This window comes from Crassostrea angulata, chromosome 3 (genome assembly GCF_025612915.1).
Source record: "Crassostrea angulata isolate pt1a10 chromosome 3, ASM2561291v2, whole genome shotgun sequence".
Classification (NCBI taxonomy): Eukaryota; Metazoa; Mollusca; class Bivalvia; order Ostreida; family Ostreidae; genus Magallana; species Magallana angulata.
In genome coordinates this window covers 52670600-52814778 of record NC_069113.1, presented here as the reverse complement: position 1 = coordinate 52814778, position 144179 = coordinate 52670600, and the positions used below count along the sequence as shown (strand labels likewise).

At 34.9% G+C, this 144179-nt stretch overlaps 7 protein-coding genes across 9 annotated transcripts; 3 read left to right on the top strand and 4 right to left on the bottom strand.

The window, feature by feature from the left end:
* Nucleotides 1-2993: 2993 nt before the first annotated feature.
* LOC128176967 (uncharacterized) lies at nt 2994-24488 on the bottom strand. The gene is made up of 21 exons (XM_052843474.1): nt 24360-24488; nt 19865-20094; nt 18111-18319; nt 17629-17859; nt 17321-17523; nt 16722-17057; nt 16436-16570; nt 16161-16246; nt 15705-15825; nt 15410-15482; nt 14775-14942; nt 13589-13736; nt 13258-13469; nt 12955-13185; nt 12578-12780; nt 9011-9376; nt 8803-8937; nt 8621-8706; nt 6363-6483; nt 5632-5704; nt 2994-3393 (listed from the first exon to the last, which is right to left on the bottom strand). The coding sequence occupies exons 2-21, from the start codon at nt 19998-20000 to the stop codon at nt 3178-3180; spliced, it is 3489 nt and encodes a 1162-aa protein (XP_052699434.1). The 5' UTR covers nt 20001-20094; nt 24360-24488; the 3' UTR covers nt 2994-3177.
* On the bottom strand, nt 23150-27658 carry LOC128175275 (endonuclease 8-like 1). The gene is made up of 6 exons (XM_052840775.1): nt 27056-27658; nt 26570-26689; nt 25950-26095; nt 25088-25243; nt 24749-24804; nt 23150-24531 (listed from the first exon to the last, which is right to left on the bottom strand). Exons 1-6 carry the CDS (start codon nt 27490-27492, stop codon nt 24247-24249), a joined length of 1200 nt encoding a protein of 399 aa, XP_052696735.1. The 5' UTR covers nt 27493-27658; the 3' UTR covers nt 23150-24246.
* A 132-nt stretch (nt 27659-27790) lies between these two features.
* LOC128175273 (uncharacterized) lies at nt 27791-42618 on the top strand. The gene is made up of 3 exons (XM_052840772.1): nt 27791-28013; nt 36535-36730; nt 38077-42618. Exons 1-3 carry the CDS (start codon nt 27819-27821, stop codon nt 40428-40430), a joined length of 2745 nt encoding a protein of 914 aa, XP_052696732.1. The 5' UTR covers nt 27791-27818; the 3' UTR covers nt 40431-42618.
* Nucleotides 42619-44661: 2043 nt separating this feature from the next.
* Nucleotides 44662-48225, bottom strand: LOC128175274 (uncharacterized). The gene is made up of 2 exons (XM_052840774.1): nt 48067-48225; nt 44662-47446 (listed from the first exon to the last, which is right to left on the bottom strand). The coding sequence occupies exons 1-2, from the start codon at nt 48129-48131 to the stop codon at nt 44875-44877; spliced, it is 2637 nt and encodes an 878-aa protein (XP_052696734.1). The 5' UTR covers nt 48132-48225; the 3' UTR covers nt 44662-44874.
* Nucleotides 48226-54323: 6098 nt separating this feature from the next.
* On the top strand, nt 54324-75891 carry LOC128176491 (uncharacterized WD repeat-containing protein alr3466-like). 2 transcript variants are annotated; one of them, XM_052842880.1, is made up of 22 exons: nt 54324-54593; nt 56352-56442; nt 58319-58406; nt 58745-58841; nt 59008-59116; nt 59207-59275; nt 59499-59567; nt 59721-59904; nt 60088-60181; nt 60287-60385; nt 61507-61597; nt 61722-61929; nt 62366-62462; nt 62651-62790; nt 63795-63845; nt 65036-65161; nt 68346-68398; nt 68613-68714; nt 68998-69184; nt 71975-72090; nt 73759-73852; nt 74061-75891. In XM_052842880.1, the coding sequence occupies exons 1-22, from the start codon at nt 54491-54493 to the stop codon at nt 74295-74297; spliced, it is 2505 nt and encodes an 834-aa protein (XP_052698840.1). In that variant the 5' UTR covers nt 54324-54490; the 3' UTR covers nt 74298-75891. The 2 variants fall into 2 exon arrangements, with proteins under 2 accessions (XP_052698840.1, XP_052698841.1); XM_052842881.1 differs by lacking the exon at nt 63795-63845.
* Nucleotides 75892-78358: 2467 nt separating this feature from the next.
* LOC128175047 (solute carrier family 12 member 3-like) lies at nt 78359-100103 on the top strand. 2 transcript variants are annotated; one of them, XM_052840434.1, is made up of 23 exons: nt 78359-78898; nt 80599-80721; nt 84806-84977; nt 85112-85251; nt 88154-88264; nt 88661-88772; nt 88963-89090; nt 89566-89877; nt 90092-90199; nt 90442-90565; nt 90773-90874; nt 91221-91376; nt 91644-91855; nt 92383-92526; nt 92680-92792; nt 93058-93185; nt 93483-93521; nt 95133-95360; nt 95534-95648; nt 95764-95850; nt 96151-96268; nt 96600-96667; nt 96784-100103. In XM_052840434.1, the coding sequence occupies exons 1-23, from the start codon at nt 78374-78376 to the stop codon at nt 96917-96919; spliced, it is 3501 nt and encodes a 1166-aa protein (XP_052696394.1). In that variant the 5' UTR covers nt 78359-78373; the 3' UTR covers nt 96920-100103. The 2 variants fall into 2 exon arrangements, with proteins under 2 accessions (XP_052696394.1, XP_052696395.1); XM_052840435.1 differs by lacking the exon at nt 93483-93521 and having other exon boundaries at nt 78374-78898.
* Nucleotides 100104-100826: 723 nt separating this feature from the next.
* LOC128175048 (polycystin family receptor for egg jelly-like) lies at nt 100827-143848 on the bottom strand. Its single transcript, XM_052840437.1, has 41 exons — nt 143558-143848; nt 143237-143335; nt 142850-143039; nt 140325-140457; nt 139376-139576; nt 138994-139057; nt 137793-137947; nt 137357-137560; nt 137107-137225; nt 136694-136834; nt 136172-136383; nt 135582-135773; nt 134556-134710; nt 131204-131318; nt 130895-130989; nt 130678-130800; nt 130453-130544; nt 130215-130314; nt 128044-128301; nt 127542-127695; nt 126925-127379; nt 126220-126450; nt 124402-124688; nt 123523-124128; nt 122937-123187; nt 119671-119984; nt 119297-119414; nt 118397-118625; nt 115109-115247; nt 112960-113069; nt 112502-112694; nt 111794-112136; nt 111240-111421; nt 110597-110819; nt 105090-105229; nt 103737-103781; nt 103437-103546; nt 103002-103194; nt 102574-102916; nt 101687-101868; nt 100827-101384 (listed from the first exon to the last, which is right to left on the bottom strand). The coding sequence occupies exons 2-41, from the start codon at nt 143301-143303 to the stop codon at nt 101106-101108; spliced, it is 7743 nt and encodes a 2580-aa protein (XP_052696397.1). The 5' UTR covers nt 143304-143335; nt 143558-143848; the 3' UTR covers nt 100827-101105.
* Between the last annotated feature and the right edge of the window lie 331 nt (nt 143849-144179).

Sequence of the window (144179 nt, the reverse complement as noted above, 5' to 3'; positions counted from 1 at the left end):
GATTATTGATGAACACATTAAATTAGGTTTTCTTCATTACCACGAGTAATTTTGTCAAAAAAATAATAATTCAATACTGTATATTATTTGTAAACAAATAAGACTCGGGCTATTTTCATAAAAATGAATTCTTACCTCTGTATCTCTCTTTTATCATGACTTTTAGCATTCCAACTTTGGTCGATAATTCAAAATGCATAAGTAAACCATTTTGTACATAAAATATAAATTCTTAAATCGTGTCCATTTCCCTTTAAAACACAGATATATGAATAATGTAATTCGTGCATACTGAACTTTAAAAAAAATCGCCGACTTTCAGAGTTGTTAACTTTTAAAACTGCATTTTATTATGGCTTATAGTAACCTTTAAACCTCGTAAACGGAGACATGGACTATATGAATAACATAATATCATTATATTTTGTATAATAGTCATCAAAAAAAATCTTTGTACTTGATAAATGTTTGATTTGCCTTTAGATTAAGCAAACGTAAGAATAATTATTTCATCTATTCATATTTTTTATCAGTCACGATGATAAAAAATATTTTCATCACATAAACAAAATCGGTGTATTGTTATAGTTTAAAAGTAAGTACTCGAGCACAAAGTAAGCGATTCCTGCAAGGGACCCCAAATAATGTGTATATTTTTAAGTTTTAATTTTTAAAAACTTTATATAAATATAAAAGAGTGTGTGGTATCTTTTAAGAACTTAAAATTTGGTTTCTTTCTTTTACATTTCCATTACATAAATTTTTTAAGTACAACATTATTTTTTTCATTATATTTTGTTCAATGAACATAAATTCTATGATACTTAATCTTCAGGAAAACAAATTTTTTTTTCAAATTAACTTCCAAAAATTTACCATTTTATCAATAAACTTGAGCATTATTTTAAAACAAAGACATAACACAGACCCTATTTACACGACAATTAATTCTAATGTCTGTTCTTTTCTGGAAAGGAATGAAATGACATTCCAATTTTAGTTGAATATTAATAATGGCTTAGTATCCTCCAATCGTGACTTTGTCTCTTAGCTCTTTTGATTTTTTTTAATTTATCATGCCCCCTTCAAAAAAGGGAGGGCATATTGCTTTGCTGCTGTCTGTCTGTCGGTCGGTCCACCAACAGTTTTTGTTCATTTTTTTCGCAAAGGATGAACATACTGTAATGAAATTTGGTACACAAGTTTATAATGATCAAATCTATGTCACGTTCGATATTGGGTACGATCGAGCAATTTTCGACAGAGTTATGGCCCTTGGACGTAGAAAAATTCGTTATTTGCAGTTTCCGCTCATTTTCTTCGCAAAGGATGAACATATTGGAATAAAATTAAGTATACAGGTTTATCATAATAATATATAAGTTAAGTTCGATATTGGGTACGATCGAGCAATTTTCGACAGAGTTATGGCCTTTCGACTTAAAAAAAATCCAGTTATTTGCAGTTTCCTCTCATTTTCTTCGCAGAGGATGAACATATTGGAATGAAATTTGGTATACAGGTTTATCTGATTCATGTAAAATCACGAGAAGCACCCTTCGCGGATTTTTAATCTCGCCATTGTTTTCTGAGTTGAAATCTATAAGAAATAAGGATAAAAGGTCTGCGTTCGCGATTTTATATTCTCGCGACAGTTCGTGTGACAATTATTTTGGACTATTGTTGTTGGTAAGCAACCCGTTACCTCGTATCCATTATATATCAACTTACTTCTTGTTCGTTTACAGAAGCATGATCACAATTTTGGTTACCGTAATCAGTTGAGTTATAAGCGAGACACAGAGCTCAAAATCCTTTGTTGTCAGATAGAATCAAAGTACTGAATTAGAACTGAAAGCCGAGCTCTTTTGGTGTGCCATTATGCAGCATAGTGTGTAGTAAAAACTGGCAATCTCTCTCTCTCTCTCTCTCTCTCTCTCTCTCTCTCATGCTTTTTATGTCGGAAATGCGCCAGGGAGCGACTGAATTGTTTTGTAAGCGGCTATAAATAAAGATATGTCTGTCTAGTAGAAAAAAATCAACAGTTGCATTGAAATTTGAAACAAGCGTTATAAATTCAACTTCCTTCCCTCATTACTTCTATGTGCAGCTAAACACCAATGCTTTAAAAAGTAGTTGATGGAAATTCATGTGCATTGTATATGTGCCCAAAACGCATAATCTTGTTTTAAAAACATGTAATTAATAAGAAAAGGAAAAATTTCAACGCTAAATTTATTCGCAAACAAATAAAAATCAATAGATTTGACAGAACGTGGCTCTCTATGTAACTATTTGGTATAACAGAAGCCTTTACTTTGACGTTGCTCGGTTTTTTGTTTACTTTTGAAGTTGTGCTATTTATAGTATCATTGGCGATTTGCCTGCCTACTGCCAGGACTCTGCTTTCAGCAAAGCCCGGCTAAAAATGAGCTTGAAAAATAACTCTTTCGATTTAATGAACCAATATAAACAAAAACATGGCAAAAGTATTGTTTACATAACAAAGAATTATGAGCTTTGTATCTTGCGTATAACACTAGGAATGACACTCCAATTTTATCATTAGAAACGCAAGACAAAAGCACTGTAAACCAAAAAAAAAATGAAATATAAAATTTGAACAACATCGTGAACATACTCCTTTAAAGAACCCGTTCTCATAATTTTTGTGTAAATTACCATTGTAAGAGGGTCTGACTCTTCGTATGAACAAACCTGAAAGCCAATTACGCAGTAAGTATGCATTGTGTTAAGTAGGTTTGAAGATAATCAAGAGGCTAAGAGGCCACTTCTCTCAATTGAGCGACACCAGCCATAATTAACTTGTTATTTTTCAAGACAAATCCTCAACAATTTGTTTACTCTTTTTTCTCTAAAATCATTGCTCTCTCTAGGCAAATTTTAAATCTGTTATTTAATTAGGCAAACGGCATTTTTATCGAAACCTTATAATAAAAACCGCTCTAAGAAAAAACCCTCTGAGAGCATAATGATGTAAATGTACATGAACTCCTTCATAGCAATTGTGATGGCAAACAATAACAAGGAATTATACTACGAAAAATTTATAGACATGAAAATATATTGACATAATTTTAAATGACTGAAAAGCTTTAAATTAAAAAAATTAACAACAAAATACCAGCGACAATGGAAGTCACATTTACCCACACACTAGGTCTGGTCAGACATAATTTTTGTGATCACTTTATTCCGTTTATTTCTCTGGTTTCTGTCTGTCCCAGAGTTCTCCTTGTACCACGAGTTGAGTGCGGCCAGGTTTGTCGGTAGCTCCACTCCTCGGGTTTCCGGTAGATATAACACAATGCCAGCCACAACGAGACACAGCACGGAGAAAATTGTCCCCGGGGCCCACGGCACGTACGCCGCCTGTATTGTAAATAGAAATGGGCATCGAGAACCAAAATCTTACATTTGAAATGGTATGACATGAAGTGTGTTTACTGGAGTCATTTAATTTCGTGGGGCCAATTCTCGTGGATTGTAGATTATTTGATTATTCGTGGGGATGTCATTTCGTGGGACGTCGATTGTTAGTTTCAGTATAAAAACTGATTTTTCATAGTTTTGTCGAGAATGTCAATTCGTGGGTGGGAGCAGGGATAGGGTCATTTACTTTCAAAAGTAATCGGTTAAATTACAATTACATTGGGTTTTAAGAGTAATCGATTACAAGCTGATTACATCCAGTTTTAGAAGTAATCGATTACATTAGATTACTTTTCCTTCTTGTAATCCTAATTATTTTACCAGTATTTGGTGGGAGATTTTTCTCTGTTTTTATTTTTATCTCAGTTTAGATGTTTAATGCTTTGGAAAGAAAAATACATTTTTCACAGGAGTAATAATTCTTATATTAAGTTTAAATTCATCAATTTTTTATGCTTTTTCAGTACACTTTATCATCATTAATGGGTTTTTTTTGAGATGCGTAAATATGTCTGTGTTCTAAAAAGAAAGGACATTAATTCATTCATCAAATAAGACAGAGTTTTGATTATTATATATAATATATAGATTAAACAGAAAACCGTTTACACATAATTGACTGTATTGATTTGTGTTGAACTTAGACTACAAATTGGTATAGACTTTTACTACAATGAACACAATGGTTGACTAGGAACACTTTGTTATCATTGCTGTTATAACGATACTATCTTAGGGTATATTCCCGTTTTCCATACATTTGACAATTAGTTACACAAGAGGCCCAGATGACACATCGCTCACCTGAGCAATAGTTGCCTTAACTCTGATCAAATTAGAATTACAGTACAGTATCAAAATATCTTGACAAATCAGTATAGTAGATCTTGCTCAAAAAATTGAAAAATCTAAAGAGTTTTATCCACATATTTTAATGGTAAATATCAAGCCTCTTTTGTTGTTGTACCTGTAAGAAGATTTTTCTCTATACCCATGTGACCCCCCCCCCCCCACACACACACACTTTATGGCCCCACTTTTCTCATGGTTTGATCAAATTTTAATCTATACAACTCATGCTTTCACACAAGTTACTTCCCCTGGGGACCATGATTTAAACAATCTTTACTATCTGAGGATGCTTCCACTCAAATTTGAGCTTTTCTGGTCTTATAGTTTTTTAGAAGAAGATTTTCTCTATATACTCCTATGTAAAGCTTGACCCACCCACCCCCACTGTGACCCAACCCTACCCCCGGGGACCATGATTTGAACAAACTTGAATCTACGCTGTCTGAGGATGCTTTCACACAAATTTAACCTTTTCTGGCCAAATGGTTTTTGAGAAGATTTTCTCTATACTTTTCCATGTAAAACTTGATCCCCCCCCTATTTGTGGCCCCACCCTACCCCCAGGGACCATGATTTGAACAAACTTGAATCTACACTTCCTGAGGATGCCTGCACACAAGTTTAAGCTTTTTTGGCCAAATAGTTTTTGAGAAGAAGATTTTCAAAGATTTTCTCTAAACATTCTTATTTAAAAATTCATCCCCCATTTTGGCCCCACCCTACCTTCAGAGACCATGAAGAACAAACTTTAATAAACACTACTTGACGATGCTTCCATACAAGTTACGGCTTTTCTGACCATATGTTTTTTTTTAAAAAAGATTTTTGAATACCAATAAATTTCTAAATTACAGTGTATTTCCCCTTTAAAAGGGGTGTGGCCCTTCGTTTGCACAAACTTGAAATCTCTACACCCAGTGATGCCTTGTGCAAAGTTTGGTTGAAATCTGCCCAGTGGTTCTGGAGACGAAGATGAAAATGTGAAAAGTTTACACACAACGGACAAATTTTGATCGGCTTTCATCTCAGGTGAGCTAAAACAATAAATGTGAATTGTGTTTTGATAACACTTATAGTTTGCTGTTTACCTGTAATTTTAAGATGCATTTTTATATGATCAATAGAATATGTCAATAGATTGAATTGATACATATACCAGGAAACCTTTTGTTGCTATTACTTAGAGGTTGGACAATTTTTTAGGCCAGATTGACTGGTTTAATTACACTACATTCATGTCCGTAAATTTTTTTTTATTTGGTCTCTTAAGAGGCGGCTAAATAATGGTGTAAACTAACGTTAAGAAATATTTTTGTTAATGCTTACAAACAACCCAGCAAATGGAGCCAGCATTCCACCAATTCGCGCAATGGCTGAAGCAAAGCCTATACCGACACTTCTACAAACAGAAATGTGGGTTAAGGTGAGATGTGAGATACATGTATATGTAGCGCTGTTTATGGTACTGGTCAATGTAAAATGTTAAATAAATCATAGAATGGATATGTATTATTACCTTATGCAGGTATTTTCACCGTTGTAAATTGATAGATCAAAAGTACTACTGTGGTTTCATTAATATTCAAGGGTATCAATTTTCGTGGATAAAGTGAAAATCACAGTTTCAAGAAAACGTTAATTCGTGGCCAATGACCCTATCAATACAAGCTGTTAATAGAAATTGCACTTCAATGAACATTTAATTTCGTGGATCAATTTAATAACGAAATCCACGAAAATTGGTATTCAACGAATATTGATGAAACCACAGTAGTATTTGAACTACTAGTAATTGTGATTTATCCAATATTGATAAACTTAATCATCTCATGCAGATTACTTCATATTTTAAGTCAATAATTCCTATTCTTTTCCGGATAAATTGTGTGGCTCGGTGCTATAAATTCCTGATTTCAATATTGTATGCGCATGTGACCAAGAATACTAATATTCTATAACATTTCGTCAAAACATTGACGTAGACACATATTAAATGAGATGTTTTTGTCATCGTTCTTAATTATCAAAGAAAAATACATGGATTGTCCAGAGCTCACCTAAGGTTTGTGGGGTACAGCTCCGGGGTATACAAAAACACAGCGCTGAATGCTGCCGTTATCGCCATTTTCCCCGTGAAAGAAAAAGCTACTGACGCAGTCATCATGTCACTGTTACCATCTGAAATAAAAAGATTGCTTTAAATGTTTATACAAGTATTAGTGAAGAGTATGGAAGAAGCTATACTGTTCAATTCTATGTACATATTACCATCCTTCCTCAATACGATTATAAGTGACTTAAAATCATACCACCAAAGAGGTTGTTTTTATCGTTATATGATATTATGTAAATGCTTAATTACATTTGTTGAAGAAATCAACAAGGTATTACAATGTGAATCTTTAACAAACAATAAGAGGTCCAGGGGCCACATCGCTCATCTGAGCAACAATTACCTTAATTCTGATCAAATTAGTATTACAGTATCAAAATATCTTGACAACTAAGTACAGTAGATCTTGCTAAAAAAAAAATTGAAAATCTGCAAATTTTTACCCACCTCTTTTTGGGGGTAAATACTTAGCCCCTTTTGTTGTTGTACCTGTAAGAAGATTTTTCTCTATCCTATATACCCCTACCCCCCATTTCGTGGCCCCAATTTTCTCTAGGGAATCATGGTTTCATCAAACTTAAATCTGCATAACCTGTGCTTTCACACTAAGTACTGAGTTTTGGACTGAAAACTTTCCAAGAATATTTTTTAATTTTTTCTCTTTTTATTCCTATGTAAAAATTCAAACTGCCATCACGGCCCCGCCCTACCACTAGGGACTGTGATTTTGCAAACTTGAATTTACACTACCCAAGGATCCCTCTACACAAGTTTAAGCTTTTCTGGCAAAAATAGTCTTTCAAATGAAGGTCTTTAAAGATTTTCTCTATATATTCCTATGTAAAAATTCATCCCCCATTGTGGCCTCACTCTACCCCTGGACTATTATTTAAACAAGTTTGAATGTATATGATCTGGGGATGCTTCCACTCAAAGTTGGGCTTTGCTGGCAATATAGTTTTGAGAAGAAGATTTTTAAAGATTTTCTCTATATATAAAAAATTTATCCCCCATTGTGGCCCCGCCCTACCCCCAGGGACCATGATTTGAACAAACTTGAATCTACATTATCTGAGGATGGTTACACACCAATTTGAGCTTTCTTGGCCAAATAGTTTTTAAAAGAAATTTTTTAAAGATTTTGTCTATATATTCCTGTATAAAATTTATCCCCCAATTGTGGCCCCACCCTACCCCCGGGGACCATGATTTGACCAAACTTGAATCTACACTATCTGAGGATGCTTCCACTTAAATTTGAGCTTTCCTGGCCTAATAGTATTTTAGAAGAAGATTTTTAAAGATTTTCTCTATATATTCCTATGTAAAACTTGGTCCCCCCTTGTGGCCCCACCCTACCCCCAGGGACTATGGTTTGAACAAACTTGAATCTACACTACCTGAAGATGCTTCCAATTAAATTTGAGCTTTCCTGGCCTAATACTTCTTGAGAAGAAGATTTTTAAAGATTTTCTCTATATATTCCTATGTAAAACTTGATCCCTCAATTGTGGCCCCACCCTACCCCTGGGGACCATGATTTGAACAAACTTGAATCTACACTATCTGAGGATGCTCCAATTTTAATTTGAGCTTTTCTTGCCTAATACTTTTTGAGAAGAAGATTTTTAAAGATTTTCTCTATATATTCTAATGTAAAACTTGATCCCCCAATTATGGCCCCTCCCTACCCCCGGGGACCATGATTTGAACAAACTTGAATCTACACTACCTGAGGATGCCTCCACACAAGTTTAAACTTTTCAGGCTGAACAGTTTTTGAGAAGAAGATTTTTGAAAAATACCAATAAATTTTCAATAATTGTCAATTATCTCCCCTTTAAAGAGGGCGTGGCCCTTCATTTGAATAAACTTGAATTCCCTTTACCTAGTGGTGCTTTGTGCCAAATTTGGTTGAAATCTGCCCAGTGGTTCTTGATAAGAAGATGAAAATGTGAAAAGTTTACAACGACGACGACAACAACGACGACGACTACGACGACAACGACAACGACAGACAACGGACAAATTGTGAACAGAAAAGCTCACTTGAGCCTTTAGCTCAGGTGAGCTAAAAACCGGATGAAAATTTACTCGTTATACATGTAAATGCCTAATTATTCGTTGTTGAAGAAAATAACAAGGTACTTCGATATGAGTTTTAAACAAATAAAGACCGGATGAAAAAGCATTGTTTCCAACCTGCAAAGTGGTTGAGCAGAGTAGCGGCCGCCAAGGCCACCCCGGTAACCAGGTGAAGTATGGCAACCGCCGGACGCCGACCCATGCTGTAAATAAGTCGTCAATACATTAATATTACATCCCTACAATTCCACCTCAAACCTGCTTATCATGTGTACGTTACCTGTAGGCGTCATATTTACCGTTGTAACAGGAACATCTCAACAAAACACGCTACGTACTCCATCGTCCCGTTCAGGAAAAAGTTCATGTACATGTTCCCAGCCAAGGATGTCGAGGTCAAGGTTAAAGCATAATAGGTCAAGTTGATCGTGATCCTGAAAACAATTAAAATGTCTTAGCAAATATCCTATCTGAAACCATCCGGATAAATATCGAGATAAATCTTACCATGAGAACCAAATGATCATTGAGTTCACACACAGACGTCTGGTCCTCAGTACTGTGATTATATTGTAGCGTTCTACGCTGTAATCTTTGCTTTCTTTTTCTTGGACAGTTTGGGTCTCGGGGGTCACAGAAATGCCATTCAATTCCATGACCTCGCCCGTCTCCCTTTGATCCCTCCCCCAGGTGTCCGCCATTTTGTCGGCGCCATTATACAGCAATGTCTTTGTTTCCGCGGCTTTTAGCGATGCTTTGGCTATGACCTCCTCATAGCTGACATTGTTCCACCGCGCGGCCTTCCTCACTATCCTCTCGGCCTCCTTGACCCGGCCATTCATGAGGAGCCACCGAACAGATTCTTCTTGCACCCTTAGTAGAGACAAAATTAATCCAGAATTAACCAAAATTAAGTAGTCTTTGCAAATTTCGTATCAATAGATTTTAACGACGATAAAATAGTTCAACTAATAAGGTTATCAAATGTTTTCTTGTCAGTTTGATCAATCAAACTAAATTAATACAAAAATAAACTTAGCCATAAAAGTCTAAATGATAATGTCAACAATCGGCCATGCATCTCTGCTGTCTACGTTTTAGCCACTTAGTTAAAACATAAATTTGAAATTAAAACATAGGTAATCATAGATTACTAAGCTCACCGAGACGGAGCATCACCCTTATAAGACCACCTTTATCATTTTATATGAAAATCATACTTTATGATCTTGGATATTCATGGATTCTGTTTTGACAAAATATCGTTTATCATCTGATAATTTTTTTTTATGATAATCATATGTTCATATGTTAATCAATACAATGATATAAAATTAAATATTGCATCATGTCATATTTATAATATATATCATATAATACAATAAAATACCGTTATAAACAATAATGAGATATGATATTGTAACGTATGATATGACATTGTATTGTGTTATACCTTATTGTATTTGATCACATAATACAATATCATAAAATATAATACAATATAGTATCAATATTACAATATCATATTACATAATACATCATAACATTGAAACATGATATTATATTGTATAATATAGTATGATATTGTATTGAATGACACTGAAACATATTTGATACATTATATGATATTATATCATATAATACAATATAATTTGATTCCAACATTGTATCTTATCAAATGATACAATATAATGTGATAAAGTAAAATATTATAAAATACATTATTATATTATACATATTGTATCATATGACACAATAATATATATTACAATATCATAAAATACAATTTCATGTGATATGATAATATATCATATAAACCAATATCATATCATACAATATCGTATGATACAATATAATATAATATTACAATATCATATAACACAATTTCATGTGATATAATTCTATATTACTGAAACCAATATCATATTATACAATATTGTATGATACAATATTATAGAATATACAAAATTGTATCATAGGATACAATATAATATTTTGCAATATCTTATGTAATTGTATCATGTGATAAAATGATAAATTAAAAATACAATATAATATTATATAATATTGTATCATAATATACAATACTATACATAACAATATCATGATACAATATCATATCATAAAATATCGAAAAAATTGATACAATATCATATTGTATCGTATAACTTTTTATAATATAACATATGATATCATATTGTATCATATCAAACAATATTGTTTCATATCATACAAAACTATATCATAGGAATCATGTTATATCATTTATCAACAAACACTTCTATCTATCGAGCTGGTTTGAGTGAGGTAGGAGATTTCTTTAGCATCCTTGATAATGGAGATCAGGCTCTGCATCTGAAGCAACCTCTGCATTTAATTTATAATAAAGTTAAATCAACTATGCAAGCTATCATCTATAAAACATGTGACTTGTTCCAAAAAACTAAACCTCATCCAGCATCCGAAACCTATGGCTCAGATTCAGCATTCAAGCCCATCAGGTGCATTGGTATCATAAGACGCATCATCCATGCAAGTTTGGTGAAGTTTGGACAAGTAATAACTACATGTAAGATATCATCATCAGAGGGCACTAGCAATTGAAACCTTAACTTCCTTCAGCATCCGCAACCTATGGCTCAGATTCAGCATCCATGCCTGTCAGGTGCATCTGTATCATAAGACCACCATCCATTCAAGTTTGGTGAAGTTAGGACCTGTAATAACTAAGATTTATTTTTTAGCATCCTTGATAATGGAGATCAAGCTCTGCATCTGAAGCTACCTCTGCGATTCATTCATATTACAGTTAAATCAACTGTGCAAGTTTGAAATAGTACTATCATCTATTAAACATGTGACCTGTTCCTAAAAACTTAACTTTATCCAGCATCCGAAACCAGAATCAGCATTCAAGCCTGTCAGGTGCATCAGTATCATAAGACACACCATCCATGGAAGTCTGGTGAAGTAAGGACAAGTAATAACTAAGATATCATCATCAGAGGGCACCTGTTTCAAAAACTTTATTTAACCAGCTCTTAAAACCTTAACCTCCTCCAGCATCCGAAACCTATTGCTCAGATTCAGCATTCAAGCTTGTCAGGTGCATCAGTATCATAAGACGCACCATCCATACAAGTTTGGTGAAGTTAGGACCAGTAGTAACTAAGATATAATCATCAGAGAGCACCTGCAACAAAAACTTTAACCATCTCTAAAAACCTTAACCTCTTCCAGCATCCAAAACCTATTGCTCAGATTCAGCATTCAAGCTTGTCGGGTGCATCAGTATCATAAGACGCATCATACATACAAGTTTGGTGAAGTTAGGACCAGTAGTAACTTAGATATTGCTATCAATGGGCACCCGCAACAAAAACTTTAACCTGCTCCAAAAACCTTAACCTCTTCCAGCATCCGAAACCTATAGCTCAGATTCGGCACTCAAGCCTGTCTGGTTCATCAGTATCATAAGACACACCATCCATACAAGTTTGGTGAAGTACGGACCAGCAGTAACTAAGATATTGCTATCAAAGGGCACCTGCAACAAAAACTTTAACCTGGTCCAACAACCTTAACCTCCTCCAGCATCTGAAATTTAGGACCCAGATTCAGCATCCAAGTCTTTAAAGTCCATAAGTAGGTCCAGATGCATCATCCATGCAAGTTTGGTGAAGATAGGACAAGTAATAGCTTGGATACAGGACCTGCAACAAAAACTTTAACCAGGTCCGGACGCCGACGCCGACGCCACCGCCGACGCCGAGGGTATAGCATAAGCTCTCCTTGACTTCGTCTTGGTGAGCTAAAAAAAATTCAAGCGCTTTCAAAAGCCTACAAACAATTCAACCCCGTATATCATAATATTTTTGCATCATGTTTTCGTTTCTTTAGTTCAAAGTCGTCTACATGTAACTTTCTTTGAAAATTTTGGTGGATCATTGAATTTGAGACGTGAAATTGCATCTGACAAAGAGGTAAACCATTGCCAGCCAGTCATGATGATAAAAAATCCCTCATTACCCCAAACGTGATGATACAAAATCTCTCGTTACCCCGTCCACTTACCAGTACTGAATGAGAGAGAATGAGGAATAAAGAGTAAAGGCCAGCTGTAAGTATCTCCAGGAGTAGCTCTGCATCAGGTAACCAAACAAAGCGATAGCACACACACCGGTGGACCAGAACAGCAGGGAGGAGATCTCCACCAGGTACCGGCTGTTGGTCGGGACCCATTCCAACGCTATAACTGCACCGGACATGGCGACTCCCTGACAAAGAAAATGCGCATGCACAAGCAGATTAGTTGTCTTTTTAAAAAGTTCTTGTTAAAAGAGATAGGTGTTATTGTTGTTGGGTTTTTTGGGGTTTTTTTATTCCTTTATAGGAACTTATTGAGTTAAAAGAATCATTAAATACTTAGTATTTATTGGTGTTTTTTTAACCTGTTGGATAGCTCCTGTGATAAACCTTAAAATGATCAGCACGGTGTAATTTGGAGCAAAGGCCACACCAAAGCCAACCAGATAGAGGGCGATGTGGGAGCTCAGGTGGATGGTCTTCCGACCGAATCTGTCCGCCATGGAAGACGCAAGCATGGCGCCCAAACCTTGTCCCACCATCGTCATTGTCTGCGTGAGCTCTGCCAGCGCTGCATTGTCACAGACAAGGTCAAGCTACAACAGAAACGGACCAATCAGATCATTCTGGAACAGCGTTAAGAAATATTCACCGATAAATTGGTCTACCTCAGTAACGAAAGTCGCGTCTTTCGGAGTGGAGTAGGAGTATCCATTCGGACAGTCTCGCTCCTCTAGCAGCACGGATCCGTTCGTGTTGTTCCTGTAAATGTTTACACTACACTTGTCGTAGGTCACAAAAATGTCGGCGTCACCAGGAAACTGTGCCGACAGAAGAGTGAGGTTCTCTATTGGTGCACATTGAAAGGTCGGTCTGTATCCTGAGAACAAAAATATTGAAAGGTTTCATGGTTGTTTTTTATCCATAACTGATTTGATTTAATTGTTTTTTTTATTAAAAAGTAGAATGTTAAGGTATTTTTGTTGAAAAATGTCTTACCAATAAAAACCACGTTCAGTAGCTGGAAGCACAAGGATAAGATCGCTATCCACGAAACGAGCAGTTGAGTGATCTGGAACTTTCCAAACTTTCCCAGAGCAATCCAGATCTCGTCGACATTAGTGTACGGGTCCATAGTTGTACCTCTCTATTCGCCCAAACAACTACTGTAGTAACTACGTTTTACGAAGATTCACAGTTTGTGCGTGTACTTGCATACGATGATCTTCAGATTAGCCATAGATGATCACTTAAACTAAATTTTAAGATAAAAGTACCCCCTATAAGTCACGATATGTATTGTTATTCGGGGAAAATGTCCTACCGGGGAATGCGTCACGCTTTATAATTTTCTATATGCTTTGAGATATCTGTATTTAGAGTATTTGAAAGATTTATTTGATTACCGTTTTCAGATTCATATATCTGGTACACAATGTACTAATTATATTTTAAGAAATTAAAATATCTTTAAAGTATTTCGTATTAAAGCGAAGGAATGCTGCGTGATTTTCATTCTTTGTAATTAGAGGGACAGCCTCTTAAACTTTAGTAAATTTGTAGACCTCTGACAAATTGAGAATTTGACAATTTGAGTCCGTAACTGACCATTTCAGGAAACACATCAGAGAGAAGAATTAATTCAGTTTCATTACCTATTCTGTATTAACAAAGCCATGCTTTATTTGATTTTCTATGAAATCAATGGTAGCGAGTTTTTAAATTTGTCCCATCAGTTAAGCACTTGAAAATCATAAGCGCTGAACTCCGAGATAAAGAATCCAGGAATAATCTAGTTTATATTAAGTATTTATATAGATACTGTATACAGGGAAATGTTCGCCCCCGTTTTATTTTCGCCTCTTTCGCCATCGTTGCCAGCAGGCTTATTTCAGAGGGGGCGAATTCCAATGTTCCAAGTTATCTCTTTAGTACACATGCGTGTTTGTGTGAATTCAAAACTGGGCGAAACTGTTTGCAAGTGTAAAAGGGCGAAAATAACACGGGGCGAAAATAACCCTGTATACAGTATTTGTTTGCATGTAACATGAACTTTTTTCAGAGAAAAGCAATAATAAGTATAGTTTACGATTTCTATGTATCATCTTCAATAAGCTGTGAACAATGAGCGAAGAAAGTACAGGGTTTCCAAGTTTCATGATTTCACTGGAAGAAATATCTATTAGGCGTTTGTCTTCTTTTTTGTTGTCTGCTTTTTGTGCCACTCTTCAAGTTCGCCAATGGTCGACGGGAGTTCGACCCCACGTGTCTCTGGTAGATTGGTCACTGCCACTGTGACGAGGAAGCACATACAGGTAAAAATAGCAGCAGGAGCCCACGACGCCTGCTTGGCCTGTCAAAATACGCAAATAAAAATTTACAAACTATGCATGTCAACAAATCGATTTAAAGCGTAGACCAGTAGAAAAAAAAACATATACTAAAATGTACGTATCTATAAAACAATTTAATATATGGACAGGTTTATTTTACAAACTGGATTCATTGCAAAAGATTCTCAGATTTTATCAAAGATAGCTTGTGTTAAATACTATCAATCTTAGTCTATCTTATAATTCAGTTCAAGGTAAAAATATGTAACAAACTGAACCTTGGAGATATTTCCATACAGTAAAAATATAGTCTTACTGTTACGTTAAAATGTGAATATCATTGAGGGTGACTTTTAAGAAATCGTATGGTACGTGCTTATTAATGTCTTTTACATATATGTTTGTTGAAACAAATAATCGATCTGAAGAAATATATCAAATGTATCTGCATGCTATATCTTTTTCGACAGGTTGCTTAAGGTCGCACCAAGGTTCCAGCAAAAGGGGACAACATGCCACCAAGACGAGCGAAAGCAGACGACATCCCAATTCCAACATTCCTGGAACAATCAACAGTAAACGCAAATTGATAAAACTGAACGCGAAATTTATCTAAAATAACATATTAATGATAGATAACAACATTTGTTTATCTAAGGATCTTCAATTCTAGGTAAAATTATTTACAGATTTAAAAAAAAAAAGGTTGCCTTAACTTGTATATAACTAGAGGGAAAATGAAACCACCTCCATAAGTAAATGGGTGGATTGTATCTACTTGCCTTAGATTGGTAGGATAAAGTTCTGGTGTAAAGAGAAATATCGTGCTAAAAGAGCCGGTGATGGCCATTTTACCAATCAAGGTGAAAACTAATGATGTCGTTGTCATTGAGGATTCCACCCCTGTAACAAAGAAAACTGATCTTTTATCACAGGAATTTATTAAAAATTGGAGTGAGCCTTTACATAGAGAAAGAGAGATTGGTTCTCTCCGGGTACTCCGGCTTCTTCCCACACCAATGACCCCCTCGCGCTGACACCCGTGCCAACAAAAGATATTAATATAAGTTGTAGAACTTGTTTATTATTCGTTGTAAAATAAATAAAGGTCAGGTTTCAGAGAGAGAGAGAGAGAGAGAGAGAGGTGAATTTAGTATTGTCAGACGTCAGACAGTGGATTCCATCACCAAGATAGGATTAAGTCATACCAGTAGTTAAAAACTGGACATAATTTTTACCTCCAAAAGAATGGACCAGGGTTGCAATCAGCAGGGCTATAGCAGAGGTGGCGTGGAAAATAATGGTGATAGACCTCCGACCAATTCTATGTTACAGGTTTTCAGTACACATATTTGGCAAAAAACAGGTTAAAACAAAACTTCCATGTTACAATTTTAGGAAATTGAATCGTATACTGTTTTTTTATTTACTGGTAGTAAAGAATAGTAATAAAAAGAAATGATGTAAGAAAGTTCGGTTTAAACAATTTAAAAGTCCTGATTTAGCTTGTTACCTTTTCATCATGTTATACTCTAGAAAACATGCAACATACTCCACAGCTCCCGATAAAAAATAGTTCAAGAATCGATTCCCGGCCAAAGTTGTCGCTGTCAGTGTCAGACCAAAATAGGTCAAACTGTCAGTCAGCCTAAAATAGTGACCAATGAAAACTAGTCAAAATAGGATACAGAAGGTGAGTTTGAGCATGCATACTATCTAGTCTATATACTATTTAGTCCATATAATGTACACTTTAAAAAAACATAGGACATTCAAAATTTAGGATGGTGTATGCGTACCATGTAAACCACATGATCACAGAATTCTTAAGGATATATTTATTTCTGAATATTGTGATCACGGAGTACCGTTCTACAGTAAAACCGTTGTCATCTCTGTGAGACTTAACACTCCCAGAATTCTCTACATGACCCACTTCCTGTATGTGCTCTTTTGACATTTCTGTTCCTTCTAATTCACGAGAAATCGTATCAAGACTGTTGGCATGTACTGCATCAGTTGATATGACGTCATCAAAGTTGACTTTGTTCCACTTAGCTGCCCTTCGCAGTATTTGTTCTGCTTCCTTTGTTTTCCCGTTCATCAGTAACCATCTGACCGATTCATCCTGAATCCTAGCAATGGGACACAAAATTACTGAAATATTATAGACCCTTCTCTACAGAAAAAATCTCAGAGACCTTAAAACAAAATACAACCCCCTCTATAAACAGTCAAAATATGCGTATGTTACTAGCTTTGTTTACGTAAAGACCAATTTTGCAAGCAACGTAGAATTGTAAAAAAAAAAAAAATTAGCTAAACACGCATGCATTGATAAGGATGTTACATGAAAAAAGTCTAGCAAAGATAAAATGATGGCGATTTAGTTGCGTACCAATACTGGATCAGGCTGTAGGAGGAACAGAGGGTCAGAGCGATCTGTAACTCCCGCCACGTGTTGTCTCGCATCAGGTAAGCTATCGGGGTCACAAGGACCACTCCTGTTGTCCAGAAAAGGAGACCGAGCACCTCACATATAAAGCGACTCTCCTCGGGGACCCACTCCATTGCTATAACGGCCCCCACCACAGCTAGAGCCTGGGTGATAGTATTGCATAAATTATTGATAAAAAATTTGAACTTCGTGCATTTTATTAAAAAAAGTCATCGTTATTCATGGTTTCCATAAGTTTTGCACCTCACCTGCTGCAGTGCTCCAGAAATGAACCTTAGAATAATCAGAACCGTGTAGTTGGGAGCAAACGCAACACCGAGTCCGGCTAGGAAAATGCCGATATGGGCTCCCACCTGTACCACCTTCCTACCGTACCTGTCTGATATGACAGAGGAGAGCACCGCCCCGAGGCCCATACCGGCCATGGTCAGCATCTGTGAGACCTCGGCCAGACTCCCGTCATCACACACCAGGTCAAACTAAAGGGGGAGTCACAAAAGGGAGTTGATATCATAATAAACTGTGTATCATTAATATTATAAACTGTATCAAGATAAAACCTCGTGTATATCCAACTGTAAAAATTAAATTACACGCGTTATTATATATTAAATAAAAGTTTTAACTAAAACTGTTTAAATTTTACAAAATATATATGGTGTGAAAAAAAGAAAAAAGAACGTTTAATTGCAACAAAGAGATGGCCATGATCGATTGCAACAGTGAGCACCTCTGTGACCAGACTCCGGTCACGTGGTATGTCATACTGGTAGCCCGCGGGGCACGGAATCTCCTGTCGTAGGGTGGTGCCATTGGTCACGTTTCTGTACATTACAACACCGCATTCTTTGTATTCCACCCTCATGTTCCTCGTGACGTCACTGGTGTTTAGGTAAGTGGAGTTCTCTATTGGTGCGCACTGAACTACGGGCTTGTGCCCTAAAATGTGTAGGAAGAACATATCAAATACAGGGCAATACATTCTACCTCAGTCATTCTCCTTTAAAAGGGTCCAATTTGAATTATTATAATTTCATGTTAAATACTGAATTTCAAGAAATTATAATATAACACCCGTTACCGGCTTTAATACACACAGATACAATCAAGTAAGTTTTTCCGGCAAAGTTTTTAAAAAAAAATTATTGTTAATAAGGAAAAGATACATTTCAATATTAATTTCGTGTACAATATTAAGCAGTTAACTTTATTGAACATGAAAAGTTTATAGAATAAAAGTTTTGATCACGGTGCATGTGCGGAACAAGGGCGAGGTCCGAATCCCACCTTAAAAATTAAAATGTATTATATTTTCAAAACAATTACCAAAATAGGCCTCGACCCCCCCCCCCCCCCCCCCCCCCCCCCGTTGCATATCATGAAGACTAATCCAAATAATTATAATACTTGAGATTGAAAACGACATCTCTATAATATGAGTATTTTTAACGCGGTAAAATAAAGAATTACTTCAGTTGTTGTTCTCGATGGTACTTAATACAGCGGAAATACAACCGCTAATATAGAAAAATCAAGAGCAGGTCAAAGATGCATGTATATGTAAAAAGAAAGAAAACGGAAATTCATGCACTTATTGCACTAAATACATTTATTGTACTATAAATGATTATTCATTGCTAGAATAAGGTACTGCTTTGATAAGATTTAACAAAACTGATTTCGTCCTCCCCCATGCAAAGAATCTGACCTAGATTTGAAAATGCAAGAAAAGCATCTTATATGATGTTCTTCTGGAAAAGCAAATTATTAAAACAATCTGGCAAATTTATCTTAACAACGTGACCAGAGTAATGGAGTGGCAATTCTAAGAATGACTGGTCTTCTTATTGCATTAATTTGCATTCTCTATTTAGAGATTCGCGTATTCAAGCTAACTTCATTGATGTGAATGACCTGGTGTACACATTGTTTGTTAATTTTGCGGTAGATACGTTTACTGAATAAATGTATGTATTTGGTGCAAGAAGTCTGACGAGTTTGTGAAGTGAAATTATTTAGATGTGTTTATGTGTAGCAAGCAATTCATATACACAACAGTGTACTGGTCGGAAACTAAACTAGGTGTGTGTGTGTATATATATTTATAACAAAGATAATAGCTATAATAGCTGGTGCAAGTTTTTTAAAAGCAGGGAATAGTACTTTAATATATTTGTGTTTTTGTGTTATATATTATTGAAAATGGTCATTCGTAATTAAGCAGACCAAGGATTCTGACGGTGTGGGTGAGGAATATATTCATTCTTTAAGGGGGGGGGGGGGGGGGCACATGCTCTTGTTTCATACAAGAGGTCAATTAACTATACACATGATTGTGTATAGTTAAAAGATCTCCTGTATGAAACGCATGTGCGTGTGTGTGGGGGGGGGGGGGGATGACCCGGGGCAGGATATCTCGACACGTTACTGTTAGTTCTCTCAAAATAGATAAGGTCAGACTGTAGGTAGAATAAGGAGACTTACCTGTAAACACGGAACTCATCAGGCTAAAGGCCGCCGACCAGATCGTTACCAAGGTGATCAGTAGCTGGACGACCTGATAGCGACCAAACCTGCCTAGTCTCCGCCATATGCGGTCCACATTAGCGCAGGGGTCCATTGAAGCCGTTACTTTATTTAGTCTTATCGCAGGAACTCTGGGGCATCAAATTCGGTCGGTTCGTAATAGGTTAACAGCCTAAAAAGTAGTTCGTCTGTGAAGCAAAAATAAAATTCCATTTTCAAATCCCAACTGATGGATATATTTATATTGTTGATGAGACGAATCGCACGTCTGCAAGCCACCCTGAGCAAATACATTTGGAATTTCTACACATGTTACATGCACGAAAGTGTTCGATTTCACACAGTGAGTTGACCAATTACAATACTGGTACACACTGAGGTGACCAATTACATTACTGGTACACATTGAGGTGACCAATTGAAATACTGGTACACATTTAAGTGACCAATTGAAATACTGGTACACATTTAGATGACCAATTACATTACTGGTTCTTATTGATGTGACCAATTGAAATGCTGGCACACATTAAGGTGACCAATTACAATACTGGTACACATGGAGGTGACCAATTGAAATACTGGTACACATTTAGGTGACCAATTACATTACTGGTACACATTAAGGTGACCAATTACATTACTAGCATACATTGAGGTGACCAATTGAAGTACTGGTACACCTTGAGGTGACCAATTACAATACTGGTACACATGGAGGTGACCAATTGAAATACTGGTACACATTTAGGTGACCAATTACATTACTGATACACATTGAGGTGACCAATTACATTACTAGTACACATTGAGGTGACCAATTAAAATACTGGCACACACTGAGGTGACCAATTACATTACTGATACACATTGAGGTGATCAATCACAATACTGATACACATTGAGTTGATCAATTGAAATACTGGCACACACTGAGGTGACCAATCGTATTACTGATACACATTGAGGTGACCAATTACAAAACTGATACACATTGAGGTGACCAATTGAAATACTGGCACACATTGAGGTGACCAATTACAATACTGATACACATTGAGGTGACATATTGAAATACTGGCACACACTGAGGTGACCAATTACTATACTGATACACATTGAGGCGACCAATTGAAATACTGGCACACACTGAGGTGACCAATTACAATAATGATACACATTGAGTTGACCAATTACAATACTGGTACACATTGAGGTGACCAATTACAATACTGGTACACATTGAGGTGACCAATTATATTACTGATACACATTGAGGTGACCAATTATAATACTGGTACACATTGAGGTGCCCAATTACATTACTGATACACATTGAGGTGGCCAATTACAATACTGGTACACATTGAGGTTACCATTTACATTACTGGTACACATTGAGGTGACCAATTACAATACTGGTACACATTGAGGTGACCAATTATATTACTGATACACATTGAGGTTACCAATTATAATACTGGTACACATTGAGGTGACCAATTACATTACTGATACACATTGAGGTGGCCAATTACAATACTGATACACATTGAGGTGACCATTTACATTACTGGTACACATTGAGGTGACCAATTGAAATACTAGTACACATTGAGGTCACCAATTACAATACTGATATACATTGAGGTGACCAATTGAAATACTAGTACACATTGAGGTGACCAATTACAATACTGGTACACACTGAAGTGTTCAATTACAATACTGGTACACATTGAGGTTACCAATTACAATACTGATACACATTGAGGTGACCAATTACAATACTGGTACACATTAGGGTGACCAATTACAATACTGATACACATTGAGGTGACATATTGAAATACGAGTACACATTGAGGTGACCAATTACATTACTGGTACACATTGAGGTGATCAATTACAATACTGGTACACATTGTGGTGATCAATTACAATACTGGTACACATTGAGGTGACCAATTGAAATACTAGTACACATTGAGGTCACCAATTACAATACTGATATACATTGAGGTGACCAATTGAAATACTAGTACACATGGAGGTGACCAATTACAATACTGGTACACATTGAGGTGACAAATTACAATACTGGTACACATTGAGGTGACCAATTACAATACTGGTACACATTGAGGTGATCAATTACAATACTGGTACACATTGTGGTGATCAATTACAATACTGGTACACACTGAGGTGACCAATTGAAATACTAGTACACATTGAGGTCACCAATTACAATACTGATACACATTGAGTTGACCAATTGAAATACTAGTACACATTGAGGTGACCAATTACAATACTGGTACACATTGAGGTGACAAATTACAATACTGGTACACATTGAGGTGACCAATTACAATACTGGTACACATTGAGTTGATCAATTACAAAACTGATACACATTGAGGTGACCAATTACAATACTGGTACACATTGAGGTGACTTGTTCTATGCTGAGTTGTGATGGTCCGCCTTGAGGAGTCACAGACACCGACAATACTTCATGTAAGAAGATACTGGTATTTGGTTCAAGATGTTGATACATCTATCAAAATTTCCTGTTATCAGTACAAGATGGCGATGCATTGATCAACATTTTTGCAGATTTGAACTTTTTAAACAATATTTTAATAACACTTTTAACTTATCATGGCATCTAAGTATTTAACAAACTTTATTGAATATCAAGATAGCATATTAATTTTTTTTATTTCAATTCATTTTTAAGGTATGAAAAACAGATAACATTATCACTCATGATTTATAATAACACTAGGAGGCTGAGGATTGTAGAACCTTTGATATTACTACTCTAAGAATGACCATGTCCATCTTGCTCTTCAAAATATTGAATTAAAAACTTTGCTGTAGATGGGTGAGTTTTATACAAGCTTGTTCTGCATTAGAATTACCAACATAAATTCTAAGGTATTCAGAACTAAAAACTGCAATTCCAATATAAGTATTTATTATGCTTACCAAGTTTTGTAAATTAGTACACAAACACAAAAAGTTAATACGTCAAAAAAAACACACAAATAAAACAAATCAAAGATTGAAAATAAACATATTCTTTAAGTCCAAACAAAATGCATATGTAATGTCATATCAAGTACTTATACAAAACAATGAAGCAATTTAAACACAAAAACGTTACCGATAATTACTTTTTAAAACATTTTGCATGACTTAGAGCACTTCAATTCAAAAAGCATAACAAAATAATGAAGCTATCCTTCAGATTTAATAACTAAAAAAAACAAAAAAACAAACCCAATTACAAGTGTATAGTTCACCATCAACACATGGGGAACGTTGGGGCTAAAAACCATGGTTAGCAAAATGGCACAAGAGAATGTTCAACTCATAACAAATCCATACTTAAATCAAATACATGTAATAAAAATCAGAGCAAAGGATTTAGGTGACTTTTTTCCCATTGTCAATACTGGGATCTTGATCACATGAAAATTATTTAACTAGTTCATGATTGTATAAATATGGGTTTTATAGAACAGCTAACTGGTGATGGGTCAACCTAAACATTATTTCCTTAAAACAATCTCAAGCAAGATTCCTGGGACAGAAACTTTTATTGGTGCAGGTGTTATAGAACTTCCTGCTATGACAAATGTCACCGGGATTTGAAAGTTAGAAATTTACATACTGCTAAAGTACCATTACAATACAGTGGTTTAAATTTCAAGATGCTGCCATCAACAAAGTTAAGTATCATACTGTTTATCCAATTTTATTTTTTTTGAGTGTGTAACAAAATTTGGGAAAGTGGGGGGAAATGAGTAGAATTTTTAATTTGCATCAGTCATATTTTTTTGCGATTTTTTAAGCTTCTAATAGAAAAAATACAGAATAAAATCTCTGCAAAATAATATTAAGTGATTTCAAAGAGATTGCGGAAAAAAGCGAAAATTAGATCATTGCAAAAATTATCGCATTTACGGTATGTTATAATGTAAAACATAATATAAACATAATGATGTAAAAATATTCAAGAATACAAAAACAAAATATATTTTTAATTGTGAAATGTACAAAAGAATAAGAAAATTCTAAATATCTGAAATTTTCCAATGATTACAGTATACATGCAAATAAATCTGGCTACACATGTAATCCAAACAAATCAATTTAATCAATGTATTAATTCAGAAAAAAGATTTTATAAAGTAACATATTGGATATTTTCTCTCTTAATCTCTCTGTTTTAAAACCCAAATGGTAAGTTCAATAGTTGCCACTGAAATAAATGAACATGCTATAAAAACAACAAATGTGCGTGAATGTATGCCATTGCAGTATGTCTACTTCTTTCTAGCAGACCTGGCTGAGCCCCTATCTGGTCGCTGTCCTTTCTTTGCTGGTGACTTTGCTGACTTTGACGACAAAGCTGGAGACAATTTTCCTGATGACCTACCTTGTTTTGGTTTTTTAGATGGCCTTGTTGATTTTGATTTTGTAGACGATCTTGCTAATTTTGGTTTTGCCTTTGAGCCTTCATCTTCCTTCTTCCCTTTGGTCAGAACCTCCTCCTCCTCTTCTTCTTCCTCCGATGACTCTGACGAAGACTCCAAGTCTTTCTTCATTTTCTGATGTCACAAAATAACACAATATACAAATTGCTGGTGAACGTCATCTTTCCCTTATTCACTTCCAGATAAAATGTAACTTATTCATCCCTAGATTCTATCTTTTATAAATAAATTTACAGTCTTTATGTTGTTTATTGTTTCACCAAATAATTTGATCCTGCCAAAAAATTACCTTATCTTATAGAAGAGGTAACTAAGCAAGCTTGGTACAAACCTTTGATGAAACATTGGCCTGTTTCGGAAACCTTTTTACTCCTCTTACTTGAATATCTATAATGTAGAAAGTCTTGTATTTAAGTGTAATACAATGACAAAATTGAATTTACTGATTTAAACCAACCAACCAGATGTACAAAGCAAATCACTAAGAGCAGCCAGATTGTCTGATTCCACAACGCTGACTGCACTGAAGACGACCGATATAACACAATTCATTAGACCTACCATTAGAAAAAGAGTCTCTCTGTTTCCTTCAACTATAAAATTCAATGTAAACTAAGCTTTCGAATAATGTACCTATCTTGAATCTCAATGAGTTGCCTTGAAGGCTTACCTTTTGGCACCATTGGCCCTGGGTCACCACAGTAAAATACTGTCCTCTTGTTGTGGTCTCCCATGTTTTTCATCTCTGGTTTATTATAGCACTGGAGCCATCCAATGAAAATGGCAAAGTTCTTATCTCTGCCCCACGGGTCATATCCACCGCCTTCTGTAAAATACAGAGGAAAGTACATGTAAACTTGTTTTTACATTGGTGTATACTGTCTAGCAATAATTATTCTGTACATGTGCCAATTCCTATCAGACTCTGCTTTTATCTTATGAAAATCATTCATGCTTATTGTTTCCATCATAATTTAGTAGTAGTTTACATGTAACATTAAATCAAAGTACTGAAGTACTGACAGGAGTTGATTTATTAATCATTATTTATTTTAAAATCAAAAATATGTAATTCCGCATGGTAAGTAAATGTTTTTTCTCAGCTTTATTTGAATAATAAAGCACACTTTTTTTATGAATTATCTGGCTTTACTGACAAGAATTCTGAGCTATAGATGGAAAACCCCATACGAATCATGTTGTCTAATATCTAAAGATAGAAGTAACACCTCCAAACTCTAAAGCAATAATTAACTCTGGCGTGAGAATACATAGTGATACGACCACAAAAATGGTTTCCTTGAAAAACAATGCTTCTGAATACATTAAGGGAATTTGTTGATTATTTTTAAATATTTAAAAGTACGAAGTCTTGTTAGCAATGATGATTTGTGCTTAGGTCCAAACGCTGTTTCACTTCCGTTTGCCAGAGTAACTCATGACTGAATAGGAGAGTTGATTAAAATCAACTCCCCAGAGGCGGTATATTTACAATGCATCAATATTACACATGAAGGACTGTGGGAACATACTCAGGTTGACCACTTCCTGTGGTACTGTGTGACACAGCTCCAAGACATCGGGGGATTCCTTTTTCACTTTGACCCCACTCTTTGTCACTCCATTCGTCAGGGGCTCCAATACAGACCTTGCTGACACAAAAGGGGGTATCCCAGCCCTGAAATAAACTGATCACTTCATATTTGGTGGATTTATTATGTTAAAAGAATAAAAGTTGAAAATCTTTTGTAAGAGAAAGGACTTTGCCAATTCTCATTTTAGTCTTTTTTTGGAACGTCTCAATCCAAGCACACTTCAGTGCACAAGCACCCTGCTGATTCGGATTAACCTTGATCGTCTATTTTACTTCCTGGTTAACCAATTGATACGCACCAGTAAAAATCTAAAAGATAGCATTATTCTAAAGATTTACGTAGAACAGGTTGAAAAGCAGCAAAGTGGGTCACCTCCAATTTAATTACCACTTGGCAGCTTACACATCATGCTAGCTAAAATCAACAGTTCATCACACACTATAATCCTACAGACCATACATTCTGGTAATATTAATAGGTAGCATATGTAAAAATACCAATTTATAGATATAAAATTTTGACAAACTTATCATGAATTTACCCATCTCCAACCTTACCTGAACAAAATTTCTGATCTCAGGTAGTTTCCGACACCATTAAAGTACTTTTGGTTTAGAAGACATTCACATATTGGTTTGTTGAAGGCTGGATTCTTCACATTTTCCAAGACATTCCTCCTAATATATAGATTTTGGGATTTAAGTAGTACATACAGCCAAAAAGTCTTTATTAAATACTTGCAATATTAAAGCTTAGCAACAACATAAGAAATTCCTGAATGGTCATTGTGTACCAGAGCTGAAGGTATCTTAGTAATCTGTTTGAAAAAATTAATAAATAATAAATTCAAAATTTTAATTTTCATCTGCCCCATTTATATTTGTATACATTGCCTTAACCTCTTCAAACTATAGTTTTCTCATTAGATCTTGATACTATTGTTTGGAACCCCTTTACTCCCCAGGCAGTTATTCTACATGAACATGTAGGTATTCAAAATCACATGTACACACTGTACATCAGGTAGATTGAGGTAACATTACCTGAATTCGTCATATTCAAATAAGACACACGGCCCCCTCTTTGTTGACCAGTCCCCTCCCACCTGCCACTTTCCAAACCTTCTTGGGTCAACATAACTCAGCACCATCCGCGGCTCATCTTTAGTAAAGAAATTCAGGTGGGCATGCTTTCTCATCTCCGCCACCTTGTCGAAATCAAACCTTCCTGACATTCCGAATTGAAAAACAATATCCAGGGGTTTGCGTTTGTTGGCAGATTTCTTTCCATTACCATAAGGGACTAATGTAAGTTTGATTTCTTTTCCCCTGGAGGCGGCAGAAATTGTGTATTCACCGTTGAAGTCAACTTCTGCAAGTTTGCTTACCTCCGATTTTATAACAGGACCTTTGAATATTCTACCTTTACACACGATATTCACAAACTGGCTGGCAAGATGCAGTTCAGGACATTCAGGCATGCTTCTTCAAGGTGGTGCAATTTTTCTCTGACACAACACTCTGAGCAATCACCACGTTGTTTCACAAAATCTTGTTTACCTCAAGGCACTATGGGTAATTGCTTTCGTTTCTAGATCCTTGATCCTTCCCTGATATTTTTTTCTAACTAAGTCTTATTCTTGTTTGTAAAATTTTAAAAGTCTGACTGTTTATTCTAAAATAAAAAATGTATCTTATGATAATTTTAAATGTACAGTAAGGAAGTTTGTTTTTTCGAGTCTGTTCACTCAACCGGAAATGAGATTTCGCGGGAAATTCGGTAAACAGATGAGAGAGGACCACCACCATGCCGCGGTCAAGAAAACGGGGGGTCAAAAAATCCGCGCAAACAATCACAGATGAAGAAAATCTGTACAAAACTTATGAAGAAACTTTTCAGGAAACCAAAGGTGTAGCAGAAAATTTTGTTTTAGACAATCCCCCTTCTCTGCTAGGGATGCTGTATGGAGATTTACCGCCATCTGTAGTATGGAAGTTTTTGGTGAGTGCATGGTGCAGGTTAACATTTCTTAATTAAAGAGTTAATTGTTATAACCTTAATCGATCTGTATAACTCAATGAAAAGCAATATTTGAAGTATAATTGAAATTTTTGTCAAAAATATAACACTTCAGTAAATATTTTTATTTCAGATTATATACAACTTTTGATATTTTTAATACTTTTCTTCCATTTAATGACCCACCAGTGTATGCCGCATTATTGCAGCTGCCATCATGTTCATTTTTACAAACTGCCATATCCGACTTTTTAGCTCACCTGAGCCAGCTATGAAGGTATAGATAGCATTGCAGATAACCTGCATTAGCGAGTTATGCAAGAAATATTTTGCAGTGCTATCTAACGTTACCTAAATAACTCATATGAAGCACCAAATCAATTTTCCAAAAGGAGTGAAAAGGTAACAAATTATCAATTTATAATTATAGTCTGTCCAAAGATATTTATGCAGCACATTTGGACGATTTAAAAAAAAATACACATACCTGTGAAAGAAGTGCACTTGTAATAGCTGAAAGGGATGATTTCCAAGATAATTTCATTGACACATTATCAACTGTCATTCAGAAAAATTCACAGGAACGAAAACAGATTCCGTACAGAGATTTAAAATGGGGAATGTTTACATCTTTACTCCATTCGGAATAAACTCGGAATACATCGCGCAATTTTTCAACGTTATCATCCGGGCTTGCTGCAATACAAAATCTCCGTAGACATCACATTTTTTAGCATTGTATTGAAACCCGATACGCTAACAGGGGCGTTTCGACTGGGAAATCTTGGAAATTTTTTATACTTTTGAATGAACATCGTTTGAACCCTAAGGTATTTATAAATATCAAGTAATTAAGCAAAATGTGAATCCAAGATATCTTGGGACAGACTATATTATCGATTGGAATGTTACACACCAATTTTTAGCTCACCTGACGTGAAAGCTCAAGTTAGCTATTATGATCAGTTGATCACTTTTTGTCCGGCATCCTTCTGTCTGTAAACTTTTACAATTTTATCTATAGACATTAAAAAAATAATCCTCAATTTTTTTAAACTATATGCTAATTTTGGTAAGTTTAAGCATTCATATAACTCAGAAATATCCATCATTGGGCCAAAAAAAAATTATTCCTGTTTCCTGTCGCCCGACCGACCCTCATACTTGCCAACTGACACGATTTTGTCGGCCCTTCACCCGATTATTTTTTATGACCCGGCGGGTCATGCTTTTCACCCGATTTTTGTCGAACAACCCGAAAATCCCCTGATTTCCGGATTTGGTTCGTAAATTACGTTGCGCGCTTGACTTCCAGTTATGAACCCAAGCTGAGCTTTGATAACAGACACAGTAAGTGTTAATTATTATTGTGAGTTGCTTTGACAAACCTAAAGTTTAAATCATTAAGTGTGATGGCTTCCAAACGATATTTTTGTATTAATCAACATATCTGGGAAAATGAATCCAATGGGTAAAACAAAGTAATCGAGTACAAAACGAAGCTTCTTGTGTTCTATGTAACGCACATTTGAATATTGGTTTTTGTGCCCAAAATGATCTGACTAAACATTCAAAAAAGCTAAGTCATGTAAAAAATGCTTTCTAATACACAAAAGTCTTCCAAGTCACTTACAACTTTCATGCCATCGTTTACAGAGTTCAAAAGAAAGGTTGATGTAGCAGAAACTCTTTTTGCATTTTTTTTTTTAGCTGAACACAACCTACCATTTTCTATGTCAGATCACTTTACAATATTCAAAATCAGCAACTGTTAGTTAAAATGCTTCTTTGCAATAAAGTATTACACATAAGTTTTAACACATATTTCTATTGTATAAACCTATGAAATGCATGGTAAATATGTCGTGAATGTCGTTAAACGCTATGACCAGATTTTTTACTTTCCTAATCTGGTCATAACCAGATTTTCACATGTTGGAGGTTGGCAAGTATGCCGACCGTATCTTTTACCCTCCGACCCTAAAAGTTTTTTGTGATCATGGTATTGATTGGTAACTTCGCCAGAATTTCCTCAGAAAGAGAAGTGAAGGTGCCCAGTCTTCTGAGTTCACAATCGTGTAAATTAACCTCACTGGCAAAAGAATGATAGAAAACTAATCTACAGACATTTTCCTGCATGAATTAACCTTGTGGTTAATAACTTGCAACTATCTTATCTTCAGGGATTATAAATACAAGTGATGCAACAACATACTGTGCATTGGAAATTACCAAAACATGTTTTTACTTTAAATCCTGATATTACAGTTAGTTAATGACCTGTTATTAGTTTATAGATGCAATAAATGTTAGAATTATCATAAAACTGCCCTCTATATTAGGCTTAACAAAAAAATTTGTTTGTTTACGGTTACCCAACCGACCCTATATTTAATCACCGACCCTAATTGTTTTTATCCATCGTTAGAAATCCGGAAGTCACACGTAGGTATGTTTAACTTTTATATTCATTTTAATCGGTCAAGCGTATGAAATCGAAAGTGAAAAAAAACATGGTGTCAATATCTACGTCCACATGTTTGAAGAATGCGCACACATAAAGCAAATGCAGTTGATATCGGCATTGCTGAATAACATGACATTTATCCAGGTGTTCGATCGATAACATGGGGGAAATGAAAAGGTTCCCGATTTTGAAGTACGAGGCAAACAACATGGAGGCAGGATAGTTTTGACCACAGGAGTCGGCGATTTTATCAATTTCTTGAAAATAAATGAGAAATAGGCAAAATCCTACCAGTGAGCTTCGTGAGCGTAGCGAGCGAAGCGACAGGATGGCAACGAGTTTTCTAGATTTTCATTATTTCGCTATCCAACCGATATTAAACACCAGACATCCTTGGTGTTATCTTATCAATTTCTTGCATTTATTTCCCTAAAATTTTAAATCCATTTTTGCACATCTCGATCATGGCCATGTTAGATGCTTGTGATGTGCAATAATTATATCATGTTTTTTAAAAAAAATAATGGTTGTCTGTTTTGTATAAAAACTTAGCATATCGGGCCATTTTCAAGGAACATTCTGAATAAAAATATATAGTCTGTTGCACTATTGATACTATTACTAGGTCAGGCGCAAATCGAAAATTAATCCTCAGGGGAGATCTCTACTAAGCATGTTAATTGTTGCAACAGCAGACAAACTATTTTTTTGTATTGTCTTATTTATTTCTAGAACACATTTTATCCACCAATTAATGAAGATAAAGTTTAAAATCAATAAAGCTCTAGATTTTATATTTGATTACAAGTACCTAGATTCTATAATATAGACTATAAATACGAGGCATGATTTTTACTGCAAAACTGAAAGGGTCAAATAAAACCACGTGGTCTAAAATTTAAATGACAATAACATTCACAGGGGTGCATGTGGCAAGCAAAAGTAAGCATGACACAATGGTAAAACAGTTTTGTATTATCAGTTTACGAGGGTTGTTCGGAAATTATTGAGACATTTTCTCTTATTCTTTTAGGAAAAGAGATAAACTCTTGAAATTTCACCAAAATGTAAATAAGAATAGAGTTTATCAATGTAAAAAGTTTCTTTTCCATGGCATGAATAGATCATTATTGGTAAGTGGATCAACGTGCCTGCGTCCAGTGACCCAGCGTAACCGCAAACTTTTCGCGTCATTTTAACACTTCTCATTGCTCCTGTGTTTAAACAATGTACAAACGACTGGAAATAAGAATTATTTCTCATTTTTAGCTCACCGAGACGAAGTCAGGGGGAGCTTATGCTATACCCTCGGCGTCGGCGTCCGGACCTGGTTAAAGTTTTTGTTGCAGGTCCTGTTTCTAAGCTATTACTTGTCCTATCTTCACCAAACTTGCATGGATGATGCATCTGGACCTACTTATGGACTTGAAAGACTTGGATGCTGAATCTTAGTCCTAAATTTCAGATGCTGGAGGAGGTTAAGGTTGTTGGACCAGGTTAAAGTTTTTGTTGCAGGTGCCCTTTGATAGCAATATCTAAGTTACTGCAGGTCCGTATTTCACCAAACTTGCATGGATGGTGTGTCTTATGATACTGATGCACCAGACAGGCTTAAGTGCTGAATCTGAGCTATAGGTTTCGGATGCTGGAGGAGGTTAAGGTTGTTGGAGCAGGTTAAGGTTTTTGTTGCAGGTGCCCTTTGATAGCAATATCTAAGTTACTGATGGTCCGTACTTCACCAAACTTGCATGGATGGGGTGTCTTATGATACTGATGCACCAGGCAGGCTTGGGTGCTGAATCTGAGCTATAGGTTACGGATGCTGGAGGAGGTTAAGGTTTTTAGAGCTGGTTAAAGTATTTGAAACAGGTGCCCTCTGATGATGATATCTTTGTTATTACTTGTCCTAACTTCACCAAACTTCCATGGATGGTGCGACTTATGATACTGATGCACCTGACAGGCTTGAATGCTGAGTCTGAGCCATAGGTTTCAGATACTGGATATGGTTAAGTTTTTTGGAACAGGTCACATGTTTAATAGATTATAGTACTATTTCAAACTTGCATAGTTGATTAAACTGTAATATGAATGAATTATAGAGGAAGCTTCAGATGCAGAGTTTGATCTCGATAATCAAGGATGCTAAAAAATATATCTTAGTTATAATAGGTCCTAACTTCACCAAACTTGAATGGATGGTGTGTCTTATGATACAGATGAACCTGACAGGCATGGATGTTGAATCTGAGCCATAGGTTGCGGATGCTGGAGCAGGTTAAGGTTTTAATTGCTAGTGCCCTCTGATGATTATATCTTAGTTATTACTGGTCTGAACTTCACCAAACTTGCATGGAGATGCGTCTTATGTATACTGATGCACCTGACAGGCTTGAATGCTGAATCTGAGCCATAGGTTTCGGATGCTGGATGAGGTTTAGTTTTTTTGGAAGAGGTCACATGTTTTATAGATGATAGCTTGCATAGTTGATTTAACTATATTATAAATGAAACGCAGAGGTTGCTTCAGATGCAGAGCCTGATCTCCATTATCAAGGATGCTAATGAAATTTCCTACCTCACTCAAACCAGCTCAAAAGATAGATGTGTTTGTTGATAAATGATATAACATGATTCCTATGATATAGTATTGTATGGTATGAAACATTATTGTTTAATATGATACAATATAATATCATATGTAATATAATAAAAAGTTATATGATACGATATGATATTGTATCAATTTTTTTGATATTTAATGTTATGATATTGTATCATGATATCGTTATGTATAGTATTGTATATTATGATACAATATCACATGAAATTGTATAGTATGATACTGTAATATTATGTTATATCGTATCATACGATATTGTATAATATGATATTGGTTTATAATATGATATATTATCACATCATATGAAATTGTATTGTATGATATTGTAAAATATATAATTGTATCATATGATACAATATGTATAATATAATATTGTATTATATAACATTTTTCTTTTAATTATCACATAATATTGTATCATTTGATATGATACAATGTTGTATCAAATTATATTGTATCATATCATACAATATCATATTATGTATCAAAAATGATACAGTATCATACAATATCATACTATATTATACAATCTAATATCATATGTTTCAATGTTATGATGTATTATGTAATATGATATTGTAATATAATACTATATTGTTTTATATATTATGATATTGTATTATTTGATCAAATACAATAACTTATAACACAATACAATGTCATATCATACCTTACAATATCATATCTCATCATTGTTTATTATGGTATTTTATTGTATTATATGATATATGTATCATAAATGTTGTAAATATGATAGGATGCAATATTAAATTTTATATTATTGTATTGATTAACATATGATTATCATACAATTTTTTAACAGATGATATATGATATTGTAACAAAACAGAATCCATGAATATCGAAGATCATAAAGTATGATTTTCATTTAATATGATAAAGGTGGTCTCATAAGGTGAAGTCTCATAAGGGTGATGTCTCGTCTCGGTGAGCTTTGTAATCTGTGATTACCTATGTTTTGTTTTGATTTCAAGATGTCATCATTTACATTTTCTCTCATTCTTGATTTTTATTTTGAGTTCTGTTTACCCTAAAATCAAATTACTGTGAATGTCTCCTGCAGTCATTTTGTTTTTATTTTAGAACTGTTGACAACAGTTAGTTTGTAAACAGAACTTGATATTTAGTCTATTTGTCTTAATTCTAGTTAAACAATCAGTGAAAAAACTATGATGACTGAAGCTCTGTAACCCTGGTTATTGTATAATTTTGGTTTAAGGAATTGCGTGGCCTTAAAGGTCTTCTTCTGAGATTTCCATAAGTTTGGTGTATATTTGCTGTGCAGTCTTGAGGTCAAAATTCAATGTAATGTTGTTGTCATATTTCTATTGCTTGGTAAATATGTTTGTACCATATCCGTATTTCACCTCGAAAATTAGTGAAACGTAATCAAAAGTTAGTCGCAAAATATAGCAAAATGAACATATTTAATTTGATTTCTTTTATCATTAACTGTAATTCTACAGACACTTTGAAATGGGATGTTCAAGTTTTTTAATCTCCGAGATTATGCCTGCGCCAGGTACCCCGACCACTAACTTGTTTATCCACCGTCGTAAACAAAATATTTAATTAACTTTCAATATTACTTTGTTTAATTATTTGTTTGGGATTATTCAATGTTTACGCCAAATTTCGTAAAAATTTGTCACTTAGAAAGGGATATATTCGAATTGTCTCAATAATTTCATATATGTGACGTTTCTGAAGTTGTGTAAAAAAAAAAAAAAAAATTAAATTTAAAAAAAATCCAACCTACCGACCCTATTTTTTTTCAGCATGTAACAGTAAACAAACATATTTTTTTGTTTGGCCTTATCTTGAGAATTAAACATATCCTCTATATAAATATGATAGTAAGTGGGTCAAAGGGTTGGACTAATAGCCCAAATACACGGAAGTACAGAGACTGATTTAATTGATATTGAAATTAATATATTTTTTTTCTTTGCCAGTTGTTTTCTATACATTACAATAATACAAAGACCTTTGGAAATTTTGAATCATCAACATACTGTACACTGTGAATATACTTCTTTCTCATTATTACATACATGCTCCAAGTTTTTAAAAATATTTCTTTAAAATAAAAAAATTTTCATACCTACCTACCCTAATTGTTTTGGTCAGGTGACAGGAAACAGGAATATTTTTTTATTTTGGACTTGCTTAAATATTACAAGAAAAAAGCAATTTGTTGATATTTTCTGCATAAAAAGGGTACTGAAAAAGGGTCCATTCTCTGTAGCTTAAGTACACTTGTCCTTTAGATACAATTAAATTGACATTATATACCTTAAAGTCCCCTAGACAGTTATGAAATGAAGGAACTTGGCAATCATCACACCATTTTCTCAAGGGATAATCACAGTTGAAACAACTCTTAAGTGTTTCTCAAACACAGATTATTCTGTATTTTGCCAAATGAAATATGGATGTCTAATATATGCACATTCCTAATAATTGAATGAAGTGCATGTTTAAATCACAATAATTTTTCTGTGACGCTGATTTTTTTCCAACTTGTAAACTGTATGCTTTGAAGTGATAAAAGGGGTTTATACCAGGATATACACTAGGGCTGGGACGATACTGTACTTAGCCGATTCGGTACATATCACGATACATGAGATGCAATATGATACATATCACAATACATGGCAACTAAATGAAAACATGAAGAAGGGTTTAAAATTTAATCAATCTGTCGATGTATTACTGCATGTCCAAAGTTATTTTATTATATTTAAAATGAGCATTGCACAATTTACAAAGTACTTAGTCTCGTATATACTACTTTTTCATAAACAAGTAATCCAAACGTTTTCCACACTCCAGATTTAGCTTCATAACAGTTTTGACAACTTTATGAGGTTTTCCGCCATCATTGTACTTTCATCTGAGGCGCGCAGACTAAAAATAGCCGATATATGAAGCTCGCATATTTTTGGAAAATAAAAAAAAGTTCGCTTAGGTAACGTTGTATTAATGATAAATGTATCGATCCAAATATCGTCAAGATAAATACCGTGATGCATCGGTGGATCGTCCCATCCCTAATACACCCTGTTAGGGGTGTTTTGATAACCTCCTTGCCCCAAGGGGATGTCTGAGATAATAAGTTACAAGCGCGCAAGTTCACATCAATGGCTTTGACCATGTTGACATAGCCGTAGAGGTGTTCAAAATAAAAGGGAAACGATTCCTTATGTTAAATGAGATTTTTTATTTTATTATATTTATTCTATTTATCTTATTAAAATTACAGTTGAAAGTTTTTAACTTATTTTAAGAGAACTTTGATTATACATGAAAAAACAAAGTGTATGGAGTTTGGGAAATTTAGCATGTCATCTTTTTTCTAGTTTACAAAGAGTATGTATACTTTTCAGTATCTTGTCAACCGCCAAGTGACTCTGGAGGAGCGATGCACCCTTCTGTGTATGCTGACGGACTATCTGGCTGGGGAATGTATAGCCCTCGGACTTCTGGACTCGAGCAACAAGTACAACACACAATCCTTTGTCCTTCTGGAAGAACTAGCAAGTGCCTGGAATTACATTCTCCAACTGACTCGAGTTGTTGAAGGTATGGAAGGAAGGAAAGAGATTATACATGCACTTCTGTCCAAAAGAAACTACTAAGTACATATTTATAATATGAAAATCAATATGGGATTCTTATTCTATTTATAGGAACTAACCTAGACTCAAATTTCATAGAGACTTCCATTCTTACCGTGGAAAATTAATGAGAACTTTCAGATTTTAGAGTTTTTGTTGCCAAAACCATTACAAATTGTTTGTGTTCTAAAATAAGTGGAGATGTGATGGGGTAATAAGCATGTGTCAGAGGCGTGCTGTAAAACAAGTTTTCAGTTTTATAAAATAATGAGATTTAATAATGAATATAAATCCAGGTGTTTAGATTTTTAGGAACATTTGAAATATTATAGAGATGAAAATTTTCTGGCAACTTGAACATCTCTTTGATGATACTTTGCATCAAAGGTTAAAACATTGAGACATTTGTTTTGCCAGAGGCACCCCCAAGCCCTAGATTGGCCTTGACTTATAAACTGACCATGAAGATGATAATAAATAAATGTATTTTCCCTGATTCAGCAATTATTTCTGCACAGTTTTGTAGTTCATAGTAACCTCACTTTGAAATTGAATGGCCTTTTACGATGAAATTGTAGTAGTAGTTGTATGCTACCACCTAGGGCTGGGACGATACTTTTTTTAGCCGTTTCCGTACATATCACGATACATGAGGTGCGATACGGTACATATCAGGATACATTGCAACTAAATTAAAACATGAAGAAGGGCTTAAAATTTATTGAATCTGTCAATGTAATGCCACATATCTAAAGTTATTTTATTATATTTAAAATGAGCGTTGCACAATTTACAAATTACTTTAGTCTCGTATACACTTCTTTTTCATTAACAAGTAATCGAAAAGTTTTCCACGCTCCAGATTTAGCTTCCTAACAGTTTCCTAACTTTACGAGGTTTTCCGCCATCTTTGTACTTTCGTATTAGGCGTGCAAACTTAAAATAGCCAATTTATGAGGCTCAGATATTTTTGGAAAATAAAAAAAAGTTCGCTTAGGTATCGTTGCATTAATGGTAAATGTATCGATCCAAATATCGACAAAATAAATATCGTGATGCATCGGTGGATCGTCCCATCCCGACTACCACCAATAATATAATGATAAAAGTCAACAGATTGATTTCCATTGGGAGTATAGCATCTCATAACTAGATAGTAGACTGGTGATTTAAGTGAGCTCACTTGGAAAGTGATTCATCCTTAAAGTGAGGTTATTTTGACGGCATATTACATTTTGTTTAAAACCCAATGGTCTCTTTTACTGGATCTCTGAATAATGATAAATTTCATTAGGGGAACTTTCTTTTCAGATAAGAATCTTCTTGGTTCATTGCTCTCCAACCTGAGACACAGTATTGCTGCTTTTTCAACTTACGGCCTTGATCGACACTTTTCTACAACACTTGACATAGTCAGCAAGATTGAATCAGGACAACCAGTGGATCCATTTTACTCGTATCCAATGATTCCAAAGAATTACTCCATTCCAGATGCTAAGATAAAAAGAATTTTGTCTGTCAGAGAGGAACCCAGAAGGGACCCTTATAGTTTCACAGAGAGCTCAGTATACAAGCCAAGGATTCAACCGCAGAAGAAAGCAAGGTGGGCAGATCCTGATGATGAATGGGTACCTTCAGATGAGAACCTAGATTCATCATTTTCTGGTTTAGATATCGAGAGGAGAAGTTGCGTTCCAGAGTCTGATGAGTCATCAACAGAAGATGATGCAAACTTAAATCCATTAGTCCAGGAACCATTGAAGAACATTACCAATTTCAGTGCCGCAGGAGGAAATAGTCTTTCAAAATCACACAGGGAAAAATCTGCTTCAAAACTGGAGGAGTTTGATAATAAAAAACTCAGGTTAGATGGTAGTAATAGAGCGATAGATTCTGATTCTTGGCAGGAAAACATCGCTTCAAAACAGAAAGAAATGTCCACCACCCAACCACTGTATCTTTGGTCAGATGAATCAGACTATTCACTCTCAGCACGAGAAAGATTCCAGGAAAGTCCTCCAAGAATCCATGAAAAATGTGTCTTGGAAAATGGTCCAAAATTGACAAATTCATCACAGGGATGGGAAGAAAATAAGCAAAAAATCAAGAACAAAAGAAACAAAATAACCTCCATTATGGATCACATTTCCCCAAGATCAAGACAGGATTATCATGGTGGGGAAAAATGCTCAATAAAGAAAGCTGAAAGTTTGAGCAAATCCATGGATGAAAAAGTGGAAGAGAAAAAGAAAAAAATCAAGAAAAGAAAATTTAAAAGCCATTTTGCTGAATATCAATTTGATCTTCCTCCAAGATCTAGAGATGAATACCTGGAAAGGAATTATGGTGATAAACTGAAAGCTTCATCTGCATATGATTCTTATTCCTCAGATGATTCTCTTCCATTTAAAGAAAGGAAAGGAAACAGAATCCAATCCATGGATGATTTCTCACCCAGAGTAAAAGAGGAGAAAATGTTCAAGAAAATTGGGGGGAAAATGAAAGGTATTTGTACTGATGATCAACATCCATACCCCAAATGTAAGAGGGAAATAGATGATGATAACAACTTTGCTGAACAAAAGGAAAGAATTCCTTTTGTGTTGAAGAAACTATCTGGGAAAAGACACAAAGAAAGCATTGCCATTAACAAACTGCAATCAAAGAAGCAGATGTCCCAAAAATTCATGGTTGATTCTGACTCGTCTTTGCCAGACCCAGATGAATACCTTGCTCCAAATACGAAACATAAATCTTTTCACTCTCCATGTAGAAAAACTGTTGACTCGTCTTTGCCAGACCCAGATGAATACCTTGCTCCAAATACGAAACATAAATCTTTTCACTCTCCTTGTAGAAAAACTGTCTCAGGAAATGAAAAGAAGTTCACAAGAAGGGATGATTCTCCAAGACATTACAAAGAGAATGTTCTGAATGAGAAGTATTGGCTTACTGATGAAGAGGAATACAATTCAAGAAGACATGGCTCTAGAACTTTTTATGCCACCACAAGTGATGAGAGTAATTTGAGTGAAGATGACTACAGATCTTGGAAGTCATCTATCCGCTATCCATTGCTTTCAAATTGGGAAGATGAGGAAAATGCCTACGAATATGATGACTTTAGGAAGAGTGAAAAGAAACGCAGACATACAGAGCACACTCCTTCTAGAAAACCAAAGCAAAAGTTAAAAAAAGATCATAGATATATAGAAGCTAGAGAAAGAAGTCCTGCAAAGGATGTTCTGTACAACTCAACACAGAAGGAAATAATAGAGCAAAGGAAGAAGAAAAAGAATGTTAACAGGAGATGCATTTCACTCGAAGATTTCATCAAGAATTCTCCAAGCAAGCACTCAAAGATAGACATTGAAGGAAGTGCTTCACAGAAAGACAAGACTCGGAGAAATGCTGAATACAAGGAAAACAGGCATAATCCAGGAAAGTGCAATAAACATTGCAATCATGAACTGAGTGCTACTCAATACTCGAAGGAACCATCAACAGATGGCAGTCCATCCATACGTCCCATACAAAACGACCCATACAAAACTCCAGAAATCACCAAGCTTCCCAAGAAGAGTAGCAGAGAAATTCTTCCTATTTCACCTAGAGATAGAAAGAAAACCGAACAGGATATTCGCAATTATTTGAATATGTATTAAGGTTGAGATGGAAGTTTGTGTTGTGCTTTGGATTTATCTTGTCAGTGCTCCACACACAAACTAAGATCTGCATACAGTATATGCCATTGTTTGACCAAGGATAGAAATAATTGGAGCATCTTATTTTGAGGAAAAATTACAGACCTCTATGCATTTTTAGTTTAGTCAACTTTACCGAAAGTCTAGATTTATGGATGTGAGCTTTGCTGAGCAATTTTTTCCCCCAGTTTTGTCTTTACCCAGGGAGGTGACTTTGAAAACCTACATTATGAAACACTGACCTGACACAACCCAATCCAGCCCCATGGGATCAGAGAGAGGGACCTTACATTATGACACCACCACATCCTACACATTCCCGACCCACAGTATTGCCGAAAGGCTTCATGGGGATATTTTAAAAACAAATAAGAAAAATAGCTATGATTTCTTAAGTGACCATGAATACACTCAAAATATCTCCCATAGAAAAATTGGAGATCCATGTTCAATTTAAGATCCCAGTAATTTTTTCAATAAGATCTGAATAATTTTATATTGTTAAATTGATATGGAAGCGAACCAGAAATGCATTTGAAAAACATTCTTGAGAGTTACGGAAAATTAGATACTACTACATGTAAACATATTTTTACATAATTTTGAAAATAGGTTTATAATATTGAAGCATTCTTGCTTGTTTAAGATAAATAATGCTAAAATGTGCATAATATTGTATTGACATGCATAGAACTTTTAAAGTAACTGATCAGAAGGTTTATTAACTGATTAGATTATTGTGGAGTATTGTTGCTTTGTTGAGAGATGTTTACCATTTGTTGTTTTTTTTCTCTTTATGTATGTTTTTCATTTCATTTTCTATGTAAAACATGAGTTTGTTTAGAAAAATTCTAGCTTGTGTATATTTTCTTTCACCATACCCAATAATTTACCTACTTTGACCTTCCATTTGAGATTGACATATCTTTTTTTTTTTTTTTTTTTTTACATTTTTCTTATTTTTTTAAAATGATTTTTTTTTAACAAATTTTAAATGAGCAAGTACAATTTAACTGTGATATTTATTCTCTATGTTCATATGGCCAAGACTTTACTCTTCTTATTGTACTTTCATGCAAGAGTGAATTTTAAAACTGATTCCAAATTAAATGTTCATGGTTTTTTTTTTTTACCCCCCCCCTTTTTTGAGCTCAGTTTTAGGGTATTCTAGTCAAACTAGATAAATGGTGGCATGATCATTCAACAGTGTTTATAAATCATTATTTTATTTTGATCCTTGCTATAACATTGGACCTTCTTGCTGCTCTTTATATTGGTTGAAGTTCAGGTAAAGAGAGTGTTTCAAAGAAACTGTTCAAAATATTTAAATCAAACTTAATAAAAGACATTTGTTTTTATTTGGTGAGGACTAAATTTTCAAATAGACTATAAAATATATTGAAACCAATATCATTACCTGATAAAGGGGATTTAAAAAAAAATTTCATCCCTTTTTGCTAGACATCCAGATTGACGTTAATATACATGTATACGGGACATGTTTATGTCATGTTGAAATGTACCATAGGTGGGGGCATTCAAGTCCTATGGACATAACTTATGGTTTGTAATTTTTTTCTCTTGAGTAGAGTTTAAGTCAAAGGTTTGGAGAGAAGATAGTTTTTAATTTGATTTTGTGGGGAAAAAACCAAAAGTAAAATTATTGTAGTAACATAGTTGTAGTAACATTGAATAGGAATTGCATGCTTATTTTAGTGCTGGTTATTTTTCTGGAGTGTTTTTATGTACAGTCATTATCTGCATACTCATTACTAGTCATATTTTGTGATGATATTATATTGTGTTGTAGAACTTGGTGTCAGCTGATTTTATGGTGTAGAAGTAGCATGGAGGGCACAAATTGATTCACATGAATTTATTTGTGTGTTTGTATGATATGTTTTACTAGATTTTATTAGTGACATAGAAACATCTTAGTGCTGAAGCTTTTATAGTATGGTTGTGCCTTTCTGAAGTAACCAATTTCAACATTTGCATTTATGTTCCAAAGACTAGACTGTAAACCTATGTGTAAGACGATAAAAGTATTTCAACTCAGATTCTCATTTCAGTTCGTATATACGTATTTGTGAGCTTATGAACAAAGAATCACCACAAAGGAACAAAATAAAATGTTTTCTTCAAACGTTTTACTTGTTTATCAAAATAAGAAGGAATTCTAGCCCACTTGAGCCTTAAAATCAGACAATATTTACAGTTGCACTGCAGTGAGTAAAACAAGATTTATTTGTGCCAAGGAATTGTTATTAAGTTGAATAAGTTCCATCACGCAGGTTATCACTTACAAGTAGCAGTACTTGTAAACAAACAGTCAACGCTGCTGATAATGACAATAAAGGTTCTATCTGCAATGGCATGTACTATCTGGATGTATGTGTATTCATAAATAAAAAAATGCCATTATTTAAACAATGCCAGATAACCATGCCAGATCAAAGGTAGCGTTTTTGCAGCTTAATAAAAATCCATATACATGTATACAAAATGATAGACCATTGCTTGGAGAGTAAATAACTACTTTTGCTTTAAGATTATATTTAAAAATTTGTTATTCAATGGGAAAATTTCTAAATCCTGTTATAAAAATAAAAGGGCAGGAAATTCCAAATTCCCTTAAGGAAATTGTTTTCTTGAAAAATTATTTTCCTGCAGTAATTTACTTTTTAGGACCCGGGGTCGCTAAGGTGACCTACTGCCGTTGGTCGTCTTCTGTAACAATTTTACCTTTTTAAAGTTCTGCCTACAAACCCATCATTCTTAATTATTTAAATATATGAACTTTTAGCGTTTTTGACTTAAAAATGGCAGGAAAAAATCATTTTTGGTGAAAAAAATCAATTTTTGAAATTTTACCATTATTCATGAAATATATATATATATATATATATATTCAAATTTGGGACCTGCCAGGAGCGGATCCAGGGTTAGAAGTTAAACGGGACAGCAGTTTAGGCAGGGGGGTTGGATTCTAGAGATTTTGTAGGGTAAACATGTCTTAAAGTTTGATTTTTGAGATATTTCTTCTCGTGATTAATACAGAAAAAGTGCATGATAAACTTACAAATTTAACTGCTACAGTTACAGAAGCCGCTGCATTGCAAATTACATGTGTAAGAAACATCGCCTTTATTTTTTTCTGGGAGAATGGCTTAATTTTTATAAAATATAATATTTATAAAATATCAGTTTTAAAGGAAATCAAGTTCAATGGGACTTTGTAAGATTTGATGCTTTAAAAAAGATAACCATCCCAGATTATATTATAATAAATATAGAAAGTAGTTGAAAATACTAGCAGGTATATCTAAATTCTAATTACTCCAAGGTGGATGACTGGTCACATTTGAAGGGACGCGGGCAGCGGGATTAAAATGGGTTTTCTATATGTTATACCATTGAGAAAACGTGTTCTTTCATAAAACACCGTTAAAATCAATATATTGTAAAGAAATCCCGCGAGTTTCCAGAAAACTAATAATTATGATGTGCATTTTTCTTAGGCAGATAGAATGTGATTTAATTTTATTTTAATTAATACGGGTGGGGGGGGGGGATGCTCGGGTGCGCCCCACTTACATCTTAATTCGCCACTTTATCATCTAGCGGTTCCCACGAAATTTTAATTTATTTTTCGTAAAGGATAATACCTTTAAGATAATTGTGTTTTACAAGTAGTTTTACCTACGTTAATTAAAAAAACCCTTAATATCTTGAGGAAAAATGTTGTTTATTACAATTTAATATTTGAGACACCTATTAATATATTTTTCTCCATTGGAAAATACTTGTCTCATAATATGCAAGTAACCATGGTATTTTAAAATTAAGTTTAACTCTCTCACAAAAAGGATTGATTACTAACTACTTAGGCCAAGCAAGATCAGAAGAATTATAAACACCCATGTAAACATGTCCTCGTACACACACGTAATACTATTCATTTTATCACTTCATATCTCATAATTTTACAAGGCAGGAAATTTTATCGGCGTTTTGTGAGTTTTAAAGTTGGTTTTATTTTATTCTTCTTGACTTTTTCCTTGTCTGATTTCGCTTTTGTGCATGTGTGTGTGTGTGTGGGGGGGGGGGGGGGGGGGGGATGAAGTAACTTGTAATTTTGATCAATTGAAATTTAAGTAATTGTAGTACCTGATTGAAGAAAAAGAAAATCTTATCCTTCACTAGAAAATCTTTATTTGAAATATAAATACTGTATGGCATATGTTTAAAATAAATCTTAAAAGTACAATGATTGGACAAAATACTACGTTATTTTTACCGTATGATCTCAGGATATAATCAATTTTGTACTTTGAACAATGTGTTAGAAAACACATAGAATTGTTAATATTTAAAAGTTATTTTCATCTTGTATGAAACAAATTCATTTTGTGACCAATTTGACAAGGCCAGACACTGTCTTCATACAATGGTCCTTAATGTCCATCAGATCGCAAACAAGAGAGGCTACATCGGCATCAGTATCCTGGCACAATTTATCGTAAATCTCTGCAGCAAGGCTCTCTATACGCGCAAGGATACAATTTATTCGTTTTGGGGACCTGGTATTCTGATCCACAAACACTGCAGTATACTCGGCAAGATGGCGCATTTCTAAATACAAGTTCGACATACTGCGCAAAAAATGTTCAAATTTAACGTACAACAGTGATTTTTCTTCTGCATTATCGTCCGCCAAAATTTCTGCAATCTTTGTTATCGATTTCCGTCCTAGAGTCCGAAATTTTTGACATAATGAGTGAATTGTTCCTTTCATATTTACTGTTTTAGATAACGCCCTCTCTGCTCGGTGATTGACTGCAGCTTGAAGAAGTGCAGACTCCGCTTTCATCTTGTTTTGCGCATCTTCAGAATTTTTAATGCGCATTTTACGAGTATGGTATAGGTCTCCATGTTTGTATTGCTGACAGTGATCGCTATCAAAGTGGTTTACACCAAAAATGCCTTGGCATCCCCAGCAAAAGCTGGTACCACATACGCATAACATTCTATAACATCCACCATCTTTCTCTATAAATCGTTTGCATTTAGGACAGACCTTTCCTTGGACCAAAATATCTGGATCTGGTGTTGAGTAATCTGAATCGTTAAGAGTTATGTCAATGCCCTTCTTCTTCAACAATCCCCAGTATTGCTGAGAAGTGTCACATGGTGCAGGCCAGTGAGGAAACTTGAAACAATGGGAGCAAAACTTGATTCCACATTCGCATGCAGCATTCGTGTGTGTTGTTGCTAGCAAGGTAGATATGACCCGTCCACACTTCTCGTTTGGACAATATTTTCGTTGCATTTGAACCAAAGATTCCCTTCTACGAATCAAATACTTTCGAACTTCTGAGATATTTAGAATTTGAAGAACCGTGCTGAAATCTACCTCTTTGTCGCAATTAAATTCTGGACAGAGAAGCTTGGAGAAATCTTTGTTGAGGAGATGCTCTCTCCAACAGTCTCTGCAGAACCAATGTCCACAACTCTCCAAAGCAATGCCGGATCTATTCTCATTCATCGTTTCAAAGCAAATGAAACAAACTTCAGAGGGCAGCGCTTCAAATTCTGCTCCCTCAAATTTGCTCATTGCTCCATGTTCTTGCATAGCCTCTTCAAATAATTCTTCTTCCGATATAGTAGAGGATTTACTTTTAGACCAACAAGAATCTAAAACGTTAAGCGCACCCTCGTTTTTTCCATTTGGATATAGCTTTAACCGTTCGAATTGATTTTCTTCAAAGACTCTGACCTGGGATATTGCATGATTAATGATGGATTCCAAAGAGCCGCTGATGTAACTTAACAATGTGGATGGTTCTATGATATCTGCCTTCACATTCACATTGAGATACATGTCGAATGTTTCCTCTGTATTTGCATTTCCTGCGTAAATATCGTATGTGAAAATTAGAAGAGTGGTAAGGTCATACAGAAACGCTTTGTAACTCATAGGGGCGGTTTTCTTCATTGCAGCTTTTACTTCATCTGTGACGTTGATCACGAATGTACGGGGAAACGTTTTGCATTCTATATACTTGTCACCGTACACGAACTTTAAGAATTCAGGCTGAGTTTCTTTAGTAGATAAAACAACCTTTCTTGGGACCATTTCTTTTCTATATCCCACTTTACGTTGCTCCGAGGTTTGAGTAACTCTCTTGGTTTCTAGTGTTTTCTTATGGTTGCTTTCTTTGGGTTCGTCTACATATACAATTTTGGCTTTTGGTGTGATATCCTCGGAGCTCGGGTTTCTGCACTTTCTTTTTCCATTTTCAAAAATCTTCTTTGCCTTTGCTGCTGATTTAAGGATATCAGCTGCGGTGAAGAAGGTCAGTGGTCGTTGGGAAAAATGATTCTCTTTTTCTACATCATCATTATTATCATCCCAATACTCTTCACAAAGATCATCTTCAAATAGATCTATATCAAATTTTGCATTTCGAATTCTCCTCTTTGTTTTCTTGTTCTTTGTTTGAATTTGGAAATCGGTGTGTTGGGTCGGTTTGATGTATTTCCTGTTGTGGGTGAGAGAGCTTGACATTGGAGTTGGATGGTAAACCTCTACATTGATTTCCGGTTCTGCGCACTCTTTTACTTCTTCTGTCCCCTCCTTCTGCTCCTTATTTTCCAAAGATGGTGAACTCAAGTATCTCTTCTTGGATGGCACTGCCTTTCTGATGGGTCCTTTTGAGGCGTAGTAGCCGAGACATTTGGCAGGCTTTCTTATTTTGTGGCTTTCGGTGAGTTGAACATTGGGGCCATCTTCACTGAAACCGCTAAGGAGGATGTGTTCTTTTAGAACGTTAGGAAGGACCCACCGGCCCTTTTTGTTTAGAGAGTAGACCACATCATCAGTGGCAACGCCAAAATCCTGTAGAATGCGCAGGTTGGCGGAGTTCTTGATAGTTCGGACAAGACAGGAATTCTTTCTGTATGTCTTGGTATATCTGTAATAATATTGTTTGATTAATCAGAGATCGCTGGACGATAACTTTTGGGAAAATATTTTAAATTTGGTAAGCAAGAATGTCACGATATGGTTTTAATTAACTGTTGAAAAAATTCTTAACACAAGAGGAATTAGTTTATTACGCGTATTTCATGAGTATGAAATAATAGTATAAATGAACATATAATTTATTTTCGTTGGTGGGTTCCAAACAAGATTAAAAAAAATTCATATACAATGTATGTTAATTAAATCTCTTCTGGGGGCTACACGTAGAGGTCTAAAACCCACCGGCACCTTTTAAATGTAATAAACAAATCAGGTTCTTTCGTGCTGAAATATTCCCAATTAATATTAAACTGAACTAAATTTTCGTAATATGCAGGCCTATGATTTGAGATTCTTATTACTCCAGCCCAAGATAGAGGACTTGCGGGTTTTTGCTACTATACAAGTTATTTTATCAATTGATATTTCTTTGAAAGATTTTTATGAATAAATTTTTGAAAGAATTTTTCCAATTATCAGCTCTTTAAAAATATTTGCCTTTCTGTTTTTTATAAAGGAAGAAAATATTTGATCCATCCCCGAAGATTGTACAATCGTAAACAAACTTACTTGCTGTTAAAAGCACGCAGTGTGTTCCCGGAATGGACACCGCATTTCGTTGTCTTTTGCACCATATTTTATTTTTTTAGGGATCTCGTTTACTTCAAGCTTTTATGTGTCCTTGTGTCCTTTGGATTCGGTTTTGCCGATCTGACAGTGGTGTCGGTCTGTTTAGGTATCACACCGGTAATCGGTCAATCAAAATGAACTTAGTCAATTGTAGTTCCATATATACTTCAGAATTATTTTTTTCCTTGACTGAATTTTTACATTTTCCTTTACTCAGTTTTAAAAATTTTTGTACCACTGAGTAGGATATTTCATGTATTTTGTTAGGTGATGATCTTTTTTCACAGGGACTACTTCTTTCATGGCACATGCAGCAGCTTCCTGGGGAGTGTGCAGTCTGTTTACATACAAATGGAAAACACGTGGTTTTGAGGGTAGACCTGTTTGGAGCTAGATATTTTGAGAAAATGCAGTATCGCTTGCCCTTTTTATGGTGTTAGCTGATGAGATAGGTAACAAATAACATTTCCTCCGAATATTTTGTCATGAAAAATACAATCTGATTTTTAAGAATTTTTTCCCCTCTATAGTGTTATATAGTGAAAACAATTACCGGTGTGATACCTTGAAATAGTGCTGGTTGCTGTTGGTTGTGCAATGTTTATAATTTTATCAACGTCATTTGTTATAAATAGATTATTCGCTACAAGCATTCTTTATCCAGAGTTGTCGTTCCTTTGTTCATAATTTTTTTTTATTTTATGGATTGTTTAAGTATCATTTCTAAACCAAAACAGATTTCCCACTTTCCTATATTAAAGATACAAAAAATAATTCGTATAAAATAATTGAGAGCTATATATCCTTCTTTTAACAACGAAATCATGTTTTAGAAATGATATTTTAATGATCTATAAAATAAAAGTTTGGTGTAGGATTGCACCTTAATTGCATTATATGTATTTATTGGAGATCTCAAATTTTAAAGTCATCTAACTGCATAAACCTATATTTATGTATTAACCCTTTGTGTGCGGCGACCCAACATATTGGGTATGGAATAGCCGACGTTACCGTGCGGCAACCCAACATGTTGGGTTTGAGAAAGAAATCAGCACTTAGTTACTTTAGCCTAAAATAAAATTAAAACGGTCGAGTGTTTTTCTTGTGAATCAATAAATTTAAAGACAATAAATGATTTCTGTTTTAAAAATGAAAAATATAAGCCTATTTTAAAAAGAATATAGCTTAAAAGACGAATTTAAATTCGTCATCTAATTTTGGAAATAGGGAAATTCCGCGCCATTACTAATCTCTAAAACAATCGGTCAATCTAAAACTCTAACAAAGAAAACAAAATCAATAACATATATAATCAAGAAAAAAACTATAATTTTGATAAAAAAGTAAAAGATTACTTAAGTTAATGTATAAAAAAGAAAGAAGAAGAGGAAATTTGGAGACTTTCTTAACATTGACCTTAACCTTGCGTATTTCTTCCGGTTAAAATGAAAGTTGCAGGTTGTTTTTGTTCATTCGTGATATTTTCGCTAAAAAACGATTACACCAATGTGATTAATTGTTTTTCGGACTGTGTGTACATTTGATTGTTTCATCCTTGCTGTAAGTACGACATATGCCTTCATGATAATTATATAAACACGTTCGAAAACGCGCGAGATATCTCCAAACAGAAAACGCGAGTTATTTACATGTTATCAGTGTTTTAAAATAAAAGTTTAACCACAATTCTTTCATCTTTTGTCCTTATTATTTATAATCTTTTAAGTGAAAAGTTATTATTCATGATACTATTATTTAAACCTAGTATGAACACAGCAAAAATCATAGAAAATGTATAATGAATGTTGCTATGCATACGTCAAAAGTATGTCAATGTTTTTCCTTTTCATTATATATTTCATTGAAAACCAACATTTTTCAAAGAATCATTAAAAAGTAACCCCTTGACCGATTTTGAAAAGACCTGGATTGATAAATTCAGAATTTCTATAGCTTTTTTGCATCATATTTAAATATTTTTTCCAATCTTTTGTTTCTGAGATTTGGAGTTACATGTAATAATCCAAAGGCTTGCATATTACAAAAGATATATAGTAGAGCTTTTAAAAAATATCTTTGTGTTGTGTTTGAAATATCAAATTTTACAAATGAGTCATCAAAAAAATATTACAATGAATGTCAAAATTTGCGAATTCAATCTACTTTAATCAATATAAATTTCTTCAAAATCTGTCAAAAAATAACAACAGAAAACTTTTTTCAAATTAGTCTTGTTTTCAATGAAATATATAGGGAAAAAATTAAAAAATTGACGTACTTTTGACACGCAAGTGTTCATGTAAATACTTATCTTCTGAGTGTACTGAGCAGAAGATAATTTAATGGCAACAGCAAGGAGCATCGATTTTGAAGCATTTTTGAATGCAGAGTTTGCAGCAGAGAACAGTGATTTTGAATTTGACGATTTTGATTTGTGAGTAGATCGACCTACCGAAAACTTAGAAAATTTTATAGATTCAGACAACTGGGTGGCAGGAGACGGGGAGCCCCCATCCCTTGACTGCAAAAACTCCTGGCTTAATACAAGCAATTAACAACAAAGGTTCACCTCAAGAATATTTAAATCATTTTTCAATGACATTGTTTTTGAATTTCTTGCACAACAGACAAATCTGTATGCACAGCAATTCTTGAGCTCTGCTCAATTGACAATGTTCATGTAGTAGGTTTCACAAACGGTATGAAACAAATTCCTCAGATATGAAGTAATTCATATCGCTTCTCATGCTGGTGGAACTTCTGCATCAAGTACTGGAAAACAGACTAACTGACTGCAACACCCTTTTTTCCAAGTGTCATGCCAAGGGACAGGTGTTTGTCTTTGATGACTGTTTTTCATCTCAATGACAACTCCGATTATGTGCCACATGGGGAAGATGGCTATGATTCTCTCTCTAAACTGGGTCCATTGTACCAAAAGATTTTGGAGGGGTAAAAAAAATGTAATGCATGTAAAAAGTCTGATGATATAGAACTTTGTTTATTATGATACCTACCTGAAATAGAATTGGGGGGTTTTTAGAATCACCTTGTTTGTCTGTATATTTGTAAGCTAGAGGACGTGATTTGTGCAGACCACTTCGATATTCTGTCCCAGGTTTCTACTACCACTATCTTTTGCTTAATATTTACGGTAGATAATCAAACACTTATATGTTTGTGTCCTTCTGGTAGATAGAGATGGATACAATATGTAGGATTTACCCATTATAAATCCTTGTAAGAAACATCAAATGTTGTGGAGCACATACATGTAGCTAAGTGGTCAAAAGTATTACCGGTATATCAGTAACCGAATGGTCACTAGTTCAAAACCCTTTGGTCAAACTTGACCTGAGGATGCATCATGTCCCTAATCCGAGTTATTGATCAAGTCATGGTCACATCACAATCAAAATTCAATTTTACAGAGTGTGTTAGTCCGTTTCTTAAAGATATATCCTTTAAAATGGTCATAGTAAAAGAATTTGTTTATTGAAATAAATACTGATTCTGTGAATATATTTCTGCTAACTTGATTCTTTCAAGGTTTGACATTGCATGTGTATCAGCCCCATCAAAATTTATGCATAGATAAAGCCATGGTCCTTTGGAGAGGAAATCTACATTTCAAAGTGTACAGTCCAGATAATTAAGCCAGACAAGTATGGGCCTAAAGCTTACATACTTTGTGATGCAGAAAATAAGTATTGTTTGAAAATGAAGTTGCACACAGGGAAATCTTCAGAACCCCCCCCCCCCCCCCCCCCCCCCCCCCCCCCCCCGTGACAAAGGTGAAACTTGCGACTTGGTAATGTCACTTTTATGAAACCACTATGCTTTTGGAGACATTCTATACTTTGACAATTACATGTATTATTCAAGTCCACAACTATTCATGGATCTATGGTGTCTCGTAATGGGTGCTACTAGCTGGCACAGTCCGTTCTTATTGACGTGGGATACCCTAAGAGGTTTCCAAACTATTTTCAGAGTCATTGCAGCATTCTACTTTGATATTTTGCATTTGCTATAAACATTTATTTTGTGCTCTGTTGATCTGAAATGTTTTCAACATAAACCAAACTTTACCAAAAATATAGTTTATTGAAAAGCAATTTTAAAATGCATGAATTGTAATCACTTTCCAACCATGCATGTGGAAAGTAAAATGTATTTATTAGGACTCTTGAATTGATCTTTGCTTGCAGTGAAAACTTTGAAATGGTGGAAAAAAGTATTTTTTCCCATTTTGACCCTCATTATTTTAAATACTTATGTCCTTTACAAGGCAAATTGTGAAGAAATCATAGGATTTTTCAAAGAAAACTGATCCATAAGCTCCTGAGCAACTCTGGTGGTAATATTTAATGTGTGGTACAAAAACAGGAATGAGCATAAAATCTATGGTTGGACAAGGAATCGAACCTGGGACCCCTGCAACTCTAGTCTGGAGCCTACCATTGAGCTATCCAGGCCAATATCCACTGTCATATCATAAAGCCCCAACTACTACATTCCTCTCTCCTTAAATAGTCTTTGACCCCGAAGACGCAACACAAGTTCACCTTCTCAAGACTTAATATATTTATATTGCCTGAACAAGGAAGGTCACGACATCATCTGTAGTAGGAAAGGAGGAATAAGCATATAAATACAATTAAGGTAACTCAATACTCGTAAAATTCTCTGATGAAAGTTGAAAAACCGAACTGATTTCAACTTAACAGACTTAAATTTCATCAATTGTTAGAAAAAAATATTTTGTATATGCTGCAAAGCATGCAGATGAGTGGAAGGAAGAAAAAGGCCAGGAAGGCAGACTTTATATGAATGTAGCCAATGCAATGTGGCATTGTGCATAGAGCCATGTTTTGCGATATACCACACCAAGCTAGACTATGTTCTAGCTTATAAGAGGTTATTAGGCCAGCCCACTGAGAGGTGAACTCACTTCACTATATATTTAACTGTCCACATTTTATCGGAATTTATAATTTATTGACATTAATTGACATTTGATATTCATTGATTTAACGCATGCATTATAATGAATTTTTTGAATTGATTTCTGATAATTTTGCCAGCAATTCTTTTTATTTTCTTGATTTAATTTCTCAAAAGTACTTGTATTAATTTTTTTTCATTTTATTATGGGAAGTTTGATGTAATCCCCATATTAAAACATTGAATATCAAAAAATCTTCATTTTACTTAATTTATGTTGCCATGGTTACCGAAAAATGGGCATAAATGTAAAAATCCATCTTCATTAATTTGTGTCAGAGAGAGCTGATATTAAACAATATCTGTGACAAATTTCAACAGCGTAAGCTAACAATTACTAAAATTACTTAATGTTAAATACGATATGCTACTAAATTTGCTGATGTTCTTAAACAACTCAGTACTGGGACATAAGTTGCCGTAAAACAAGTCAGCACACAAAGGGTTAAGATAAATGATTCACTATAATACTGATTTTTATTGACAGATCAAAGGGGAACAAGGAGTCCAGTTTCCCAGACGAAGTTGTTTTATATTAATAGTAAACATCCAGGAAATAGCCATTGGAACCCCCACCCCCCTACCCTGGTACAGTCGAACAGCATAAATGATTACCTCAGAATATACAATTTTGGTGGCCAAATTGAATCGTGTTAAATTCTTGCTGCGTGTAGATGCACTTTGTTGTGGGACACTTCCGTATTCTGACGCACCTTCTACCGAAATAAGCAATAAAATTATGCTTTAATTCTGTAAAGTTGTTCTTTCAAAAGTTACCTGACAGCGTAGCGCAGTTGGTTGGAGCGTTATCAATTCTGTAAGTCATGACTTCGAATTTCACTGGGGCTTTTGTAATTACCTTTCAAAATTTTTTAAAACATTTTCTTTTTGTAAAATATTCTAAAATTTGATATTTCTAAAACGTTTAATTAATTTTGTTATTAATGTTCTCATCATTAATTAAAAAAAATATATATATATATATATATATATATATATATATATATATATATATATATATATATATATATATATATATATATATATATATATATATATATATATATATATGGCAGATTTCAGTCACTTATCTGTGACCTCTTTATTTGATTTTTTTTTAAAAATACTATCTGCGTAAGTTGAAACGACTGTGATATCGGCCGAATTAATGACGTTTCTCCGAACCGGAAGTAGTTGTTGTCAAGAAATACATTGATGGCGGTAAAACTGACATGGGATTAATGGGTGAAAGAGGCTGTGGTTCAGTGCTTCCAGAAATAAACTATTCGCATCTCTAAACATGAAGACTCTGTAAAGCTTGAATTTATGGTTTGCGTTTTATTGTTTGTCAAAGATGGCGATGGAAAAGCATTACACTTTGCGGGACACGCACACCCGTGCGCTCACTGCTATCGGATACAACCCGGCACGACGAGAGATCTTGATAGGGTGTGAAGGTAGGACCAACGCTGGGGGTTACTGAGTGTTGATTGCAGCTGGAATGTTTTGCACTGCAATGTTATTCATACAAAAGAGTGTGGCTTTATTACTGTAATGATAAATATCTATACATTTGTATCTCTCGAAGACCTTTAAATAAACCTTTATAGGCCAAATAATCTCAAAGTAAAATGTGTGATGAAATCTTAACGACAACCTTATTGAGTCTCTTTGCAATTCAATATCAGATATTTATTTTTTCATTTATAAGGTTTTAGTAGAAAATAGAAACAAAAAACTGTCCTACATTGCTTACCATTTTAGCAAGAAGATTATAAAGTTGTCATCAGAATTTCATTTCATGTTCTTTTCAATTCGATGAAGTAAGTGTGTTAAATTTATTACAAAAAGGATGCAGAAAAATGTGCTATTTAGAGACTTTTTTAAATAAAGGGTCGAAGACGGGGACTCGAGGAGAGATGAGAATAGAAATACGACCAATATCAACATATTTTATAAAGTTACTGGATAAAGAGATAGGAGTTTGTACCAATCCATACATTGTAAATGACACAACAGACCGCTGAAAACTTGTAAACGAGTTACTGTCCTTGAATAAATAGATTCATTAAGTTTCTGGATTAAATGATTAATTCAATCAATATTATATTTGTTTAATTTACAGATAGATACGGAAAGGTGAATTAGAAATCCATTATCTGTATAGCAATAAGATAAAAAAAGAGGAGTGGAATATCTAATAAACTAAACACTCTAAAATTACCGGTTGTTTAATAATTTGAGAATTCTTTGAATTTAGACTGTTGATTGCCATAATGTTACAAGTATAATGAATGAATTTAGTTCAATTATTGTTTAAAGCGAAACTTAATCTAAATGCCTTTGTCAGATCAATAAAAAAAATCACTTGCAAATGAATTATTTGTTAATGTTTAAAACAGCAGTGTTTGAAACAACACATGAAATTTGATATAAATTATATAGGGATTTGGAATCTTGCATGGCTTGACTAAACAAAATATTTATCTAACTTTCTTTCTCGTGAGATTGAAATATGTACACAGTAAATTCTTTGTGTAGTTTGTCATGCTATCCTGAAGAGTGATCGTCCTTTAAATCATCTTAATATTAAAATAACAAGTCTTTAATACAGAGATTTAAAAATTTTGCAAACAAGTCATTCACTGGTGTGTAAAGAGAGTATACATTGTTTGAGTACAGCTTCCTTTAAATGACAAATAACAAAGGTCACCATTCAGGAGAAGTAAACACGGGAATGAAAACCACATGTTTACTTATGTAAAACTCCACATAAGATACAGTTACTTTGACTGTGCAGACTTTTAATGTCTTCTGAATTAGAGAAAGCTCATACACTCTTTTGTCCAACTTAATACAGCTTTTATTGCAGAAAACGATTGTAAGATTATTTGATAATATAGTAAGAAAACCTGTGGTTTTTTAGAATTCTGATACTGTCTGTTAGTAACAATATTGCATGACACATCAAAATCAAAATCATTTTATTTCATATGTCCATTACTTATAGCATTGCTCAAAAAATTATAAAAAGGAGTTAGCAATATATATCTAGTAGGCTTACAATAATTGCAATAAATATAATTACTGGTAAACATGCCCTAAACAAAACTGAAACATAATCATATAATTACTGTACAACAATTACGCCTGATTTGAAATTATTTGATACGTACGCTCTAGACTACATGTAAATCTGTTTATACAACTGTTAGATGGTGTGATCAAGTTCTGGGAAGCAGAGGCGGGGAAGCTGGTGATGACAGCATATGAACACAAAGGATGGGTGACCGACTTTCTCTTCTGGTAAGGTTACCTATTATATGAAGGTTACTTTTCTTTTAAGGAACCTTATACTTTCAATAAAGTTACTTACTCTTCTGAGGGGTGTATTCGTTTGGTCGATTGATTGGAGAACTGCAAGAGTAATCCTAATTTGCTCGTTTGCAGTATGGAGGTCTCCAGTAGATCTACATTGTCTACTTTCCAAATAGCAGGTAGACAATGGAGATATTCGGGACAAGTTCTGGAGGAAGCAAATGAATACACCCAGTAAGGTTATTTAATCTTCAGGAAGGTTTCTCACTCCTCTGGTAAGGGTAACTTATCTTCTGGTAAGTGTATTTGTACTATCAACAATACATGTATTATGGAGGCTGTACATTTTCTTTCCATATAATGTTTGCCTTAATTTATGTAGTTTGATGGTTTCTGCTATAAATTCTGCAAAAGCCTATCCAGTATCTGCAATATATTTTATTTGTTGTATCACTTTTTTTTCTCCAAGCGATGCATGCTTTTTGCTAAATTTTGAGGTATCATTTTAATTGCAAAACAATTTATCACAAAACATTGAATTTTATGATATACAGTATTCCTAAATATATTATTAATCTCAAATCACAAAAAATAAAATTTGTTAAATTAAATATACATGTACCTAATTTGGAAGCAAAATTTACAACAGCGAAAAATTCCAGTTATATGTACATGTATTGTTACTGTTGATAAAGAAATTCCAGGTAGACAATGCAGCTTTTGGTTTTTGATTGTGAATTTTGACGATGAGGATTTAATGTTGACAGTGGACAGTAGACCTCCTGAGGTCTTATCTGTCAAAGGCTCAAAGTTTTGTGACACATGTATAAGGTTTAATGGAGATTTGTTCCCAAGAATGAAGTACATATATGTACAACAAACAGTTCGTCTGGAATGCTAGTCAGAGACTCTCACAAATGTGGACACCTTGGGCAATAACTTAGCAGTTTAACAAGTTAATCTCTTCCCACAAATCCATTAAAGTGAAGAACCTGAAGCGAGATTAGCTTTACAATGAAAGGAATGAATATGACAAAACTCTAGCTGTGTGTGCAATATGTCAACTCAAATCTGGATAAAGAACCACAAAGCATCATAACCAAACTTAAAAATTCAATGTTAATTGGATTTAAAGTGGACTGGTCAACTTTATATACCGGTATGGGCAGCTGATCTGATTAAGAAATTAATACATTGTATCAAGTTTTAGAATGTCATTAGGACACGTACTGGCAAATGTTTGAATAGTGAGTCCATACAGCAAGCAAATGACCATTGGCATTAACCAACAACAAATTTGTATGAAATTTAACCAAACATTTCTGTCTGAATTAACCATATAATCACAGTTTTATTAACTGGGTTTTCCAAGGAAAAATCCGGTTATTAAAATGGTGAAAATGGCGGGCGAGCGGCTGCCAAAAGGGTACCCTCATTGTACAGATAACTCCTCCTACAGTTTTCAAGATAGGAAGTTGCTCTTTTGCAGATCAGTTGTACATATATCAGAGGTGTGCATCTTGCTAGGATTTTGATTTACAATAATTTATAAAAAAAAAATATCAGCTTTTGAACTTAGTCATTTTTAGGGAAAATATTGCATATAGGGTACCCTCATTGTATGGATAACCTTTCCTACAGATCTCAAGATAGGAATTTGTTCTTTTGCAGATTAATCGTACATATATCAGATGTGTGCATATTACTAGGATTTTGATTTCCGATATTTATGAAAAAAATACCAGCTTTTGAACTTAGTCATAGTTTTACAGTATCTCATATAGCATTGTTTTAATATTTATTAACCCAGGTTCACTAGTTACAGGTAAATATTCATTTTATATTTTGTTTTGAATATTTTTAGGGCAAGTCCCAAACTGATGTTGTCAGCTGCTAATGATGGGAATATTATAGCTTGGTCCACCGGAGGAACTGTGTGTGATAAAATACCAGTATGTAAACAAAGGGAAAAACAATTAAACTATGAAAAAATAGCATATTGAAAACACATTTTACTTGGAACTATCTTTGCTTTCTGAATTGGTAATATTTTTTTACAGATCATCGTCGGAACCCACGGGTTTTCTTTCCGTTACACTGCTTTCAAAGCATTTTCTGAAAGCAGTGTAACGGATAGAAACCCGTGGGTTCCGATGATGTTTTCAGATATGAAGTTGTGAATTTATTTTTTTATATACCTGGTAGATATGTAAATTTGACCGGCTTTCAAAGTAGATGAGTATATTTTACACTTTTCATTCTTTCTTTGACCCTGTACTTTTCAATGTAGATTGGTATGCCTGTGTACTGTATGGCCATTAATTACCGACGTGAGCAGTTAGTGTGTGGTGTCAACGGCAGCGTCCGTGTATATGACCTTGATGAAGGTTGGTACCAATACACTGCACTATAACTATTCTCTCTGTTCCCACTATTTCAGTTCATACGGTTATAACTTTTGTTTTATTTTATATTCAATTTTGTTCTTTTGTTTTATTTTATATTCAATTTTGTTCTTTTGTTTTATTTTATATTCAATTTTGTTCATTCTAGACAAAGAATCTGGTCATGTCATTAACACAGAGGTTTTGTACATAGCGCGGGAGCACACAGATATTGTGCGCTGTATATTGTGCCATGAGTCAAGAATTTATTCTGCAGGGTAAGACCACGCTTAAGTAGCTTCATATTTAGTACATTTACAGAAACTTGTGAGCAAAGTTATCTGTATAGTTTTGGATTTGTGTTACAGATATGACCAGAAGATAGTGATATACGACTCCTCCTACACTCGCGACAACAGCCTGGCTCCCCTTCATCAGTAAGCAGATTTTCAATCACCATTGATTCATGTCTCCAACTCAGGATAAATGATATAGAATTCTAATTAAGCATTGCAAATATACCGGGTATATGCCATTTTAGAAGGAGTTTGTAGAAAACAAATTTAACATACAAGTACAAATATTCTCAATATACTTGTATTTTAATGATCGAGTGAATGAGTACCATTATGAGTTTAATATTATGTTATATACTTTAAGGCATCCAAAAGCTCATGATGCAGGAATATGTTGTATGAGGCTGGAAAAAGACCATGAAAATAATCAGTGGTGAGGCTAACTTAAAATTTGGCTGGTTATTATGAGATTGACTGTGTATACCATACAATATACTAAAACATTTTCAACTAAAAGGCAGTCTTTGCTTGAATGATTTTTGAGTGCTCGTTTTGGCCCTTTGATTTGTTTGAACTTCTGTTTAAGGTTGATGACGGGGTCTTTTGATAAGACAGTGAAGATCTGGTCCATTGATGGGAAGTTCACTCATAAACTGGACAATTTTTTGGCCACCATATCTGGGATCTGCTATGTTCCACGTAACAAGACTGTGTGGGTGGCAGGGGGGACATCCTATGCCAGTCTGTTTGACCCTAAATCAGGGGATAACGTAAGTTGATAAATACAGTAGCAGTTGTTGATAAGCTACATTATAATACATTGAAAAATGAACTAGTACTCTACAGAATATGCACACCGGTAATTATTAACACAAATGTTTTGATAAATAAATTTTCTGTAATATTTTGACATGACAAAAATTTATTCTGCACAAATGAATTCTGATTGGCAGGTGTCTGATTTCATCGGAACGTTCCAGCAACAGGAAGAAGAGAAATACCAGCTTCAGATTCTGAAGTACATCCCGGAGCTCAATGAAGTAATAGGTCAGTAGCTTGGAATGGTAAATAACAGGGAAGACCTAGATTTGTGCATTGCAGGGAGGACCTAGATCTTTCAATGTATTATAATCTGGAAAATTTCCTTTTCAGCATCAACAAGTAGACGACACTTAGTGGTCTGGAAATACAATCCATCAGGGTGTATCACAGCACTGAAATGTTCCAGTAATCTAGAGAGTCTGTGTTACAGTAAGTGTCTCTGTTACAGTAATCTAGAAATTCTGTGTTACAGTAAGTGTCTCTGTTACAGTAATCTAGAAATTCTGTGTTACAGTAAGTGTCTCTGTTACAGTAATCTAGAAATTCTGTGTTACAGTAAGTGTCTGTGTAATAGTATTTCAGTAATGGAGAGAGTCTGTGTTACAGTAAGTGTCTGTGTTACAGAAAGTGTCTGTGTTACAGTAAGTATTTTAGTACCATAATCGAGAGAGTCTATGTTACAGTAAATGTCTATGTTACAGTAAGTGTCTATGTTACAGTAAGTTTTTTGTGTTACAATGTCTATGTTGCAGTAAGTGTCTGTGTAACATTAAGTGTTCCAGTAGTGTAGAGAGTCTGTGTTGCAGTTTATAGTTTACAGTAAGTGTCTGTGTTACAGTAAGTACATGTATTTCAGTATTTGAGAGAGTCTGTGTTACAGTAAGAGTCTGTGTTACAGTGTATGTCTGTGTTACAGTAAGAGTCTATGTTACAGTAAGTGTCTGTGTTACAGTCAGTACATGTATTTCAGTACCGGGTATTTGAGAGAGTCTGTGTTACAGTAAGAGTCTGTGTTACAGTAAGAGTCTATGTTACAGTATATGTCTGTGTTACAGTAAGTGTCTGTGTTACAGTATATGTCTGTGCTACAGTATATGTCTGTGTTACAGTAAGTGTCTGTGTTACAGTATATGTCTGTGTTACAGTATGTGTCTGTGTTACAGTATGTGTCTGTGTTACTGTATATGTCTGTGTTACAGTAAGTGTCTGTGTTACAGTAAGTGTCTGTGTTACAGTATATGTCTGTGTTACAGTAAGTGTCTGTGTTACAGTATATGTCTGTTACAGTAAGTGTCTGTGTTACAGTATATGTCTGTGTTATAGTAAGTGTCTGTGTTACAGTATATGTCTGTGTTACAGTATATGTCTGTGTTACAGTAAGTGTTCCAGTAAATCTAGAGTGTTCTAAGTGTTTTTATGGTAGGGATTTATACTTTTGTTATGATTGTTTAAGTCTCTTAGTTAACACCTAAAAGAACTTTGATGTAAAACTCTAAATATTTACATGATCAATTATTTTAATGAAAATCTACATTATTTTTCACTTATAGCTAAGAAGGTTCCTATTCTGATATTTTCTGGAGACAATGAAGGTGTGATCATTAAGTGGGAAAGAATGCAGTCCAATCATTTCATGTACAGGTCAGTGTCTACAGAAGAGTTGTCTCCCTCTTCATTCACTAAAACATTGCAATACTGCAGTTGACCTCAGCTTAGATAGATTGCCAGTAAACTTATGTTTGTCCTTTTTGTTGTTTTTTTTCAGTAAAGAGCTATATCAGCTGAGTGACAACAAACTGAAGAAACAGAAGAAAGTGGGGAGTAAGGCCAGGGAGTTATTGTTGGAACAGCAGCTCAACCAGTCGCCCTCCAAGCTATACCACGACACACAGTCCTCAAAAGTAGAGGCGGCCAAACAGAAAATCAACAATGTCAGAAGTCACTACGCCTACAACAAACCGCTGATACCACCGGTAAGGCCAGGGGTAGTAATTAATTTGTGTTTCTTTTAAATAATGTGGATTCCTTATTTTATGTTAGTACTTGCAATTTCAGAATTGTACCAAATCATGAGAATATGTATAATAGCAAGCACCAAACCTTTCTATAATTCATATAGTTTGCATCGTTTGATAAATGAAAGTAAGATTTTAAAATCTGTGAGGAATGTATTTTGCATTTTACACAGATATTTATTTATTGTGTTTAATAGGAATCTATAGAATTTGATTATTAAGATACATGTGATCTAAATAATCTTCTGTTGTCTGATATCTGTTAATATCTGACTTAATGACAGTCAGTTAATTGTTAATGTAACACAAGCTTATGCAAGCAGAGTCAGAGCACATTATGGTTGCTTCAAGCAATTATTTGATTATAGTTACTTTGAGTTTCTTTTTTTGATAGCCATCAGTTCATAACCATCCAAACACAACAATACTGAAGATAGTGTTCGTGGAGAGATTTGACTACATCATAGCTGCATCTGAAGACAGCAATATCTGTAACTACATTTCTTTTTTTTTACTACAAAAGGAGTTACTTTGATACAGTAAATGGCGATCTGACATATAAAGCAATTGTTGTAGATCTTTAATCGTTTTCTTGTTTGAATCATTTTCCATACCATTTCACTTCTCATTCATTAATTATGCATCTTTCCAATCAAGCTGTCCTCTGATTTTTTTTTAGATGTGTGGGCGTTTGATTCTGACGCAGTGAAAGCTTTGAAGGACATGAAACCCATGGATATGGAGAAGTTGGTGGCTAAGTATAGCATATTGCTGGACCCAGACTCTGAGCTACTGCCCCAAAACAGACCCAACACCTTGGTAGGTGCCACTTGTATCTGTCAGTTTTTGATGACCCGTCCGACACACAGTTTTCATTGATCTGACACATTCATCTCCAACATGAGGCCATTTATTTTTTTTTATCAACGTCAATTATCAATTTTTTCTCAAGACTTTTCAAAAATAAATTGGGCTTGTGGGTCTTGAAAAGCAACAAAGTAAAAAGAAATTACCTTATTAGTAGTACAATACTTTTTCTAATACATTTGTAAGCAGGAGTCTTGTTATCAAATTATATACCCATGTGTGTTAATTGTTGGGGGAAAAAAACATTAAGCTATAACACTCCAACTATAATTGTAAGCCACTCATAAGACACTCATATTGAAACTGGTTCATCCACTTAGTCCTACAAGTTAATTTCATGAAAACGAAGCACTGCATGTATGACAGTTATGTGTAATAAATAGTCAGGCATACACATTTTTGCCAGTTTTCTCTGTCTGTGTAATCTGATGCAATTTTCAAACCTCTGTAAATCTAAACTTTGTTAATCTAATCAATACAGTCCTTTTCATGCATCTATTCAGCCTTTTGTAATGCATGTATTCTACAATGCCATTTATTTTTCTCTCTTGTAATAGCATTATTTTTTTCTAAGTGTTAAAATCTGCTTATAATAATGGTATACATGTATATAAGAGTTTGCATTGTGCTTTTTAAACAATTATATGCAGCTCTTTCCATTGTGCTGTACATAAATCTGGTTTGATGTTAACAAAAGAAATGAAGGCTTAGATTATTTAGCAAGCATGAAGCTGAAATTTTGTTTTCGAAATCTTCAAATTATTCTGAACTTATTTCTCTCTCAATTTCCATTATACTTATCAAAAAAGGAAAATTTTAGTTAATTGAAAGTTGACCTGAAAAAACACAAATAAAACAGAAAAACACAAATAAAAAACCCAGAAATTTCCAGACGTCCAGATTTACGTTAACAATTTCTGATTTTGACTGAAATGAGCGTCTTGTTTATTGATAAGGAGGTTGAGACAGCTGACGAGGAGGAAGAAGAAATAAGCAGTGTTAAATCGGTACTCTCTATAACCGAGTGCAGTACTCTATTTTTTGCCAATTTTTCCTAACTTTCGTCTCCAGCTTTATTTGTTATATCAATGATTTCTATGTCTGACCCACTCAACAAGCTATCTGATCTGCTATGTACAACTCTAAATGCTTTTATTTTCAGCCCTGTTTATTATCAAATAGGATTATAGTAATTTGTTTCATTCTAGAGTGTTTAGTTAGATTTTCGTCTTCTTTTTTTTTTATAGATTTCCACAGAAGTTTATAATTGCAGCTTTATAAAGATAATGTCATTTGTTCTATGCTGTATGCCTTTGATAGGATAAGGCACATCTGTTAGGCTTCAATACTTGCAAAGCAGAAAACTCTCATGGGAAAATAATTACACATGCTTTTTTATTTCACAAGAATGAGAAAACATTTTATTACCACATAAAGTAGTGCTTATGTTATGCAATAAATAATATATATCACATGAATGCATATAAAGTAAATTTAAGTAGAATTTTTGTTAGATTTTTCAATGAATGTCTATTATATACATTGAAGGTTGAGCAGTGACCAAGATAGCACACAGAGTAATGGAATTTTATAGAAATTAGACTTGGTTTCTGGTGGTTACTTACACCTTCAGGTGAAAAGGTGGCACCAAAAAATTCATATCTTTAATATTATAGTGATTGTTCAATAATTTTATTGATATTTTAAACCTACCTAGGTCTGGGTTCATATTTTTTTATATTATAGTTCATGTATAATTGTGACCAGCAGTTAAAGAATATATATATATAAATATATTTACGAAGGTTAATGGGACAAAGGAAAGTAACCCTATTATATTGATGTTCTTCTCTGGTGTTGGATGTCTGTCTAGAGTTATCTTTCTTTGGACTGCTTTTGTAAATGGAGATTTTTGGTTTTTCTGCTCTTATTAATATTGATATAATTTTTTCTTCCAGATTAAAAAAAAAATCTCTTAATTTGTTATTAAAGGAGTAAATATATAGAAAGATATTACACGAAATGTTTCTTGTTACTTCAAATTTCATTGCATGATGATAGAAAATATCAGATAAGATATATATATATATATATATATATATATATATATATATATAGATAAAGATGATTTCTCATATTGATTCAATAAAGTCAGGATCAGTCTGTAACTAAATGTAATTGTTTTTCTGATACACAGGAGAGCGATTCTGTGACCAATCGTGTGGCGGGCTTTGTCTGTAAGTTTGTGTTTGCGGAACACATGAGCTGCGTTACCAGCATGGTGGTGATCGGCAAGGAGCACGGGATGGACACAACATATCTGGTCTGTACAACAACAATAACATGGGTTAGACGAGTAAAGTCTTATATTTTTATCTAAGTCTGTACAACTTGTCTCATGGGTTAGATGAGTGGGGCTTTATGTTTATATATAAGTCTGTACAACTTGTCTCATGGGTTAGATGAGTGGGGCTTTATGTTTATATATAAGTCTGTACAACTTGTCTCATGGGTTAGATGAGTGGGGCTTTATGTTTATATATAAGTCTGTACAACTTGTCTCATGGGTTAGATGAGTGGGGCTTTATGTTTATATATAAGTCTGTACAACTTGTCTCATGGGTTAGATGAGTGGGGTCTTTTGTTTATATCTTAGTCTGTACAACTTGTCTCCAGGGTTAGATGAATGGGGCCTTATATTTATATCTTAGTCTGTACAACAACTTGTCTCCGGGATTAGATGTGTAGGGTCTTATATTTATACCTAAGTCTGTACAACAACTTGTCACCGGGGTTAGATGAATAAAGCCTTATAGTCTGTACAATAACTTATCTGCGGGGTTAGATGAGTAGGGTCTTTTGTTTATATCTAAGTCTGTACAACTTGTCTCCAGGGTTAGATGAGTAAAGCCTTAGTCAGTACAACAACTTGTCTGCAGAGCTAGACAAGTAGAACCTTATCTTTACTATAATGGGTGGCAATCTACCAGTACTTCTTCTCTTGAGGAAGGATAGGAGAAGGAGATTAACATGCTTTGTAGTGAAGATTATACTTTGACCATACATTCATATACATGTACTCTTTCTGCTAGGCTCCATTCCATGCTAGAACCAAAACACTGAGAATATTTTCTGCACTACATCTGTTTTTCTGTTGGTTGGAATAAATGTATTATTATTGGTGCAATTTTTTTCACTATATGATAGTTTGTGGCCAAGAATGTTATACAGTCAATCTTTGTTATCTCAAACTATATGAAACTTATTAAAAAATTAAGTGGTTGGTAATTACAAATTACTTTGACACATCCATTGTATTGGAGATATCAGTGTTCGAGATATCAAAGTTCAACTGTTTTAAAAGTTTGAAGCAGATCTGATGGGTAATTTGTTGACCAAACAGTATCCTTAATAGTTGAGTAAAATGTTGTTTATACCTCCAGTTTGATTATTTAAAGTCAAGCATCCTTAAGGTGGCTCACTACACCTTGAAATATTTTCTCAAATCAGCAGAAAATTACTTGATTATGAATTTAAGTCAAATAAGCAAAAAAATGTGCAATTTTGGATGAAAAATTACATTTTCGAAAAAGTAATTCAGTAAACATGAACAAAAGCTCCAGGCGGATTTGAACTCATGATCTGTGGTTCAGAAGCCCAATACTTTAACCACTGAGCTACGACGATATACAACCGAATTAAACAATATAAACAATTTAACAAAACATTTAAATTGCCATCCTGTGACAGTGCCTTAAAAAGTATAAGTCTGGGTGTAGTGAGGTACCTTGAGTTAGTTGAAGGTAAGAAATTAGAAAATAAAAAAAATCATCATTTAATTTATATAATCCATTTAGAATTGTGCACACGTGATTAAAACATAGTTTAGCTAATGAGATGGAATTAAAATCCATACACAGACCTTTAAACTGAAAAATTGTTACAAAGGTTAGATTTGCACATGAAATTGTTAATTGTATAATGAATCAATGAAAGTGAGTCAATCATGTTCAGGTCATGGAATTTTTTTCTCTGAAGAAATTTAAACATATGCAGGAATGAATGATACTATGCACAAAAGTTTAATGGAAGAAAAAATTAAGGAAACGCCCTTAGCAAGAGTGTGATGATATATTTTTGTTAAAAAAGAAATAGTTTATTTATAGATATTGTAGGCGTGTTGGATATATCAAGCTCTAAATAGATACTTCCTAATATAACGACAGCCCTAAAGACAAAAAAAGGAGAGAGATAGTATGACTCATACTTTGTGGAGATTATGTGAAAGTTTACCTGACACTAACAAACATAACCTAATCAGCTATGCATGAACGTGATTGACGAATGCAAACAATTTGTTTTTTGTTTTTATATTGCTCATGCATTCAAAGGTAACTATTACACTAATTTCTCATTTGCTACAAAGTACGCTGCATGAATAAATAGATGTGCTGTCATTTGTAGTGCATACAGAGAAATGCCTTTAGTGTGTAATAGTACTTCGTGATGAATTAATGATTAGGAGGGTCATTTGTTAATGACCAAACCTTTTAAGACTACTTGTCCCTTACTTAGATCATTGAGTCATTATATTAAGTGACACAGGGGGAATTTTCCATGGACATATCACCAGTGGGTGGGGTTCTCAATTTGTTTTTCATTTAAAATGCATTTAATGTCCAAAAAATCTTTAAATCTTCTGATTTGTTATTCTTAAATTTTGACACTTGTATTTAATTGTGGTGTCACCACCTTATACAATAACAAATAATAAGACCGTGTATGTATACTGTTATTTTTGTATGACCATAGCATTACGTTTTTCAATATCAGTGGCCATGAGACGCTGCATGTAGTAATAGTTGAATTTCACAACAAGATGTCCCTCTGTGGATATTGTCACAATGACAAGTACAAGTAGTGTCTGCAACATGATCAGCATTACATCCCCTCTTACCAAATTATAAAGATTATAGATTATATGAACAAACAACATTCTTGATAATGTTTGTTCGAAATTTTCTGAATAACATGTTCATACTCTGACAATTCTCTACATGCACAGATCTTAGCATTGTCAGATACCCACGGTGATAGCGTCTTTTATTTATCAATGATAAGTGTTTTGTTAATTAAAATTTCATTGGTTTGTATATCTTGATATGTAATGAAATAAAATGTTTTTAAAAATGTAGTTCTAAATGGCATTCATAGTTAGGGCAAAAATGTCGACAGATACCCACAGATGATCGCGTTTTTTACTTATCACCCGGTGATCAGTAAAAGATGCAATCTCCCGTGGGTATCCAACGATGGGGCCAAATAGACACAAAGATAACTTAAATTAGTTCTTCAAAAGAACGATAGTATAATTGCAGAAATTGTAAAACAATCATATTTCTGAAAGTAAGACTGTCAAAACCTCCAAAATTTATAGCAAATGAGGTAAATTATTAATAAACCCTTAAGTTTTTTAATTTATTTGAATTTCTTTCTCCTTTGTACAGCTGAGTGGAGGCTGGGATAAGAGAATCTGTATCTGGGATCTGGAGAAGGGAACGTAAGTAGCGGGAGTAGGAGTTGAAGGGATTACATTCCTATTAGCACTCTACTGTCATGGGATTTTATTCCTTAACTACTAGTATTTGATTGATGATAGATTGTTTTGAATATAATTAATTTTATGATAGAAATACTCTGTTAGACTTAGACACTGAATTCTCGGTTGATGCATGTGGAATGATTTTATCAGGAGCTTGCTGTTCTATTTTTAGATTGGAAGGGACTTTCCGGAACACAGCCCCTGGTGCTTCCTATGAGAGTTTGGAGTTCGCCTGTGATGGGGTCATTCTGGACATGGACTACTCACCCAAACAGTGAGTGTACTCTCAAAACGAACAAGTCAAAGATAAACTGAGGTTTTGTTTAAAATAGTTTTATGAACTTTTGACTTGTAACATACTCAGTAGTTTAAAATGAAATACATTTTAATATTTTAATTGAGTTTTCTTGTCTTAATACAGTATGTTTTTAGTGATCAGAATGTTGCTAGACTTTAATTTTCTTACTGATAGACCTACTGTTGGATCTCCTAGTTTACTCTTTAACTTCGGCAATATCTCCTTACTTATAAACAATGTTGTAAATTTCCTTTCTTAGCAAAGAATTTGCCTACGCTTCCAGTGATAAGATGGTATATATAAGAAAATTTTCCACTAATGGTGCTAAAATGACCTTGGTCAACACATTGCAAGGTCATGAGGGTGAAGTCACCTGTGTACGCTGGAACATCCATGGCAAAGGATCGTGGGTAACGGGATCTGAGGACGGAACCATTAGAATTTGGGTCAGTGTTTTAATTAATGATATCAATGTTGTGATAATTACAGTCTGTCTGTTCGTCTGTCCGTGTGTCCATCAGGGATCAATGACCAAAGCATATTTTCTCACCCCTTGGCCCAATCTGGCTTATGCTTCACCCACAGAGTGCCTTTAAGTAAAGGAACTGCAGTGGTTGTGAACTATGTTTCAAGGTCTAAGGTTAAGGTCATAGCAGAATTATATGAAAAATTCTTGTCCTGAGCATATATTCTCTCCCTTTTGTCTAATCTGGCTCATATATTATCCACATGGTGCCTGTGATCAAAAAGTATGCAATAACCTTGGATGATGTTTGTACGTGAAGTGTTAAGGTCATATTGGATCACACAAAAATCCTTTAAACAGCATATATACTCTCCACTTCACCCTATTCGGCTCATTTTACACATATACAGAGCTTTTTGGTTAATGGTGTGCAGTTACTTTGAATCAAGTCAACGAGAAGGTCATAGCAGACTTCTTTATTATTGGTTTTAGACCAAAGATCATTTCCCATTTGCTTAATTATTCTTAGATTAAACAAAATTGCCTGTAAGTAAGGGATAATGAGAACAAAAAAAAAGTTCTACGCCAGCTGGAAAATATCTAAGTTATTGGTCATGGTCAAAGTAAAATTCTTTGAAATGTTTTTCATCCTATTGTCCATTAGTTAAGCAGGGCCCTTTGATCAGGTCACCATTTCAATGTTGTCTAGTTATTTCTCACTTAGGGTTTATATCTTTTAAGGAAAGCACAGTATGATGTTACAGTATCTGAGCCCAAATTCTACCTCATAAAACCATGTGTTAACCATGTGGCTTTGACACCTGCTGTGACCTTGACTCTCAGCCCTGACCACCCGACTGTCCCTGACTTCGACATTTTTACTCATCCTTCTTCATTATCAGCTTGCATAAAACACCCACAAAGAAAGCCTGCATGTGTCTAAACAATGCATATGATAAATACAATTTCACAGTAATTAACAACTCTCTTGGATCTTTCTTTCTTACTAGTTCTCACACAAAACTTGAACATAACATGCATGTATATCTAGGGGGGGGGGGGGGGTAACTAAGTCACAAAATTGTGTAAAAAATCTTAGATATCTGAGCTTTTTAATATGCCACTGTCTCTTTTGTGATTTAAAAAGTTTCAACCATCTTAGATATGGAATAATTAAACTACAGTATGCTCATATATAATAGTTTAAAGCAATGTTTCTTTATATTTTTCACCCTTAATATCTTAATTTCTTGGATTTTAGTTAGAGATAACAAGAATTGACTTTACGTAGATAAATAACATACATTGATTATACATGTTGGTTTAATATTGACTTCCTTAGTAACACATCACGCTATAGTAAATTAACACATACACATGGACCTATTATCTACCGGTATACTACTATATAAAAATAATAGACTTGAATTTTTGGCCTTTAATACTGAGAAATTGGAAGAGTGCTGTCTTTTGTTTTATATATTTTAAACACAATTGGTACTTAAAGATTACCTATTTGTTTTTATTTTTTCTTAATCAAGCTTCGCTTATTAAATATCAACGAAAATTCCTTTAAAAATTCTGGAAATCATCTGGATTTTTTGGATTTTACAATCTTGCGCATGTGCATTACAATCACACTAAATCACGGGAGGCTCTTTAGTTTATGTTTGCACAATATCACAATTGCATAGATTAACTCAGAAACGATAATACAAATGCGTGTAAATTTTCATTGGAAATTTGCTATATATATTCTGTTCATCAAATAAATTTACGGGAGATACATGTAACTCTAACTCAGTGCATTTAATATGAAAAATACAGAGAGTTGCGAATGTCAACAATCAGCATGGTTTGTAATGAATAATTTGACTGTTATTTTCAATGCAGTTTCATTAATTTTCTCCAAAATCGTTTCTGAGTGATTCTGCAATTTTCTGCTACATTACGGGTATATGGGAGGCATTTAAACTGTGGTGAAGGCCTGTCTCGAGACACAGTTTGATTATTCTAACTAAACAGAATGTAGTGAAATTAATTTATAGCATTATTGTAGGCTTAAATCTTGGTTATCTATTACCCTCAGCATTAGCAACACACTTAGCAACGGGTAACACAACGAATTGTTACATGCGCGTAAATTATGCGCGTAACATCATTTCTATATAAAAGCAGTAAACAATTCACTAAAATTAAGACATTCAGTATAATAAAAGAAAAAGTGCCTGTTTGGGAGGATAACAGTTGAAATTGAAACCCCTCGAAAACCGTTGTCAACCTCCGCTTCACGTCAGTTGACATTGGTTTCCTTGGGGTGTCTATTTCAACTGTTACCCTCCCAAACAGGCATTATTTCTATAGCATTGATGTACCTATTTCGTAAATGTCTGATATCATATGCAATGTCAACCCGTGCACGCACTGGTCAAAGTCTAGTATTGTTAAAAGATATTCTTGTCACAGATTATCCTAGCAAAATTTTCTTTATTTTTTACAAATAGCCAGAACTTTATTTCATGATTTCGCCAGCTAACATGTGCTTGATAATTGCGCTGCTAAACTTTGAATACATTCTTATGTTCTGAGTTTTATTATTTAAAATATCAAAAAATTTTGGACCTTTATGTCTTCATTAGTGTACTTGAAGCATGCAGTATTTTTTTTTTTCAACCAGATTCATAAATTTTGACCTAAAGTTTTTAAACAATCTTATATTAGTTCAAAGAGGGCAAATTCAATGATTAATTAATCTGTTTACTTTGTTTAGTCTGGAAGTGGCCTCAATGAATGTGAGCAAATTCTGGCTGCACAGGGAGGAGTTTGTTGCATGTGTATAGACAAGCTGAATGGAAGCATTGTAGCTGGTATACAGAACACCATCAGGTAAGTACGATTGTACCGTACATCCTGTGTCATTCTATGGTCAATGTGACGGCCAAACTTCAATAACCAATCACCATGAAGTCGCCTTCTGACCGCACTTTGTCCAGTGAGAAAGCATTCTTTTTATTGCGAATACAATGCGTATGTGGTTGCATGAAGTATGTCACTGAGCATGTTACGTAGAGATACCTGATTCGTGTGGTGTCTAGTGGACATTAACATTTCGGAAATATTTTCATTGGTTCACAAAACATGTACAAATATTTCTTTGTAGAATGCCTGTGTAGGTAGAATAAGAAGGAAAACCTGTATGTTTTCTGGGAAACCGTAAAAACAGTGTCCAGCTCTTGTAACCAAGAGGAAAACATTTCCTACACTGTATCACCTTTGTAAAGTGGATTTTTATAAAAGAAGTACTTTTAATTCCTCTAGAACCTGTTTATGAATGCCAGACAGAATATCATCATCCTAATTACTGCACTTTTAACTTGTGTAGGTAAACAAATTCCTAAGGCATTTTCAGCGACCATTTTGGATCAAATTTTTTTTTGTCAAAGCAAATACAAGGGGTTTTGGTAGATGTATCATTGTGTCTTGAGTTGACATGTCAGGTCATAAATTGCTTGACATATATTTACGAGACATAAATGAGGTCTTATAATTACCTGTCATGAACTGGAATGCTTTTACAATGTTCCTGTTCTTTAAAATGTTTGGAAAAAAGGGCAATGAAGACTTAATTACAAGTCATTACATTTAGTGTAAGCATCAAAATTTTGTTTTTGAGCTAAAATAGCATTTTGCTAATTTGTAATACTGTTTTTTTCCAGCTATAATCACTTGATTTATTATCAATATGAAGGGTTGTTTACTATTACAGGATGTTTGACAATAAACATTAACATTTGTTTAATGGTCTGTAGCAAGCTTTGTTAAAATTTGAAGTTTGTCATTTAGTTCATGGTATTATAGTTAAACAACTATTGTATGTATGCCTTGTATGGTGTATCATTTGGTTACAAGGTACATGTATATGGCTGTGTACATCATTGTTTGGTTCATGAACATTTTTGTTTGGTTCATGGTCTGTATCCAAGCTTATTTAATGTTATAGGGTATATGGCTGTGAACATCATTGGTTGGTTCATGAACATCATTGTTTGGTTCATGGTCTGTATCCAAGCTTATTTACCGGTACTGTTACAGGGTATAAGGCTGTGAACATCAGTGGTTGGTTCATGAACATCATTGTTTGGTTCATGGTCTGTATCCAAGCTTATTTATTGTTACAGGGTATATGGCTGTGAACATCATTGGTTGGTTCATGAACATCATTGTTTGGTTCATGGTCTGTAGTCTAGCTTATTTATCTTTTACTGTTACTGACTGACTATAGAAATATATCCGGCTGCTAATTTCATAGACGGCTTGGCTTCACCTTGCCATCTATGAGATTGATCAACCCGATATATTTCTATAGTCAGCCAGTAACAAACCTAATAAGTACCATAATAGTAGCCAGGTGTGTTGTCTGTTACAAGGTTGGTGATTGTTAACATATCATTTGGCTCATGGTCTAAAGCCAAGTGTTTTATACTCAGATTGTAAATGGCTGTAAACTTTATTGTTTGATTTATGATTTGTAGCCAGGTTTGTTTACTGTTACAGGGTATATGACTGTGAACATTACCGCTTGGTCCAGACTAATGTTGGTCACACAGATGCTGTCAGAAGTATCATCCACATTCCAGAAAGAAATCAGGTAAAGTTTGTGAACTTTGAAGACAGTAAGAGGAATGGTTTGATAACACTTTTATTTGTATTGAATTAAATATGCAAAATGAAACACATTTAACAAATATCCATTTAATCCCTACAGACTCTTATGGTTAGTTAAAGACAAAGGTCAGAAGTTATGGCCTTGACATTTTATACACTCTTCCTTTTATGTTTGACCTTTTTCCTTGTAGTATGTCTCCTGTTCCTGGGACCAAACTATCAGAGTTTGGAATGCCTGGAAAAAACCAAAGAGAAGGGTGATTCCGAAGAATGATAACAAACATATGACCTTGAACTCTGGAGATGGTGATAAGCCAACCACCTCAGGGTCCGAGAAAAAAGTGGCGTTTTCTGACATTGATGGCGAAGAAGAGATGGCAAAGATTCCTGAAGAAGACGAAGAGGATTTACAGGTTGAAGAGGTGTGATTCTTCATCATCAACATGTGTGCCATAATCTTATTGTGATAACAGATCCTGCTGCATGTAAAGAAGTTAATTTAATTTAATCATGCCAAAATTTGACTTAAAGGGCTTTAAATCTGTGATTCTGTCTTCATTTGAATGCTAAAAATTGATTGAACAACTTATGTCAGGCAAAGCAGTCTTTTAAGATCAATGTGTTTTATGTATCATTTACATGTTTACTATTCATTTTATGTATTTATTACCTCCAGGGTTGAAGGACTTCTGAGATGAAAATTAGTTTGTTAACATCATCTTCTTTTATATGCTATCAAAGAGTATTTTATTTACATACAAAGTCTTTATTTTATAATTTCTATGTATAGATGCACTTTTTATTCATTTTTTACATTTCATAGTTCTATATATATATATTATGTACATTGTACAATTTTTTTTATCAGTATGTATAGTCTCGAATATATTTTTGTCCAGAAGTAACTCTGAGTAAGCCGGCGGTATTTGTGCGTTTTCCCACACCTGTCTCTAGTCAGTGTGACACGGGCTCTTGGATTTTGTGAGCTCCTCTTGTACAGACTGTGTGTTCACATATTGTCCATACTTGTTTCCAACTAGTTCACTGTTCCACTAATATGTTATAAATAACTTAAAAGGAGGTATTTCTTAGACATAGATTCCTGAGGAGTTGTGTTGGTTTTTGTGTGTTTTCACTGCCTATTGTCAGTTCTGTCGCCTCTTGTTCCAAGAATAAATGGCCTGCTATAAAAGTTTTCTCAGGTAGAATGGTATATATGCAGTAAAGAACTTTTTATGATGATTTCTCACATATACAAACAGTAAGAAACCAACAAAAATAGAAATTTGTTAATTATCTTGATACACGGCATGCTGTTGCTATTGAATTGGTAGTTAGGTGCAGAAATATCTTTCATTACGTATATAAGAATTTGGGGACAGTTTGTGACTGTCGTATTCCTTTCAGATTATTGTAATTAATTCAAATATTTACGATAATAGCGTAAGTCTGCACCACAGTGATGTAATTCATCCAGTTTGCGCTAGAGTAGTTCAGTGTTTGGAATCGTTTTTATGTGATTGCCATTTTCATGCATTTCTTGACTTTATTTTTTTTTGTATGCTCCTGTATTTAGATGATGAATGTGTTTATACTTAGAAATACTTTAAAAAGGTATTGATGGCTGACAGTTCTTTGCTATTTATCATTGATTTTAAAAAAAAGTGGATTCTTTTCAGTTGAGACTATCCTTAATTGAAGCAATACCCAAATTTACAAAATGATTATATGGGTTAAAAATAAACTGAGTGTGATGAAAATCAGTGTGCCAAAACTTTAACCATGACCATCAACGTTTATCAGGGTTGTGAATTGTGAACTTAACACACATTTTTGTTACATTGTGAATCTGTTACTGGTGCATCCGTCCTCTAATGTGCATCTATGATAGTCTTTGAAGAGAAAGAAGTGTCTTATTGATTGATACAAAGAACATATACATGTATATCAATCTTTGAATAATTATTCTGAATGTTTATTTTGTGCAATTTTTGCTTTCATTAAAATTTATATGATGTCATAGTTTTCTTCTTTTTGTTAGTTTTATAAATTTGATATTAGTCACTTATTCCTGGGTTTCAGCTCACCTGAACAGAAGGTTAAAGTGAGCTGTATCTAAATTAACTTGTTTCATTGTTATGTCCTGGTCTAAAATCACTGCATTTCACCCAAATTTATCACATATCACCCTAAGGAGGGGCCAAAATGGAAGTTAAAAAACAGAAATAATATGAAACCATCTCTTCTGTAGAACATAAGGATGAAATATCTTGGTTTTTGATTATTGAATAAAGCTAGTAACATGAATGTGTTAAGTTTGTTTGAAAAATGAATTACCCCTTAGATAATCTTTATATACTTACAGTAAAGATAGTTCCCTCTTGTATCATAGGTATATGTATCGTTGGTTGTTGGGGTTTTTTTTACTCTGTCTTACAATTATATCTATAATGAACTTAATTCTTCCATTTAAACTGTTAAACCTTTGAAAGAAATTGATAACACATATTGGGTTAATGTGTGGATTTTGATCAAATATATCAAACTGGGATGTATCAAATCTTCCTGTTTGTGCGCCATAAAGAGAATATGCGTGTGTTCCCTATGCATTGATGTATATAAATAAATGTGTATATACAACTACCGTGGGTATTGATCTTCTGAACTGTTGACCTGGCCAGTTAGTGGGGAGATCTGAGTACAGACCTGCTGGTATACACTGTGAGCCACACGCCTAATCCGCATTAATCCTGTTAATTCCACGCCGGGTGTCAAGCAGCTGGTAGGTGATGCAGATAGATTTTATACAGAGTACATAGGTCTATATGTAGTTTTTATTTGACACAGTGGGAGACTTTGAAGTGTAGTCATACATGTTCACGTAGCTAAGAATTTTGGTTGTTGGGAAGGAGAGGGGGGGGGGGGGGTATTCAAGCTCACTTCAGGAATTGGAATTTGTATAGACATGCAACATAAAATGGAAGCAACTTTGAAAATAAGCATATAAGAAGCGCGAGTCCCTCCCCCATCATTTTCCTCTGACAATGGCGGAATTTCGTCTCCCTGAGAAACTATAGCATAGTATTCCATATATAGCAGGTACCGTTTGACTAAATAAAAATATAGGAAAGGAAAGAAAATAAATTATAAAGTGATTTAGATAGAGTTTATACATATATTAAAACTCACTCGGCGATCTGACATTTGGAACATCGTATATATTTAAAGAGATTTTACCGTCTCCTTCTATATATCATACTAATATAACAATAATAATTACAAAATGTAACTCATCACATAGTTTATATCTTTCATGATGAAGGTAAATTTATAACAAAAATATTGTTAATAATAATAATAATTAGATAAAACCCGAAATGTACGAGCGGGTCATAGGTCTCCATATATTTTAAGAAAATTTCACATCTTGTACGTTTATAAGTAACCACGCCCAGTCACTGGGCCAGCGTATGAGTACAGTTAAGACTGACATCATTCATGTCAAGTGGGATTTTAAGTCACCATAGTAAGTTATGGGCTGTTGGAGCTGGCCTTGAGATCAGGTAAATTTCCGCGTGTACGCTGTATATGATTGAATTTTTAGCAGATTTGTCGCCCTCTGTCAATCAGTGCATCGATCTGGAATTATCTCCTTTATTGTTTTGCTTTCAATCGTTTGTCATGATAACCGCATTCGCTGTCTCTATCATATCATTAGAAATATCGTGGACGTGCATAAACCAAAATAATCACTGTCTTAATGTTTGAAATCTAATATGTTCACTGCGAATGGTTTTTCAATATCTTATTTTGTTTTTAGTTTATTAAACATTTCAAAATAACCTTTATGATCTGACATATAAGTTTTTGTTAAGCTGTTAAGCAAACTTGAAAAAAAAAACCCAGATAAATAAGCTATAAATCTACAAGTGGGCAATAGAATCCCTGATATATACGTACTTACAATCATGTTCAGTAAACGTCTCATTTGACTTGTTAATTGTCAATCTTAATACACATAGGAATTTTTGAATTATAAAGATTTTTTTTTTTTACACAAACGCATAAATTAAAGATTTGTTAAAATTTTCATTTTTTTTAGTTTGTGCACTAATATGAAAATTGATAAATTCACATACATCCGCCTCTATTTCTTATCCTTACATGAAATAATAGACATTTATTCAAATAGTGTGATTGCTTTGTTTTGATTTTCCCCCTTCACACACACACACACACATATCACAAACGCACGTGGATTTGTTTATATGTAGGATAGTTCTGTTCGGGGCCGCCGCGTTCATTATTATAACCGATCTTATTTTGCATTAAATGTTTGTTTAATGATATTTGTATGTTTCAGACAAGACTTGCAAAAGAATTTGTAATTGTACTATTTCAAGAGACATTTTACCCACGTGTCAAATAGATTTCTCATGTTTTTCTTGGTTATATTCAATAATTTGAGGCGTGGCTAATATACGGAAACTTTGCATATTCATGCATGACTCATGACGTCACGTTGTTGAAAAAAATGGCGGACGTACATGAGACGTGCCAGTCGAATGGAAACAATATAAATGAAGTATCTTCTAAGAAAAAGGGTAACAGATCAAAGCAGGAGTTGGATTTAGACAACACTGCAAGAGGCATGTCTACCACACAGTCGACTTCACGATTCCATGTGGCCAGAGTGAATGATGAGAAAAAGACGGAAGATTCCGAACAGCCGCTTTCAGAAGAGCCGAAGCCGACACCGGCATCAGGAAAACCAGCTAAACAATTGGATTTTCAAATTCCAGAATCTCCTCAATCTCCAAAATCTCCGTACGACTCAGTCCAATTTTTCGCAGGAACTGTCAGTCCAAATGACACGTATGGATATAATAATTCGTGCGAGACGCACATGAAAACATTTGGAAAGAATACTGTGGAAGCTATTCCCCATGTGGATCACTACAGAAATTTACTTTCAGCAACCGCTGCTTTAAAATCGAGACCAACTCTTGCCGAACTACACGAAGAGAAGGTAATTTGACTGTTATAAATGCTAATTGTATTATACGACATATTGATTTCATATTGATTTGTTTTCTTGGTCACGTCTGTACAAAATACGGTACCTTACAAAATACCCGGTGTATCAGCGGCCCATTCATGTCCGGTATTATATCCGGAGAATCAGTGCTCAATATTTATTCGATCCATCATATCCTTGATTATGTAAACTTAGAAACGAAATGCCTCAGGGATTTCCATAGACTATAAATTTTAAATGAGCTTTTTAAATTGGTATGTACCTGCAACTGCCAAAGACTGAAAGGGAATGACAGGGCCATTTATCTCTCAACAAGAAATTTTTAAAAAACCCAGAAATTTAGCAATAAAAGGAACAAGTTCATTTTTTTTGTCGTATTAAGATAAAATGCAAGTCCATCAATAATTCAAAAGTAAAAGGGGTTAAGTCAGTTGACCAAGTAATCTTAACATGCTGTGCACAAAATTATATGTTCTTACAAAAGCATCCATATGCTACTTTGTTGCTTCTTTGCCAAGTAATCTTTATTCTGTATAATCAAAAGATGGAGCTTATAGAAATAGTTTTCCTAATCATGCAAAAGCCTTTCAGTCTTGCCAGCAGTCCCGATCAATTACAATATGTGTCTGTGCATTGTATATTTAATCATTTCATCTGTTTTTATTACCTTGGAAATTATATATATTGTTTAATTCAAGAAAAATTGCAGGCAAATCATATATGATCATTCATCTTGCAGAATTGTCAAAAAGGTTAAAAACAAGGGCAAGTCAAATGTTGATCTACCTATGGGTTTTTTTACCTGATTAAATATGTACATTATTACAAAGAGCTAGAATTAACAATGTCAAAATTTTATTCTTTATTATTTTAAACTTGAAAATGTCGAAATTGTTTCTGAAACTGTAGCTATATAGCTACAGTATGTTGGTTAAGTTTGTATATTCCACAAAGGTACAAATTAATATACCCTTACTATATACTGCTTGTCTTGGAGTTTTCATGGTTTTAATTGACTTTGATATTTGACTTAGATTTAGCAATTATTCTGTGTAAAAAGATAAAATTTGGTTATTATAGAAAGTATAATTATATATGGAAGACAAATTGATTCTGTATTCCGTAGGGTAGACTGATAATATGTTACAAGTGTATATTAGCTTGTCCAGAAACCAGGTGAGTATGATAAGGATGAAAGCTAACAGGAGAGAAACAATGTATCTGAGGACAAACAGAGATAAAGAAACAACCAAGCAATATCTGTTTTCTTGTAGAAACAAAACATGTCTAGTATAGTGTGGTTCTCTCCTGCTGATACTAGTGTACCATTTTGTCCAGTAGTGAGATCAGTTGTAAGTGGGTGGAGGGGGGTATTAAGGTCATTGCTATTGTTATCTGCATTATTAAAAGACCCAATAACTTTAAACATTTAGTACTATTATTACATTCCCAAGATATGTTGAAAGTGCACACTTAATACTTCCTCAGTAGTTTATATATCCAATATGTTATGATTAGACAACAAACGTTCTGATATGGTTATGTTACTGTTAGGGTTGGCAATCCATAGACATGAGATCATGATTTCACAAATATTGAAATATTATCATTAACAATTGGCACTATATGGAAGACAATCAAAATATATTCTGTTCTAAGATGGCATTCAAGAATGTTTGTGTCTGTTGCAGGAGGAGGAATTAATTCGAGCCAAACAGAGGGAGCCACTTCTGACGTCCGAGGAGAACCTGGTGGAAGAAAACGCCAACAAAGCTAGTAGTGCGATCAAGTTTGGATGGATCAAAGGAGTACTGGTTGGTATACCTACCCAAGTAATGAAAGAGGGATTACCGGTACTCATCCGGGGTGTACCTAGCCCAAGTAATGAAAGAAGGGAGGAGGAAATACTCCTCTGGAGAATACTTAACTCAAGTAATGAAAGGGGGGGGGGGGGGTTATCATCCGGAGTGTACCTAGCCCAAGTAGTAAAGGGAGGGGGGATTACTCATCCGGAGTGTACCTAGCCCAAGTAGTAAAGGGGGGGTTCTCATCTGGAGTGTACCAAGCCCAAGAATTGAGAGGTGGGAGGGGGGGATTAATCATCCGGAGTGTACCTAGCCCAAGTATAGATGAAGGGTTGGGTTTACTCATCTGGAGTGTACCTAGCCCAAGTAATTAAATTAAAAGTGGGGATGGGGGGGGGGGAGATTACTCATCTGGGGTGACCACAAGACACTCCTTTTAGATTCCCCTCTCGTAACCTATTTATTATAGAAAGCATTTATTTCCTTTAAGTTTCCCAAGATCTTGTCATTAGAGTTTTCAAAATTGCAATTTAGTTTTTGAAAATATAAGTTTGTATTTTACAAGAGTGTGCATCAGTGCAAAACACATGAAAGAACTATAGGTATGATCTGAGAGGGCCATCACCTGTACATTATATTGACAAGCTTCTACTTTTCTTTCATACTAAACACATTTAATTGCATGTACCCCCCCCATGCATGGCATTCCTTCTCATAGTGGTACTTTGACATCACAATCGGTTTTAACCAGTAAGACCCGATTATATCTGGTTGTGTTTCTAACTTTGACCTCGAATACAGGCTGTCTCTTATAATGTGAACTTTAAAAAATAAAGACTTAAAATTTACGCAGACATCTCTTTTATTAAAACTCTCAACGTCCAACCTCGGAAAAGAAAGTGTCTGTTTCTCTCTTATCGGTAATCTGATTAAGAGTGCGTTTTACAGATAGAATATGACTTGTTGCTGCATCAGAACAATAAGCACCTTAGTGATTGTTATTTGGTGAAGATAATCAGGCCTTGTACAGTCATTACTACCCCATAAAACGGATAACTGATGCTGTAAATATGCAAAACCCTCTAACACGCCTAGCCACAATCCTAGTGCAAAAAATGATAAAAGTGTTTCATAGAGAGACAAAGGTTCTTTGGAATAAAAAGTGATTGTTCTGGAGGCTACAAACTGTTTTGCTACATTAGAATAGAACTGCGCAGCTGTGACAATTAACATTCTTTCGAAAATGTAGTAGCTGGTTAAAGGTTTAAGTAGTGTAGAAATTGTACCCAGTAATCCTTCCTTTGAGGTCAAGGTCACTCGGAATAGAGTGACTTCCGGAGATAATGAGTCTTTGATGACCTTGTTCCACTCTAAAAGCTGATCAGGGTAAACTTCCTGAAAGCTGTTTAATACAGAAAGAATTAGAGCCGTTGGTTCTTTGATTAGCGGGGAATCCAGTCTCTTGATGAAGCAAGTTTTATTCAGTGCATAACCTAGCTAATTAGAAAATATTTGATAGATAATGGAATAGTAAAAACCCGTAAAATGCAGCAATACACGAATGACTTGTAAACCCAATAAACCAATAATACATTCCTGTAGCCCAGCAATGAATCTCAGAGGCAGTACTGTGTGAGAGCCCTTGAGGAGTAACTTGATGGATAGGGCCAGGTCCAAGTTAAATTCAGTATTTATTGGAGACCAGCTAGTGTGAGGACAACCTTGGCAGATTCCTTGCAGGAAATAGATCAATTGATTATTAATCAATTAGGCTGTATTGCTACAAAATATGTCAGATGATAAATTGAAATTGATTTCTCAGCAAGCTCTTTGTTAAAGTGTCATTACAGAAAGAAAAGACTGTGTTTGATAGATAATATACAATTCGCATTTCTGCTTTCAGAAGGAAGCTTGTTGTATGGCCCTTATTTGTTTAGTAAACAAGAAACATGACTTTCTGCTCACATAATGTTTACAATTATAGGATGTTTGAGAATATTGACATAACTATTTAGTATATGAGTTTAACTTCCTATTGGCTGAGGGTCAAGGAGGAATATGGTTATGTACTTATACAGACTTATAATTTGTTATTGAATTTTACTCAAGGCATTGTGTATTTAATTGATGTAATGGATCTATTGACTGTCACATCTTACAAAATAATCTTTAAACCATGGATCTTTTAAAAAAAATACTTACAGCATGTTAAATACAAGTTGGATTACTCAGCCTGTGAACTCTAACAATAACAAATTACTCCCTGACGTTTCCTTGAAACAGTAAGCCCTTCCCCTCAGTAAGAAATACTGTAGCTGACATTGGTTAGCTCATTATTATATGTCATAGTGAATACTGATATAGCTCTATCACTCAAGTTGTAAAGTACTGGATGTCTGACAACCATCTGATAATGCCATCAAATGTTGTAGAGATCGAAAAACAACCTCTGTAGAATTTATGACTAGTAATTCAAGACTTAGTTTCATCATTTTCTCAATAGAATAAAATAAGTTAACTTATGTGTACAGGAAAAAAAAAGAATAAAAGTTAAGTTATGTGTACAGGAAAAAAGGATAGAAGATGTATTATATTTAACAAATATTTTTTTTTAAATTTGCCTTTCATAGTATGTCTAGAATTCTGAAATTATTAAGTTTGGGAACATTTTAAGAGAAATGATCGATTGAATTTAAAAATGCACTAAGCTTTCCTTTGGAATAATTGATTGGTTGCCCTCTCCTAATTCCTTGTTTAAACTTTGGACCAGTAGATAAGAAAATGTTTTTTTTCTCAATGTTGTTTGAAAAATTGAAATAAAGATGATCTGCAAACAAGTGGATTTCTAGAAACCCGGAAATCAAGCTTAGATTGTAAGTAAAAAGTATCCTTGAGGTTGAGTACCAGGTAATTTTTCTGTCATTTGGTAAGTAGAAGGCTAACAATGTTTTAATTGTGGGCTAATGTTGTGTATAATGACCCGATCATGCTGTAAACAGCCGAAAGTTCAGCTCAGGTTGTGTCAGTTTATCATGAGGTTTCAAGAAGGTATTGTCATGTCAAGTTTTAAGGAGAGTAAGAATTTCAGTGGAATTCTCAAGAAGGGCCTACAAGATAAAATTTTTGTCATGAATTTCAATATTCACAGGTAAAAATTATGCAATATCACAAATCAATAAAATTTTACAATCGCATAATTTTCACACATCAAGCACTTTATCTTGATTATGTTTCAAAACTAGTAATATCGTGAATTTTAACACAGGTGAGTTAGAAGGTGAAGAATTCATACTCCCCCCTTTTCAATTCATTTGAATGATCCCCCATGTATTATTCATGTACACAGTGTATGACCATAATACGAGATGGTTGAGAGATGATGATGGATAGAAATAAACTCCAAACAGACAAGATGAAGCTGTGTACAGCAGTCATCCTTGATCAGTGGAGAAAATAATGTCTCTAAGCCTGTAGGAAATGGCCACCAGTAGTGCATAGCCTGCTTCTTTTTGTGGCTGTCGAAGGGTTCAGCGGCTTCCTTTCATGTGGTTACTTAACCATCAAATTAACAGACTGGGGTCTAGTGTGTAGTCTAGGTCATTGATCCTTTGTAGTGTAAGGTGACTGCTTGCAGTAACAAGATAGGAAGTAGCTGGGCTGTACCAACAGGAAGAGATCACTCCATTTTGTTAATATTGGCCATAATAAAATGATAAAACATCACAAAACACACAAAGACAGCAAGTTCCATTCATTTTTTTATTGGGTGGTAACTTTCCATTCTTCTTGTTGTTAACATTCTAAAGTGGAAGTCACTCTATTCACTGAAAATAAAGATTTGGATAAATTATCTATATTTCTTATGAATGGTCTCGATGTGCCCACACCTATAATTTTTATTACAGCAGTTATAATTACAGCATATATTGTGATAAATTCTCTTTAGTTAAAAGGTATAATCAATCCCATTTGTAAAAGAGAATTAAAGTGTTACTTTAGCCTTTTTTATCTTTTAGAAATTTCTTTGTATTTCATACATCCTAAGATGACACAGAAGCCTGCCAATACATACAGACTTTTGATTATGTTGTAGGTACGATGTCTGTTAAACATCTGGGGGGTGATGCTGTTTATGCGTCTTTCGTGGGTGGTGGGTCAGGCGGGGATCGGACTCTCAACCCTCATCGTCCTCCTGGCCACGGTGGTCACTGTGATCACCTCTATATCTATGTCTGCCATCTGTACCAACGGGGAGGTCAAGGGAGGTAAGTCTGCACTCGATAGCCAGGATAAGTCGCAAGTTCAATAACTATAATTATAAAAATATTATAAATTATAATAATTTTAAATTAATCTTGCTCTTGCTTTATATTGTGAAATGATATTTTGTTTTATTTAGGTGGAGCTTATTACATGATCTCGCGGAGTCTTGGGCCGGAATTTGGTGGTGCTATTGGTCTGATTTTCTCCGTCGCAAATGCGGTAGCAGTAGCCATGTATGTGGTTGGCTTTGCGGAAACAGTTCGAGACATTCTTAAGGTACTTTTTTTCTGTTGTTATGACCTTGTGAAAATCGTTAATAATGTGGAAAATCAGCTGTATCCTATCACTGTGATGAAGTGAAGGGTTTGTTGCAGAACACTAAACCTCAAATATGAATACATGTACTATTTGCTTCCTGTATACATTTATTTATTCTCTTGATACACAATAATGTAAATATATACATAACATTTTACACTCCATTTGACAATGTTTTATGACCAAGGGAAATTATAAAAGAGTCCAAAAAACATGAAAGATTTGAAAGACGTCAATATATTGATTAGAATTACTGGTTCCAGGCATGTAGAGAGCCAAAAAAGGATGACATCTGCAGACATGGACAATTTCAGTTGTTCCGTGATAGATTTGTTTCCTCTTTGACATGAATGCCTGAGCATTGCTGTTTCTAAGCAGTGATAGTGCTTGATGTCTCGTCCTAGCATTGGTCTGCTGTAGATTTTATGGGTCTGCTAGACCTGTCAGCTAATGCGTTAGACTGTAAAACGGCTCCTGTCAATCTATCCCATAAATCTGTCCACGGGGATGTATAAGGTGACTGGAATTGAGTTATTCTGCTGGTTTATTCCTAAATATGGACAACAAACACAATTATGGTCTTTCTGGGAGCAAGTTAAGGCCAAAGATCTTTTCATCTCTCTCGCTCAGCCATCAGATTGCATTGTAACATATTGGTAAAAAGCAAAGAACTAATCAATAGGTGTCTTGAATTCTCTCCATGCTGCCAATACAACAAAGAAATTACCTACATATTTGGCGAGAGTTCTCAGACTCCTCTATAGCATGCTTGCTGGTGGAGAATTAGAAGGTTTGTGGAGCACCGGGCAGCCTTTGTGATTTAAGTGCCCAGAAATTGGCATGAAGTTGTGTAGCAATGTTAAAAGACAAGATTTTATTTATGGAGCACCAATCAATGTGGTTCTTTGTTTTTTAGTTTTAACTTGAGGCAGACCATTAGCGGATGTGTATGCTTGTGGAAAATTGTACATAGCCACCAACAAAGTATTGATGTTTGTCTCAGAGATTACTGTTAACGAGACTTTGACAAAAAATGTTTCACATTTTCAAAATGAAAACTGAATTAGTATTCTCAATTACAATAAAAGGATAAGCCCCGTGGAATGTTGAGATCTTCTGAATGTATTGCAGAGTCCTTAATGGATATTTGGTTGTCTGTGATGTTTAGGTGGTTTTGAAGATAATACTTTGGTTTCATTAATATTCAAGGGTATCAATTTTCGTGGATGAAGTAAACATCACAGTTTCAAGGATGGCCAATGACCCTATCAATACAAATTGTTAGTAGAAATTGCACTTCAGTAAACATTTAATTTCGTGGATCAACTTACCGTAACAACGAAATCCACGAAAATTGGTAATCAACAAATATTGATGAAACCACAGTATACGGTGGTTTTTATTGGCTGATACACTGATGCTTAGTACCTACATTTCACAGTCCATTAAGTTAACACAGATATACCACTTTTACAGTCATTTGATTTTTTACAAAGTTTCTATACCAGGTCTATCTATTGATACAGATAACTATCATATTAAAATCGAGTCCTCCATTCTTCAATTCATTACATTGGAAAAGAAACTAAGCGGTCCATTTCTTGATGAATTATTTAGTTTTATGTAATGTTTTTCTTGGTAATGACTAGATAGAGAAGTACAGATGGACGTTAACATTTGTTCATTTGTTGGTGATTTCATTTAGTGGGTAGTTTTAGGCGAGTTATTTTTGAATTGTTTATGTTTAACCTAGATATTTATTAGTTGCTTTGTTATGTTCCAGGCCAGTTATTTGAATCTGCTCAGTTTTATTCCAGATATTTTGAATCAGATTGTTCAGATTTAGGCAAGACATTAACTTACAATTGTGTACTACTGTTTATGGAAATAAGACGGTGAAATGTCCTCTTCTAAAATTCTCGTGCACACAAATGAAATCTGATGGAACTTTGATCTTCAAATCTACGATTGGAATTCCTAAATCTGCATATTGTAAACTGAACTAGTTTAAGCCAAAAACTCTTCAGTGCAAAACCAGTCTAATTAGTCTGCCTGCAGTTTATAATGGTTTACTAAAGTAAACGGAATTTATTCATAAACCAGCTCTTGAATTCATTTTGGTTGAAAACTCATGAATTATTTGCCGGAATATCATTAGTTATTGTGAATTTTTCTGCATGCTTTGCAGAGAAGACATATTAAGTCTCTAAAACATAGAATCAATGCAATGCTGTTTTAAATTCAGTTCTTTATCAATCTAGCTAATGATTGAAATAATGAACTCAAGTAAAGCTGCTGTCCACTGCTTAAATTTGAAAGTGAATTGAATTGCACTTTTTGTAAGCAGATGAGCTTTTAGTATACACCAGGTAGCACTTAGGTCTGGATGTCTTATCATCTTTGTACATTATTTACCACCTGTTTTACTAAGAGGTGGGCAATTATCTTTGTTTATTTTTGTTCAAACCCTTAATTTTTTGTAAGACAATAGGAACCTCACAGAAGGCTCTTCTACATACACACTGTTTCCTGTACATCAAACTGAGAGAGATAATGTGTTGTAAGCAGTCGATCTTATGGCCAAGGATTTTAGATTCTTGCTCTAAGGCTTCATCGACCCTTCATCACAATTATTTAGATATCATAAATTTGAAAGCTATTAGAGATGAAGTAATCAAATATTTCTCACTGCCTGTTGTAACGGTGAATTACACCATGATACCTAGTTCTATACCTAGGATTTTCCTTTATTTCTGCTCCTAATGAGACTTCTCTAATTAAAGATTCTTCCCACCATTTCAGAATAATTAGGTATTCCTATCATGTCCTTGCTAGTTTGAGTTTCTCCTGTATATTTCAGGCTAATGACTCTCTGATGGTGGATGAAACCAATGACATCCGAATCATCGGAGTCCTTACAGTCACGTTACTACTGGCCATAGCCATCATAGGGATGGAATGGGAGGCCCGGGTATGTACACAGTCTGGGTCAGACCAAAGACTGTCAGAATCTAGCTTACATTACAATGAGTTATTAATATACTAATGATTGTCTCCACCTGATACACATATTTAAAAAATATTTATAAAAAGACAAAGGTAAAATTGACAAACAAATTATATATTAAACTTGATAAACTTATCTTAACATTGTTTAATATACCAGTACCTCAGAATCCTCATTTGTGATGTTGCATGTATTTTATATAATAAATGATAGATGTAGACTGTATCTGTAGTTTATTCTAAGAATTGTCATTTTTCCAAGCAGACTTGAAACAGTGGGTTTTAATTTTCATGTTGTTGTATTTTATTAAAGTGTACAACAATGGTTTTTATGAATTGTAGTCATTTCATTTCCTTACAGGCTCAAGTTGTTTTACTGGGAGCATTATTGATAGCAATACTGAATTTCGTTGTTGGAACCTTTATTCCTCCCAGTGATGAAAAAGTTGTGCAGGGAATTGTGGGATATCAAGGTTAGAAAAATTCACATAGAACTTAAAAGATGCATTGATGTTCAGAGATTGATGATGTAGAAATTTTACCAACATGTATAATGATAGGTTAATATTGATTCATCTCGGTAAGAAGCAAATCTATTTATTGGAGAGAATAGAATTACCATTAGATGATGTTCTTAAATTGATGTCACAATCTCATTTACAGGGACGGTTTTCGTGGAGAACTTTGGTCCCAAGTTTACAGAAGGGGAGAACTTCTTTTCTGTGTTTGCCATTTTTTTCCCAGCAGCCACTGGAATTTTAGCGGGAGCCAATATCTCAGGAGACCTCAAAGTAAGATCTGCGTCTGGTGTCGGAATGTCAAGTCACGTCACAGCTATTTATTGCAACCTCTCTCAGTGTAACACAATAATGAACCTGATTATCTATTGACAAGAGAATAATGTCCTGATATTAATAAACACATGGCATTAATTTGATATCCTCCAGACGTCTCAGGGGTACTGGATACCTTTGTTTTTTGTGATATTCCTGTGTTAGTTACTGGATCAATAGATCAATAGGTGAACGGCTGTCTGTATTCAATACACATGCATACTCAGTGCTCACATTGGATACCTTTGATCTGTGTATATAAATTTAATTGATTACCAGTACTAAACATAGTAATATTGGAAAGAAGCTGAATTTTGAAGTTTTTTTGTTTAAGAAAACTACAATGATAGTACATTATAACAATGAATATTTCTATGAGAATGGTATGACACCATAGAATACTTAGAAATTAACCTAATTCCTTGACTTCCAGGATGCACAAAGAGACATTCCACGGGGGACTTTCCTAGCCATTATCATTTCCTCCATTACATACATTGCCTGTGCTTGGTTGCTGGGGTCCTGCATTCTACGAGAAGCGTCAGGATATCTTCCAGCTGCGGTAGCAACTGCGATGTCTAACGTGACTTATAATGGCACTGATGTGTTGAATGTTACCCTGGGTGTGATAAACATTACTACCCCTACTCCAGGGGCAGCGGCGGCCAGTGTGTATAGCTTGGCCAGGAACTGTACCCTGGGTAAGGGAGGGGTCTGCACCAGGGGACTGCTGTATGACTTCCAGGTAAGTTGCCCCCGTTATAGATATACTGTATCCCACTCTGTAGTGTGAAACATGGCAACCTTTTGTAATACGAAGAATATGCATATTATATGTAAAATTGCAGAAAAACTTTGAACAATTATAAAAAGTAAAGAGAGATCCTGTGCGCATTGTTGATAGGGATGTATTTGACATGTTTACAGTGCATTGTTGATATTGATGTATTTGTTTTCAGGCCATGGAGGTGGTATCAGGATGGGGCCCACTCCTGACTGTCGGGATCTTCTCTGCCACGCTATCCTCAGCCCTGGCCAGCTTAGTGTCTGCCCCCAAAGTCTTCCAAGTAGGTCACAGCCCACCTCACTAAGATGTTTTGATAACTGTACCATTTTGTTTTGATTTTGTATGACATTATATCCAACTTTTTAAAAGTAAAATTGAATGTAATGATGGTATAAATTTTGTTTTGGTCTCTCCATTTAATAGTAAATCCAAGCCTAAAAGAATTTTTGATAAGCAATGTTTGCATGAAAATGTTTTTTTTTGTCCAATGATTTACTTTGATTTAATCTTTTATTTGTTTAGGCAGTATGTAAAGATAGAATATTCCCCAAAATCCATGTGTTTGCCAAAGGCTATGGTGCTAGTGAAAACCCTCGGAGAGCCTATTTCCTGGCCTATGCCATAGGGGTTGCATTTATATGTATAGGTAGGTCACAAAGCTTTTCCTATATTGCTGAAGTTGTGCTACTAATAGTTCATGTTTCTGCTTGACTTCTCATAATTTGATAGTACATGTAATTCTTGTTTATCATCTTCATGTCTGCCTTACATAAGATTAGAAGCGACTTTTTTGTGCCTGTTGATTCATTTGATTGTTTTTATTGATTATTAATGTTATCGGATTCATTTGTAGGTGATTTAAATGCCATAGCTCCTATCATCTCCAACTTTTTCCTGATGTCCTATGCCCTCATTAACTATTCCTGTTTTGATGCCTCACTTGCCAATTCACCAGGTCAGTCCCAGTCAAATTACATTACATATATCACAGATGGTAAGCTCAGGTCAATGTAATTGAATCCATTGTTTCTGGTAACTGTTCTCACACAGTAATATTTCATTTCTTTACTTAGTTGTCTTACAAAAGTTTTTCTGATTTTAAGTTAAAGTCCTTTGTTAGTCAATTATTGAAGGAATCACAAGGGATACTACCGAATATGAAGTGGATACTTGCAATTTAAAATCTTTTTTGTAAGGTACAAAGTAATTGCACAAACTGAATGTGCTAGTAATCAGGGGTGCAAGAATTGATTGTGTTGTGTTGAACTTTGAGAGAACTGATTTGTTGGCTGTGTTTGTAGGTTGGCGGCCTGCATTCCGTTACTACTCCATGTGGATGAGTCTCCTCGGTGCCTTACTTTGTATAGCTGTGATGTTTATCATGAACTGGTGGACCGCCCTCATTACATTTGTCATTGTTTGTGCTCTCTTTGTATACGTCCATTACTCCAAACCAGGTGAGAATATTAGGACGCAACGTCAAACTGTAAGAAGTGAACTCTGTTGATTCACAGTACACTGAGTACATCAGCCATTTGTAGTCTGAATGTGATGATTTGTAGTATTAAAATTAAGTTATTCTTCGATACAAATAAAATCCAATATAGACAGTTATTCTTCAACACAAATTCCAAAAAAATCTGTAAAAGACATTTTAAAACACTTGGCTGTTTTTCACCCACCATTGTACCACCTGATATCAATTAATGACCTTCTCTCTTCAGATGTGAACTGGGGCTCCTCCACTCAAGCCCATGTCTATAAGAATGCTCTCAACACCACACTGAAGCTTGTCTCCGTCGCAGATCACATCAAGAATTTCAGGCCTCAAGTGTTGGTGTTAACTGGTGCCCCCTGGGCTAGACCTGAACTGGTGGACTTTGTGTACTCCCTAACTAACAAGATCAGCCTGATGGTGTGTGGGAACATCGTGGAGGTAGGTACTCACAGCATTCTGCAGGTCTAGGAACTTCTGTAGTCTGTTTTAGGAACTCTGCATCAAAAAGTATGGCTGCAAATGTATGGATAAAAATTTTATAAACTGTTACCAAACATTTTTGGAGGAATATAAATATGTGTATGAAATTGTTATTATTAAGAAGACATTTTAACTGTAGAGATGTTTAATTAATAGTTCATCATTTTGCATGGTTCTTTTCATCTTGGACTTTGCTTTCAGAAATTGATAAAGTCTGGCAGGTATTGTAGTTTGACAGAATGCTCCTAATGGGAGCTAACTCTGACAAGTATAAATCTGGCTTATGTGCTTAATCGGGGTGGTTTCTATAAGGGTTTTGTATTTAGATCTGCTAGAAAATGTAACTGATGTGGATAGCTTGCAATGATAACTTCCATCGATAATAGATACATATAAAATACTTCATATTAATCATGGCTTTTAAAAGTTTATATAGCAAGGTACATGTAGGTGTTGATTGGTTTGATGTTTGTTTTTGTTTACAGGGAGCTCAGTCAGATAACTTGAAGCACCTGCGGGGGATGCGGCCCAAGGAGGCATACCATTGGCTACACAACAGGAGGGTCAAGGCCTTCTACAGCGTCACTACCGCCCCCGACTTCAGGTGTGGAGTCCAAAACCTCCTTCAGGTTCGCTGGTTTATCATTTAATCTTATCACCATATTTAAATCTTCCTCAATTCAGGAGCCATTTCTTTAGAAAGTTTACCCAAAAATTGGATTATGTGATCCTCCCGTTCCCTTCTTGATATTGTGTAATACATGATGTGTTTCTTACTGTAGAATGTGGGTATCGGGAAACTAAGGCCCAACATCCTGATCATGGGCTTCATGTCGCGCTGGAACGACCCTGAAGTGAATAAGAATGAGGTGTATGAATACGTCCATGTGGTCCAGTGAGTAGCGACTCAGAGATGATCTCATTTTTGTTTGTTCTCCATGACTTTATGATGTACCTTAACTGGTTTATAACTTTACTATGTGTATTGTTTATTGAATTTTACACTCTTTACTCCTCTGTTATCACTAATTTCAAACAATGTACTGTTGACCTTCAAGATTCACTTTCTTATCAACAACACCCTTTTTTCATGTCAGTCACTGTAATTTAAATCGATGTATTCAATGAATTGAACTAATGATTCTTAAATTTTCTTTTAGTGACGCTTTTGATTTGGAATATGGTGTAGGAATACTGCGACTGAAAGAGGGACTATATTGTGAAGAAACGAATGCTAATGAAAGTCTGCCGGTCAACGATTCTGTCCACCATAAAGCGGACCCTGAGGGTAAGTGATTGATTGACTGTAAATGACAGCACCTTCTTTCAGTGTAAACAATGATAGAAATTCAAGATGCTAAAAATCATATGTAAGAGTACTTCAGTTAATGATGGAGAAACAGATGTTATTGAAATTGTAACTCTCTTAAATAATCCAAAATTATATTGATTAATAACTTAAATGGAAAATAACAAGAAAACTTATCTAAAGAAAAAATGCAGCATTATACCTGTAATTAATGTCAATGTATGTGTAATTATGAAATGTACAACAAGTGATTCCTTAAATGACTTTCTTGATTAGATCGGCAACCTAAAGTTAGGTTCAAATTTTCACGGAAGCGTAAGTAGGCTGTCACTTTTATTGTAGCCAACATCTCGGACATGTCATTGTATAGCATTTCTCCACCATTGCACTGGGAACTTCTCAAGTTCTTTTTGTTTTGCTATTTAGTAAAGAGTTTGGTTTTAAAGAAAAAGTGTAGGCTGTGTGAAGAAGATACCAGTACTGGTTTTGTGTGTGGTAGGATAATTAAGGCTCTGCTTTGATGGATCGAAAGAGGTGCTAATCACTTGCTTATGAAGGAAAAATGTCATAGTGTGGGCTATGTTTGTAATTTTTGAAAAGGTTAAATTTTTGGTAATTCAAAAATTTAAGGAGAAGACATTTCATTAGGTTGTTTAAGCAACTAGAACTCAGCTTGCTGGAGAAGAATATACAAGGCAAATTAATCCTTCTTTTTCAGTGCTGCAATGTTTGCTTGACTCCTTTACCATGTAAAAACAGCCCATCTATTTTTAAATAAAATATTGACTTCAGTATTTGCCAATTTCTAAAGCATCAGATGCTTTCTTTGTAATTCTCAATCAACAAGTGTCTAAGCATGAGAATCTGACCATGAATTTCTTCTGTTAAATTTCTGTCAATTGATTTCTTCGTATGATAAGCATGAATTTATTATTCTGAGGAGTCTCTCTCCCTATATTCAAAATAACGAACAACGGAGGTCTTATTTTTACTAATGGAAAAAGTGGCTATAATAAGATTTTAATGTAAGATATGTTTTGTTGATGCATTAGAGTTAACATATAAAGATCTGGTGAATTATGTTCTATCCTTATTACACACTACATAATGCACACTCAAGCTTAGATTAAGTTTGATGAGAGTATACAGTCATTGGAGTCTGTTGTTATGTAAGAGGCATGACCTAAGTTGATTTTGTACAGTTAAAGTAGAAATCGATTACTCGTTGTTTAATTCTGTGATAGTGATAACTGTGATGGGATTTGAAATCATCAATGTTTGATAAATGCAAGTTATTTAGTAAATTCAGTAAATTAGATTGAGATATCAAACAATGGACCGGATCAGCAGTGACCTTTACTCACAAGGTTTCCATAGCTAATCAAAGCATGAGATCTTTATCTATTAATAAGTTGTGTTCAGTGATGAGCCTTGAAGTAATTACATGTGAGTTTTAAATGAAAAAGAGAAAAGAAACAATTAACTCTTATTCCATAAAGATGCTTTAAAATACACAATGTATTTAACCATATTTTTAACATGAGTAATCAACACCTCATTTAATGTGATATATTAGTACATGAACTTAACTTATCTTTAAAGTAATGTGTAAAGCATTAATTGAACATGCACCTATTACATGTATTTGTGATAAATGTTGATAATTTATACATTTGTATATCACATAAAAGCACTTGTTGTTTAATGGAATCAAAGTTATCAGTGTTGATTTTGCAGATAAGAAACTTGTTATGCTAATCTTGCAATGGGTAATTGCAATTTCCATTTTTAATATGCACTCAGTTTGTTGTTTTTATACTTTCTAATGTTTTTGATGTGAGTGTGAGGAAATTTTATTGATAATGTCTTTAATATTGAAATTGATAATAAATTCAAATAAAAGTTGATTATAAATGTAACTTTCAGATGACGAAGAGGAAAAGCGTCCAAGTTCGCCCAGCAGTCCCACAATGCTGCGGCGTTCCAGTACTTCCTCCAATGATAGCGATGAAGCTGATGATAACGGCAATGACGTTAACGTAGAACTGGGCAACGTTGGCCTGGGGAAGGCCATCCAAGAGAATTTCAAAAATAGGTTCGCCAAAAAACAGAAGAGGGGAACCATCGACGTCTGGTGGCTGTTTGATGATGGAGGTAAGTGGGTCAATGTAAATAAAAATAAAACGAAACTTATGAATAACTCCAGAAAAATACATAAACCCAATGTAAAATGTGGGGTTGTGATAAATATCATTACCTGTAAGTGTTTTTTTGGCATTTGTTGGTGTGCAATTAATTAAATAAGATTCTGTCTCACTGGTTTATAGGACTCACTCTGCTGCTGCCCTATATCTTGTCCACAAAGCAGTACTGGAGGAATTGTCCACTCAGAGTGTTTGCTGCAGGAACAAAGCGGGGAGAAATCGACAGGGAACAGAGACAGTATAAACTTATTCTCTCTCTCTCTCTCTCTCTCTCTCTCTCTCTCATGCAATCTGTGATAATTTGGATTTTTAATTATTTGAGTTTTTGAAATTTGAAATTAAATTCCCTTCAGGATGGCCACCTTATTGAGTCGATTCCGTATCCAGTGTGAGAAGATGACAATTCTATCTGATATTGGCAAATCACCCTCAGAGGAAAGGTCAGGAGTTCTTGTTTGTAACATCATATACTGCATGTCTTAAACTACTATTTGTTAATATTTTCTGATTTAAGGCAGTGCTTTAATTGACTTAGAATTGCATTGGGTAAAATTTGTAAAATGAAGCCATGTTCACCCACTTTATTTCACTTTGTCTTTAATTTTGTTCAGCTTACAACTCTTCATAAAAGATGCCCATGTGTTGTTAGAGTGTCTGTTTTGATTTAATCAAAATAGAAAGTCAATGAGATTTCTGACCACTGAAAGCGTCATTTAATTATATAAAATGAAATGTTTCAGCATGAAGAACTTTGACAAACTACTGGAGGGCTGGATGTTAGACGAGGAGAATGGAGAAAGTGCAGAAAAATTTCCTTGGAAAGTCACAGAGGAACAGAAACTATTCCTGAAAGATAAGGTCAGTGGTTACATCTCTGTCAAAGAAGATACACATGTCAGAAAGTACAGAAATAAAAACACTTTTCAATAGAAAAAAGGCTTGACAGCAAAGAATTGACTTGGCGCTATAGAGCTGGCTTGTCAGTTGGAGCTATTTTGTCACTTGGAACTTTATTGTCAGTTAAAACTATATTGTCTGTGGAAAAGAAACTTGTCATCATAGTATTGACATGTCATTTCTTCAATCTTTTTTGGAAATAGAAATTTGCTGTTGATAAAAACGTTTTTGTCTGTACATAAGGCTAGATACAGTGCAACTGCATTTCGATTTTCCTGTTGCTACATTTCAGACAAAGAGGAATGTCCGTTTGAGGGAACTCCTGATGGAACACTCCAAAGATGCAGCTTTAATTGTGATGTAAGCTTCTTACTATTTATGTATACTGATTTTTATGGCATTTTAATACTCATCATTTCATTGGATTTGTAGTATTTTCTGTATGAAGTTATATAAACATGAGCATTGTTATGTAGGACTCTACCTGTGCCAAGAAAGAACACCTGTCCAGCTGGGCTCTACATGGCCTGGATAGAGACCCTCACAAAGGACCTACCCCCCATCCTGCTCCTGAGAGGGAACCAGTCAAGTGTACTCACGTTTTACTCCTAGGCGACCGGAATAGTTCCGGGCTCAAGCTTCTATACATCATTGTCTCATTGTGCATAATAATGGCGTCTCATTGTGCATAATAATGGCTGATGAAAAAATAAGTGCTCAGGTGGCCTTGTTATTGTCATGGTGGTGTGGAGTGATATCTTTTAACACATTTCTTTGTACCGTTGTTTATGTTTACATCTACGTGTACTTATATATGCTACATCATTGACTATGTTGGGTTGTGATATCTCATCAAGTTAAACTCTTCACATCACATGCAAATGTCTAAGTTATACATGTACAGTATGAATGGAGGGAGATATTACATTATTTTTTCTCTCAGAGTCTGTTTAATTTTTAATTTCCAAATATCTTTGTTTTGTTTTACAACCAAATGAAGTCATTTCTAGGTATATAATAATTGCCCTGTTTTTAAATCTTATCAATATTTAATTGTGTTTATCAGTCTCAGTTATTCTGTAATGTATATAAAATGTCTGCTCTTTGATTTGTACATATTGTCCTATGGTACCTGCCACTTTATCTCAGTTACATATACATGTACTTATCATTTAAGCTTTATTTAATGTGAGGTTCATACGTAAATATACATGTATGTATCTCTTGTCCACATCCCCTTGGCTTTACTATATAATTTTTGTAAAGCTACATTTAAACTGAATATTGCTTTTTATGTATACACCAAAGACATTGAAGAGTTAAGCTTTTTGTTTGAGATCAATTGCCTGTTACGTATTGACAGAAATGTCTCATTGTTTGGTACTTTGGTACTTTTTTCTCTGTTGTGATATTACTGTTGGTGACAGAAGTGAGTGCATGTACAGACAGGGGTTATGTTACATGCTTTTGATTTAAGGTGACTGGTAGATAGAATCCTACCAACTGTCTCATAGCTACAGAAAAGAAATAATGAGTTTGGTGTTTAAGTCTTTAAAAAACCAGGATATACCTGGTAATGGTATAGTGTTCCCGCATTGACATGAATTACAAATTACAAAATGATATATTTGTAGTACATATTAAATGATTTTGGTTAGAAATTGTGTACATCAGCATTCTGTCTCATCAATGTCACACAAATGTTTAATGGTTTGAGTGTCACATTGTAGTTTAAACAATGTAAATGACTTAGAGTAGGCATTATAATGTTATGTGTTCATTGTAATTATGACTTTTATGATATAACAATTCGCCGTCACAAGCAATATCATGAATATCAATATCTACATTCAATTTTTTTATATAAGCTTAGCTTATAATAATATGAAGATAATATATGCTGACTATACTCAATGATGAAAAAAGGAATAATTGCCCAAAAGCTAGATGTATTGTTTATAATTTTCACATAATACACTGTACATTTGTTGCAATGTTCCTACAGGACATCAATCATCAATTGTTACAACCTCATTGTTGACATGTATAGGTTCATGGTCTGTGTGTGTGTGATTCAAACTGTATTGGTACATCATGTTTATCTTACATTTGCGTTATTATTCTAAGGGGCGTGTCTCAGTAGTGGGATATGATTGGCTGAATGGGTTTATGGGTTACAAGTTGTTCTGTATGTATCTTATTTAAGGCATTAAGTTTGTGTGAAACAAATTCTATACTCTAAGTTCTAGTACTTCACTGAAAAATCAACAGAGTACATGTTTATGATTTTGTCAAATGGTTTGAGTTCTGGAGTGAATTAAAACAAAAGTGGTTTCCATGTGCAATACTGGGTAAAATGTGGTCAAAATTTATGGAATGATCAAAATAGATTTGAGTTTGGTTGGTTAATTGAGTTTTATAATTATTGATAGATGTGTAGCAGATTGTGACAATCAGTTCCTAGTTAAACAGCGAGACTAATGCTGCAGCATCAGATGTTTTAACATAGTATGCCATCAGTATTTGTAATTGGAATGTTAACAAAATTTTGGCAATCTTGAGGCTCTACTATGTAATTCATCTCGGAAAGTTTTAAAAACATTTTAAATTTTAGATATAGTTTCATCAGCAAAGGCTTTTATTCCTTACTGACTCAGAAATCACCATTATGAAGTTTATGGCATCAGTGATTGGAAGAAATGTGTACATTCCTTTTATTTTAATAGGAGTTAATGTTCAATTGCAATGAAAAAGAAATTATTTTTGTAAAAGCATGTATATAAGAAGTTAAGTTCTTTTTTTCTTGACAGATATTTTCTTGAAAGCATTTCCATTTGTTTCCAAACTTGTTAATAAGTTAGCTTGTTATAATTATGTAATGTTTACTGCTAATGAATTAAGGTAAAGTTTGCGGCTTGTGTTGATTTTTCATTTTAAGAAAAATGCACAAAAGTTACACATGATTTTGTATACTATACTAATATGTAGTCTGTATTATAATCAAATTTTACCAGACCCATTTTTAACTATAAAAGGTCAAAGTTAATGATTTAACCCATTATTTTGATAAAGACTTTAACCTGTAGGTCACATATGTTGCAAGTGTGAAGGTGAAGGCATCAAAGTTACAAAGGGTATACCATAGTCATTGACTGGTCTTTCAGTCATTTAGTCCATCATTGCTGGGCCTTTTTTGTAAGCAAATTGCTTTTAAACCACTGTAAGGAATTCCATGAAACTTTGTAGGTATTTAGGTCACAATGTGTAGATGTGCATATTACCAGGATATTCCATTTTTCGTTATTTCCGATTTATGTGGAAATTGACAAAATATTGTGTACTGATAGTTTTTCACTGTAAACTATGGAAGTAATTCAAAATGATTTTGTTTAAGTCTATTATTGACGTCATATTTGAAATAAAAGGGAGCTGGTATTGCTTCATAATAAAAACCTTAGTTACCCCCTGTAGCCGCAAACCTTACCTTGATGAACGAGTAAGTGGATGATGGACCAACCACATTAGTGGGAGTTGTAGGATGTCACAAGGTGAACAAGGTGCTCCTTAATGCCAGTAGTCAAATAATTATTTTGTTTTTTTTGTAATATTTCTTCATTTGTTTTATTTTTTAAGGGGGTGCAATTAAATGCATACACATATTTTATTTTACATGTGTGTAGTTTACAAACCTTTGTCAGGAAAGCAAGTGTTCACAAATGACAGAATCTCATATTATTGTTCATTTTGGCAAACATAGACTTTATAATTTTGGTAAATAAACTGTTTTTAACTTGTTCATGGTTGTAAGTTTTCAGTTCTGTAAATATCAGCAAAGCTGTTTATACAAGTATTCTCAGCTTTCGTAACAGTATCATACATGAAGTACATATGACCTTAACTATTTTCCAAGTTACCTTCACATGACAAACATACATAATATACGTACAGATATTATGTCTGATAATATGTTATTGGGAGGGATTGTATATTAATATATACAGTACTGTACAGACCCAACCCAACAGGAGCAGACCCCAACCAAACCCCCGGGTCTGCTCACTGTGTCAGCTCAGGGTCTGCTATGGCTGACCCAAGGCTAATCCAGAGTGGAATTACAAAGAAGACCTCAAATTCAGAAGCAGATCCTTAAATCGCTATTAAAAATTAAGAATATGCAAGTTGAGGGCTTACAGATGGTAAGTAAAAAAATTGGTCTGCTTATAATTCAGTGCAGACTCCAAGAACCGACTGGGCGTACATGTGAACCCATAGCAGTGCTCGGGTGGACTGGGTGGACCCCTAGCAGACCCAGAGCAGATGCAGATTTATAAAAAGCAGTCCCTGACCAAACTCTGAGCAGACACAAAGCAAACCCAAGGTCAGGTTTTTGGGTCTACTTTGGTGTTTGGTTGTGTCTGGTCTGTATTTTACATGTAATTTGATATAATATATTAAACACATTTAGAAAAAGTATTCAAATCAACCAATTAAAACTATAAAAAAATAAAATCAAAATTAGTGAATTTAAGGGGAAAACATTTATGACAATACATTTTATCTATGAACAATTTCCCTGGTGATTGAATCTGCAAGTCACATGGTCAATGCTGTATGAGACAAGTCTGTTTTTGTCATTACTAATTTGACAAAATATCTCAATTCAGTCTTTATAATTTGATTTACTATTTTAAAAATATGTAAAAGGGTGTAGAGAACCCCACAGATACTTCAAGAATAGTCAAATAAAGCTTGCGTCAAAAGTTTCCAATGAAATGAATGCATGAATACTCATAGAATGTCACATCCCAAACTTTGAGAAAATGATGGATGTCCCAACTACACCAACGATCATAAATAGATAAAATGCGAGTCTGTCCACGATTAATGCTAATTTTCTCCAGTCATCCTGATTCACTCTTTTTGGTGCCGCATCCACAGGATCCTTTTGCTCGTTATTTTTCTTTTCTGCTGTGACTACCGGCTCGAGATCTAATAAGGTTAAGTTACTCTTTGTTTTAATAGCTGGGCTCACTTTATGATTTTGACTTTTAACTGCAAACAAGTCAGTCGTAGTCTTCTGCAATTAATCATAAATGAATTTTTATCGAAACAATCATTAAAACATATAATTACCACAATCAACTATTGAGATGTACATGTATTGTGTTAATTTTCAATGGAGGAACGACTTGTATCTTCCTCACTTAAATTTATATCGGTGTTTAGATTTAATTAATAGTAATGACCTTATAACAATATAGGAATAGCATACTGCAACACTCAGATTGCCAGTATGACAATGGAAAAATCAATTAATAATCAGTTGACCTACTTATCATCTATTGACGTTTTCTAGTGGTCAATCTTCCAACTACTTACCCGATCATCCGCTGATGGCCTGTTTTCTATGTGAACACACGTGATATACGACAGTTTCAAAACCCCAATACTGTACAACCAGTCAGGCATGCGTCTGTTGCCTTGGTAATGGATTGCTATGACAACCACCGCCATTACACAGGCTAATCCAACCAGAAACAAGGAGAAGTTAAAATATGTAGCTGTCAACAAAGAAAAAAATCTGTAAGTAAAGAGTAATCTGAACACCATAAAAACTGCGATTCTTCGGATTCAGGTTTGAAGAAAAGTATCGATGAAAAAATCAAACTGAGACACAAAAAAATGAAAAAAAAACTTTGCTCACCAAAAGCAATAGATACCAAACCAATTTATTTATTACCAATGGATATCAATATTACATGGTCCCATATGTCATGCAGCACTTTGCCAATGACAATGATTATTTTGCCAGGATTACTGATGTCTTACCAATGATGGTAGATAAACACGTAATATACCAGTAACTCCGGATATCTTACCAATGATTGCGTCTATCTTATAGATTTTTGTGGACATCTTATTACTAAAATCGCGGAAATCGTTTTTATGATTGCTTATATCTTGCCAATAGTTTTTGATATCTTACCAGTGATTGCCTTTGTATCTTACAACTAATTATGGATATCTTACCATTGGTTGCTATTATCTTAATTACAAATGATCGTAAATATATCACCACTGATAGTGGATATATCACCACTGATAGTGGATATATCACCACTGATAGTGGATATCATACCGGTGATTGTGGATATATCACCACTGATAGTGGATATCTTACCGGTGATTGTGGATATATCACCACTGATAGTGGATATCTTACCGGTGATTGTGGATTTCTAACTCATTAATTGTTGATATCTTACCGATGATGGGCGTGGCGTCTGCTGAAGGCGGGAGTTTGTCAGCCACCAGTAATTGGAACACTGCCAGGGACAACATGACTGTGATCTGGAGGGACACCTTCTCTCCGGACTCCACAGGCAGGTAGTAGCCCAGGGCGGCCATGACTGTAATCAACATGGACGGCACGATCAGATTGATCAGGTAGAACTGAGGTTTTCGCTTCAGTTTCAGGTAGTACGTGACGTCAGGGTAGGGCTCGGGACAACATCCGTAATACAGCACGTGTCTCTCCGCCTTCAGAGAGACATACGTCCATTCCACGTTTGTGACAGCAGACGACAAGTCTCCTTGTGGATTCTTATACTGGAAAAAACCAAAACCACTGATATAAAATTACAAGAGAAGATGGCGCTACATTCAAATTGATGAGGATTAGTACCACACGCACCTGTAAGTCCATGTCAAGGCCGTGGTAGGCCCAGGACCCAAACAGCAGCTTACAGGTCTGGTCGTCGTACGGGAACTTCTCTACGTCCACGGCGCAGATGCTCTCCAGCACACTGGGGAAGTTGTAGTACACGGTGCCGTCAGAGTAGATGTTCGGGCGGTAGTCCTTCAGTCCGACGAAATCATCCGAAACGCTGAAAGATTCAGAGCAGTCAGAAACTTTAAGTTACTTATAAAAGAAAGGGATGAATATTTGTATTGCCAAACAGACATACAACTTTAAAACAATAAGAAAATTCTATGTCAAAAGATCATTTTATGAAATAGAGGAGGGTCTCATTCGAACACACCGCAGGCAGAGCTAATGCAAAATATCAAACTCATTCCTGTAAAATGTTGGTGAATTTCGCTTAATTTAGGTTGGAGAAGAGTTCACCTGTCGTATAAGGTGAGGTCTGGGATCCAGATATACTTGTAGGGCACGATGAAGTTGGAGATGCCCCCATAACTGGAGGGGGTCCACGTCAGACGGCAGTCCTGCCATTTCTGAGACAATCACATAGTAATCAGGTAAGACATTGAACTCGGGTATTATTGAAAATAGCAATTAAAACAGTTTAAATATTTTATTTGATTTAATACATTAATACTAGTGAGTTAAATATGTACAATGTAAATATTGAAACAGAGAAGAGTGCGTTACCTCAAATTATAGGTCAATGAATCGATGACTTACCAGTCTGACCCACACATTGGCCCTCAGAATCTGCTGGGGCTCATCCTAGTGAGTGAAGACGCAAGTATTATTACTGATGTTTCTTTTTAAGCATAATAAGCTCGATTCATTAGATTAGTTAATGAAAGAAAAGAAACGTCAAATCGATTTCTGCTCGGTAAGGAAAGTTTTCCATTCATGAGCATACTGGGTTTGGCACAACACTGTCTTTCTAAATTCTATTTGTATAGTGAATTTAAGTCTGCGTATTCTTTTAGTACATTTGTACCCAGCACTGTAAAATAATAGACTATGTTTACAGATTCAATAATTGATATGCATTTCATCATCTTTCACAATTAAACAAAAAACAAAAACAGAGCAAACAAAACAAAACAAAATAAAACAAAACACTATATTAGATAATGGTGTTGATATTGTCATGCTTACATTGAACGTTTTGGTCAAATAGTGACTAATAATCAATGTACATTTTATATTTAGGAAGGAGTACATCTTTAAGGATAATTTTATATAAAATACATCATAGAAAGAGTGTTTTATGTTTGTATCCACCTTTCTTGAAAAACTGCGGTTACATAGATCCGCTAGTTTAAGAGGCCCGCGGACCATATTACTAGCCTGTGTGTCCTGTTAACGGGATTTAAGGGTGTCCATCGATATTCATATATTATTTTTATAAAAACTTTAGAGATTGTTGTTGGTGTTTTTTTCTTAATGCTATAATATTATTCTTATTATGATATTAGTCTTAGCATAAAGAAGTGTAAATTATATTTCTATGAGAGCATTCTTTAAATCATTGCATGTTTATATTGAATTTTTTTTTAATTAGAACAATCCACTACACAATTTCAAATAATTCGATAAAAGAAGTTTGGCACCCTGGGTTAAAGTAAAGTATGGCCGTTCCAATGAGAGTTATTTGATAACTTTACTGTAATTACTTTTAATTGGATTTTTGCCTCTCTATGGGATTGATTTAAATAAATGCTGTTTTTTAAAGACCAAAGCAAAAGAAATAGGTTAAATCGTGATGACCAAAAGGAACTTTTATAAACATGAATCAATATATTAAGCTAGGTTCGTATCCAGCTTCTTTTTGTACCGGTGTATTGTAATATTAAGTGAACTCGGGGGCTCAACCGTAATGGATATTGGCACTTCCTATCAATAAAATCTTTGAAATTCACAAAGACTTCTTTTTACGATATTAATTCAAACAAACACGTAATTCAATACTGACAAGATTTCTCTTCCTCTTTCGCGATTAAAACAAAAATTAATTAAATTTTGATCCGGACAGTCTCCTGCGATTGAACAGAACAAACACGGATACAGAGGGGTGTTTACCAGATCGATGACCTGACGGAGCGCCAGGTCAAGGGTCACGTTGACGGCCCCGCCACAGTACGGCTTCTCCCCGGCGTCGTATGACGTAAACAGGTGGGTGTGTAACGCCTGCTGATTGGCTGTCGTCTGGCCAGCTATACCTGAAAGATACAGTGTACTTGTCTCACATGGTTCTTTTGAATTTCTTCTGACTGCTTTTCCAAAATAACAAATATAAACAAATTAATAAATTGATTCGTCTGTTTTAAATTGCATACATCTCCATTCAAAAGGAAATGTTTGGATACATGTATATAACGTTTTTTTCTGCAAAATGAAATACCAGTTCCTAGACAAAAATAATTATAAGGAATAGACAAATGAGACCGTTTGAGACCTTAATCTTGCTCTAGATGGATTTGTTTTGTCAATAGTATTATTTATTAATTAGGCTGAAATGAAATAATTTAATTTTTAGTATGGGTATGCCGATTTGGGATACTCAATTACATATGTACATTTATTTCAACGACTTAAAGTATTGCATAATGACGTTGTAATCACGGTTATTAAAATGTTTAAAAGTTTTAGTATTTAGTCTAGAAATGTGTTTGGGAGATTATCGACAATGTTAGGCAATAAAAATTAAAAAGTTTTCAAATCTTTCCCGATTTTTGTTTGTTTTTGTTTGTTTGTTTGTTTGGTTTTTTTTGTTCTTTTCACAAAGAAAACATGTTATCAAAAAGGAGGCAGATTACTTTCTTTTTTTAAGTTCTTTAACTTTTTAAAAGGACATTGATATTTTTCAACCTTTTGCATTATACATGATATATATTGTTGAATAGAACGAGTAAAAAATCTAGTTTATTCGCAATAAGTGACTGTCAAAGGTAAGATATTTCTGTCGTTAAATTCTAACACATTTACTTGTTTTATTTTGGACTCATGTTGAATCATTAAGCACATGTGCAGAAATCATTCATGCATCTAAATATGCATAATGCACAATTCGTATACAATTCTAAACAGATTTGTACGATGACGGTGTATGGTTCTTTGTTTAAAACACCGCTGGGTGCTGCTTGATTCCGAAATATCGCCCCGGACAGGACAAGAATATCGACAGGAAAAACAACGGATCATTGACTATATATTCGGTCAATCAGACAGGTCTTTTTTAAATCTGCCTCACTATGGGTTAGATATTGTATAAAGACAATGCCACCCCTCTAGGGCGAGATATTTTATGTTTTTGGTTCTGTAGAGAAAAATAATGGATTTTAAAGAAGACTTGAATGATCCTAAAAATATCATTGAAAACATTCATTGTGTTTTAATAACCCACTTCTTTCACTTCGCTCCACATTTTGGGAATAAACAGATAACATATTTCTATTGGGTCTAATGCTATAGAGATAACATGCCCTCAGAAGGAAAAAAAAAGATTATTACCATTGTTACACTGAATTTTTCAGTTGGTTTCTAACAAGAGAAAATAATCAACTATGATTATAACAATGTTAAGGGTATTTCCTACGTCATTACAATATAACAATCGATAAGAACGAATAAAACACGTGCATGCTATCGATGAAAAAAGTCACCTGATTACCAGTATGCATTGTTAATTTTGATACAGTCTATTTGATAGCCTAGCATGTGCGCTATTGGTTCCGACTGACTGTCATAATTAATACACTTCTCATTTGTCATAAAAAATATATTTTTCAGAGAAAAAACACAATCAAACGTGTATGCATAGCTAAGCGCAGTACGCGTACTGGTTTGCATGCGAGTTTTAAACGGATATTTTGGTTAAAATTATTTTCTTTTCCAAACACCTGATACGTTTTTTTTGGTAAATTTTAGCAAGTACATGTACAAGCAATTTACATGTACGTTTTTCAATAATATGATTAATTAACCTTATACCATCAACAGAAATCTCCGATAATTCCTATTTCGAGCCATTCATATTCGCGGGAATCAATTTTCGAGGAATTTTACTCATTTTTTGGAACGTGTATTGTAGAAAGAACATTATAATGTGTTTCTATTCATTTATCATTTAAAATTAAAGAAAACATTGGGGAACATTTATTTTTTGGATCGAGGAACCCCAGTTACTTATACATATATACCCCTCAAATTCAGAATTACCAATGTACCTCGGGAAAGACCGGTCTACCGCACCTACCAACAGCGCTCAATACGATCGGGGCCTCTCTCCTTCCCCTACCATTAACGTAATGAATTAAATGAAGCCGTCTCTAATTACATAGAATAATAAACATTAGAAATCAATTAATAAAATCAAACTGATTAATATCATAAATAAATGAGAAGTGCAATCCCGAGTCACAGATTCGATCGATGTCTGATTAGAAAAGGTTAGTAACGCCCTATTTGTGTTGACAAATCAATAATATAAAGGTATAGCCTAACCTTTGTGTAGGTATATTACAACAATACAAAATATTTGATGCACGAAGAAGTGTTTCAGATTGGGTTCAAGGAGCAGTGGAGTGGAAGAGTCCCAATCTATGGCCAGGTCAAATCTGGTTGTAGGAGACGGTAATCAAGACGGAATCACAATGCGATCTGATTTGTAGTTAATTCAGGGAACCAGTATTTACTTATAATTAAAGTCACAATGACACCTGGATGAATTAAATTACACTGATTCTGTAGAGCTTGCATTTTCGACAAATCGATGCTTTATTTATTATACATATGTATTTAGTTATTTGATATTCATTACACTTGATGAGGGGTGTTTTTAAATGGTTTTTTGTTGTTGTTGTTGGTGTTTTTTTTTTATACGGGAAAAGGATCCTTTTAAACAGATACAGACAAGTGCTATTGAATTTAACAAAAATACTCGTGTGTGTTTGAAAATTTTAGTGTCCAGTTAATGATGTAGGAAAATTATAATTATAATAGGCAGCGTTAAAACGTCCGTCTTTAATTGAAAACAAATGTCTAAATATACATGTGTACATGTAGAACACGTTCAAATATACCTGTGTACATGTACAACATATGTCTAAATATACACGCGTACATGTACAATACATGGCTAAATATACATGTGTACTGATATATGAATCATTGAAGTAGATTTATTTACTTTTCCTCAAACAGTGAGCACACAGATGCATTATATTTCGTAGGAATTCTATGCACAACTTTGAGTGTAGTCGTGATAATAAATTAATTGTTTTAATAATTTCCACAAAAATAGTAGGGCTAAATATAAGATTAAAATTACAAGCAGACAATAAAAAATTTTATATGCTATTTCAAAAATTATAATTTTACATGGAATAATGAAGCTGTGGTGACCATACAATTAGTGTTTTCTTTAATTTAAAGGAAAACTTTTAATCTAATATTACTGATTAAAACCTTACCATTAATGAAAATTGAAAACAGACAAACAATCCCAGAAATCCTGAAGTGTCGCTTCTCCTCCATTCTGATCATCCGAAGTAATACGCTGGGTAATATGTTTACTGGCTGTCCGTGGTCCGAGAACAATCATTAAAATGAAATATTTTAATCCGACATCGCGACAATACCGCCCTAAATAGATCGAACGTTGTGTTGACAGTACGCATTTCCTGGGCCATTATTTAGATATATCTTTTTTACTCAATCTACCGTTAATGATTTTTTTTTTTGCGCTGAATACATTCTACCCTTTGCATGTATGTTTTAATTTCTAATGATTAACAATCAGCCGGAGTGAAATTGTCGCGGGGCGGTTATCCATTTGTTCTCTAATGAGGTCTTAAATAATCTACACAGTCTTTTGTTTTTACTTTTAAAGATCAAGTTAAGGTTACAAGAGCAAGTTCAGTCAGAAATGAATGAAGCCATACCATTCTTTCGAAAGCGTTCATTTAACGAGGGTATTAGCGTATAAAGTTTCCATTCGTATATTATCTGACGCGATGTGCATGAATTAATGAAGCAATGAAGTTGACGCTTATTCATTTCTACAAAAGTAACTACTGCACTTGATCGATAGAGTCCTCATTATAACAGCCATTAGTTTACAATAGCAAATGTATAATAAGCTGGTTTTCAAGGCAACTTTGTGGGACTTATAGACTTTGGGGTGGGCGGGACTCACTTTGTTTTCTAGTTTGACACTTCTTTTTTTTTTTTAAATCCGTTTATATTATAAAATCCTTTCTATTTCTTCATATAAGAAATGTGAAATTTTCATACTGATATTTTATTTTTTGGAAGAGAAAAAATCGGATAGGGCTAAATTATTAATTAAAAATTACAGCTAAAATTAGAAATCTTAACCCAGCGTTTGAAGCAACAAACATTTAATATTTTTGGTATTTAACCGCCACACACTCCTTTAAAAGGTTAAAAGAGCATCAAATATTAGCTATACTTGTTCATAACACTTTTACCTGTTTCATGTCAGCGTATTTGGAGGGCTGGTTGCGGGGGGGGGGGGGGTCAAAACAAAACGGCTCAAATAGTGGTTGGATTACGATATTGCAATGGAGTACATGTATATTATTTTTGACAACTTACAGTTACGAGGCACAGGCAATTTAAGATGGCTGGGAGATCAACAAATTACACATTAAGTCCACCTAAAATCATCTTAAATTATGATTATTATAGCCATGAACTATTATTTTGTAATAAAACATTCTCGTCAATAATAGCATTTAATATGTAATTTGTGATATGTTGTGTCAAAACAATTATTTAGGTATTTTGAATTTTTAGAAAATTTCAACCATACATGTAGGTTTTTAGTCTTACCATTTGTTACTTATTTGTATCAGAACGTGCTACAGTAAAGTACGGTTATAGCGAACACGTTTACAATGAATTGACGCTTACCGCAAGGACGAACAGCACGTGACTACAGACTAAAGATTAGCACTATGATATCTCCCTCGTCGCATTCACTAAACCACTATTACAACACACGAAATGATTTTTTGTGTAAAAACAAGTACAATAGAGCGTTTATTTTTCTCCATTAATCATTTATATAAAATCTACATATAAAGTCATTAAATCAGAGAGGAGCAAAACATCAATCAAAGAGGACTTGTTCGTCAGCCGAAAAGCCTTTGATAGAACTTTCACCCACTATCGAACCAGCTTTTGTCAAATAAAATAAAATGCTTCTCTCTTCACAAAAATTCTATGAGATTTCTATGCCTGCGAGAACATACAACATGAATAGCTCTACAATGATGTGAACGATTGGTACAATTTGATACGCCAGTACTACAATGTAATGTAAAACATGTATGTATAAGATTTAAAACATGAATTGAAAGAATTCAGAATCAATCTTTACACAAAATGATTGTTGACGGTTGTTAGAATCAAGATTAAATAACCAATAAATTATCATGTTTCATGAATTAAGTTTCATTATGAATGGAATTTTTGCCCTCAAATTTTCGTCAATAATCATTAGATGATTTACACAAGCCATCACATTTGTACTTGAAAGTAATAAAAGAACACACAGATACCCGTACAACATACAACGATGAACAAAAAGAAACAAAGTCGGTCCACAACAATTGCAAGCTTCTTCCAGGCTTCTTCGTAGTCAACATTTGGTGCCTTGATCACAGGATTCCCACTTTGAATCGAATAGTATTCTTTAGGTGATTGCTCCATAATATGTTGTTTATCACAATACGAGTTTTCTTTGTGTTTTCTACAATTTTCCACGTGGTTATTGTTTTGGATCTAGCAAAGAATAAAAACGTCAATTTTTGTTTAATGATGATCACCTAAAATCAGTTTAAACACGTTCACTATTGTTTAGTCTTAACCAGATGAAATGTTTCTTTAAATTATGAATAACGCGATTTTTTTTTCACTGTGTATTAATGAATTATTAACAATTGATATAAGCATTCGCAAATGTTATTCACGTTTTCACGCAACATTAAGCTTTGGGGTGATTAGAGGTAATTAGATTTTTAGTTCAAAACAAATGTATTGAATTGAAACAAGACGGTTTCACATAGATAATTTGATTTTATTCGCGAAAACGTAAATGTTGAATTCATGACATTGCCATTGAAAAAAGATGGTTTCAGATAGATAATTTGATTTTATTCACGAAAACGTACATGTTGAATTCATTGAGGTCATAGACATTACCTGTTCAGGGACGCCGTTTAGGTGTTCAACACAAACCAGGGTAATCTTAGACAACCTGAGGACACCGATATTGTACAGCCAGTCCGGCATGCGCGTGTTGCCTTGGTAATGGATTGCTATTACAACCACCGCCATGAGACAGGTAATTCCCACCAAACACAGCGAAAAGTTAAAGTACTTCGCTGCAACAAAAATATATTCTTAAGTTAGACCATTTTGAATTTTTTTAAGTTACGTGTACATGTATATTGTGGTATTTTGATCAAATTATACAGAATACTCCTCAGGAATATCTTTAGTCAAACGTGAGCTACGTCTTCCTTTCATTGAAAATTTGTCTGTTGTACGTGATGTTTCTGCGTTCTGTACGTGAACCTCTCTTCCTTAATTATTGATATGCAGTGTTTCGTACGTCTTCCGTTCATTTGTAGATGTAATTTTTTAGTAGTCTGTGGTGTTTAGTTGTATGCATACGGTATTTTGTATTTGTGGTGTGTTGTTGTTGTATTAAGTTGTACGTTGTGTTATTCTTTTGTTGTTTGTAGCGTTTCTACCTATGAGCGGCGTACTGTCGGCGGACGGCGGGAGTTTGTCGGACACCAGCTGCTGGAACACTGCCAGGGACAACATGACGGTGATCTGGAGGGACACCTTCTCTCCAGACTCCACAGGCAGGTGGTACCCCAGCACCGCCATCACTGTGATCAGAGCCGAGGAGACGAATAGACTGTTCTGGTAGAACTTGGGCTTCCTCCGCAGGGTCAGGTAGAACGTGACGTCAGAGTAGGGTTCTGGGCAGCATTTATACTGCAATACGTGCTTTTCCGCGCGCATGGAAACATACGTCCACTCCACGTGCTCAACAGCAGACGACAAGTCCCCCGCCGGACTCTTGCTCTATATGAAAGATTATTCTTAACTGGCATTTTCCCATATTGAACAACATACCCATGCACAATACTCAGTAATTTATATGAATATTACTGCTTACCACTAAATCCATGACCAAGCAGATGGACAAATTTACAGCTATAAACAAATACTTATCAATAAACTGATCGAACTGTATTAAAATACAAATTAATAAAAGGCTCGATTTGCATCATTTATTCATTGATTACGAAATCTATCCATGTTTCATCGTAGACCAAGAGCATAGACCTGCCACCCATTGCTTCTATCATCTCATTAAACCAAAAAAGACACTATTATAAAATAAATACGTCTTTGTTTGGTTGTACATCCAGGAACACAATCCTTACCACCAAATCCATCTGGGTTCCGTCGTAGACCCAGGAGCCGAACACGAGGGGACAGGTTTGTTGATCGAACGGGAACCTGTCCACATCTAGGGTACACAGGCTCTCTGTCAGGGTAGGGAAGTTATAGCTCACCGTGCCATCCGAGTGAAGGCTGGACCGGAAATCACGGAAACCGACTAACTCCGGGGAAATTCTGTATATAAATAGTTCAGTTAATCGCATGACATTTGGGATCACATTATTTTCGAGCAGTGATTTAGTCTATTGGTTGGTAGCGTGTATTGGGATTAATGTAAATAGCGTGCATAAGGATAAATGTTTTTAGTTGCGTGCTATGGTTCGTTTTTAAATCGTGCATTCTAATAATCGTGCGAAAGTCGAAAGAGTGTTCTGAGATCGTTCCCATGAGCAGGGATTTTTGTTTCTTTAAGTAACGTCACGTTGGATTTGATGATTACCCGTCATACAGCGTGATATCCGGAACCCAGATATACCGGACCGGAACCACAAAGCTCTCTATGCCCCCAAAGTGCGAGCTGTTCCACACTAGCCGACAATCCTGCCATTTCTACAACATACGACGCAAACTTGTAAAATTCAATTCAAATATGCAAGTATAGAGCCATCTTCTGTATCACCATAGTCTCTTAATGTACAAGATTGTAGCGAAGGGAGATTGATTAAGGGTATTTGATATCTAATGATCTCTTTTTAATTATTTAGCCAAGGGCCAGTGCCCACAAAATAAGGCCGTTCGCCAAAAAACATTGGTTTTCTTTTTTCTCGACGTAGGGGTAGCTTAGAGACTTTTCATTATTGGTGTTAAGATTTGCATGTTCTTATTAAACTTGCCTTTTCAAGGTACGTTAACTTTGCTGGCACTGTACACATCATTATGGTGTTCCGATGGAGCCACTTCGACCTTCACCTTTTGGGCAAAGATGCAAGAGTGCGAAGTTGCAAAGGTGAAGATGCGAAGGCGAAAGTGCGAAGATAGAACGGCGATGTGCGAAGATACTATCGCTTCTTCACCTTCGCACTCTCGCCTTCGCAACTCCGCACTCTCGTATCTTCGCCCTAAAGGCGACAGTGCAATGGTCGCAGTGGCTCCTTCGGTACACCATACATCATTAACTTTTACATCACACAGACATTGAAGCATCTCACCAGTCGTATCCACACGTTGGCTTTCAGAATCTGTAGTGGCTCGTCCTACACAAAAAAATAAATCAGAATCAAGATACCATATCTCGCTGATTACGTGTTCAAACAGCTATTTGACGCTGAATGAAACAGAACTATTTACTCTGTTATCTACAAATCGGTGGGTGTATCATTTCACAGTTGTCCCTTGAGTCCCATTATCACGGATGAATTCACTTTTGTCAATCTTTCTTCACAAGTAGCACGTTAGGATTTATATGTACTTAATAAAGAATGTGAATTAATAACCGAAGAAACGATGGTAACTAAATTAGTACTGAACACGATATCACTTAACGAGAATGTATAGTTTATGTGATGGAGATTTAACATCACCTTCCATAAGCCGTCTATTCACCAACTATTATCACAAAACCTAAATATGCCTACTAGGTATCGAGACCAAGAATTTCAATCATCTACTACATGTTTGACCTTCACCTTGACCTTGAAATAAGCAACTGGTATTCCAGAGAAAATCATCCTTTCTACCATATATACTTGCTGCTTGAATTTGACTTGTCATCTACGTGTGGGGGAAAGTAATTACGTGTAAACCGTGATGTTTGAAGTTCCTCTTGCCATAACTAACCTAGCTGTCTACCCAGTATGATCACGTGGTACCTCAATTGGTGTCCGTATATTACATTATATGGTTTGAAAACAACAGATCTATAGATAGCGACCATAGTCTTTGACCTTTAGAATCATAGGCGTCGGAAACGGGTGGGGGGGGGGGGCTTAGGCCCCCCACTTTTTTCGCATAGTTAGACCTAACCATTAGGCACATAGCATGATAGAGGGTTTAGCTCCCCCACTTTTCTCCTCGGAAATGTAATTATTCCTAAATTTACCTTGAAAGATTGAGAAGTTGGAAGTTATAGGGATACTAGCCCCCCCCCCCCCCCCCCCCACGGATTAGGAATTTCATGATTTTGGGGGGGAAAATTGGGTCCGTAAATTTATTTTTGGAAGTATAGGTATACCCCCCCCCCCCCCCACCCCACGGATTAGGATTAACTTGAATGATCAAACTCAAAGCGGCGTGGTTTTTGTTTTTTTATTGAAGTGCGGTGACCTTGATCTTGTTCGTCTGCTGAACAATGAACAGGATCGTCGAACCGTCTGCATCTTGTCTACAGAGTGTGAATAGATTGTGTCTACAGTGATAATAACGGGTTCCTTCTTCATATAATCGCATTCTAATTCGAAGAAGTGTATATTGCCTACAAAATCTGCATCACCTTAGTCTATGATGACCTTGACATTTGATCTTGGAAACAGGGCGGTCCTTATACCAAAAAGACGGGAGTACATAAAATAATCGTAGAAAAGATATTCTCAGATTTCAACTCCAGCATGGAAATTTCAAGCATGCGATCATGCCGAATTGACTCACTTTACCAGATCGATGACCTGACGGAGCGCCAGGTCAAGGGTCACGTTGACGGCCCCGCCACAGTACGGCTTCTCCCCGGAGTCGTATAACGTAAACAGGTGGGCGTGTAACGCCTGCTGATTGGCTTTCGTCTGGCAAGCTATACTTGAAAGAATAAATATCTAAAAATATCTAAAAACAACTGGGTTATACAACCCTCATCGAAGGTAATAGAGATGATAGATTATTGTTTCATGGAACTGTAACTGTTACAGAATTTTCTCTCCTCATTTTCACACACTTGCATATACGAAGAGTAAACAGTGTACGCACGAACTTCACTGTATAGAGACTTAGTCCTTCATTTAGGGTTATTAATAGTATGTGTAGGAAAAATAAGATAGTTGAATTTAATTCATTATATTTACATCTACCAAGCATAGTTTCCTCTTTTTCTTACGGAAACTTATGGTTAATAATTCATAGCTCTATAGGAACAGCCAAACAGAAATCTACACGCCCTATTTATCGATTGGTCGAAATCTACAGCGGCTGAAAGTGACAGGACTGAAATTGACACGCCCTGTTAATCGATTGGTCTGAACCTACAGCGACCTTAGTAAACTTCCGGACTGCACGAAATTATCATGACGATGCCAGACTCAAAGTCTCACAGGAGACGATTTGGCTGTTTCTTTAAGCTTACGTACTTTTGTACATTAACAGTAATTAAATGAATTTAACTAACTTTTCATAATCAGTTTATTAATTAGTTAAAGAAAGATGTTAATATAAACAATAAAATGTTTTCTTTTATGATTCATGCAGGTTATGAAGGTAGCGATCATTGCAGGAAAAAATTTACATAACCCGCTAACGCGGGTTATGTAATTTTCCTGCAATGTCGCTACCTTCATATCCCGAATGAATCACCAAAGAAAGCATTTTATTGTTTAAATAAACGTTTTTTTCTTCTTTGAATTGTTTGACCAAAGAAAAGTATACTGTGAACTTTTAATTGCGGTGTATTATTTTGATTCATTCCTTCTTTACTTTCTCTTGACAAAGATTATAAACAATTTAATTAAAAAAATTGATTTATGTACAAAAATATAATATACAAAGTAAATGAATTAAAATTTATTCACGTATTTAATAAATGAATTGATTAAAAAGATTTTGATTCTATCCTAAAAAATATCCTATTCAATGAAAAAAAAATTGACGGAATGATATTAGCATCAACACAATCTAATTAAAATTAGATCCTCCACGCTCTCGTATTTGATATGTCGCTCACAGCCGACATATCAAATACGAGAGCGTGAAGGATCTAATTTTAATTAGATTGGATTGGCATCAACATATTGTGTTCACTAAAGTGAATTGCATCATTAAATAAGTTAAATAGATTGAAAATGGTTTGCAACCACGCTTGGATTTTCTTATTAACAGCTCTTGAAAATTACATTAAAGAATTGGTGAATGACAAGTTTTAGCTTTATTTTATCAGTATAGATATAAAAAACAAAAGAGGACGACGAATCTGTATCTCGCCGTCACCGGTCAAAATATCACAAACTGGTCTAACTTACCGGCGATATGACAGAGTAGAAGAGAGACAATCCACGGACACACGGTGCTGTACATTTTGTATTTGTGAGAGGGAACAGCAAAATGTCACACCCTTAGCGACACCCTCGATGTAAGCGTAATAGGGGGTGTTCTACTATAAGGAAAAACGACTCGAACACAGCCGAGAGATGTATTCAAAACATCAACCAGTTTTTATTTAAGATATATTAAAGCAATCATTTGTTTACTGGGCGGCTAATTACGTGCACGGTTTTATGTATCACATTACATGGATAATCCCCTTAATCGTTTCAGCAGGAATGACATCTGGTACCTATTGGTTACATCATGCTCTCATCTGTTACGTCACTTTTATTGGATTTGTCTGGACGTCTACTGGCCTTAAATGATACCCTACACCCAGACCCCCTAAAAAAGGGAGATACTTCTTTATTGATTTGAATCTATGTATATTATTGCAATATACATTGCCCGCTGTTTCACTGCGTCCGAATCAACCACATTTAATACCTGCTTTAAAAGTTATCGTCCTGAATGTTATACCTATGGAAAAATTGGAAAAACGCTAACACAAGTTTAATCATAAACAAAATGCATGATTCAAATTATGACGCAATACAAAAAAACAACAACCAATTCAAATATTTTTTTAAACAGTCATAATATTGTCCCAGCTGTCAATGCATTTAGATAAGTCTGTTATACTAGTATAAGTAATCAAAAGCCTCTTAGATCAGTGACATTTAGGCAATATCTGGTGTATTCTGTTGTATATATAATCCACAACCTCCAGATCGTTTTTCATTTGGGCCATGTTGCTCTTGGTCTCCTCGATGGCCAGGTTAAGGATGGCCATGAACATGACTAGTACGGTCCACTGCACCAGAAATATGTACAGGAAGAAGAAGGCGGGCCCCATGTACCGGTTAGCCTGCTGTATGGGGTAGAAGTCCGATTCGCCAAGGGCCAGCTGAAACAGGGTAATCAGAGACTGGCCCATGTTGGAGAAGCCCTTCACGATGGGGCCGAAGGTGAAGACAGCGAAGTGAGCGAAGGCCACCACTATGATCACCACCATCAGGCTGAAGCCGAGCAGGTTTTTCTTGGCGATGGAGAGGGTCTGAGACATGAAGTACATTCTGACGTTGAATTTCAAATATTTGAAGAATTTCAAAATCACCAAAGCCACAAAAAAGGCCAGAATGTAGTTCAATGTCATGTCCCAGAAAATAGAGGTATAAAAACTGACAAATTCTTCCGTAATGTGCAAGTCCGTCAGTTTAGCTGAGACGGATACAATCTTCTTCAAGTAAAGACCCACGATAGAGAAAGACATAATGATCTGAATGATTTCCACATAACTCCAAGGATCTGAAAAATACTTTGCTCTTCCTCCATAGTAAAATCTTTTGATTTCAAAATAAAAGAACGCCAAGGCAAATATCACAAACAGAATTTCACAAAGGGCAGTAAATACTTCCAAAGGGCTGCTGTAGGTGAAGTTTTTCGTTGAAAATATCTGGTAGCTGGGGTATATAACTCCAAGATTGGAGAACTCAAAGGGAATCATAACAACACAGAAAAGTTTAATATTAGCATTATAGGTGGTGAATTCCACAAACACTGCCCGGGTTCTGTGGTCTATCCAGCTGGAGTCCTGTAGATCCTGAATCATGGACAGGGACTGGCTCACGTTCCCGTCCAGCAGCACAGTGTACCCCCCGCCACTGTATGTGGCTAGGGTCCCCTCGTAGGGGATGGTTTTGAGGGACCAGGAGGAGCGGTGACTCCAGGTGTCGGACAGCTGCTTGGGTTTGTAGGTGAGGGGCTCTCTCCAGCTCATGTTGTAGTCCCCCGAGTCTTCGTTGCCGATCCAGTACTCGCCAGAACAGTTCATGCTGAATGTCATAGTCTTCCTCCGTACCCATTCAGGATAGTCGCAGCTGTCTGCAGAAAAGACGGTCACATAAATGTAGTTGTATACATAGCAAACAACATCTCACTTGACTAAATTCATTGTTAAAGTTGGTTCTTAAAGTCATTCAATTACTAAACACATCTATACAGCATCCGCCTTTACAAAAAATTAAACTTTCTAAGGGTTCTTACTAAAATTATAATCAGTGTGACTGCAATCTCAATGATAAATTAAATCAAATTTCTCTTTAAAATGAGAAAGAAAATTTGTCTGTCAAACTGAATTGAGGTATATCCTATCAAGATCTATTGCAAAAGGAGATGAGAAACAGAGAAAACATCAGTACATGATTAAATTAGATATTTTAATTTTATTCAACACAGTAAAAAAATATTACCTAAGTACTGTGGTTTCATCAATATTCGTTAAATACCAATTTTCGTGGATTTCGTTGTTTAGTTGATCCATGAAATTAAATGTTCATTGAAGTGCAATTTTTATTAACATTTTGTATTGATAGGGTCATTGGCCACGAATTTACGTATCCTTGAAACTGTGATTTTCACTTTATCCACGAAAATTGATGCCCTTGAATATTAATGAAACCACAGTAAGCTTATTTGATTTTGAAAAGAATTAATGTCTTATTATACAAAGATGCTTGAATAAAGTTGTTGACACATGAATGTTGGAAACATACCTTCTTGAATTCTGACCTGTCGTATTCGGTACTTTCCCAACAGAAAGTACTCGCTGACCAGTCCAGGTGCTGTAGCGTTGCCTAGCGACATCTCACCGAGAACAGGAACAATGCGCTCCTTAATATATGACCAGAAAAGCTCTACATTGGCAATCTGCAATGAAGAGTATGCAGCCGAATGTATGTACCAGTAACAAAAAAGTTCAATTATACATCATACATAAAAGCTGCTGCATATATTTTGTGTCTTTGAAGGTCAGAAAGCAATTGAATTTTGAAGAGTAAAACTGACACTGAGAATTATATACACTAATGCTAGGTAGAGGGCAACATAAAAGTTTTTTAACTATCCTGGAAACTTTCCACAAACTTACATTACTGAGTTCCAGGATGTCCGTGGAAAAGCCCGAGGCCTGGGAGTAGATTGGAGGGTGTCTGGGCTCAATAAACACGCTCTCCATGTACCGGCGCATCTTCAGCGACTTGCCGACGTTCCGATGACCGTGCGCCATGAAAAGGATACAGATCACAAAAAGCGCGTACAGGGCGATGTCTCTCAGGGTAACGTGAATCTCCTCTTCAAGTTTCAGCTTTTTGCGGATCCTGTTCATTAGTCGTCGAGAGAGTGGGTCTGGAACGTAGCGGCTCTGGGGCTTGTTTGCAGAGTCAAACTGCTCACTCATCTTCTCTGAAATGTCAAATGAATTGTAAAATGTAAAATGATATGTAACCTCCTTATTTCAAATGAAGGACAGTGATACTTATTTGATATAACTTACAGTATACTGATTTTTGGAAAAGTTTAACTACTTACAGATCCAGTACAATCACAAAATTTAGCTGCATAGCTTGAGTTAATTAAATTTGTTCCTAAATGAACATTCGTACAAAAAGTTGGACTTATGTGCGGCAATAATTTAACTTTGAAACTTCGAAATGATCTGAAAGCAATTCCTGAAAAATGGTGCTCATTGAGTGCAAATTAAATCAAATATCTTTAAAATTTGAGGCTATGTATAACTGTTAAGGTATAAATTTGAGGCTATGTATAACTGTTAAGGTATAAATTTGAGGCTATGTATAAATATTAAGGTATAAATTTGAGGCTATGTATAAATGTTAAGGAGTGATCAAACATCTTCTTCTTAAATGAAAAGCAAAAAAATAACAATTCTGGTTAACATAATAAATAATTGGCAATAATTCAGAACTTAATATGAAGTAATCACACTTATTCATGCCTCATTGCACACAAGGTGGTGGACAAACAATGAAAATGCACGTTTTGCTTTAAACTGCTCAAAAGCAACAATGTTTAAACTATCTTGGTTCAGGGTTGATTTTTTAAAATTACATTGTCCATAAAATAATATAGGTTGTCAATTCCTTGCAACTTTTTGACTGTTTTCCATTGAAAGCAAAATTTCATAAAGTTCGCTTAACACACCTATTTCAGGTAGGCAAATAAAGCTATGAAGGTAATTCAAGCTACATAGATATATCTAGTGATTGTACTGGACCTGACTTACATGTGCTATATATACATGTAAATACATGCACCTCCTAACAACTGCCAGGGATTTCAGGTACCGGTAGTTCAAAATATTTCCCCAAGTCTACATAGTAATGGTCCCTCATAATATCTCATGACTGACAGTGAAAGACAGAGAACATGGGAAGAATGCCCTTTCCTTCCCAGACAACTACTTGCAGTATGAACATAATGTGAGTAGAGTTCAGTTGAGCTGAGACTTCTGATAAAAGTAGTCAACTGATTTCCCTACCAGACAGGACAATCAGGGCAGTCTTTAGATGAATGATCTAATGAGTATGATTAGACCAGAGAGCCTTAAGCATTGAGTGATTGGCAGTGGTTTGAGACACTTTGGGATTTTGTTATGGTTCAGAGTACATATGTTCTATAATTATCATATTTAAAATATATCACTATTACAATATTTTTAAACTGTACAATTTTTGACAATAAATAAGGAATAAGGAATCATTCTTTGAGTATTATGAGGTGATAATTTTGGTCGGGGCGGGATCAAATCCAATAAAGCCCAAAGGGCTTTATGATAGACTTGATCACGCCCAGACCAAAATTATCACCTCATAATATTCGAAGAATGATTCCTTATTCCTTATATTTATAAAAGATTAAGCCATCATACGATTAAATATTTAAATATAAATTAGCAAACCCCGCTGGGGCTTCAATTTGGCGTCATTTGTATTATGGGTTATATAGTACAAAATCGATACGTAGTGTTATCACAGGCAAAGACACTGGTAAATGTAAATAAAACCTTATAAAGGAAATATTTTTAAACATTAGTTGCTTTGGAATACCTAACAGCAGATCAAAAGTGGAGACATTCACCACCTGCACTATTATAATATAAAGTAAGAATCTAATTAAACTGTTGATTTTGAAAGACAGTGATTAACAATTTCAGGCCTAAACTATGAATAACCCCACCATAACATTCATAAACAACTTGAATAGATATTCATTTTCCCCTGCAACAATGATTTTGTATCTTACCTGTGCTGGCCCTTCCCCCCTGTACACCCACTGAGAAAGACCTTGTATTTAACCTGTGCTGGCCTATCCCCCTGAACACCCACTTACTATAACCTTATATCTTACCTGTGATGGCCTTTCCCCCTGAACACCCACTGACCATAACCTGTGCTGGCCTTTTCCCCTGTATAACCACTGAGAAAGACCTTGTATCTTACCTGTGGTGGCCTTCCCTTCCCGTATAACCAATGACTTTGACCTTGTATCTTGCCTGTGCTGGCCTTTCCCCATGTATAACCACTGACTATGACCTTGTGTCTTACCTGTGCTGGCCTTCCCTCCCTGTATTACCATTGACTGTGACCTTGTGTCTTACCTGTGCTGTCCTCCACTCCCTGTATTTCCACTGACCATGACCATGTGTCTTACCTGTGCTGGCCTTCCCTCCCTGTACACCCACTGACCATGACCTTGTATCTTACCTGTGCTGGCCTTCCCTCCCTGTACACCCACTGACCATGACATTGTATCTTACCTGTGCTGGACTTTCCCCCTGTACACCCACTGACTGTGACCTTGTATCTTACCTGTGCTGGCCTTCCCTCCCTGTACACCCACTGACCATGACATTGTATCTTACCTGTGCTGGACTTTCCCCCTGTACACCCACTGACTGTGACCTTGTATATTACCTGTGCTGGCCTTCCCTCCCTGTACACCCACTGACCATGACCTTGTATCTTACCTGTGCTGGCCTTCCCTCCCTGTACACCCACTGACCATGACATTGTATCTTACCTGTGCTGGACTTTCCCCCTGTACACCCACTGACTGTGACCTTGTATATTACCTGTGCTGGCCTTCCCTCCCTGTACACCCACATACCATGACATTGTATCTTACCTGTGCTGGACTTTCCCCCTGTACACCCACTGACTGTGACCTTGTATATTACCTGTGCTGGCCTTCCCTCCCTGTACACCCACTGACCATGACCTTGTATCTTACCTGTGCTGGCCTTCCCTCCCTGTACACCCACATACCATGACATTGTATCTTACCTGTGCTGGACTTTCCCCCTGTACACCCACTGACTGTGACCTTGTATATTACCTGTGCTGGCCTTCCCTCCCTGCACTACCACTGGTTTCTTCAGAATCATGGTGAAGACAAGGGAGATGGCGATGACCTTGAATGGCTGGGTAATGAAAGCGCTCTGGAAGAAGGCAGTGAAGAAGGAGACAAGCCAGTCCACACTCTTCTGATAGCCGTACTTTAGTCCGTACAACATGACAAAGTACGAGGAGACCACAGAAAGGGAGATCACCAATGTCCAGGCAATGTAGACCGTCCACCATGGCAGTCTAAAGAGGTAGGGAAGATGGTACCAGTGTTTAAGTTGTACCCTACCATATTCATTACTCAAACCAGAAAGGAAAGACACAGTGCATAAATACTGGATAAATAGATTTGAATGTATGAAAAATGATAATGACCAGAAAACTGACATGCCATTTTATAAAAACAAGTGCTCACAGGTATATTTGGACTCCTAGTATTACAAAACCATGTAAAGGTACAGGTGGCTTATTTTTTCATGATAAAAAACCTTTGAACTTCATGAATAGTATTGCACTTTGTCTGAAAATGTAAATATGTACAGGAAGAACTGACTACTGATGATATTTTTCTCACTCACATCCCATCCTCCTTGGCTGGTTCTCTCTCTTCCTCCTCCTCTTCCTCTAGTGTTTCGCTACCCTCACCAGCTTCAATGCCACCTACAGAATTTTTTTTCTGTTTCTTTCTCTTCTTCTTTACTCTTACAGGAGTTGTGCCCCTTGGCTTTTTCTTGGCTTTTAGGAAGAGCTGAATGATGAGTATATTGACAGGGAACATGATGAGTCCACTTTGTACCCCAATCACGAGATCAGACAACGAGATTGTGATGTAGCTCACTCGAGCCTGGTCTGCCGGGTCGTCAGTGGGAATCCCATGAAACATCAGACTGGTCAGCATGGTCATCAGAAGCAGGCAGAGGGCACAGGACAGTCGCTGAGCGCGGGTAAAGGAGCTGTAGGAGGGCTTTGAAGCAATGCTTAGCCAGAGGTGTGACTCTCGGAGGTCCCGGCTCGACTTGAACAGGAACTGCTGGTTGGTTTGAGACTTGAGGTCCTCCAGGGAGCAGGGCTGGAGGGTGACCTTGAGACTGACCGAGCCCCTGTCAACCGCCACCCAGTCACTGAACAGGAAGGTCCAGGTCTGCTGGGTCTGGAGGTCCTCTATCAGGATTCTGGACAAGTACCTGCCGAGATCAGGTAAGACAACATTTATTCACCTTTAAAAACATTGGAACAAAAACTGAGAAAATTTTGTACTGGCATCTTTTTTTTTTACATTATTGCCTTCTGTTATTCTTGACAATCCTAGACTTTTACTTCTGTTTACCACACTAAGTAAATATTTTCTTTCTTTCATCTTATTTTATTTTGCCTTCATATTTTAAAACACAGACAGTTTTTACAGACTTCAATTATCTTCTTTAATTCAAATGTGTTAAACTTCACAGCTGACTGACCAATGTGGGGATTTCCCAGAGCTGTCGTGCCACACTGAGAGACTCCGGAGGTCCCCAAGACTGTGGCTGGTGGTGACCAGGAACCAGTCCTCATATCCTGACAGAAAGCACTGTCTCCCTGGAACGGACTCGCTCAGACAGTGGCGGCCACTGTGGCCCTCAGTTCCAGCGAAGGACAGGCTAACACTGGAGGTGGTGCCGGCGTTCTTCCACCACCCTGTGATTACACACACCAGGTACGCGTACTTGTGGTCAGGGTTGTTCTCATGGGCAATGATGACTCCACCCTGAAATATTAAAAAGTCAAAACTCTGTGTTGGATTAAATCCTACAAAAGATCAAATAATTGTGGTTAAATTTAATTGTTGATTCGAATTCAGTACTATAAATCCATGCAATAAAAATATAAGCGATAAAATCGACCTTTGCTCACAAATACCGTAATCCGGTGAATATAATACGCAGTAGTGTACAATACGCACCCCCAACTTTGGGTCTGAAAGTGGTGGAAAAAAGCTTGTTGGGATGCATAATACGCATCAAAAAAATTGACCAAACGGTACCCGTAATCCTGAGTATCAACAAAGCAGTTATACTTTGTATGCACGCTTGAAACTTCATCGCGGGAATACGCTACCGGAAATAAGAAAAATGCAATATTTTCTTAGATACTGATTTATTGTAACGAATACATCGCAGTAATATCTTTATTTCATAATCAATGTTTTAAATAGACCTAGTATTAAATATTCTACCGTAAATAAAATCAACTACTTTCAGCAAGCGTTATATGCAAGTGTAGTGAAAAACGGACGGTGTACAGGTATGAAGATAATGGACCTAATTAAATTCTTAAATAATTCCTATCAAAGTGATAAATTAGAGGCCTGGAACATAATAAAATATGTGCACAAATAGTTGTGTTGTGTATAGTACACTTATAGCCTAAGGGGAGTGACAGAGATACCCAAGGTGTCAAGCGTTAGCGGTAGGGGAGCACAACAATGGCTTCAATTACCGGAATAGGTTATAGAATTATTTATGCTCATAATTATTTGCAATAAATCAATTAGCATTACATGAAAATGGTTAAAAATGAGCCACATGATGTGTAAGCTGTTTTCAAAGATCGGTTACAAATAGCACGTGGCCATCCAAGCCCGCATTCTATTAATAACAACAGTAATGGGGGCGTACACGGAGATAAAGAATAGACAGTTCAAATTAATTTTAAAGGCCATTTTGAAACAGTTTATTTATTAACAGACTTAAAGTATACATTTTCTTTAATTACATGCTATAACAATGATTTCCTAAGGGTTAAATAATAATATATATGTGGCAATGAAGTAATGTTACGAAGTATAGCGGGGTATCGGTCTTGTCTGTGAACATCATAGGTAATACTGTAGTATGATATCCCGTGCTTCATCTAGGGAAAAAATATGTCCAAATCCTATAGGGATGTATAATACGCACCCCTTTCTCATGGTAAAAAATGCTTGGAAAAAAGTGCGTATTATATTCACCGGATTACGGTAGTTATTGTTGAGAACTAGGATGCATTAAGATGTTTAAAATAACTCTTAAAATTCAATTGTCAAAGCTCACCTCCCTTAGAATATAAAATTACAATAAGAACACTAGGTTTACATAAACTCTCTATATCTTTATATAAATGCAAATACTGGGTTCGTAGATTAATCAGATTTTCCACATCCCAAACCCTTCAATTTCATCACACTCCACCATTTCTGACCATTGACCCTGTATATAACTAACCATTGACACTGACCCTGTTTATGTCTGACCACTGACCCTGTACTTGTCCAGTCTGTCCTGTTTTTTGGCCCAGGTCAACAGAGTGAAGTAGATCAGCCAGATCAGGATCACACAGGAGACCACCACCGGGTTAGAGAAGAAGGTCAGGAACAGCGCCGCATCAGCAAACGGGTCAACAAAGTTAGGCGCCACCAAGAAACTACCGGAGAAAGCCGTCAGATGTGTACACTGACAATGCATGGAAACCGGGGTTGTCTGTTGACCTACCTGTGATTTCAGCAAATAAAGTAGTTATAATAATCTTATAATAAAATCCTTTATGGTAACAGCTTGTACTGCTGTTTTGCGGGGCAAACTGACATAGTTTACTGAAATGTGACATCACAGTAATTGTTTTGATTGCATCATTTAACCTAACTATAACATAAACATATAATATTTAGCATATATTATATTTGGCAAATATTGATTTATCAATGTTAGCGTCATTTTGAATGAGCACTTTTCTAAATGTACATTTCACAATTAATACATATGTGCATGGCATTAAGCAGAGTACATGATTTAGAGGAAGCTGCTTCACTAAAAACAATTAAATAGAATGCACAGCCAAATGTAAACTTTTACAGTAGCAGTATAAATGTGGTTATTGTGGAAAGGTTAATTAGAAAAGACATTGATTGCACAGTAGAAAACTTGGAGGCATAAATAATTTCTTTAAAATAATGACTTTAGGATCACCTGACATCCACTTGAAGACCACTTGTCCTCTGTGACATTCCAGTACATACACACAGCAAAGTACAGCTGGGTCTCCAAGGTCAAACCACAGGAGGTTAAGGTCAAACACTGACGGCTCAGCTCCAAGTAATTATCCATCGTCTGGTCAATACAGAATGCTAGAGAGACTTCTCCAGTTGGAAAGGAACTAAAGATGTGTGTGAAGTTGTTGAGTTTACTGAGTGAGACTCCTGCAGCCCTGACATTAAGATGACTCATGTTGGTTCTGTTCTGAACTTCAATGACATTAACAGTGAGGTTAAATGTCAAAGGTCGCACAGTGAAAACAGTAGATCTTCCTTCTGTGGAGTTAAAGGTCATTATTCTGCACAGTTCAGTTGTCTGCGTGGCATTAAAACTATCAAAATCTTGTACACTTAGTGTGAAGTTTTCTTCTGATTTTTGTATCACTGGATCTAAAAACAAACAAATTTATGTCATCAGTTTGTCTGATTCTAACTACATGTATTCAAAAGGAAAAAATCATGTCTGTAGGTTTTTCCAAAAAAAAAAAAAACTGACAAAAAATCAAGTGTACATTTCAATGTATATGAAGAGTTATGGTAATTTCTACATACTAGAGTTGGAAATGTAAACATCTACAGGGTTTGTGAGACAGGTGACATTGAGCTTTTGGTTAAGGTCATCTCTGAGGGTCAAGGACACCATGGGTGTGGTCAGGGAGTCGGAGGCGGGGTCCCAGATATATGGATTCTTCTCTGTCAGCATCACCTGAGGAATAACAGAACATATCTTACAGGCATACACAAAAATCTGGACAGGTTACGGAGGCTGGATTGTCAATAAGATTAACCATCAGATCTACCTTAAATTTTTAGATATGATTTGTTAAGCACTAGAGAAAAAAATCCATAAATTTGAGCTTCACATTTTAATATTTTCCTTTATCTTTATATAGAGCTCTTCTTCTAGAGGAGATCAATATAGTCTAAAAATTGCCACGACCATCTAACCTTCTTAATTTACCACGGTACTATTAACTTGGTAAAATTCTATGCCACAAAAACCATGTAGGCATACAAAAAATTTCACAAACATAAACAGTGCCAGAGTATTTACCTGGATGCTTGTAAAGGAGGTATTGCTTAACAAGGTAGACAACTTCCCATCAGAGGGGATCGTAAAATCACCAGAGTTGTTTCCCCTGTCTAAGGACAGCTTTTTTCCCCCAAGTTGTGAGGGTGAGGCTTTGGACAGAGCCAGGTTCATCTTTTGGGTGGTGAACACTGAGGGGGCAGCGTCAGGGGTGATGTAGTCCATCATGATGTCGGTAATCTTGTCCACAGTACCCAGAAGCCTCTCTGCTGAACTCTTGACCTTAATATCACAGGAAACAGTCAAACACTTGTAAAGTAAATCTTGTCTAATCTGGCCGACTTGGTTCTGAGAGTTTTTGCCAGATTAGGCCCCATCCGGTTTAGAGGGCATTGTTGCAAATTAAATTCATATTGACTTACATTTTAAATTTACCTTAGCAATATTCACAACATAAACACTCATTTTTAGTCGAGTCTAAATATGTAAGTTTAAATTACATAAACATTTGAGCAGTTATTCAGTGCTTATTGTTATAATGAACAATTTACGAAAAAACCAATATATCAAAGATAACTAGAACTGTCCTAATGGGACTAATACCCCCGCAAGGCTAATTTCAAATGGGACAAATAATTGAATTGAATAATAAAGGTTCGGAACACATACAAAAACAAATTCTAGAATTGTAAAAAAAAAAAAAAAAATTAGTTAACAAAGAAAAATTAAAACCAAAATTGTCAGAATTTCACTGTAAATACATATCTACAACAGTAATACATTTACAAATGTATGTATCTGACGATATATTTTTTTAAAATTTAATTGATTTCAAGAAAAACCAACAAAATGACAATAACCCCTCCCTTTGCAATAAATGGAAATACCGGTAGCCAAGCAATGCTCTTCTGTTGATAAAACTTTTAATATCTTTCTAATAAGAGTCTTGACACATGCAATTAGTTGTTTCAAATTTTCCTCACTTTCTCCTATGGCACAATGGAACTCCATATCAGAAAATTGATCCCATACTAGGACTATGATTTTCTTTGATGAGCTTGTTAAATTTAATAAACTCCCAAAACATTACCATAATTACCATATTATGTAAAAATATTTAAAAAAGAAAATTCAATATTACAAACAATTTTAAAATTGCGAAAACACTACAATCATATCAGTAATTTTGAATTTCATTTAAATTAATGCCCAATAGGGTCACTTCATCAATTTACTTGACTAATAAATTTAAACAACTTCTAAAAATAGTTTAACTTCTTTATCAATAATGATATTATTTATTTCCTTATAATGATAGAAACTTTTGGTTAACATGAAACAGTTTTAAAATAGCCTCAAAACCATAACCCATTTTACAGATTATCAATTTCCCCTAAACACATGCTCCATCTGAACCATGGCTCAGATAATGGCTCCCTTGGGACAAATGAATTCAGCCACACTTGTCTTTGATGTTCTTATTAGCTCCTAAGAATTTATCATTGACAAACAAAAACGTTGCATTGTCAGTTGATAGAATACTTATAAAAAATTATTTTTTTTAATTAATTAAGACATTAAGACAAAAAAAAACTCTGTCTGGATGTATTTATATAAATATATTTTAAAGTGTTTTAATACTATTAATTAATCAATAAAATCTGTAAGGATTACCTCCCTTACTTTTCAACATTAGTGTACAATATATAGAATAAGGAAAATGAAAACTGTCATAAAATCATTAAATCTTGTCTGATCTTAAAAAAAATTGCAGGTGCACATCTTCAGATGGTGTTCAACATATGTACAAATTTTCAAACTGTTCCATGCGGTAATAAATAATTCTATAGGGGGGACAATGTTGCGTCTACAGACAGACAGACAGGGTGAAACCAATATACCCCCCTAAACTTCGTTTGCAATTTCTCTACTGCTCAACTTGTTGTACCCATAAATTTCATTGTAGTTGCAAATCAAGTCTAATAGTGAACACTGTCAACATATCATAGTGTGCAAAAGCAAAATATTTCACGATAATTAATAATTTGAAACAAATTTAAGTGAAGATTTCATTCAGGGTATTTCTGAGTGTGTAGATGTAATTTCAAAATATGTCTACATAGCATTTAGTAATGTACTTCATTATGCAAAAGCAAAAACACTATGAAATCAGACGGTAATCAGTGGAGAGAGACCTCCTTCTGTAGGGTGTCATTGGGTGGTCCCATGTGGAGAATCTTTGTACCGTAGATGGTCCGTGTGTCGAGCAGCATGGTCACTCCTTCTAACAGCAGCCTGTGAGGGGGTAAGTGATTATACCGAGTCAGTACTGAGAAATATTAAAATCCTACAATAGCTATCCAAGGTCATAAATAATCATGAAATAATATCACTGCTCATTATATAATTTTAATTAAACTTATTTAAAATTACCCTGCAGTTTTTTCAGCTTCACTTTGGGAAACATTAGCTGACTTATTTGAAAAAGCTGAAGTCATTCCTTCATATAGGACTGTTGCCTGTTCCTAGAACCAAAAACCCAAATCATCATTCCAAATGCTGTCTTCTTGCATTCTAATGTTCTACTTTAAATAAATTGCAAGATTTTGTTAGTATTGAGTAGTCTCCCTTTTTCAGTAGGAAGACCTCCTTTATCACCTGTATTTGTGGGGATAGTTCTTCCTGGATTTCTGTGGCTGTGTTTAGGATACTGGTGACCATCTCAATGTCCGGGGAACTAGTGGAAGAATTGGCCAGAATGGCAACCACTACTTCTCTGATCTAATGACATAGGATCAAACAATCTTACAGGCTTACAAGGCTACATCAATGGTGTATATTGACTCTAATGAATGCGAATAAGGTGATAAATAACCTCTGTGCGCTGCTGTTTCCTGTCCGTGTTGCTTTCGTTTGTTGCTGCATCAGTATTCAGAGCTAGCACTGAGGTTTGTAAGATCTGTGTCACGGCTGTAAAATTCACACATACATGTACTTCAATTATATCATAAGCAAATGCCTCTTTATCTTATATGCGAGTGGGAATTCCATGGTACATGTATTACAGATATCAATGAGATTAATTAATTAAGATTCTTAAGTTCAATCATAATGATTTCAAATCTCTGAATCTTTTTATCTATCATCTTGTAGATTAACTCCAGATTGTCAGATTAATCCATACCTGACTGCTGTCCAGCCGCCAGTAGGTCACTGATTATCCCTGTGGAGCTGGAGTTACCGAGGACATTCCCAGAAATCACATCCACAATATCCGAGCCGGATGCCAAAGGCAGTACCTACCAAATTGAATGTAACAAAACAATCGACACCCCAACATTTGAGCCGGACGCCAAAGGCAGTGCCTATCAATGTAATGTGGAATCATTTAGTTTTATGGGGGACAATTTTTGTAGATGTGGGTTTTTCGCTTATAAGTGGGTATGTAATTTTGTGAATGCGTCGGTTTTTAGACGGAGTCACATGGCCCCGTCTATTGGTTTACTGTCAGCCAAAGTCTCAAACCAGAAGGCACGCGTAGAACACATGAATTGAGTCTACGCGTAAGAAAATAGTGCAGAAAGTTTTCATGCATTTCAGTAAATATGTTTTATAAAAACACGCATTAAATCTTTTTAAGTCCTCTGTGTATAAACAAAATTCTATTTAGAAAATAAACAAATAGTTTTATTGATCAAAATATTCTTGCTCGGGTTCAAATGTGGAATGAGTTTCGGAACTGAATGCACAGCGCCGTTGACGATTCAGTTGGTGTACGAGCTCATTAATCAATAGAAGAGGTTGATGGTGGAATCGAAATTAAAGTTCCTAAACGCAATGTGCCATTTTTGAAAAGTTGTGAATTTTATTTTGACAATCTTTCACCTTAATACTACCAAATTTCATGCGCAAGCCGAAGTTAAATTTTAAACAATGCATTGTAAGCAAAATCTATAATAGATTATACATTTTGGAAGACTTATACATCATATGATATATACAATTGATTGAAGAACCAAGTTAAATGTTTATGTTCATGTTTTCCGGCTTAGTTGGAATCAGGCTTTGGGTGAATTACATTGTAAAATAATGCATTACATTACCATTACTTCATGAATTAGGGCATTAAATTACCATTACCATTACTTAATTTTCTTGAAGTAATGCATTACATTACCATTACATGAGTAAAGTAATGCATTACCATTACTTTGTGAAAAGTCAATAAGTTTTTAAAAAGTTATTTAACAAACTAAATAAAGAGTTTTTGTAAATACAGGTATTTCATAAATAAAACATGCTTAAAATATTTACAGGTTCATGTTCATGTTCACTATCAGGTTCAAATTTAATGACTTATACTGATTGCTGTTGCACTTATAGTTCTCATATTAAGGTTGGTCCTGTAACATTTACACGCTAATGGCAGAGTTGACAATCTCTGTTATTTATGTCTCTGATTTTCGGAGTATGCTTTTTAGTGAAAAGAGCGGTTGTATCGTAATTCGTGTAGGTGATGCACGAGTTTACACAAAAAAGTAGTAAGTGGCGAACGGATTTATTTTTACCTATTAATTTTGCATGAATCGCAAATAAAGAAAATTGTGTCAGATAAGTCGGTCTTAAAAATCAAAATAGCAACCGTGACAAATCTTTTAATTGTCAAAGTTCTTGGAATCTTATTGTAAAATTTTTTATTTCTAACGTCAGGTGCCTGTGTTTGTTATCGGTATACAAATGTTCACTTTGTTTGTTAATTCAGCAGTTTTAGAGTTTTTGGGGTTTTCATAAAACTTTTATTATGGATACTGTCCCACTTGTGGATTTTCCCTTGGATCACAAAATTGAATAAATCTAATGATTAAAATTATCGTCTTTGATATAGTTGTTTGATTTTCCCAGTTAGTAGTAATTTTTAAAATTTTTTCCTTGGGGTCTTATTTTACATAATATACCGTTGTGTCAATTTTCTACAATTATGAAGGCCGGGATAGAGTAAAATTTAGACAAATTATCAGACAATTGCAAAAAAGCCGAATTAACATAGATTGTAACAAATAATTCAAACTCATAAATTTTGGAAGCATATTCGAGGAAATCCAGGACAATAACAAATTCAAACTTTCAAGACCCCGTCTTTCAGTACTCTCAGTACTTTGATAGGTTTCAGTAATAAAGAGAACTCTCTAAATTTTTTTTCATTGAGGATGTAAATTTGTGGGGGAGAGCTACCCACAAATACCACGAAAATTGAGCCAATTCTAAAGATTCCACAGTAACCACACAATCTACAGCTTTATGCAACGTGTGCAGATAGATGCAGTCAAATACAGAAGCTTTAATGCCTCAATCTCATTTATACAGAATTGTGCATTGTACAAACAAAAAGATCACTTTTTAAAAAATTCTCAATTTATGAAGGACTCTTATCCAAGTATGTATCTTGAAAATTATTCTTCACTGGCAGGCACATATTTTTTTCTGACATTCAAAATAACATGTATGAACAAAAGTGGAGACAAAAAAACAATTTTTACAACCTGAGGCAAAAAACAAGATACATCAGTTTCAAACTGAAACTTATACACATCAGCAAAGTCCATATGTTAATAAGGAGACATGTTCTGGCTCTCATTCATTATAATTCATCATTGACAAGATTCTTTTTCCTGCTTTTCTTACTGATTTATAGCTGTCAAAAAATTACTGGTGTAATGAAACTGCATTTATTTGGATGAATTTTTAATGATTAATATAAGTTAAAATGTCTGGGATTCAATGAAGTTAGATAATGGCAACAACGGTAGATTCAGTGAAAAGTTTCTTTTCCCAGCTTTTCTTTACAATTAAAATCTGTGGCAAAACTCACTGAAGGTGAAATGCAACTGCAATGGAAGAATAAATATTTTGGAAGTTGAAGAACAAGCTTTATGAAGGTTACATTTTTGACATTGGATGCTATGAAGAGTGAAGACAAGTTTATCAGCTCATCAAAATCGTCCTGAAAATCCAATAATAACGAAGAAAGCAACTATTTATATCCTAATGCAAGGACAAAATTGCACAAAACATATGAAAAAATAAGTGTACTGGTTTGAATAACAGGCTCAGTACTGCCATGCATCTACTAGCACTAGCTAGTGGGTTATAACTCTTCAGTGCAGCCGGTAGAGCATTGGTTTCTAAACTGAAGGGTCCTGAGTTTGAGCCTTGTTGTGGTCATTCCTACTCTTCTATTACCGCGGTACATTAGAAATAGGAAGGAGCCCAGCATGATCCATTGTGGCAGCACCACTACATGTTTCAACAGCTGACATCATGTTCTGATTCTTGTGTTTTACTCCATGTATGGAAGAATAAGCCCTTCTTTCTAAACATTCTGATTCTGATAGTAACAATCTCTAACTCACTTTTACTCACTGTATTTGAACAATTTGATAAAAATTCAAAGACAGATGTATTCATTACAGAAAAAGTCATCCTGCAATGTTTAAAATGATAGACCCATAGGCACCAACATAGAGATCATTATTTACCATGACACTGAGAGGCAAGGCTGATGATTCCAAGCCCATGCTGTCTTTACACACCACCACTAGTGACAGGGTGTGGTTGTTCTCTGTGGGCCCCTCACTCAGGTACAGAGCGGGTATGAACGCTTCCTCAGATTTCATAAGTTTTGTCTTCTTACCTGGTATATGGAGAATGTTTTTTAGCATTGGATTGAACATTTTGTCAGCAAAATTATCATACACAACGGTGTTTGCTGTTTACACATCCAGCCAATTTTTATATTATTGCTTTCTTGAGCAATAAAATAGATGGAAAAAAAATCTATATATATATTATATATAAATACCAACTACAACAAAATAATACATCAGGCCACAAGTTTAGAAACACAAAATATCTGTAAAAATGAAATGACACCTTTCTCAAAGTTTTTAATTTGACACTTGATAAGCTTGGTGACCTTTAACCTTTGACATGAAAATCAAGAGAGGTCATGATTTCTGATGACTGTCAGGCATATGACCCATCAGATATTTACATTAGTCAGACAATCAGGGATATTACATTCAGAGGATTTAATCTTTTGACCTGGAAATTAATATTGTCATTTGTGTTTAAAGGCTAGTCTAAGGCCACACCATTATAATTTCTTGTTTGTTGGACATTCAGTGAAAGAGGGTACAAGCGGGCGAGCGAATCAAGTATAAAATTGTTATTTTTTGTAGCCAAATATTTTAGGTGGTACACAACTAATTTTGATGGACAGTTATACTTCTTCTACTTGTTTCTGATTTATAGATTAAAACTATTTAAAATGTGAAAAAATAGAGCGGAAATAGAACAGAAAACAGCCCAGAATTTCCTGGATGTGGGAATTAAATAATAATATTTGTATAGTTTTATTTAAATAAGAGCGTGCAGGGTCCAACGAAAAAGAAATTATATTGGTGTGGCCTTAGTATAAGGTTGCATAAAGATAAGGGGATACAAACAATATGGAAAACTAAAAACCCACAGTTGACTTCATTTATGAAAAAGTAAATTTTTACCTGTAGACTGGATCTGGTAGAGAGTGTAAGTCAGTGGGGAATCAGGGTCAAAAAATCCCTGACAGGATACATTGAAGCTGGTCAGGAGGGTGCGTCCTGACTGGGGGGTGATGGAACAGTTCCCAAGAATTGGGGGTTCATTCAGGGTCAGGTTGTACACTGCTCTCACATTTCTACCTGTGGGATAAGTTCCTAAAAAATTCCAAAGTAGAAACAAATTTTTAAAATACAACTTTAATGGGGATTTTTTGTATACAAAGCTGAGGTATATAGTGATGCAACCTTGAAGGTTATGGGTATCAAACAAAAATTCCTCATTGTTTATATTGTGACCTTGGTCAAATAGATTGGGTCAGGGTCACATCCTCTTCATGCCAAGTGTGTGTATGTAATGTACTGTGTATCTTTTTAAGAAGAATTAAGTTAAAGACCAGAAATGAAAATGAGAAAGAGAGAAAATGACATGTCACAAATTTAAAGATCTTTCTTAACTTTGTTAACAGGGTAAAAATAAATAAATTCAAAATGGGCCTGTCATTACCAGGCAAAGAATCCAAAATCTATACTTCACAATGAATAGAAACCTTTACCGATATAGACCACTTGCTGGTTGACGAAGGAATTGTTCACATGGAAGCTGAACACTGACTCATTCTGAGGGCGGTCAGCGACCTTGACCTCTGTGTCACACAAAGATCCACACCCATACACTGCCCAGGAGTGAGTTACACAGGACCTACACATGCTTAGCACGGTCAGGTTCTCCCCTGGGTTCACCTTGTCCCCACAGCCGCTCAGGCATCTGGTAAATATTGAGAGATTCCAAAAGGAGTAAAGGTTAAAATCCAATACAACAATAACATATTGGCTGTCTCTACATACATGTGTTGTAAACAGATATATCACACTAAAAGTCTGTAGTTTAATCTTCAGTTGGCAATATTTTAGCTGTATCCTAGAGTTCTATTCTATAAAGAATGTCTATTAAGTAAATTTTGCAATGTCTTAAATTGTTCTAATTGCATAAAAAATTCCAGGTTAAAGTCTCTGTATATATATATAGGAAGTTCAGCAAAAGAAAACACAAACTTACGACAGCCCTGATATCTTACTGAATTTGGAGTGGGGGGTGGTAAATAGTCAGCTTCTTGGTGTGGGCTGAAATATTTTTGGCTTGCTCTTCCAGGTTCCAGAATTCAGTAGTTTTCTGAAGATGTCCTATGGTTGTGACAGGTTCAGTATTTCTACAATGTCTGAAATTATACAAAATCAATTATCTTCACTTAATACATGTATATTATTTAAGAATACCTGTTTCATTTTACTGCAGAAATATAAATGCATTGTACTTTTTTCTTCTTTAAAAACCCGAGAAAAACCGTACAATATGTACTGAAAAGAATGCTTAAAAAATGTTTGGCAATAATTTATCTAATTCAAGTACACCAATGATATCATTAATGATATCATAATCATTGATACTTTTCAGATACTGCTAATAAATACAGAACGACTGCTACAGTACATGGTTGTCTGGATTTGGATGGCCAGATGGAGATCCCTGGTTAAGATTTCATTCAGCCATTCACAGTTGAAATCTGACCCTGCATTCTCTACATCCGGGCATCCAATCATAAAGTAACCCTAACAAAAGATCAAAATAATGTATCAACAAATAACCCTGCAAAAATCACAATACTAAGTTGTTTTACCACCCAAAATTGCAGAATCTATAATCAAAGTCACTTACATATTATGAAAACTATACATTTTACCTGCTGTATAAGTCTTGCTTTGTCTGTATCCGAGGTAACGACTAGGGTCAGACGGACACCGTACACCCCATTCACAAGATCCTTGCTGTGGTCAGCTCCCACTGTCAGGGACAAGACGGACCGGTTAAGTGGAGTAGTGTCGGGCAGGGTGTGTCGAGAGCCATCTGATATAGTTACATAACTCCCATAGAGGTAATGTAGGCTCTGAAATTAACAGTTAGATCATATTATTGTCTTTCATAATACACACACTTTTCTTTTCTTTTTTATGTCAGTCTGCATTTTGTAAAATACTTTAAAGAGTTCTTTAGAAATTACCGGTAAAATGTATAGGACTAGAGCATTTTAAAAAATTCTCCATGTACATGTACATTTGGATTTTTGTTACGAAGTGCAGATGCATCACATTTTATGAAGCTGTGAAAGTAATCGGTACCCAATCATAGGAAATCAGAAGACCCGAACAATTGCTGGTTACATTGGTTGCCATGGAGATGTCTGATTCTGCCCAATGACAGAGATTCGCGACTATTGGTTGGATGTTGTTGACAGTTAGAGAGTACTGACAAAGTCTGGTTGTATCACAGTTCTCTGATAATAACAAAATATACATTTATAAAATGTAAGAAAGGAAATGATAACTGTAGATTCCTTATTTTACACAAGTAAATTCTGTGATTCAGCTATTTTGCATTAAATTGCAGGAATATAAAATTACGAATGCTAAATTTTTATTATATTTTATTTAAGTCTACATCTGTCTGAAAAAAAAAACAAAAACTCTGAAACAGAGTCCCACAAAACATAAATCACTCTCCCCAATATTCAACTTGGCTTCAATATATTGTGAAAAGTTTCTTTGAAACTGAACTAAATAGAATCTTGAAACTGCTAAATGCAAAATAAAGAACATCAAAATCAATGTCTTAAAAGAGGTTAAGATCATAGAATTAAGATACAACTTCTCACACCCAAATGTATATCCGTAATAAGATTAATAAGAATATATGTATCTTGAACAATTAAAGGGACATGGTTACGATTTCATCAAAATATTTTTTTTCCTGTTTTTATTAATTACAATGCTTCAGGAAAGCAGTTCTAATGATCACATGAAATTTGAGAGTCAATCGTTAAGTTATAAGCAAGATACAGCACTTACAACTCTTTGCCATGTAAACAAGGCTAGTGCCTTGTTTTTGTTTACATACATGTAGGTTCAATATACCAGTAAAAAATCTTTTTCAAGCTGATTTTTCTCTCTTTTTATTCATTTTAAGCATAAATAAACAGTTCCTAACGTTTAACACATTCATATTATGTCTAGAATTGGAATTTTCACACAAGGAACTGTCTACATAAGGAACTGTCTTCATAAGGAACTGTTTATTTATGCTTACAATGAATAAGATGATAGAAAAATCAGCTTGAAAAAGATTTTTTAGGGTAAATTGAACATATGTAAACAAAAACATGGCATGAGTCTTGTTTACATGACAACAAATCTGGCATTAAAGAATATTAATTCATATAATAAAATCATTAACAAAAACAAAAAGAAAAAAACCCAACAAGTTAATTCTAAAAAGAACAGTCCAACAAACTGCGAGATGAGCATGGTGTAGTGATATATTTACTGATCAGGCCTCTCCTGAGATGATCAACTGTCACAGTGTCCTGCGACAACCTATACTCTACAGACTATAAATTAAAGCAAATCCATCAACATTTGTATATCCTTGGGTCTTAAACAGAAAACTATTCATCAAACATCTTTAGATGGATTACTATAATTAATGAGGCATCCTGTATTTAAGAACAAATATATATATGTATGTATACCTGATATTCTTGTATATTAACAAATTAGACATCTTGGTACTCATGAGCCCTTATCAATCTGATATATTAAAATGCATTTTTTGGTCAAATATTTTATGCAATTTTTTCAGTTTTATCACAAGGTGCCCCATACCACAATAAATTGTTATATTGTGTGATAAAACTAAATCAGAGCACCTGAGTAAATAAACACCAGAAACATAGGTTTTTCCATGTGGATATCTGTGCTGTGAACTTGAGCTCCCTGACACATCCTGTGAACTCCTTGGCGGTGGGGCTTAGACCGGTCAGCTGTGAGGGGGTGTGGTGTCCTCCAAGGTACAGGATCTCACCCAACTCAATTAGGTATTCCGTTCTCCCACTTAATTGTGTTTCACTCTGTCAAAATAATACCATCTATTATAATTTTCAAGAGACTTGTAGGGAATTACTATACTACAGATGATTGACAGTCTATCTTGTTGAATTTATGAGCCCCATTTAGGCTCAAACAATAAATGATCCTCTGACGGTCCAGGCTATTGCTTTTGAACAGCACAAATGGAATTTGGATCAGTTATTTTTCTGTCTCTTAATTAGGATCAGTTCTATAAAAAAAGTACATAATATTATATTAGCTAAAAGTGCTTGGATATTCAGACAACAGAAAAGCTTACTAGAACCTTGGGTTTAGGTAAGCATCACAAAATGAAGAGCAAATTTTTTGAAGTGAGAGATCTTGATTTCAGATATGTATCTAATTACAACAATGACAAGGTTCAGGTTAATTTTTACTTCAAGTAAAGGGTAACAGATAACATTTCCCTCAATTACTTTTTAAGAAAAATTCAATCTGCTTGTTTAAAATTATAACAAATATCCCTCACTGGTTTTAAATTAATCCTGCTTTTACTTTTATGACAGTTGATAACTATATAAAACTACATTTGACAATAACAATTTCATCATTTTTTACACAAAAGGGTGGAATTGCACAATTTAAGTACCAGTGCAAAACTAACGATCTACACTACCGGCATGTACATCAAGACGATTACCTAAATGACCTGACATAACTGTAAGGTTAACATAAACGACAATGCACAGGTAAAAATACCTCAGTGACTGTGTGCAGGTAAATATATACCTCAATGACAGGACAATCATTAAGAGACAGAGAGATCAGCCTGTTTGTCTTCACCAGAGTTATGTTGTTCCATTCATCATAGTTGATGGGATGAAAACTCTCGGTCTTCAACAACTGATTAGAAGACTGTAACCTGACAGGAGAATTCAAAATAAAGAATTTTCATACAAATACAGCAAAACTTGTTTAGTACAAACATGTATATAACAAAATCTCCATTATAGTGAAGTTTTCGGATCCTCTGGCAAGATTCTTAACAAATTCTAGCTATCTTTTTATGGCTATAAAGAACTTGGTTATAATGAATTTACAACTATACATGTAGCAAACCAAGTTTGAGCCCCGTAGAGATAAAATATAACAAAGTTTACACCTTTTAATGTAACAGCAAATTCTTTAATAATTTCAAATGATACTTCAGTTTTCCATCCAATAATTTTAGGTTTTCAGAGAAGTATTTCATTCTATGCCTTAATAATTAAGCAAAAACGGAAGTGATGTGGATAAAAATCTATGGTGAATTTGCTGTACTTATTATTAAGGGTATAGCAAAGTAATGCCACTAGTTTCTAGGACTTTCTGTGACTGGGTTTACTCTTTTTATAATTTTTGTACTTATCAGGCCCTATAATAAAAGATCTTTTTATAGGGATAGAAAAACACATGTAGATTAATTATTTCCTGATTCAATAGAGATGTACAAGAGAATAAAACTACTGTATTTAGCAGAAACTGATTTTTGAACAGATTAGCGCATCAAAAAGGTTCAGAAACCCTTGACTTGGGAAGATGAGATTAGCGCAGATGATGTGATAAAAGGCTTTTACAAATAACAACTTGGCAATAAACTTTCAGCCTAAAACACTTATTAATAATAGAATACACAGCCAAATGTAATAGATATCTTTCATTTAAGGCATTTTCCCTCCAGTATTTTGAAAAGTTACTGAAATCAGACATATAGATACACGTAACAGAGAATGGCAACTGATCGTAATCTTGCGGTTCCTAATGTAAAGTGTTCCCAGTTTAAATCAGTACATGTATATCTTTCTAATAAACAGATATATTGAAATATAAACAGCTAAACTCTATTACCAAAACATTCAAAATATTATATTTTCATGAGTTTATGTCTTATAAACAATATTAAAAGAGAAGTCTTAAGAGGCAGTTGGCTACCCATAGTCCAAGATTTCGCTGATGTATTATTGCAGGCCAATTATATTATCTATATATTAATCTTATTTTTCAATTTCTGTTTCAAAAAGGTCTAAAACTTATGCACATTTTTCATAAAAACAATATACTTTTGGTTTAAGATCATTACCTCAGGTTACTAATTTTGTAGTTCTCAAAGTATGGTTGCTTCGCGTACCATATTTTAACAACAAAACACGCTAATGGCGGGGTTGCCAATCTCTGTTATCTAGGGTGATTTCACCATGCATTGGACACCTTTGGGTTTTTCCCTTTGTTCATGCATCAAATATCATCCAAATATAAATAAAACTTGTTTTAAAAGTTACAGGTTTTCCCCTTGTTTAACTATTGGAGAAATAATTGTGAAATTGTTAAAAATGTAGAAAATAAAGCAAATCAATGAAGTGTTGAACTTTTTCAACATGGATTGGACAATATTTACCAAGCATCAGACAGCTATACAGTACTGAGTAGAGATTAAAAATAACAGTTTCTGGTTTTAATGCAAAAATAAAAAGGTTTAGAAAAATAAATTCATTCAATTGCTATTCAGAATTCTTTTAATGTCAATTCTCAAATTCACATATGGGAATTTAGACTAGTGCTTCTGTTTATAGAAATATTTATCATGAGGGGTTCTTTATCGTGCCAGCTCCTACAGGAACTTTGGACTAAAAAGGCTGTGTCCGTAAAACTCAAATTTGAAGTGGTCTGAGGAAAATGTTTCTATCAATTATTTGTTAAATATTAATTTTACTTCACATTTAAAGTATATCACAAGGAATGGGCACGTAATCTCCTTATTATTAGAAGAAATCATGCACGGTTAATTTGTGTCCGAACCATGGTGAAATGAACATATGGAGCAAAAATGACCTTGACATTAATTGTTCAAATTTACTGGACTTATTTTAATCAAATTTTGTTTCAAAACTTACTTCTTTCTAATTATTTTATGCAGAGAGTGCATTGTCACTAATTCACAATCAAATGCACAACATTCAAATAGGCCTAATGCTTTAGTGTAAAATCTTTATAACTAAATTTTCAAAGAGGGCCTATTTGAAGCATATTACGATACCTATATTGCTATTAATTTCTTTGAGAATGTGAGTGTCAAATTCTTAATTATGATAAAGTTAATAAGTTTTAATTCAGGAATATACGAAACAACACATGAGCGCATGCACATTTATTTGTATATTTAGAACCAAAGTGGTCCGATCCAAGGTATGTGTCCGATGCAAGGTTAACTCACCTTATATGTCTCTGCTGTAATTTATCAAATTAGTTTTACAGAGAGATAAAAAAATCCTACTCACCAGAATGCCAGTGTCATGTTGTGCACTGATACGGTATAGAAATCTGATGATGAAGTTGAGCGATGGACAATCAACAGCCCGTCGGTAGTGTAAGACTTGAAGCTCATCTCCAGGATAAACGACTCCAGGCGACTCTCCCCAGACAGGACTTTCAGTTCCAGGGGACTCTGCCCTGAGAATCCAAATTCATCTGTAAAAAGAAAGAATTCAAGAAATCTATAAATTCCAGATATTAATTATAAATGCTAGGCTTACTAATACATTTAACATGAAGGAACAGTTGGGATTTCCAACTCCCTTTAAACTGTTAAATGATATATTATGCATGGTATTAAAAAACAATAGATTTTTTTAATAAAATCATACCAAAAGCTCTTGAAATCATACCTATACAAAATACATATGGGAAACAAAACACTAGTTGGAGTGTTATGAAAGTCAACCTAGTGTCCATGAAGAACTTCGTTATACACAACCCATAGGAAACTGTAAAAAATAAAACAAAACAGATCAATATTTCTTTAATCCGTTAAAGCTAACGGTGGGTTAAACATTAATGGTAGCATTAATTATTTAGACTTTGACTGTGATTTTTTAAAAAGAACTTTCAATCGCCAACGGTTTAGTGCAGCAATGGGCGAATTCGCTCCAATGCTTACGTGTACACAACTTGTGACAAGTGTATTTGTATCCAACTCAATCTTTTACCCCAAAGATTATAACATTGCCATCAAAGTTGAATTTAGCTGCCTTTGTTTTGAAATCCTTGTTATATTTCCGAGATAAACTTGTACTACGATGCAGGCCTAAATTAATTTCGTTGATCTTCCCGCCTCATCCCTCATCGGATGTTGAAAAACCCAAAGAAAAATTAAGAACCGCCCAGGGTAGCAATTTTTATCCCGATTGCAATCGGATAGACCCCCTTCACGATAACCGTGGTCCTGCTAAGGCAAAATGATATGCTTGCCAAAATTTTAGCAGGTAGATGACGTAAATGAAACAATTGACGTTACGTCATATTTCACCAAACCCTGCAAAAGAGCAGTACCGCAGTTAAGTTGTGAAGGGTTAAAAAAAAGAAACCGAGCATATCACATGAAATAATCATAGAGTGAAATTTCAATATAAATCATACTTTGCTTAATAAACAGTTGCAGAGCTTTAACAAAAAAACTGTTACTTCTGTAACCCACACCATTAAATCAGAGAAATTTTTGTGATGATCGAGGGTCTTTCATAAAAATAAGTGCTCACACAAACAAAAAATGTTATTGAAATTTGCCACAGTTTTTTTTTTACCCAGCTATCCATTTCATAGTGAAATGCT

What these genes read in the sequence shown, in the direction of transcription:
- LOC128176967 (XM_052843474.1), bottom strand. Translation starts at nt 20,000, where the DNA reads ATGGACCCCTGCGCTAATGTGGACCGCATATGGCGGAGACTAGGCAGG. An exon ending in CAAAAAAGAAGACAAACGCC is followed by an intron (nt 13,737 to 14,774) that starts TAATAGATATTT and finishes TTGGGCGAATAG; the next exon opens with AGAGGTACAACTATGGACCC. An exon ending in ACTGAACGTGGTTTTTATTG is followed by an intron (nt 13,470 to 13,588) that starts GTAAGACATTTT and finishes TTTTGTTCTCAG; the next exon opens with GATACAGACCGACCTTTCAA.
- LOC128175275 (XM_052840775.1), bottom strand. Translation starts at nt 27,492, where the DNA reads ATGCCTGAATGTCCTGAACTGCATCTTGCCAGCCAGTTTGTGAATATC. An exon ending in ACAGGAAGTGGTCAACCTGA is followed by an intron (nt 25,244 to 25,949) that starts GTATGTTCCCAC and finishes TGTATTTTACAG; the next exon opens with AAGGCGGTGGATATGACCCG. An exon ending in AGGCCAATGTTTCATCAAAG is followed by an intron (nt 24,532 to 24,748) that starts GTTTGTACCAAG and finishes TTGTGACATCAG; the next exon opens with AAAATGAAGAAAGACTTGGA.
- LOC128175273 (XM_052840772.1), top strand. Translation starts at nt 27,819, where the DNA reads ATGCCGCGGTCAAGAAAACGGGGGGTCAAAAAATCCGCGCAAACAATC. An exon ending in CTGTAGTATGGAAGTTTTTG is followed by an intron (nt 28,014 to 36,534) that starts GTGAGTGCATGG and finishes TATACTTTTCAG; the next exon opens with TATCTTGTCAACCGCCAAGT. An exon ending in ACTGACTCGAGTTGTTGAAG is followed by an intron (nt 36,731 to 38,076) that starts GTATGGAAGGAA and finishes CTTTCTTTTCAG; the next exon opens with ATAAGAATCTTCTTGGTTCA.
- LOC128175274 (XM_052840774.1), bottom strand. Translation starts at nt 48,131, where the DNA reads ATGGTGCAAAAGACAACGAAATGCGGTGTCCATTCCGGGAACACACTG. An exon ending in CTGCGTGCTTTTAACAGCAA is followed by an intron (nt 47,447 to 48,066) that starts GTAAGTTTGTTT and finishes ATATTATTACAG; the next exon opens with ATATACCAAGACATACAGAA.
- LOC128176491 (XM_052842880.1), top strand. Translation starts at nt 54,491, where the DNA reads ATGGCGATGGAAAAGCATTACACTTTGCGGGACACGCACACCCGTGCG. An exon ending in GTGACCGACTTTCTCTTCTG is followed by an intron (nt 56,443 to 58,318) that starts GTAAGGTTACCT and finishes GAATATTTTTAG; the next exon opens with GGCAAGTCCCAAACTGATGT. An exon ending in GGATGGACACAACATATCTG is followed by an intron (nt 65,162 to 68,345) that starts GTCTGTACAACA and finishes TCCTTTGTACAG; the next exon opens with CTGAGTGGAGGCTGGGATAA.
- LOC128175047 (XM_052840434.1), top strand. Translation starts at nt 78,374, where the DNA reads ATGACTCATGACGTCACGTTGTTGAAAAAAATGGCGGACGTACATGAG. An exon ending in CCGAACTACACGAAGAGAAG is followed by an intron (nt 78,899 to 80,598) that starts GTAATTTGACTG and finishes TGTCTGTTGCAG; the next exon opens with GAGGAGGAATTAATTCGAGC. An exon ending in GATGCAGCTTTAATTGTGAT is followed by an intron (nt 96,668 to 96,783) that starts GTAAGCTTCTTA and finishes ATTGTTATGTAG; the next exon opens with GACTCTACCTGTGCCAAGAA.
- LOC128175048 (XM_052840437.1), bottom strand. Translation starts at nt 143,303, where the DNA reads ATGGACACTAGGTTGACTTTCATAACACTCCAACTAGTGTTTTGTTTC. An exon ending in GGGAGGGAAGGCCAGCACAG is followed by an intron (nt 119,985 to 122,936) that starts GTAATATACAAG and finishes TTGACATTTCAG; the next exon opens with AGAAGATGAGTGAGCAGTTT. An exon ending in TCCGTCAGGTCATCGATCTG is followed by an intron (nt 113,070 to 115,108) that starts GTAAAGTGAGTC and finishes CGTATGTTGTAG; the next exon opens with AAATGGCAGGATTGTCGGCT.